Raw genomic sequence first — 144,179 nt, 5'->3', positions numbered from 1 at the left:
CTCTACATTACTATCCCCTCTCTCTCTATCACTATCCTCTCTCTCTATTACTATCCACTCTCTCTATTACTATCCTCTCTCTCTATTACTATCCCTCTCTCTCTATTACTATCCTCTCTCTCTATTACTATCCCTCTCTCTCTATTACTATCCCTCTCTCTCTATTACTATCCCTCTCTCTCTATTACTATCCCATCTCTCTCTATTACTATCCCCTCTCTCTCTATTACTATCCTCTCTCTCTATTACTATCCCTCTCTCTCTATTACTATCCCTCTCTCTCCATTACTATCCCTCTCTCTCTATTACTATCCCACCTCTCTCTATTACTATCCTCTCTCTCTATTACTATCCTCTCTCTCTATTACTATCCTCTCTCTCCATTACTATCCCTCTCTCTATTACTATCCCTCTCTCTCTATTACTATCCCTCTCTCTCTATTACTATCCTCTCTCTCTATTACTATCCCTCTCTCCTATTACTATCCTCTCTCTCTATTACTATCCTCTCTCTCTATTACTATCCTCTCTCTCTATTACTATCCCTCTCTCTCTATTACTATCCCTCTCTCTCTATTACTATCCCTCTCTCTATTACTATCCTCTCTCTCTATTACTATCCCTCTCTCTCTATTACTATCCCTCTCTCTCTATTACTATCCTCTCTCTCTATTACTATCCCTCTCTCTCTATTACTATCCCCCTCTCTCTATTACTATCCTCTCTCTCTATTACTATCCCTCTCTCTTTATTACTATCCCACCTCTCTCTATTACTATCCTCTCTCTCTATTACTATCCCTCTCTCTCTATTACTATCCCTCTCTCTCTATTACTATCCCTCTCTCTCTACTACTATCCCCTCTCAACATTACTATCTTTTTCCCTCTATAACTATTGCTCTCTCTATATTACTATCCCTCTCTCCATTACTATCCTCTCTCTCTATTACTATCCCCAGACTCTCTATTACTATCCTCTCTCTACATTACTATCCCCTCTCTCTCTATCACTATCCTCTCTCTCTATTACTATCCACTCTCTCTATTACTATCCCTCTCTCTCTATTACTATCCCTCTCTCTCTATTACTCTCCTCTCTCTCTATGAATATCCCTCTCTCTCTATTACTATCCCTCTCTCTCTATTAATATCCCCTCTCTCTATTACTATCCCTCTCTCTCTATTACTATCCCTCTCTCGATTACTATCCCTCTCCCTCTATAACTATCCCTCTCTCCTTATTACTATCCCTCTCTCTCTATTACTATCTCTCTCTATTACTATCCCTCTCTCTCTATTACTATCCCTCTCTGTTTTACTATCCCTCTCTCTCTATTACTATCCCTATCTCTCTATGAGTATCCCTCTCCCTCTGTTACAATCCTCTCTCGCTATGAGTATCCCTCTCTCTATGAATATCCTCTCTCTACATTACTATCCCTCTCTCTCTATTACTATCCCTCTCTCTATTACTGTCCCTCTCTCTCCATTACTATCCCTATCTCTTTATTACTATCCCACCTCTCTCTCTCTATTACTATCCCTATCTCTTTATTACTATCCCACCTCTCTCTCTATTACTATCCCCAGTCTCTCTCTATTACTATCCCTCTCTCTCTATGAATATCCCTCTCTCTCTATTACTATCCCTCTCTCTCTATTACTATCCCTCTCTCTCTATTACTATCCCTCTCTCTCTATTACTATCCCTCTCTCTCTATTACTATCCCTATCTCTTTATTACTATCCCACCTCTCTCTCTCTATTACTATCCCTATCTCTTTATTACTATCCCAACTCTCTCTCTATTACTATCCCCAGTCTCTCTCTATTACTATCCTTCTCTCTCTATTACTATCCCTATCTCTTTATTACTATCCCACCTCTCTCTCTATTACTATCCCTCTCTTTCTCTATTACTATCTCTCTCTCTATTACCCTTCCCTGTGGCTCAGTTGGTAGAAGATGGTGTTTGCTACGCCAGCATGGTGTGTGCAACGCCAGGGTTGTGGGTTCGATTCCCACGGGGAATGCATGAAATGAAATGTTTGAAATGTATGCATTCACTACTGTAAGTCGCTCTGGATAAGAGCGTCTGCTAAATGACTAAAATGTAAATGTATTACTATCCCCAGTCTCTCTGTCTTACTGTCTCTCTCTCTTACTATCCCTCTCTCTCTATTACTATCACTCTCTCTCCATTACTATCCTTCTCTCTCCATTACTATCCCTCTCTCTATTACTATCCTCTCTCTCCATTACTATCCCTCTCTCTCTATTACTATCCCACCTCTCTCTATTACTATCCCGCTCTCTCCATTACTATCCCTCTCTCTATTACTATCCTCTCTCTCCATTACTATCCCTCTCTCTATTACTATCCTCTCTCTCTATTACTATCCCTCTCTCTATTACTATCCCTCTCTCTCTATTACTATCCCACCTCTCTCTATTACTATCCCCTCTCTCTCTATTACTATCCTCTCTCTCCATTACTATCCTCTCTCTCCCTTACTATCCCTCTCTCTCTATTACTATCCCACCTCTCTCTATTACTATCCTCTCTCTCCATTACTATCCCTCTCTCTATTACTATCCTCTCTCTCCATTACTATCCCTCTCTCTATTACTATCCCTCTCTCTATTACTATCCCACCTCTCTCTATTACTATCCTCTCTCTCCATTACTATCCCTCTCTCTATTACTATCCCTCTCTCTATTACTATCCTCTCTCTCTATTACTATCCCTCTCTCTCTATTACTATCCCTCTCTCGCTATTACTATCCCCTCTCTCTAATACTATGCCTCTCTCTCTATTACTATCCCACCTCTCTCTATTACTATCCTCTCTCTCTATTACTATCCCTCTCTCTATTACTATCCCTCTCTCTCTATTACTATCCCTCTCTCTCTATTACTATCCTCTCTCTCTATTACTATCCCACCTCTCTCTATTACTATCCCCCTCTCTCTCTATTACTTTCCACTCTCTCTATGAATATCCCTCTCTCTCTATTACTATCCCCTCTCTCTCTATTACTATCCCCTCTCTCTCATTACTATCCCCCTCTCTCCATTACTATCCTCTCTCTCTATTACTATCCTCTCTCTCTATTACTATCCCTCTCTCTATTACTATCCTCTCTCTCTATTACTATCCCTCTCTCTCTATTACTATCCCTCTCTCTCTATTACTATCCTCTATCTCTATTACTATCCTCTCTCTCTATTACTATCCTCTCTCTCTATTACTATCCTCTCTCTCTATTACTATCCCCCTCTCTATTACTATCCCTCTCTCTCTATTACTATCCCTCTCTCTCTATTACTATCCCTCTCTCTCTATTACTATCCCCTCTCTCTCCATTACTATCCTCTCTCTCTATTACTATCCCTCTCTCTATTATTATCCCCCTCTCTCTCTACTACTTTCCACTCTCTCTATGAATATCCCTCTCTTCCTATTACTATCCCCCTCTCTATTACTATCCCCCTCTCTCTCTATGAATATCCACTCTCTCTATGAATATCCCTCTCTCTCTATTACTATCCCTCTCTCTCTATGAATATCCACTCTCTCTATGAATATTCCTCTCTCTCTATTACTATCCCCTTTTTCTCTGTTGCTCAAAATGGTAGTTAGTCAGACCATTATTTGCAGTAACGGTATGTTAAGCAAATAACAACAACGTAATGAAATAATAGTGAAATAATAATTAAAATACATATCCACTTAGCCACAATACATCAATCAATAGATACTGAACAGACATTAAGCATTGAGAGAACATTGAGTCCTCTTGTATTTGTCTGTTTTGGAGAAATGCATTTATACTGCCAATTTAGAAGAAATAAAGGTAATAGGAAACCAAGTCAGACACAGCTGTTCAGACAGCAACAGACAGTCTATTTTTTTTTAAATCTTTTATCTCCCTGTCTTCTATAATGTGCACAGGTGCAGCTTAATTCAAATGGAAAACGTTGCCATGGTTTTACATGAATATGTTTCCATGTTACCGGTACAACTGTTGTCATGGAGATGATAGTACTTATTTGAGCCTGAAACCAAGTCTGGTTCAAAAGGAGCTTGCATGTTTTCATTGTCCTTGTTTCATTTGGATTTGTTTCTAGCCACACAGAGGGTATTTGAATTGATACAACACAGTGCCTGTCACGACTTCCACCGAAGTTGGTGCCTCTCCTTGTTCGGGCGGCGTTCGGCAGTCGACGTCACCGTGTCACGGTTGTCGTCGGGAAAGGAGGACCAAAATGCAGCAGGATTGTGGATGCTCATCTTGAAGTTTATTTTAACTCAAAAGTGAACACCAAAATAATAAACACAACGAACTCACGATCAACAAAACAGTCTTGTCAGGCTCACACACGCTAAACAAGAAACAATCTCCCACAACTACAAACACACCCTAATATATAGGACTCTCAATCAAAGGCAAATAGACAACACCTGCCTTCAATTGAGAGTCCCTACCCCAATTAACTAAACATAGAAACAGATTCACTAGACTAAACATAGAAATACATAAACATAACACAGTGCCCAAAACCCCCAGAATACATAAATCAAATGCCCTACTAAATCAACCACCACCCCGAACCACATAAAACAAATACCCTCTGCCACGTCCTGACCAAACTACAATAACAATTAACCCTTATACTGGTCAGGACGTGACACACCGGCTTTCTAGCCGCCATCGATCTACGTGTCATTGTCCATTTGTTTTGTCTTTATTGTACACACCTGGTTTCCATTACGTTATAATTTATTCCCTATTTAACCCTCTGGTTCCCACATGGTTTTGTGCGTGTTTGTTTGTTGTTAAGTGTTCGCTATTTCTGTGAGCTGGAGTATTTTCCCTGCGTGGAATTATTTTTGTTGGTTTATTTGAGTAAAGTCCGTTTTTTTACTCAGTTCTGTGTCCTGCGCCTGACTCCGACCTACCAGCTGCACATTGACACTTGATAGTGCCTTGTGTTCTACAGTAAAATAAAATGCCTGGGTAACAGGTGATACAATAATTAAGTGTATTTTAGTCAGAGGTTGGCTTGCAATGAACATCAGCATTCCACTGGTATACAGAAGTTGTATTTTACAAAAGAGGAATGACGTGCTGAAATGGTTAGGACCATTGGTAAGGTTGGTTAGGTAAGGTTAGTTAGTGTTGTAGTTAGGTTAGTTGGTTAGGTTGGTTCGGCTTGTTTAGGTTAATATTTACCGTTCAGCCAAATATGCACCAAAGGAGGACTGTGTCCATGTAGAAGTTGTCACAATCTGTCTTTATCCCAAATGGCACCCTATTCCCTACTTAGTGCACTCCTTTTGACCAGGGCCCATAGGGCATCCTATTCCCTACTTAGTGCACTACTTTTGACCAGGGCCCATAGGGAAGAGGGACCCATAGGGCTCTGTTCAAAAGGCCCCTGAGCAAAAGTAGTGCACTATGTAGAGAATAGGATGCCACTTGGGACAGAACCTCTGTCTGCAGAAACATCTTTCACCAGAGGATTAACCATTCATTGACAGTGGAGGGATATGATTGACAGATGGGGATTTTTTTTCTCACCACCTTGTCAGAAGGCCTCTGTAAGTCTGGCCCTGTCTTCCCAGAATTCTCTTCTCGCATTCCAGTGTCCACAGATTTTTCAGTACACAAAAACGAAAGGGAATTTTCTGGATATTTTCCCAACATGCATCCATTCGATGAAAGAGAGAAAGAAAACCATTGGTCTCATACTCTCCATTTGCTTCACTGTGGTTTGAATGGTTTCATTTTATCATACACTGCCTGTTATGCATAAGGAGTGCACTAAGTAGGGAATAGGGTGCCATTTGGGATAAAGACAGATTGGCCTGGGCCTATTTACCATACAGTTCATCCAGGATGCCACTCAGTTTCACCTACAGTACGTGTGGCCACTTCTATACAGATAAAAAGGAATGTTCTGTGTTATTTGAGTGAGTGGGAGGACCGTGGTTATTCCTTTAGGCCTTAAAGCAAGCAGTTGGTTTACATTTGAGTAAATAAGTTGCTACTGGGATTTCACAGCAAAATAATGTAGTTCAAATAACGAATACAATGTTGGAACATGTGAGATTATGTAGGAGTATGAATAACATGTTGTGAGATTATGAAAGAGGTATGCATAACATGTTGTGAGATTATGTATGAGTAGGCATAACATGTTGTGAGATTATGTAAGAGGTATGCATAACATGTTGTGAGATTATGTAAGAGGTACGCATAACATGTTCTGAGATTATGTATGAGTATGCATAACATGTTGTGAGATTATGTATGAGTATGCATAACATGTTTTGAGATTATGTATGAGGTATGCATAACATGTTGTGAGATTATGTAATAGGTATGAATAACATGTTGTGAGATTATGTATGAGTATGCACAACATGTTGTGAGATTATGTAGGAGTATGCACAACATGTTGTGAGATTATGTATGAGTATGTATAACATGTTGTGAGATTATGTATGAGTATGCATAACATGGTTAGAGATTATGTATGAGGTATGCATAACATGTTGTGAGATTATGTGTGAGAACGCATAACATGTTGTGAGATTATTTATGAGTATGCATAACATGTTTTTATGTTGGTAGATTATGTAAGAGGTATGCATAACATGTTGTGAGATTTTGTAAGGGTATGCATAACATGTTGTGAGATTATGTATGAACACGCATAACATGTTTTGAGATTATGTATGAGTATGCATAACATGATGTGAGATTATGTATGACTATGCGTAACATGTTGGGAGATTATGTATGAGGTATTCATAACATGTTGGGAGATATGTATGAGTGTGCATAACATGTTGTAAGATTATGTATGACTCTGCATAACATGTTTTGAGACTATGTATGATTATGCAGAACATGTTGTGAGATTATGTATGGGTATGCATAACATGTTGTGAGATTTTGTATGAGTATGCCTAAAATGTTGTGAGATGATGTATGAGTATGCATAACATGTTGTGAAATTATGTATGAGTATGCATAACATGTTGTGAGATTATGTAAAAGGTATGCATAACATGTTGTGAGATTTTGTATGAGTAGGCATAACATGTTGTGAGATTATGTATGAGTATGCATAACATGTTGTGAGATTATGTATGAGTATGCATAACATGTGGTGAGATGATGTATGAGTATGCATAACATGTTGTGAAATTATGTATGAGTATGCATAACATGTTGTGAGATTATGTAAAAGGTATGCATAACATGTTGTGAGATTTTGTATGAGTATGCATAACATGTGGTGAGATGATGTTTGAGTATGCATAACATGTTGTGAGATTATGTATGAGTATGCATAACATGTTGTGAGATTATGTATGAGTATGCATAACATGTTGTGAGATTATGTAAAAGGTATGCATAACATGTTGTGAGATTTTGTATGAGTAGGCATAACATGTTTTGAGATGATGTATGAGTATGCATAACATGTTGTAAGATTATGTATGAGTATGCACAACATGTTGTGAGATTATGTATGAGCGATGCATAACATGTTGTGTGATTATGTAAGAGGTATGAATAACATGTTGTGAGATTTTGTATGTGTATGCGTAACATGTTGTGAGTTTAAGTATGAATACGCATAACATGTTGTAAGATTATGTGTGAGTATGCATAACATGTGAGATGATGTATGAGGTATGCATAACATGTTAAGAGATGATGTATGACTATGCATAACATGTTGTGAAATGATGTATGAGTATGCATAACATGTTCTGAGATGATATATGAGTATGCATAACATGTTGTGAGATGTTGTATGAGTATGCATAACATGTTCTGAGATGATGTATGAGTATTTATAACATGCTGTGAGATTATGTAAGAGGTATGCATAACATGTTTTGAGATGTTGTATGGGTATGAATAACATGTTGTGAGATTATGTATGAGTATGCATAACATGTTGTGAGATTATGTATGAGTATGCATAACATGTTGTGAGATTATGTAAAAGGTATGCATAACATGTTGTGAGATTTTGTATGACTGTGCATAACATGTTGAGAGATCATGTATGAGTATGCATAACTCGTTGTGAGATGTTGTATTTGTATGCATAACATGTTGTGAAATGATGTATGAGTATGCATAACATGTTGTGAGATTATGTATGAGCTATGCATAACACGTTGTGTGATTATGTAAGAGGTATGAATAACATGTTGTGAGATTTTGTATGTGTATTCGTAACATGTTTTGAGTTTATGTATGAATACGCCTAACATGTTGTGAGATTATGTATGAGTATGCGTAACATGTTGTGAGATGATGTATGACGTATGCATAACATGTTAAGAAATGATGTTTGAGTATACATAACATGTTTTGAGATGCTGTATGAGTATGCATAACATGTTGTGAGACTATGTATGAATACGCATAACATGTTGTGAGATTATGTATGAGTATGCATAACATGTTGTGAAATGATGTATGAGTATGCATAACATGTTCTGAGATTATGTATGAGTATGCATAACATGTTGTGAAATGATGTATGCATGTGCATAACATGTTCTGAGATTATGTATGAGTATGCATAACATGTTGTGAGATTATGTAAGAGGTATGCATAACATGTTTTGAGATGTTGTATGGGTATGAATAACATGTTGTGAGATTATGTATGAGTATGCATAACATGTTGTGAGATTATGTATAAGTATGCATAACATGTTGTGAGATTATGTATAAGTATGCATAACATGTTGTGAGATGATGTATGAGTATGCATAACATGTTGTGAAATGCTGTATGAGTATGCATAACAGGTTCTGAGATGATGTATGAGTATGCATAACATGTTGTGAGATTATGTATGAGTATGCATAACATGTTGTGAGATTATGTAAGAGATTCACAACATGTTGTGAGATTATGTATGAGTATGCATAACATGTTGTGAGATGATGTATGAGTATGCATAACATGTTGTGAGATTATTTATGAGTATATATAACATGTTATGTTGGTAGATTATGTATGAGGTATGCATAACATGTTGTCAGATTTTGTATGGGTATGCATAACATGTTGTGAGATTATGTATGAATACGCATAACATGTTGTGAGATAATGTATGAGTATGCATAACATGTTGTGAAATGATCTATGAGTATGCATAACATGTTGTGAGATTATGTATGAGCTATGCATAACACGTTGTGTGATTATGTAAGAGGTATGAATAACATGTTGTGAGATTTTGTATGTGTATTCGTAACATGTTTTGAGTTTATGTATGAATACGCCTGAATACGCCTAACATGTTGTGAGATTATGTATGAGTATGCGTAACATGTTGTGAGATGATGTATGAGGTATGCATAACATGTTAAGAAATGATGTTTGAGTATACATAACATGTTTTGAGACTATGTATGAATACGCATAACATGTTGTGAGATTATGTATGAGTATGCATAACATGTTGTGAAATGATGTATGCGTGTGCATAACATGTTCTGAGATTATGTATGAGTATGCATAACATCTTGTGAGATTATGTAAGTGGTATGCATAACATGTTTTGAGATGTTGTATGGGTATGAATATCATGTTGTGAGATTATGCATGAGTATGCATAACATGTTGTGAGATTATGTATAAGTATGCATAACATGTTGTGAGATTATGTATGAGTATGCATAACATGTTGTGAGATTATGTATGAGTATGCATAACATGTTGTGAAATGCTGTATGAGTATGCATAACATGTTGTGAAATGATGTATGAGTATGCATAACATGTTGTGAGATTATGTATGAGTATGCATAACATGTTGTGAGATTATGTATGAGTATACATAACATGTTGTGAGATTATGTATGAGTATGCATAACATGTTGTGAGATGATGTATGAGTATGCATAACATGTTGTGAAATGATGTATGAGTATGCATAACATGTTGTGAGATTATGTGTGAGAATGCATAACATGTGAGATTATTTATGAGTATACATAACATGTTATGTTGGTAGATTATGTATGAGGTATGCATAACATGTTGTCAGATTTTGTATGGGTATGCATAACATGTTGTGAGATTATGTATGAATACGCATAACATGTTGTGAGATTATGTATGAGTATGCATAACATGTTGTGAGATTATGTAAGAGGTATGCATAACATGTTGTGAGATTATGTAAGAGGTATGCATAACATGTTTTGAGATGTTGTATGGGTATGAATAACATGTTGTGAGATTATGTATGAGTATGCATAACATGTTGTGAGATTATGTATGAGTATGCATAACATGTTGTGAGATTATGTAAAAGGTATGCATAACATGTTGTGAGATTTTGTATGACTGTGCATAACATGTTGTGAGATCATGTATGAGTATGCATAACTCGTTGTGAGATGTTGTATTTGTATGCATAACATGTTGTGAAATGATGTATGAGTATGCATAACATGTTGTGAGATTATGTATGAGCTATGCATAACACGTTGTGTGATTATGTAAGAGGTATGAATAACATGTTGGGAGATTTTGTATGTGTATTCGTAACATGTTTTGAGTTTATGTATGAGGTATGCATAACATGTTTTGAGATGCTGTATGAGTATGCATAACATGTTGTGAGATTATGTATGAGTATGCATAACATGTTGTGAGATTATGTATAAGTATGCATAACATGTTGTGAGATGATGTATGAGTATGCATAACATGTGAGATTATGTATGAGTATGCATAACATGTTGTGAGATTATGTATGAGTATGCATAACATGTTGTGAGATGATGTATGAGTATGCATAACATGTTGTGAGATTATGTAAGAGATTCACAACATGTTGTGAGATTATGTATGAGTATGCATAACATGTTGTGAGATGATGTATGAGTATGCATAACATGTTGTGAGATTATTTATGAGTATACATAACATGTTGTGAAATGCTGTATGAGTATGCATAACAGGTTCTGAGATGATGTATGAGTATGCATAACATGTTGTGAGATTATGTATGAGTATGCATAACATGTTGTGAAATGATGTATGAGTATGCATAACATGTGAGATTATGTATGTGTATTCGTAACATGTTTTGAGTTTATGTATGAATACGCCTAACATGTTGTGAGATTATGTATGAGTATGCGTAACATGTTGTGAGATGATGTATGAGGTATGCATAACATGTTAAGAAATGATGTTTGAGTATACATAACATGTTTTGAGATGCTGTATGAGTATGCATAACATGTTGTGAGACTTTTTATGAATACGCATAACATGTTGTGAGATTATGTATGAGTATGCATAACATGTTGTGAAATGATGTATGCGTGTGCATAACATGTTCTGAGATTATGTATGAGTATGCATAACATCTTGTGAGATTATGTAAGTGGTATGCATAACATGTTTTGAGATGTTGTATGGGTATGAATATCATGTTGTGAGATTATGTATGAGTATGCATAACATGTTGTGAGATTATGTATAAGTATGCATAACATGTTGTGAGATTATGTATGAGTATGCATAACATGTTGTGAGATTATGTATGAGTATGCATAACATGTTGTGAAATGCTGTATGAGTATGCATAACAGGTTCTGAGATGATGTATGAGTATGCATAACATGTTGTGAGATTATGTATGAGTATGCATAACATGTTGTGAAATGATGTATGAGTATGCATAACATGTTGTGAGATTATGTATGAGTATGCATAACATGTTGTGAGATTTTGTATGTGTATGCGTAACATGTTGTGAGTTTAAGTATGAATACGCATAACATGTTGTAAGATTATGTGTGAGTATGCATAACATGTGAGATGATGTATGAGGTATGCATAACATGTTAAGAGATGATGTATGAGTATGCATAACATGTTGTGAAATGATGTATGAGTATGCATAACATGTTCTGAGATGATATATGAGTATGCATAACATGTTGTGAGATGTTGTATGAGTATGCATAACATGTTCTGAGATGATGTATGAGTATTTATAACATGTTGTGAGATTATGTAAGAGGTATGCATAACATGTTTTGAGATGTTGTATGGGTATGAATAACATGTTGTGAGATTATGTATGAGTATGCATAACATGTTGTGAGATTATGTATGAGTATGCATAACATGTTGTGAGATTATGTAAAAGGTATGCATAACATGTTGTGAGATTTTGTATGACTGTGCATAACATGTTGAGAGATCATGTATGAGTATGCATAACTCGTTGTGAGATGTTGTATTTGTATGCATAACATGTTGTGAAATGATGTATGAGTATGCATAACATGTTGTGAGATTATGTATGAGCTATGCATAACACGTTGTGTGATTATGTAAGAGGTATGAATAACATGTTGTGAGATTTTGTATGTGTATTCGTAACATGTTTTGAGTTTATGTATGAATACGCCTAACATGTTGTGAGATTATGTATGAGTATGCGTAACATGTTGTGAGATGATGTATTTGTATGCATAACATGTTGTGAAATGATGTATGAGTATGCATAACATGTTGTGAGATTATGTATGAGCTATGCATAACACGTTGTGTGATTATGTAAGAGGTATGAATAACATGTTGGGAGATTTTGTATGTGTATTCGTAACATGTTTTGAGTTTATGTATGAGGTATGCATAACATGTTAAGAAATGATGTTTGAGTATACATAACATGTTTTGAGATGCTGTATGAGTATGCATAACATGTTGTGAGACTATGTATGAATACGCATAACATGTTGTGAGATTATGTATGAGTATGCATAACATGTTGTGAAATGATGTATGAGTATGCATAACATGTTCTGAGATTATGTATGAGTATGCATAACATGTTGTGAAATGATGTATGCATGTGCATAACATGTTCTGAGATTATGTATGAGTATGCATAACATGTTGTGAGATTATGTAAGAGGTATGCATAACATGTTTTGAGATGTTGTATGGGTATGAATAACATGTTGTGAGATTATGTATGAGTATGCATAACATGTTGTGAGATTATGTATAAGTATGCATAACATGTTGTGAGATGATGTATGAGTATGCATAACATGTGAGATTATGTATGAGTATACATAACATGTTGTGAGATTATGTATGAGTATACATAACATGTTGTGAGATTATGTATGAGTATGCATAACATGTTGTGAGATTATGTAAGAGATTCACAACATGTTGTGAGATTATGTATGAGTATGCATAACATGTTGTGAGATGATGTATGAGTATGCATAACATGTTGTGAGATTATTTATGAGTATACATAACATGTTGTGAAATGCTGTATGAGTATGCATAACAGGTTCTGAGATGATGTATGAGTATGCATAACATGTTGTGAGATTATGTATGAGTATGCATAACATGTTGTGAAATGATGTATGAGTATGCATAACATGTGAGATTATGTATGTGTATTCGTAACATGTTTTGAGTTTATGTATGAATACGCCTAACATGTTGTGAGATTATGTATGAGTATGCGTAACATGTTGTGAGATGATGTATGAGGTATGCATAACATGTTAAGAAATGATGTTTGAGTATACATAACATGTTTTGAGATGCTGTATGAGTATGCATAACATGTTGTGAGACTATGTATGAATACGCATAACATGTTGTGAGATTATGTATGAGTATGCATAACATGTTGTGAAATGATGTATGCGTGTGCATAACATGTTCTGAGATTATGTATGAGTATGCATAACATCTTGTGAGATTATGTAAGTGGTATGCATAACATGTTTTGAGATGTTGTATGGGTATGAATATCATGTTGTGAGATTATGTATGAGTATGCATAACATGTTGTGAGATTATGTATAAGTATGCATAACATGTTGTGAGATTATGTATGAGTATGCATAACATGTTGTGAGATTATGTATGAGTATGCATAACATGTTGTGAAATGCTGTATGAGTATGCATAACAGGTTCTGAGATGATGTATGAGTATGCATAACCTGTTGTGAGATTATGTATGAGTATGCATAACATGTTGTGAAATGATGTATGAGTATGCATAACATGTTGTGAGATTATGTATGAGTATGCATAACATGTTGTGAGATTTTGTATGTGTATGCGTAACATGTTGTGAGTTTAAGTATGAATACGCATAACATGTTGTAAGATTATGTGTGTGTATGCATGACATGTGAGATGATGTATGAGGTATGCATAACATGTTAAGAGATGATGTATGAGTATGCATAACATGTTGTGAAATGATGTATGAGTATGCATAACATGTTCTGAGATGATATATGAGTATGCATAACATGTTGTGAGATGTTGTATGAGTATGCATAACATGTTCTGAGATGATGTATGAGTATTTATAACATGTTGTGAGATTATGTAAGAGGTATGCATAACATGTTTTGAGATGTTGTATGGGTATGAATAACATGTTGTGAGATTATGTATGAGTATGCATAACATGTTGTGAGATTATGTATGAGTATGCATAACATGTTGTGAGATTATGTAAAAGGTATGCATAACATGTTGTGAGATTTTGTATGACTGTGCATAACATGTTGAGAGATCATGTATGAGTATGCATAACTCGTTGTGAGATGTTGTATTTGTATGCATAACATGTTGTGAAATGATGTATGAGTATGCATAACATGTTGTGAGATTATGTATGAGCTATGCATAACACGTTGTGTGATTATGTAAGAGGTATGAATAACATGTTGTGAGATTTTGTATGTGTATTCGTAACATGTTTTGAGTTTATGTATGAATACGCCTAACATGTTGTGAGATTATGTATGAGTATGCGTAACATGTTGTGAGATGATGTATGACGTATGCATAACATGTTAAGAAATGATGTTTGAGTATACATAACATGTTTTGAGATGCTGTATGAGTATGCATAACATGTTGTGAGACTATGTATGAATACGCATAACATGTTGTGAGATTATGTATGAGTATGCATAACATGTTGTGAAATGATGTATGAGTATGCATAACATGTTCTGAGATTATGTATGAGTATGCATAACATGTTGTGAAATGATGTATGCATGTGCATAACATGTTCTGAGATTATGTATGAGTATGCATAACATGTTGTGAGATTATGTAAGAGGTATGCATAACATGTTTTGAGATGTTGTATGGGTATGAATAACATGTTGTGAGATTATGTATGAGTATGCATAACATGTTGTGAGATTATGTAAGAGATTCACAACATGTTGTGAGATTATGTATGAGTATGCATAACATGTTGTGAGATGATGTATGAGTATGCATAACATGTTGTGAAATGATGTATGAGTATGCATAACATGTTGTGAGATTATGTATGAGTATGCATAACATGTTGTGAAATGATGTATGAGTATGCATAACATGTGAGATTATGTATGAGTATACATAACATGTTGTGAGATTATGTATGAGTATACATAACATGTTGTGAGATTATGTATGAGTATGCATAACATGTTGTGAGATTATGTAAGAGATTCACAACATGTTGTGAGATTATGTATGAGTATGCATAACATGTTGTGAGATGATGTATGAGTATGCATAACATGTTGTGAGATTATTTATGAGTATACATAACATGTTATGTTGGTAGATTATGTATGAGGTATGCATAACATGTTGTCAGATTTTGTATGGGTATGCATAACATGTTGTGAGATTATGTATGAATACGCATAACATGTTGTGAGATAATGTATGAGTATGCATAACATGTTGTGAAATGACCTATGAGTATGCATAACATGTTGTGAGATTATGTATGAGCTATGCATAACACGTTGTGTGATTATGTAAGAGGTATGAATAACATGTTGTGAGATTTTGTATGTGTATTCGTAACATGTTTTGAGTTTATGTATGAATACGCCTAACATGTTGTGAGATTATGTATGAGTATGCGTAACATGTTGTGAGATGATGTATGAGGTATGCATAACATGTTAAGAAATGATGTTTGAGTATACATAACATGTTTTGAGACTATGTATGAATACGCATAACATGTTGTGAGATTATGTATGAGTATGCATAACATGTTGTGAAATGATGTATGAGTATGCATAACATGTGAGATTATGTATGAGTATACATAACATGTTGTGAGATTATGTATGAGTATACATAACATGTTGTGAGATTATGTATGAGTATGCATAACATGTTGTGAGATTATGTAAGAGATTCACAACATGTTGTGAGATTATGTATGAGTATGCATAACATGTTGTGAGATGATGTATGAGTATGCATAACATGTTGTGAGATTATTTATGAGTATACATAACATGTTATGTTGGTAGATTATGTATGAGGTATGCATAACATGTTGTCAGATTTTGTATGGGTATGCATAACATGTTGTGAGATTATGTATGAATACGCATAACATGTTGTGAGATAATGTATGAGTATGCATAACATGTTGTGAAATGATCTATGAGTATGCATAACATGTTGTGAGATTATGTATGAGCTATGCATAACACGTTGTGTGATTATGTAAGAGGTATGAATAACATGTTGTGAGATTTTGTATGTGTATTCGTAACATGTTTTGAGTTTATGTATGAATACGCCTAACATGTTGTGAGATTATGTATGAGTATGCGTAACATGTTGTGAGATGATGTATGAGGTATGCATAACATGTTAAGAAATGATGTTTGAGTATACATAACATGTTTTGAGACTATGTATGAATACGCATAACATGTTGTGAGATTATGTATGAGTATGCATAACATGTTGTGAAATGATGTATGCGTGTGCATAACATGTTCTGAGATTATGTATGAGTATGCATAACATCTTGTGAGATTATGTAAGTGGTATGCATAACATGTTTTGAGATGTTGTATGGGTATGAATATCATGTTGTGAGATTATGCATGAGTATGCATAACATGTTGTGAGATTATGTATAAGTATGCATAACATGTTGTGAGATTATGTATGAGTATGCATAACATGTTGTGAGATTATGTATGAGTATGCATAACATGTTGTGAAATGCTGTATGAGTATGCATAACATGTTGTGAAATGATGTATGAGTATGCATAACATGTTGTGAGATTATGTATGAGTATGCATAACATGTTGTGAGATTATGTATGAGTATACATAACATGTTGTGAGATTATGTATGAGTATGCATAACATGTTGTGAGATGATGTATGAGTATGCATAACATGTTGTGAAATGATGTATGAGTATGCATAACATGTTGTGAGATTATGTGTGAGAATGCATAACATGTGAGATTATTTATGAGTATACATAACATGTTATGTTGGTAGATTATGTATGAGGTATGCATAACATGTTGTCAGATTTTGTATGGGTATGCATAACATGTTGTGAGATTATGTAAGAGGTATGCATAACATGTTGTGAGATTATGTAAGAGGTATGCATAACATGTTTTGAGATTATGTATGAGTATGCATAACATGTTGTGAGATTATGTAAAAGGTATGCATAACATGTTGGGAGATTTTGTATGACTGTGCACAACATGTTGTGAGATCATGTATGAGTATGCATAACTCGTTGTGAGATGTTGTATTTGTATGCATAACATGTTGTGAAATGATGTATGAGTATGCATAACATGTTGTGAGATTATGTATGAGCTATGCATAACACGTTGTGTGATTATGTAAGAGGTATGAATAACATGTTGGGAGATTTTGTATGTGTATTCGTAACATGTTTTGAGTTTATGTATGAGGTATGCATAACATGTTAAGAAATGATGTTTGAGTATACATAACATGTTTTGAGATGCTGTATGAGTATGCATAACATGTTGTGAGACTATGTATGAATACGCATAACATGTTGTGAGATTATGTATGAGTATGCATAACATGTTGTGAAATGATCTATGAGTATGCATAACATGTTCTGAGATTATGTATGAGTATGCATAACATGTTGTGAAATGATGTATGCATGTGCATAACATGTTCTGAGATTATGTATGAGTATGCATAACATGTTGTGAGATTATGTAAGAGGTATGCATAACATGTTTTGAGATGTTGTATGGGTATGAATATCATGTTGTGAGATTATGTATGAGTATGCATAACATGTTGTGAGATTATGTATAAGTATGCATAACATGTTGTGAGATTATGTATGAGTATGCATAACATGTTGTGAGATTATGTATGAGTATGCATAACATGTTGTGAAATGCTGTATGAGTATGCATAACAGGTTCTGAGATGATGTATGAGTATGCATAACATGTTGTGAGATTATGTATGAGTATGCATAACATGTTGTGAAATGATGTATGAGTATGCATAACATGTTGTGAGATTATGTATGAGTATGCATAACATGTTGTGAGATTATGTATGAGTATACATAACATGTTGTGAGATTATGTATGAGTATGCATAACATGTTGTGAGATGATGTATGAGTATGCATAACATGTTGTGAAATGATGTATGAGTATGCATAACATGTTGTGAGATTATGTGTGAGAATGCATAACATGTGAGATTATTTATGAGTATACATAACATGTTATGTTGGTAGATTATGTATGAGGTATGCATAACATGTTGTCAGATTTTGTATGGGTATGCATAACATGTTGTGAGATTATGTATGAATACGCATAACATGTTGTGAGATTATGTATGAGTATGCATAACATGTTGTGAGATGATGTGTGAGTATGCATAACATGTTGTGAAATGATGTATGAGTATGCATAACATGTGAGATTATGTATGAGCTATGCATAACACGTTGTGTGATTATGTAAGAGGTATGAATAACATGTTGTGAGATTTTGTATGTGTATTCGTAACATTTTTTGAGTTTATGTATGAGTATGCCAAACATGTTGTGAGATGATGTATGAGTATGCATAACATGTTGTGAAATGATGTATGAGTATGCATAACATGTTGTGAGATTATGTGTGAGAATGCATAACATGTTGTGAGATTATGTATGAGTATGCATAACATGTTGTGAGATTTTGTATGTGTATGCGTAACATGTTGTGAGTTTAAGTATGAATACGCATAACATGTTGTAAGATTATGTGTGAGTATGCATAACATGTGAGATGATGTATGAGGTATGCATAACATGTTAAGAGATGATGTATGAGTATGCATAACATGTTGTGAAATGATGTATGAGTATGCATAACATGTTCTGAGATGATATATGAGTATGCATAACATGTTGTGAGATGTTGTATGAGTATGCATAACATGTTCTGAGATGATGTATGAGTATTTATAACATGTTGTGAGATTATGTAAGAGGTATGCATAACATGTTTTGAGATGTTGTATGGGTATGAATAACATGTTGTGAGATTATGTATGAGTATGCATAACATGTTGTGAGATTATGTATGAGTATGCATAACATGTTGTGAGATTATGTAAAAGGTATGCATAACATGTTGTGAGATTTTGTATGACTGTGCATAACATGTTGAGAGATCATGTATGAGTATGCATAACTCGTTGTGAGATGTTGTATTTGTATGCATAACATGTTGTGAAATGATGTATGAGTATGCATAACATGTTGTGAGATTATGTATGAGCTATGCATAACACGTTGTGTGATTATGTAAGAGGTATGAATAACATGTTGTGAGATTTTGTATGTGTATTCGTAACATGTTTTGAGTTTATGTATGAATACGCCTAACATGTTGTGAGATTATGTATGAGTATGCGTAACATGTTGTGAGATGATGTATTTGTATGCATAACATGTTGTGAAATGATGTATGAGTATGCATAACATGTTGTGAGATTATGTATGAGCTATGCATAACACGTTGTGTGATTATGTAAGAGGTATGAATAACATGTTGGGAGATTTTGTATGTGTATTCGTAACATGTTTTGAGTTTATGTATGAGGTATGCATAACATGTTAAGAAATGATGTTTGAGTATACATAACATGTTTTGAGATGCTGTATGAGTATGCATAACATGTTGTGAGACTATGTATGAATACGCATAACATGTTGTGAGATTATGTATGAGTATGCATAACATGTTGTGAAATGATGTATGAGTATGCATAACATGTTCTGAGATTATGTATGAGTATGCATAACATGTTGTGAAATGATGTATGCATGTGCATAACATGTTCTGAGATTATGTATGAGTATGCATAACATGTTGTGAGATTATGTAAGAGGTATGCATAACATGTTTTGAGATGTTGTATGGGTATGAATAACATGTTGTGAGATTATGTATGAGTATGCATAACATGTTGTGAGATTATGTATAAGTATGCATAACATGTTGTGAGATGATGTATGAGTATGCATAACATGTGAGATTATGTATGAGTATACATAACATGTTGTGAGATTATGTATGAGTATACATAACATGTTGTGAGATTATGTATGAGTATGCATAACATGTTGTGAGATTATGTAAGAGATTCACAACATGTTGTGAGATTATGTATGAGTATGCATAACATGTTGTGAGATGATGTATGAGTATGCATAACATGTTGTGAGATTATTTATGAGTATACATAACATGTTGTGAAATGCTGTATGAGTATGCATAACAGGTTCTGAGATGATGTATGAGTATGCATAACATGTTGTGAGATTATGTATGAGTATGCATAACATGTTGTGAAATGATGTATGAGTATGCATAACATGTGAGATTATGTATGTGTATTCGTAACATGTTTTGAGTTTATGTATGAATACGCCTAACATGTTGTGAGATTATGTATGAGTATGCGTAACATGTTGTGAGATGATGTATGAGGTATGCATAACATGTTAAGAAATGATGTTTGAGTATACATAACATGTTTTGAGATGCTGTATGAGTATGCATAACATGTTGTGAGACTATGTATGAATACGCATAACATGTTGTGAGATTATGTATGAGTATGCATAACATGTTGTGAAATGATGTATGCGTGTGCATAACATGTTCTGAGATTATGTATGAGTATGCATAACATCTTGTGAGATTATGTAAGTGGTATGCATAACATGTTTTGAGATGTTGTATGGGTATGAATATCATGTTGTGAGATTATGTATGAGTATGCATAACATGTTGTGAGATTATGTATAAGTATGCATAACATGTTGTGAGATTATGTATGAGTATGCATAACATGTTGTGAGATTATGTATGAGTATGCATAACATGTTGTGAAATGCTGTATGAGTATGCATAACAGGTTCTGAGATGATGTATGAGTATGCATAACCTGTTGTGAGATTATGTATGAGTATGCATAACATGTTGTGAAATGATGTATGAGTATGCATAACATGTTGTGAGATTATGTATGAGTATGCATAACATGTTGTGAGATTTTGTATGTGTATGCGTAACATGTTGTGAGTTTAAGTATGAATACGCATAACATGTTGTAAGATTATGTGTGTGTATGCATGACATGTGAGATGATGTATGAGGTATGCATAACATGTTAAGAGATGATGTATGAGTATGCATAACATGTTGTGAAATGATGTATGAGTATGCATAACATGTTCTGAGATGATATATGAGTATGCATAACATGTTGTGAGATGTTGTATGAGTATGCATAACATGTTCTGAGATGATGTATGAGTATTTATAACATGTTGTGAGATTATGTAAGAGGTATGCATAACATGTTTTGAGATGTTGTATGGGTATGAATAACATGTTGTGAGATTATGTATGAGTATGCATAACATGTTGTGAGATTATGTATGAGTATGCATAACATGTTGTGAGATTATGTAAAAGGTATGCATAACATGTTGTGAGATTTTGTATGACTGTGCATAACATGTTGAGAGATCATGTATGAGTATGCATAACTCGTTGTGAGATGTTGTATTTGTATGCATAACATGTTGTGAAATGATGTATGAGTATGCATAACATGTTGTGAGATTATGTATGAGCTATGCATAACACGTTGTGTGATTATGTAAGAGGTATGAATAACATGTTGTGAGATTTTGTATGTGTATTCGTAACATGTTTTGAGTTTATGTATGAATACGCCTAACATGTTGTGAGATTATGTATGAGTATGCGTAACATGTTGTGAGATGATGTATGACGTATGCATAACATGTTAAGAAATGATGTTTGAGTATACATAACATGTTTTGAGATGCTGTATGAGTATGCATAACATGTTGTGAGACTATGTATGAATACGCATAACATGTTGTGAGATTATGTATGAGTATGCATAACATGTTGTGAAATGATGTATGAGTATGCATAACATGTTCTGAGATTATGTATGAGTATGCATAACATGTTGTGAAATGATGTATGCATGTGCATAACATGTTCTGAGATTATGTATGAGTATGCATAACATGTTGTGAGATTATGTAAGAGGTATGCATAACATGTTTTGAGATGTTGTATGGGTATGAATAACATGTTGTGAGATTATGTATGAGTATGCATAACATGTTGTGAGATTATGTATAAGTATGCATAACATGTTGTGAGATGATGTATGAGTATGCATAACATGTTGTGAAATGCTGTATGAGTATGCATAACAGGTTCTGAGATGATGTATGAGTATGCATAACATGTTGTGAGATTATGTATGAGTATGCATAACATGTTGTGAAATGATGTATGAGTATGCATAACATGTGAGATTATGTATGAGTATACATAACATGTTGTGAGATTATGTATGAGTATACATAACATGTTGTGAGATTATGTATGAGTATGCATAACATGTTGTGAGATTATGTAAGAGATTCACAACATGTTGTGAGATTATGTATGAGTATGCATAACATGTTGTGAGATGATGTATGAGTATGCATAACATGTTGTGAGATTATTTATGAGTATACATAACATGTTATGTTGGTAGATTATGTATGAGGTATGCATAACATGTTGTCAGATTTTGTATGGGTATGCATAACATGTTGTGAGATTATGTATGAATACGCATAACATGTTGTGAGATAATGTATGAGTATGCATAACATGTTGTGAAATGACCTATGAGTATGCATAACATGTTGTGAGATTATGTATGAGCTATGCATAACACGTTGTGTGATTATGTAAGAGGTATGAATAACATGTTGTGAGATTTTGTATGTGTATTCGTAACATGTTTTGAGTTTATGTATGAATACGCCTAACATGTTGTGAGATTATGTATGAGTATGCGTAACATGTTGTGAGATGATGTATGAGGTATGCATAACATGTTAAGAAATGATGTTTGAGTATACATAACATGTTTTGAGACTATGTATGAATACGCATAACATGTTGTGAGATTATGTATGAGTATGCATAACATGTTGTGAAATGATGTATGAGTATGCATAACATGTGAGATTATGTATGAGTATACATAACATGTTGTGAGATTATGTATGAGTATACATAACATGTTGTGAGATTATGTATGAGTATGCATAACATGTTGTGAGATTATGTAAGAGATTCACAACATGTTGTGAGATTATGTATGAGTATGCATAACATGTTGTGAGATGATGTATGAGTATGCATAACATGTTGTGAGATTATTTATGAGTATACATAACATGTTATGTTGGTAGATTATGTATGAGGTATGCATAACATGTTGTCAGATTTTGTATGGGTATGCATAACATGTTGTGAGATTATGTATGAATACGCATAACATGTTGTGAGATAATGTATGAGTATGCATAACATGTTGTGAAATGATCTATGAGTATGCATAACATGTTGTGAGATTATGTATGAGCTATGCATAACACGTTGTGTGATTATGTAAGAGGTATGAATAACATGTTGTGAGATTTTGTATGTGTATTCGTAACATGTTTTGAGTTTATGTATGAATACGCCTAACATGTTGTGAGATTATGTATGAGTATGCGTAACATGTTGTGAGATGATGTATGAGGTATGCATAACATGTTAAGAAATGATGTTTGAGTATACATAACATGTTTTGAGACTATGTATGAATACGCATAACATGTTGTGAGATTATGTATGAGTATGCATAACATGTTGTGAAATGATGTATGCGTGTGCATAACATGTTCTGAGATTATGTATGAGTATGCATAACATCTTGTGAGATTATGTAAGTGGTATGCATAACATGTTTTGAGATGTTGTATGGGTATGAATATCATGTTGTGAGATTATGCATGAGTATGCATAACATGTTGTGAGATTATGTATAAGTATGCATAACATGTTGTGAGATTATGTATGAGTATGCATAACATGTTGTGAGATTATGTATGAGTATGCATAACATGTTGTGAAATGCTGTATGAGTATGCATAACATGTTGTGAAATGATGTATGAGTATGCATAACATGTTGTGAGATTATGTATGAGTATGCATAACATGTTGTGAGATTATGTATGAGTATACATAACATGTTGTGAGATTATGTATGAGTATGCATAACATGTTGTGAGATGATGTATGAGTATGCATAACATGTTGTGAAGTGATGTATGAGTATGCATAACATGTTGTGAGATTATGTGTGAGAATGCATAACATGTGAGATTATTTATGAGTATACATAACATGTTATGTTGGTAGATTATGTATGAGGTATGCATAACATGTTGTCAGATTTTGTATGGGTATGCATAACATGTTGTGAGATTATGTAAGAGGTATGCATAACATGTTGTGAGATTATGTAAGAGGTATGCATAACATGTTTTGAGATTATGTATGAGTATGCATAACATGTTGTGAGATTATGTAAAAGGTATGCATAACATGTTGGGAGATTTTGTATGACTGTGCACAACATGTTGTGAGATCATGTATGAGTATGCATAACTCGTTGTGAGATGTTGTATTTGTATGCATAACATGTTGTGAAATGATGTATGAGTATGCATAACATGTTGTGAGATTATGTATGAGCTATGCATAACACGTTGTGTGATTATGTAAGAGGTATGAATAACATGTTGGGAGATTTTGTATGTGTATTCGTAACATGTTTTGAGTTTATGTATGAGGTATGCATAACATGTTAAGAAATGATGTTTGAGTATACATAACATGTTTTGAGATGCTGTATGAGTATGCATAACATGTTGTGAGACTATGTATGAATACGCATAACATGTTGTGAGATTATGTATGAGTATGCATAACATGTTGTGAAATGATCTATGAGTATGCATAACATGTTCTGAGATTATGTATGAGTATGCATAACATGTTGTGAAATGATGTATGCATGTGCATAACATGTTCTGAGATTATGTATGAGTATGCATAACATGTTGTGAGATTATGTAAGAGGTATGCATAACATGTTTTGAGATGTTGTATGGGTATGAATATCATGTTGTGAGATTATGTATGAGTATGCATAACATGTTGTGAGATTATGTATAAGTATGCATAACATGTTGTGAGATTATGTATGAGTATGCATAACATGTTGTGAGATTATGTATGAGTATGCATAACATGTTGTGAAATGCTGTATGAGTATGCATAACAGGTTCTGAGATGATGTATGAGTATGCATAACATGTTGTGAGATTATGTATGAGTATGCATAACATGTTGTGAAATGATGTATGAGTATGCATAACATGTTGTGAGATTATGTATGAGTATGCATAACATGTTGTGAGATTATGTATGAGTATACATAACATGTTGTGAGATTATGTATGAGTATGCATAACATGTTGTGAGATGATGTATGAGTATGCATAACATGTTGTGAAATGATGTATGAGTATGCATAACATGTTGTGAGATTATGTGTGAGAATGCATAACATGTGAGATTATTTATGAGTATACATAACATGTTATGTTGGTAGATTATGTATGAGGTATGCATAACATGTTGTCAGATTTTGTATGGGTATGCATAACATGTTGTGAGATTATGTATGAATACGCATAACATGTTGTGAGATTATGTATGAGTGTGCATAACATGTTGTGAGATGATGTGTGAGTATGCATAACATGTTGTGAAATGATGTATGAGTATGCATAACATGTGAGATTATGTATGAGCTATGCATAACACGTTGTGTGATTATGTAAGAGGTATGAATAACATGTTGTGAGATTTTGTATGTGTATTCGTAACATTTTTTGAGTTTATGTATGAGTATGCCAAACATGTTGTGAGATGATGTATGAGTATGCATAACATGTTGTGAAATGATGTATGAGTATGCATAACATGTTGTGAGATTATGTGTGAGAATGCATAACATGTGAGATTATTTATGAGTATACATAACATGTTATGTTGGTAGATTATGTATGAGGTATGCATAACATGTTGTCAGATTTTGTATGGGTATGCATAACATGTTGTGAGATTATGTATGAGTATGCGTAACATGTTGTGAGATGATGTATGAGGTATGCATAACATGTTAAGAAATTATGTTTGAGTATACATAACATGTTTTGAAATGCTGTATGAGTATGCATAACATGTTGTGAGATTATGTAAGAGGTATGCATAACATGTTTTGAGATGTTGTATGGGTATGAATAACATGTTGTGAGATTATGTATGAGTTTGCATAACATGTTCTGAGATTATGTATGAGTATGCATAACATGTTGTGAGATTATGTATGAGTATGCATAACACGTTGTGAGATTATGTAAGAGATGCACAACATGTTGTGAGATTATGTATGAGTATGCATAACATGTTGTGAGATGATGTATGAGTATGCATAACATGTTGTGAAATGATGTATGAGTATGCATAACATGTTGTGAGATTATGTGTGAGAATGCATAACATGTTGTGAGATTATTTATGAGTATACATAACATGTTATGTTGGTAGATTATGTATGAGGTATGCATAACATGTTGTCAGATTTTGTATGGGTATGCATAACATGTTGTGAGATTATGTATGAATACGCATAACATGTTGTGAGATTATGTATGAGTATGCATAACATGTTGTGAAATGCTGTATGAGTATGCATAACATGTTGTGAGATGATGTATGAGTATGCATAACATGTTGTGAAAGGCTGTATGAGTATGCATAACAGGTTCTGAGATGATGTATGAGTATGCATAACATGTTGTGAGATTATGTATGAGTACACATTTCATGTTGTGAGATTGTGTATGAGGTATTAATAACATGTTGTGAGATTATGTATGATGTATGCACAACATGTTGTGAGATTATGTTTGAGTACGCATTTCATGTCGTGAGATTGTGTATGAGGTATTAATAACATGTTGTCAGATTTTGTATTCACTCACTGGATAAGAGCGCCTACTAAATGACTAATATGTAGAAGTAGTTATTGTCCCATCCTCTCATACTGCATTTTACAAGTGAAAGGTAACAGTAACCAACATGTCATTAGACCTACTGTCTATATCAGATGAACCAAGATGGCTGGACAGTAAACAACCACTAAAGTAACGGACCAGGACCCTAAAAGCATCTGAGGCTAAAGGATCTGCAGCCATCATCTGGCCCCACTGTCCTTACTATCCTCACTGCAGACATCTCAGAAAAATTTTCTGGTGGTGGGGGAATTCAGCACTGAGGGATGCGTCAGGGGCTGTCAAATAAAAAGTGAGTGCTTTCCTTGGGTAATTTAATCCTGTACTTTTATGAAAGCATCAGTGCCACAGTGTCAGTAGTTAGAGCCAGAGTAAAAGGACCGTAATTGTCATTCTTTCACTTTGCAGTAATTTTTGTAATAATATACTGTATGTGTTGTAATTACAGATTAAATACTAGCCTGAGTGGAAATGTCTAACTTCCTGTGTTTAATGTCAACTGGAGGTACATCATATCCAGTCCATTTTTGGCAATTTTGGTTCTAGTCAAACCTTATGTCGAAGCATAAGTCAAACCTTGAGGCTTGACTTGCATGACCACCCCAAAAAATGTTTCTCAAATAGTCTTTCTAGAATCTAGATGATTGAAGAAGTGGAAATGTGTATTTCTCGATAAATGAAACCCAACTGAAATGATTCTGTGGCATTAATTGAGTCATTCATTTAAATGATGTGTAGGAGGTCTTTGGCCTGCAACCATCAAAAGGCAGTTAGAGTGCCTGGGAATTCAGTAATGTAAGTGTCATCTTTGGATCCTGGGTTGCTTATTGTGGTTGTCAAGATAATGAGCTTGTCGGCAACACTAGCCATTGAGTTACTCAGTCATACCTCGTACTGTAGCTTCTCTACAGGTATTACTTAGTCTTTTAGTTACCGTTATTTAGCTTTACCCAGTTGGTACATGCTCTGAAACAAGTTTCTCAAGGAATTGGCTTCATTCTAATTCACATCAGTTACAATTACAAATTTGCTCAGATACGGCCTTGTCGAGATGTGTTTTTGATTACTAGTGTTGGCGACATTAGCAACAGTAATAATAAAAATGTATCTCAGATTCCCAACCATTTGACAAATACATTTGACATACAGTATATGGTACATAATAACTTACATTTTGCTAATCATCAGCCCCATATAGTAACTAGTCATTATAGTAACCTGTCATTTTTTCTTCCTGCTTGCAATATATGTCGACACTAACTCCATCTGTGCAGTTACAAACCCATTTCTTTACTGGAAACAGCCGTTCCTGGTTCCATGTTGTTGTCACTATACATTTATGCCACTTGGGCCTTTCTATTCACATAAGCCAGATCATTCCTCTTGCTCTCGGCTAAACCAATCCAAGGTGAGCCTCCTGCTTCACCCAGATGGTCCGGGGAAGACATCTGTGTGTCTGACTGATGAATTCATGCCACTGGATTGGCTGAATAGCTGCTGTATGCGTAGTACATGTGCTGCACAGTAGGCCTATGAAGGAGAGCATACGGTTGTTGATTTGACCCTCAACGCTAGATGTAAAGTTGGCCATGCTGGAATTCAATCACATAAAGCATAATACCTTATAGTACATCATTATAGTAATCTAAAGTGACATAACTACTACGGCTAAAATGACATATTTCTAAGCAGATGTATCTGGGCCATGTTGAAGTTGAACCACATAAAGTGCAATACCCCATACAGTATGCAGTGTATATACTGTACATTGCTGCCTAAAATCAACCCAGTAATGTATAGCTCCACGAACAAACTCCTCAGCCTTCCCTCCCTTTACAACATACCAGCAGGTCGACTCTCTCTTTGTCATATTTTCCATCGTCTCACTCATCATGAAACATTACGGCAATGAGATCCGGAGATGGGAGAAACAGAGCAGACAGAGCTTTCCACAACCCCTAAATAAACTCAATGTGACAAGAGGGTTACTTTCTCTCTCTACTGTGACAGTTCATTCTGGACTAGGAAAAATGTCAAAAATGTTTAGCCGCGCTTGACTAGAGTTAATTACAGCCCCGGAGGCAACTCTGACTGGAGCTCCTAATGGCATTGATTTGCAGATAACATTTTATTTACAGAAATGTTTTTAGCTACAGATCTAATTTGCTTAATATCAAATATTTAGGTTGACAATGTTTACAAGGTAGAAATAGAAGGGCCTTTTTTTCTCTCCAATTAATTCTTTGTGGCGGAGGGCTATTGTTTTGTTTTATCTTGGAATGAGATCATTTGATTTTCCTCTCCAATTTTGCTTCGACGTGCCCTGTGTGATGAGAAACTGTGAAAGTATGCCAATTATCTGTAGCCAGATTATGAATTAGAATTCAACAACACATTTTTTTTTTTTTTTCAACAGAATAGGATTACACTCACATGGTCATCTTTTAACAAGAATATCTCTTGAGAAACAATAGCAGATGTCATGATGTGGTTTCAAGTTTCTGGTAACTTTCACAAAATCCCTAGGTTTTTCAGAAATCCTGGTTGGATAATTCCTGGCATCAGTAGGGAATAGGCAGGACATTTGGAATCCTCCAAACAGGATTTCTGGAAAACCTGGGAATTTAGGGAAAGTTACTGCAATTTTGCAACCCATGTAGATATCTTCACCAGCTTCTCTCATCTATTCTTAAATTGATAATACATTTATGAGAGTAGTTATCTTGCACAACATTTACATTTTAAGTAACACTTCAACAATATGGGGCGGTTTCCCGGACACAGATTAAACCTAGACCTAGTCCTGGACAAAACACCATGCTCAATGAGGAATATGCATCGGAAATAGTTATAAATCCAGGATTAGGATTAATCTGTGTCCGGGAAACCACCCCTATATGTCTGGACATAAGAAGAACATTATTGTTGTTATTACTAAGTCAGTGCTGGATAGCTTAAGAACATAATTTGTATTGTCTAAAGATGTTGTAGTGTGGCAGCATGGGGGATAAGAGACTGTCAGGTTTGGCTTCCAACAGCTTGATCAATACATCACTGTTTAAATTGCCTTCACTACCAATTGTGTACCCCTGGGAGAAGTTAAAGGGAGAAGATGTTGTTTCTCTCTCTCTCACTCACTCTCGCTCTAACAAAAAAGGGATATACTTTATGTTCTCATGCAATACAATGACCTTCTATGGGCTGGTATCTAAATGCATTCTTTTACAATGTCAATGTTATTAGAATATTATTTAGTTGTGTTTTTCATGGCACTGCCTATGTCCTAAATCATTAATGAGCTCAAATTCTAAGTTTGTCCTTAACATGTTCAACTGGTGTTTCGACTTGAGTGTAAGAAATGAGGATGCTAAAAAAAAAAGAATTCAGCGCTAAGCTAACCAAACCGTCCAAGCCTGGAAAATGCGGTAAAGTTTGACATTCAGCTTTTTGTTTCTGCACTTTGACATTTAGCCCCCCTGACCACCTGAGTAACTTCATTTTTTTCTCTCTCTCACTCTGTCTCTCTTTATCGTTCTTTATTTTCTTCTACAAGTACCTCCCTGTTTTAGACTTCCTCCGACCTTTGGTGTCAACGTTCGCTCACATGGCATTGTGGTTGCATCACTTCCTCATTGCAACCCACTTTGGCTTCGCTGCATTGACACATGAAAGCCTGTGAAATGTTAACTAAGGCACAACAGCAGAGGGGCCACTGGCGACGTCCCTTCTCTCAGAACCCCATAGATGGCCCATGCCTTAGAATGTCACTAGGGTGTAGGCCCTATGAAATGCTCCGCTGTAAAATTCGCTAGCTACTGTAGCTGGCTGTTGCAGTCAGACATCGGACAATGATATTATTCACTGACAGTCCAGTTGGTGGCTATACATAGAGATTACCATTGGAGCCATAGAAAATCAAACTGAGGAGCAATGTCTTCCTTTCTTCCTCTCTCTCGCTCTCTCTCTCTCTCTCTCTCCCACCCTCTGCTCTCTGAAGGCTTCCAGTTGTGTGGATTGTACTAAGCCACCCATCCTCTTCACTGAACTGAGACTTCAATGTACATCTACCTGTGGTGGTGTGTGAATTATAAATGCGGCTGTCATTCTCACATAAACTGTCACAATGGAACAGAGTCATTGCTGTTATGTGCGATGCGCCTCAGCATCAACCCTTCACTGATTTTATATGGGGGGGGGGGGGGGGGGATCGAGAAGCAAAGCCTGGAATCCCAGAAGGCCATAAGTAGCTTTACTTCACATCAGACTAATTACCATTTGCATGATTAATTGGACCAATTAGAATTAGTGGAGGAAGAAAGCGATTCTTGGCAAGGTGCAAACATGAATTAGTCATGAAAAATGTTTATTAATGTTTTGGATTTAATACCCCCCCCCAAAAAAAAAAAAATGAGATGAAGAAGAAAATAGTGTGAATATGTGACGTGTTCAATAATCCTGGGCCGACATGGAAATAATGAGTGTCACTGGTTACACTGTGATTCATCTCCCCCACAATAACCTTCCCTGAGGAACACACACACACACGTGTACACACACACTCACATACATTCACAAGTGTACACACACACACACACACACACACACACACACACACACACACACACATGCACAAATGTACACACACAAGTACATACACGCACAAGTACACACACAAGTACACACACTCACACACGGACACACACACACAGCCCCACCTCCAGCACCAAAGTCACCCTTTGAGAAATGCCTGCTTTATCCATCACCAAAGGCATCAGTTGCAACATAAACATTCCCCTCTTGATTGATGAATCCACTCTACACAGATTATATGATTTATACACACGAATCCTGTAAAATATTGATGGCTGTGTGAGCATACAGTACACGGCTGCAACATCAGAGAATAAACAACAGTAGCAGTGCAGTTGATGGCAGTCTGGCAAACAGGACTTGTAGTGGTAGTATCTGTGTGTAATAACATTACTGTTCCTACCACTGCTGTATGTTTCATCATGGTGGTAATAGTATGCTAGGTAATGGTGGCTGAAACAGAATTTCACATAACAAGGGAGGGGAAATGCATCTGTCTCAAATCCAAAATGGCACCCTATTCTCTACATAGTGCACTACTTCCCAAGGGGCCCTAGTCAAAAGTAGTGCACTCTATAGACCTAGGTAATAGGGTGCCATTTGGGTAGCAGATATGTAGATGTTCTTTCACATTGTTCACACTCGTAATGCAGTGACACAACAAAGGAAGCTGGGTGGATACCATAACACTATAGCCAGTCTGAGATTAAACTCTAACTGAATTACGTCAATGAGTTCCTATGAATTTATTATTTGACCTATGGATGATCCGATGCTTGTCTAGAGTAAGTACAGTAGCGCTTCATCAGTTTGATGTTTGTATGTTTTGAAGCTCACTGGTTGAAATATACTGTGTTTTGTTGCTGGAGCTTCAGATTGCTGTGAACCTCTCTCTCCTTTTCCATCTCTCACTCTTCCTCTCTTTCCATCTCTCTCTTTCCCTCTCTTTCTGTTTGTCTGTCTCTCTCTCCTTTCCTCACTCTCTTCTTTTCCATCTCTCTCACTCTCTGTCTCTTTCTCTGTCTCTCCTCTCGACCCTCATTCCCCCTCCCCTCAGGGCAAAATGGACTCTGTACAGAAGACCTCTGCGAATAAAAGCTTTTGCTTCACCCCAAGGGAAACATAAAATACAAAAAAAATATTTCCACATCATAAACACAATCTGCTCAGGAAGCTAGTTTTATAATGAGCATGTTTGCTTGGCTATGATCACAATAGGTGGATTAGAGGATTTCCGGGTGTTGTCATTGTGACTTTGTCATTGAAATATTGAAGAAAATGGGCCATGGAATACAAGTCCCATGCAGCTTTTCAATGAAACTAGCTTCACAACCAAACATTTGCACTATACATCTATAGCTAGTTTAATTAGATATATACAGTATATATATATATATATTTTCATATATATATATATATATGATTATAGAACATTCTACTGTGTATTGGACTGTGTGTGGTTTAAATTGAACTTGAAATAAGTCCTTTGTTGTTTTATTTTGTTCACATTTAGATTCACCCCAATGTTAACCCTCAATGAATATTTGTGAATCAGGCATACATTGTTGAGTAAAGTTAATATATCCCGAGGTAAAGGTATATTATTTTTTCAACAGAGGAGTTTTAACACAAAAGCACTCATTTAATTTGCTAAACTGAGTGGTAGCTATGTTGGACAAATAGTCTTATTGGGGACCAATTTAATCCAGCCAATATCAGAGTAATTGAATTCACACTCAGTTCAGAGCTTGTCTCTGGGAGTTATTTTATCATAAACTCCCTGACAGTGATCTGAATGATCAAATATTACCGGAAAAGCACGGGCAACACAGCTCATCTGGGTTACAATCTGCACCTTTTTGCTTTATCTGACTTGTATGAAAATCTCTTGAGCAGAAAGGATATAGAGGAGACAATGATGTCCAGCACTAATTTAATAGCTTATTACCATAAGCCTGGTGCAATGCATGCATAATAAATGGTTGTATCTTACACGGCTAAGGCATATGGTTGGAGTCGGATTTTCTTCAAACTGTACCCCATTTGCATGATAGGATGTGAGAGTTGGTTGGATTTGGGGATTATATAAAACACAGCCTGCATTTCCAGTTCATTGTACTAAAGAGAGGTATCACGGTCGCACAGATGGAGAGGAATTTGGAAACACTGCTACAGAGAATCATAAAATGTGCACAGGAAAAAACACTTCAAAGACGGCATCTTCATTTTTTTTGAAGGATAACTTGTCTATTAGTTTCTGTGGTCCCCATTTCCTGTTTTTAAAAGGGTGGTGCCGCTCGAGGCTAAATGTTAGCTATAGAGGAGAGCCCAACGTTTCTAGATAGTTCTAAAAGTTGTTTTGGGACACTCATAATCTTCCAATGATGTTAGATACTGTAGATAGCTCTAGAAGTTACATTTACATTTTAGTTATTTAGCAGACACTCATCCAGAACAATTTACATTAAGTCCCTTGGACAATGGCACAACAACAGGTTCTCAGGTAGCCAGCTTGAGGATTTGAACTAGCAACCTTTCGGTTACTGGCCCAACGCTCTTAACCAATAGGCTACCTGCCGCCCTTACTCTGGGTCATCCATAATCTATATTGTTAGATACTGTAGATCGCTCTAGAAGTTACTCTGAGTCATTCACAATCTGTTGTTTGATTCTAGTTCAAGAAGTCTTTCCAGCCCACTCATAATCGGTTGTTATAAAATATATTTCTAGAAGTTATTTCAGTGGATTAGGGTCATTTATAATCTCTATTGTTGGATATAGGTTGGAAGGTCATATCAGGACAGTGAGGACAATCATGATCTCATATATTGTTAGATATACATGTAGTTCAGAAGGTCATATCAGGACAGTGAGGACACTCATAATAATATAATATAATTTAATATTGTTTGATAAAATGTCTAGAAGTCATTGCAGGGCAACATTTCTGACATCACCCAGGCAGTCAACAAACACCCAACTGCAGTGGATTTGTGTATTATTCAGGGTAATTCAACATGGTAAAGCAACTGACATAGAGAGACACCAACACACTCTTTATAACTAACACTAGCTACATAAGCACACTATCAGGGATGTGCATTCCACTGGTTGACTTGACATAGGGCGGCGCACAATTGTCCCAGCGTCGTACGGGTTAGGGTTTGGCCGGGGTAGGCTGTCATTGTAAATAAGAATTTGTTCTTAACTGACTTGCCTAGTTAAATAAAGGTTAAATAAATAATTCTATAATGTATACAATGTAGTATGCTTGTTCATGTTGTTTTTGTATCTCCTCATTGTATATTTTCTGTGTGGAAGTTATGTAGCCTTTGAATACGTATTTTACGCAGCATAAGAATTGCCCTTCGGGACAATAAAGATCTATTTACATTCGTAAGTGTCTATGTATTCCTTATGAACAGTTATGGAGTTCAGAGGTCACACCCTTCCAGTACAACTCCAACCAGTGACCTGCTGACTAGGGGCCGTTATTTTCCCATCCTCGTCTAATTAGCTGGTGCATGTCTCTCTCAGCCTCATACCTGAGGGTCATTCGATATGTAGACCACATTACCATTCTATCAACCTCCTTTTCTTTAGGTGATTTGTGAAACTTTGCATAGGAAGACCTTGAAATAAGTTTTCATTAAATCATCCCATACTGTATTTATAGTCTTTTGGGGGGGGAGGACGACATGGTAGTGTGTGGCTCAGTCAGTAGAGCATGGAGCTTGAACCCACAAGGTTGTGGGTTCATTTCCACTGGGGCCACCCATATGAAAATGTATGCATGCGTGCATACCTCTAAGTCACATTTGATAAAAGCATCGGAATAATGGCATATTTTATATTAAATAGTCCACCAATGAAATGGTCTGAAAGCAGAATGACAATAGGCACGCACTTTGAGGTTGCTTGTCAACATTTTACATTTGCAGAAAGCAGGAGACCAGCTGTTGACATGCCACAATCAACAACCCCCAAACTGAACCCCCAAAAGGCTCACACAACGTTTACAACATTGTGTCATTAGAATACGTCAAAATGGTGACATATAATGTAAACAAAGACGTTTGACTCAATCTTGAACTGTACAACTGTGATTCTGGTTTCTATTAAAAGAGTCATTGCCGTCGTCCCGAGTCCTCTTATGAAATCATTATGAAACATGTCAGTTGGGATAACGTACTACTTTCCTGTTGTCACGGACAATCAAGAAGGTCGTAATGTCTGAATTTGCAGCCAGCCACAAATATCATCGGATAGGTAACGATCATTGATAGTGAAGGCAGTGCCCTGTGGAAATACTGTGTTAATCTGCTCTGAGTACTCTGTATGACACAAACCCATCCCATTCTACTGGTAAAGGTCAAAACAAACTGTTGAGAAACAAACTTGGTTAAAATTTCCTGCGACAGGCAACTATCCAGTAATGACAAATTATGAACTTTGTATATTGTTAATCATAGTTTTGCCACCCTCATGCATTAGTAACAAAATGTTAAAAGTCTAGTTTTCCCATACAAAAATTAAAGCTAGTCCTGGACTAAGAAAATGCTCAATGGTTTAATCTCAATTAGTGTCCAGAAAACCAGCTCATGGTATCTCTAGCTTGAAGATAAACTTTTAGCCTTTCAATAAATTGGTCATCAAGTAACTGGTGAGTTTGTGTCCACATTGTATTTCCTCATGTTGTAAAAACTAGCCCGTTTACACAAAGTTAACACACCAGCCCTAATGTCTATATTTTTACATGAGTTTCGTAACTACGCCACAGGAAAAGGGCAATTTTTCCCCAAACAGCCTGCCCAAACTCTGTCCTCCATCCTTGTCATTTTGGTTTAAAAGTTATTTAATTGTCTTCTTCAAGAGCCGAATGGATTCTAAAATGAGATAGTCATGAGTCATTTTGTGAAATCATCTCATAAAGGTTATCAGTTAATTGCCATATAAGGCCATTAAATGGGATTGAGGATGAAACCATGGACCAATGTTTTGTCATGTTGTTTCACATGCTTTTAGGCCTTAATTTGACTAGGTATGTCAACATGGTTCGACCAAAGCCATGCCATTTTCTTCTTACTTCAGCCAGTGACTTAAAAATACTGTATTGTGAAATGTTATAATTTGTTTTACTGAAGAAGGTTTCTATTTTGCCAACAATTCACTAAACATTATTCAATCAACATTTGTATGCAGAACCTGCGGTGGTGATAAAACAATTCCTGAGCTGTAAGAATTAATGTTGGAATAGTTTATCCAATCAATAGAACAGTGTATAAACATTATACCCCATTAGTATCATGTTGAAACTCCATGCTTTTGATGGAACAGGGACCCCCTTCCCTTTAGCATACCTAAAAGCTCTATAATTCCACTGCTGTTTTCAGTTAGCCTAACCATGGTTGTTTAACATCTTATAAATGTGACACATCTCAAGCTGTCAAACGTGACGATCTGGCGGATCATGTTTCTCATCAGTTTTTCCTATAGCTCGGAAATGTCATTGTCACCAAAATTGTATTCTTGCTGTAGTTGCAGAGAGAGTCCCAACTTTGGCACTAAGGTATATTGACATGTATTATTCATCCATGCCACCTCCATTGTATGCATACTGTTGACTGTGCTAGTGTAAAATGAGAATGCACAGTGAGAAGATGGAATGTCTCATACTTCTACATTTATTGTTTTGTTCCTGAATTTCATATTTGGGTTAAAAAAAAAATGATTTTAGCTTTTTCGCTACTGTCACGACTTCCGCCGAAGTCGGTTCCTCTCCTTGTTCGGCGGCGTTCGGTGGTCGACATCACCGGTCTTCTAGCCATCGCCGATCCACCTTTCATTTTCCATTTGTTTTGTCTTGTTTTCCTGCACACCTGGTTTACATCTCCTCATAATTACTATGTGTATTTATCCCTCTGTTCCCTCCATGTCTGTGTGGGGTATTGTTTATTTGTCAGGTGGGCACGCTTCAGGCTGGTGTGCGCCGGGTTTTGATTTGTACCCGTGCTTTGTGGCAGCCGGTACTTTGTACTTGGTTATTGTACTATTGTGCTGCCTCACTTGTTCTTTGGGCATTTGTTTTTGTGACGCGGTTGCGTTCTTTTCTAAATAATGCCTCAGTAAAGTGCTTTGTCCACTCATCTCTGCTCTCCTGCGCCTGACTTCCATGCACCAGCTACACCCACCGTTTGACAGCTACCAAGATTTCAATGTGCGTTTAATGCTGTAGTGTAGATGTTCTAATATCGTGAAGGGGACTAAAAAGGAGAAAGAGTGCACACTAGTTCTGTATAACTTTACATACTTTATGTACTATGCCATCATCAAATACATTAAACTAAGTCATAATATAATTGCTATACATGAACCTAGATTAACTCAGTGCATATGAAACAAAAAATGTTTTGCCAGCTTCATTTGAACACAGTCTACACAAAAACAAAACAACACTTTTTATGTTAATTCATTCAAAGCATAGTCCACCATAGTGGACTTGTTATAATACCTCAAAAACCTAGCGGTCAAACACGGAAATGGTTCCAATCGTCTTTCCAGCATTCATTTTGCACATACTGAATTTTACAAACACTTCAAATTAAGTATGTGTTTGGTGCAGTCTTACCTTGGTGTGATGTTTTGATAACTGTGTAATTCTCTCTTGGACAAGGTGAGTTTTATCAGTATATTCACCTCAATTTACCCCAAAAATATTTAAATGCTAATTAGTAACAGAAAAGACCTCAGCAAGACAACAAATTTGTGCTTCATCTTTAGCCGACACTGTCATCCAGGGCCGCAACTTTGGTTTTAGAAGTGTGGGGCACATAACCTGGTGGAGGGCTTAGGGGTTATCATGTTTTGGGGGTATTATATTTGTATGTCTAATTTTCTCACTCATCATTATTCACAATTCATCTGGATTATCCGTAATCATGGTAGCATCCACAATGTAGAAGTGTTTGGAAACATATTATATTCTTATTTACAATAAAAAAGTGACTCCAAAATAACACAATACATTATTTACTATTAATTTCTATTGGGCACAAAATAATCTAAAACACAACCAAAACAAACAGCAAATTTGTAGAGTCACAACCTTGATGTAGTCACTGCGTGCTATGAATGTGGGACCAAATACTTTTTTTTACTACTTTAATACACATACAAGTGAATTGGTTCCAATACTTTTGCTCCATAAAATGGGGGGACTATGTACAAAAGTGCTGTAAATTCTATATGGTTGAAAACAGCCTCAAATTAAAGCTAAGTGTCACGATTTCCGCTGAAGTCGATGCCTCTCCTTGTTCGGGCGGCGTTCGGCGGTCGGCGTCACTGGTCTTCTAGCCATCATCGATCTACTTTTCATTTTCCATTTGTTTTGTCTTGTCTTCCCACACACCTGGTTTCAATTCCATCATTACATGTTGTGTATTTAACCCTCTGTTCCACCCATGTCCTTGTCCGGAATTGTTTATTGTAAGTGCTTGTGCACGTATGGTGGTGTGTGACGGGTTTTGTTACCCATTGTATGTTTGTTCTGTTTTACGGTGGTTTTTATTATTAAACTGCTCCGTTGGAACACAGTTTTTGCTCTCCTGCGCCTGACTTCTCTGCCGCCAGTACGCACCCTTGACAGAATTCCGGACCAACTATATGGAGTCAGTAGGAGCAGGTACCCCGGGTATAGGGGTGGAGGAGCGCGTCCGGGAGCACGCAGCAATGCTCCACCATCTTGGCACCGCCATGGACCGCGTTGTCCAGACAATGGACCGCTGGGAGAGACAGGGAGTTCTACCAGCGACTCCACCAGCACAACCAGGGTCTCCATTACGCGCCCCTCCTTCTCCTGGTCCCAGTGGGATTCGTCTCTCCCTTCCCCAGGAATACGATGGGACGGCTGCGAACTGCCAGGGGTTCCTGTTGCAGCTAGACCTATACCTGGCAACCGTATACCTGGCAACCATGGAGAGAGGGAGATGCGGCGTTGGACCAGTTTGAGGAGTTCATCCGCCGCTTCCAGGCAGTCTTCGACCACCCGCCCGAGGGTAGAGCGGCGGGTGAGCGCCTCTTCCATCTGAGGCAGGGGACGAGGAGCGCCCAGGAGTTCGCCCTGGAGTTTCCCTGGCTGCCGGCGCGGGATGGAACGACAGGGCCCTGAACGACCATTATCGCTGCAGTCTGCGCCAGGACGTCCGTCGGGAGTTGGCCTGCAGAGACACCACCCTCACATTCGACCAGCTGGTGGACCTGTCCATCCGGCTGGATAACCTGCTGGCTACCCGCAGATGTTCAGATCGGGGTCTGTTGGTTCCATCCCCCCGCACCCCCTCTCCAATACCCATGTAGCTGGGAGGGGCGGTGCGCAGGGAGACCGGAGGGGTTTCCAGCTCGTGCACCATCTGTGGCCGCAGAGGTCACACTGCCGGTCGGTGCCGGGTTGGTTCCTCTGGGTATCGAGACAGCAGGCAGGGCACTCTGGCGTCACCCCAGGTGAGCCGGCACCATTCTCACCCAGAGCCCTCTGTTGCACATATGTTTTTGTATGTCACTTTCCTGAGTTTCCCCCGCATTCCCCCGTTTCCCCCAGCATAAGGCGCTTGTCGATTCAGGCGCGGCTGGGAATTTTCTAGATAGATCGTTCACTCATAGTTTAGGGATCCCCATTGTTCACGTGGCTGTGCCCTTCCCCGTTCACGCCTTAGATAGTCGACCATTAGGTCAGGGTTGATAAGAGAGGCCACCTCTCCCCTGGGCATGGTGACGCAGGGGGGTCACAAGGAGAGAATTCGTCTCTTCCTTATTGACTCTCCTGCATTTCCCGTGGTGATAGGCCTACCCTGGTTAGCTTGTCATGACCCCACTGTTTCTTGGCAACAGAGGGCTCTCACGGGGTGGTCGCGAGAGTGCTCGGGCCGGTGTTTAGGGGTTTCCGTTGGTGCTACTACGGTGGAAAGTCCAGACCAGGTCTCCAGGCCTTCTCCAAAAAGAATGCGACTCAATTACCACCCCATCGACGGGGCGATTGTGCAATAAATCTCCTGGTAGACACTGCACTTCCCAGGAGTCACGTGTATCCCCTCTCACAGGCGGAGACGGAGGCTATGGAAACATATGTCTCCGAATCCCTGCGTCAGGGGTACATTCGGCCCTCCACTTCACCCGCCTCCTCAAGTAAATTTTTTGTGAAGAAGAAGGAGGGAGGTTTGTGCCCGTGTATTGACTATCGAGGTCTGAACCAGATCACTGTGAGGTATAGTTACCCGCTATCGCTCATAGCCACAGCGATTGAGTCAATGCACGGGGCGTGCTTCTTCACCAAACCAGATCTCAGGAGCGCTTACAACCTGGTGCGTATCCGGGAGGGAGACGAGTGGAAGACAGCTTTCGGTACCACCTCAGGGCACTGAGTACCTCATCATGCCGTATGGGTTGATGAATGCGCCATCAGTCTTCCAAGCCTTTGTAGATGAGATTTTCAGGGACTTGCACGGGCAGGGTGTAGTGGTGTATATTGATGACATTATGGTATACTCCGCTACAAGCGATGAGCATGTGTCCTAGGTGCGCAGAGTGCTTGGTCGCCTGTTGGAGCATGACCTGTACATCAAGGCTGAGAAATGCCTGTTCTTCCAGCTGTCCGTCTCCTTCCTAGGGTACCGCATTTCCACCTCAGGGGTGGAGATGGAGAGTGACCGCATGTCAGCCATGCGTAATTGGCCGACTCCCACCACGGTAAAGGAGGTGTAGTGGTTATTAGGGTTTGCCAATTACTACCGGAGGTTTATCCGGGGTTTTGTTCAGATAGCAGCTCCCATTACCTCACTGCTGAAGGGGGGCCCGGTACGTTTGCAGTGGTCGGCTGTGGCGGACAGGGCTTTTGGTCACCGGAGGGCTCTGTTTACCTTGGCTCCCGTGCTGGCCCATCCGGATCCCTCTTTGGCATTCATAGTGGAGGTGGACGCGTCCGAGGCTGGGATAGGAGCTGTGCTCTCTCAGCGCTCGGGTACACCACCGAAGCTCCGCCCCTGTGCCTTCTTCGCGAAGAAGCTCAGCCCGGCGGAGTGAAACTATGACGTGGTGAACCAGGAGCTGTTGGCTGTCGTCAAGGCCTTGAAGGCGTGGAGACATTTGCTTGAGGGTGCTAAACACCCTTTTCTCATCTGGACTAACCACCGCAATCTGGAGTACATCCGGGCAGTGAGGAGACTGAACCCTCGCCAGGCCAGGTGGGCCATGTTTTTCACCCGTTTTGTGTTCACCCTTTCCTACAGACCAGGCTCCCAGAATGTGAAGGCAGACACACTGTCCCGGCTGTATGACACAGAGGAGCGGCCCATGGATCCCACTCCCATACTCCCCGCAACCTGCATGGTGGAGCCAGTAGTGTGGGAGCTGGACGCGGACATTTAGCAGGCATTACGTGCAGAGCCCACTCCCGTCCAGTGTCCAGCTGGGCGTCTGTGCATCCCGTCTGCTGTTCGGGACCGGTTGATCTATTTGGCCCACACGTCACCCTCCTCTGGTCATCCAGGCATCGGTCAGACGGTGCGCTGTCTGACTGGGAGGTACTGGTGGCCCACTTTGGCTAAGGACGTGAGGGTTTATGTTTCCTCCTGCTCGGTGTGCGCCCAGTGTAAGGCTCCTAGGCACCTGCCCAGAGGTAAGCTACACACCTTACCCGTTCCACAACGGCCATGGTCACACCTGTCGATTGATTTCCTGACCGATCTTCCCCCATCACAGGGAAACACTACGATCCTGGTTGTTGTGGATCATTTCTCTAAGTCCTGCCGTCTCCTTCCTCTGCCCGGTCTCCCTACGGCCCTACAGACTGTGGAAGCCTTGTTTACGCACGTCATCCGGCACTATGGGGTGCCTGAGGATATAGTGTCTGATCGGGGTCCCCAGTTCACTTCAAGGGTCTGGAGGGCGTTCATGGAACGTCTGGGGGTCTCGACCAGCCTTTCCTCGGGTTTTCGCCCCAAGAGTAACGGGCAGGTGGAGAGAGTTAACCAGGATGTGGGTAGGTTTCTGAGGTCCTATTGCCAGGACCGGCCGGGGGAGTGAGCAGCGTTCATGCCCTGGGCAGAGATGGCCCAGAACTCGCTCCGCCACTCCTCCACTAACCTCTCCCCCTTCCAGTGTGTATTGGGTATCAGCCGGTTCTGGCTCCTTGGCATCAGAGTCAGACCGAGGTTCCTGCGGTGGATGACTCGTTCCGGCACGTGGAGGAAACATGGGACGCCGCCCATGTTCACCTTCAGCACGCCGTGCTGCGCCAGAAAGTTGGCGCAGACCGTCACTGCAGTACCGGGTCTGGCTCTTGACCCGAAACCTGCCCCTCTGCCTGCCCTGCCAGAAGCTGGGTCCACGGTTTGTGTGGCCATTTAAATTCTTGAGGAGACTGAACGAGGTGAGTTACAGGTTACAGCTTCCCCCCGATTACCGTATTAACCCCTCGTTCAATGTGTCTCTCCTCAGGCCGGTGGTGGCTGGCCTGCTCCAGGAGTCTGAGGTGCGGGAGGTTCCTCTGGACATCGAGGGGGCCCTGGCGTACTCTATTGGTTCCATACTGGATTCGAGGCATCGGGCGAGGGGCCTTCAGTACCTCGTGGACTGGGAGGGGTATGGTCCGGAGGAGAGATGCTGGGTTCTGGTAGAGGACGTGTTGGACCCTTCACTGCTGTGGGAGTTCCACTGTCTCCATCCGGATTGCCCTGCGCCTCGCCCTGCGTGTCGTCCCCAAGACGCTGCTGGAGCCGCGCGTCAAGGGGGGGGGGTACTGTCACGACTTCCGCTGAAGTCGATGCCTCTCCTTGTTCAGGCGACGTTCGGCGGTCGGCTTCACCGGTCTTCTAGCCATCATCGATCTACTTTTCATTTTCCTTTTGTTTTCCCACACACCTGGTTTCAATTCCATCATTACATGTTGTGTATTTAACCTCTATGGGCTAGGCGGGACGAATTCGTCCCACCTACGTAACAGCCACTTGAAGCCTGTGGCGCGATTTTCAAAACCTTAAAAATCCTATTACTTCAATTTCTCAAACATATGACTATTTTACAGCTATTTAAAGACAAGACTCTCGTTAATCTAACCACACTGTCCGATTTCAAAAAGGCTTTACAACGAAAGCAAAACATTAGATTATGTCAGCAGAGTACCAAGCCAGAAATAATCAGACACCCATTTTTCAAGCTAGCATATAATGTCACCAAAACCCAGAAGACAGCTAAATGCTGCACTCACCTTTGATGATCTTCATCAGATGACAACCCTAGGACATTATGTTATACAATACATGCATGTTTTGTTCAATCAAGTTCATATTTATATCAAAAACCAGCTTTTTACATTAGCATGTGACGTTCAGAACTAGCATACCCCCCGCAAACTTCCGGGGAATTCGCTAACATTTTACTAAATTACTCACGATAAACGTTCACAAAAAGCATAACAATTATTTTAAGAATTATAGATACAGACCTCCTCTATGCACTCGATATGTCCGATTTTAAAATAGCTTTTTGGTGAAAGCACATTTTGCAATATTCTAAGTACATAGCCCAGGCATCACGGGCTAGCTATTTAGACACCCGGCAAGTTTAGCACTCACCATAATCATATTTACTATTATAAAAGTTTGATTACCTTTTGTTGTCTTCATCAGAATGCACTCCCAGGACTGCTACTTCAATAACAAATGTTGGTTTGGTCCAAAATAATCCATCGTTATATCCGAATAGCGGCGTTTTGTTCGTGCGTTCCAGACACTATCCGAAATGGTAAAGAAGGGTCGTGCGCATGGCGCAATTCGTGACAAAAAAATTCTAAATATTCCATTACCGTACTTCGAAGCATGTCAACCGCTGTTTAAAATCAATTTTTACGCCATTTTTCTCGTAGAAAAGCGATAATATTCCGACAGGGAATCTCCTTTTCGGCAAACAGAGGAAAAAATCACAAAGGCGGGGGCGGTCGGGTCACGCGCCTAAGCCCAGAGTCCCTTGATCGGCCACTTGAGAAAGGCGATAATGTGTTTCAGCCTGGGGCTGGGATGACGACATTCTGTTTTTTCCCGGGCTCTGAGCGCCTATGGACGACGTAGGAAGTGTCACGTTAGAGCAGAGATCCTTAGTAAAAGATAGAGATGGAAAAGAAGTTCAAGAAATGGTCAGACAGGCCACTTCCTGTAAAGGAATCTCTCAGGTTTTGACCTGCCATTTGAGTTTTGTTATACTCACAGACACCATTCAAACAGTTTTAGAAACTTTAGGGTGTTTTCTATCCATAAGTAATAAGTATATGCATATTCTAGTTACTGGGTAGGAGTGGTAACCAGATTAAATCGGGTATGTTTTTTATCCAGCCGTGTCAATACTGCCCCCTAGCCCTAACAGGTTAACCCTCTGTTCCCCCCATGTCCTTGTCCGGAATTGTTTATTGTAAGTGCTTGTGCACGTATGCTGGTGTGTGACGGGTTTTGTTACCCATTGTTTTTTTGTTCTATTTTACGGTGGGTTTTTATTATTACTGCTCCATTGGAACACCGTTTTTGCACTCCTGCGCCTGACTTCTCTGCCGCCAGTACGCACCTTTGACACTAAGAGTATGCACTTTAACTTCATTTTCATTGTTTGATTTCAAATACAAACTTGAAGTATAGAGCCTAAAGAAGATAAAAATGCTTCACTGTCCCAATAATTACAGGGCACTGTAATTCATATCATAGGCCTAATAGTACTGATGAGTTCTTTTTACTTGCACACAATATAGCTGGATTGCTCAATCCTGCCCCTAGCGGTCCACCGCCCTGCAGCGCCCCAACCCAACACAGCCCATTTAGCTTTAGGGTCTTAGTGAAACATTAATTATTGGTTTCAGGTGTGTTAGGCCAAGGCCAGAGGGACAACCAACAGTACGGCAGACCCCCAGGGCCAGGACTGAGCAGCCCAGCAGCTAGGGATGGCATAAATAGGTATCTCCCTGACGTGGTCATGTTTTCAATACTGACTCCTTTTGTCGTACAATATTCCATATAAGTCATCCAGACCTTATAAAAGTTGCAGAGTATACCTTTAGTCTTGTAATAAATGAAGATACATAACTTGACATTTCTGCCATCCATTGTGACATTGTGGGAAGACAAACAACCTTACAATTAATGGCAATCCATTTCTTTGCTACTATACATGCTAGGTTACACTGTTTCTTCTGACAACAGTCTCCCATATCAACTTTTCCAAGCAAACAAAAAAACAGGGAGAAGGGACAATCTGTAGACATGCTGAGATTAAGAAAAAAAATAATTCAGCCAGCCTTCACAAATGTCCCTTTTTGTGTTTTACACCTCCAGCAGAAGAATTACATTTCTGAATACATGATATTCAGTTTCACTGGCATATAGTATGTTCTATGGATGGTTTTAAAACTGCAGTCATTTATTTGTATATTTTTGTTACTTAGCAGATGCGCCTATCCAGAGCAACTTACAGAATAAATTAGGGTTAAGTGCTCAAGAGCACAGACAGAGTTTTCACATAGTCGACTCGGGATTTGAACCAGTTCGGTTATTGGCTCTTAACCACTAGGCTACCTGTCTGAGATATGAACATGACTGGGCATTCAAACAAATCTGTATCCATTCATCATCATCAATAGCATTTCCCAGGTCTTCCTCACATTTTTGTTTTACTCTAATCAACTTTAGAGGTTTGTCAGACTGCCTTAAAAAGTTTCAATCTTTAAAGCTTCTGGCTTGTCCAGTGTTTGCTGCACAGAGAATAAAGTGTTGCATCTGCAAAAGTTCACCTCAGCACTGTCACAGACTGGTCTTCCCTGGTTGCTTGACCCTGCCGAGACCCTGTCACCATCCATTCCATCAACTCAAGATGGAATGTTGTATCCATTTACTGGTTGTTATAATATACTGCAAAATTCACCTGAACTCCGTAGACTGGTCTTCCCTGGCTGTCTGACCCTGCTGGGACACCTGTCACCTGCTAAGACATGATGAGCATAGTGCTGTGTACTGACTGTGCACCATGACAGTGAAGCCTGTAGAGCTGTTTATACCAACCGTGTCAGTGTCAAAAGTAGGGAATTAGCTAGGGAAACTAACAGATCAACAACGTTACATTACTATACTGACTTTAATAAAAACTGACATTGTGCTGTCAAAAACAGCAGAGTATCAGTCTTCAATCGTTTGGCCACTGGTTTCATTGTTTCATTCAGGTCTAGTGTGATCGAGGCAAAACTAATAGCTAGCTAGTTAACGCACTAACTTTAGCTAATGTTAGCCAACTTTTGGCTAGCTCTAATGGTAGATATCAACTGGCAAAAACTAGCCAAGTTCATTTACTTCTGTTGAAACACAACAAAACAAGCTAAAAAACATTTTCATACACACAACAATTGTAAGATACTGCTGCCTTTCAGCTAAAGCTGAAATGGCTGTGGTGAATACTAGCTAGCTAGTTCATTCCGTTCAGACAGAACTTCAGTTGAGAGGGGATGGAACATGTAATGCATTAGCTTAATTTAAATGTCAGTTGCATTTCTAACTCAGCACTAGGAATATTCTATTTTTCAAACAGCAGTTTGTCAAATAAAGAGTAGCCAGTTTCTGCTATACTTGCTTTTACAACTCAGAGAAAAAGCACACCACACACAGACAACAGCTGCCTCTGTTCACACGCTCTGTGGTGTCTGCTCGGTCCTAAATCATGCCATCTGATACCGCCAAATAACCTACCCGACCGCTCTGAGGTATCCGCACGGTTCTAAAGAACTTTCAGAACGTGCGGTCATATCCCCCTATCCCCAATGAAAGATGTGCCCCTGCTGACAGCTACCGTTCACCAGTGCAATCATAGACCTTCTGTGCCCAATCCATGATGAATCGATGTGCTGTATTGAAATTAATAAAGTATGGACTCTTCTTACATCACTTTTCTCTGTTTTAGCTAGCCACTGACTACACTTTGGCTAGCCAGTTAGCAGAGCAGTAGATCAAAACAATTATTTTGTTTTACTTAGCCTAGATAATTGTTTGTGCAGTATGTCAACTTTGTTGTCTATTTCAGACCTTATGGAATTTTGATGAGCATAAGAGCATTAAAAGGGGAAAAGACCCAATTTTTCCAAAATTTGTTACGTTACAGCTTTATTCTAAAAAGGAATAAATAAAGAAAATCCTCATCAATCTAAACACAATACCCCATAATGACAAAATGAAAACAGGTTTTTGGACATTTTTGCAAATTTATTACAAATAACAGAAATACCTTATATACATAAGTATTCAGACCCTTTGCTATGAGACCCGAAATTGAGCTCAGGTGCATCCTGTTTCCACTGACCATCCTTGAAATGTTTTTACAACTTGATTGGGGTCCACCTGTGGAAAATTAAATTGATTGGACATGATTTGGAAAGGCACACACCTGTCTATATAAGGTCCCACAGTTGACAGTGTATGTCAGAGCAAAAACCAAGCCATGAGGTCAAAGGAATTGTCCGTAGAGCTCCGGATTGTGTCGAGGCACAGATCTGAGGAAGGGGCACCAAAACATTTCTGCAGCATTGACGGTTGCCAAGAATACAGTGGCCTCCATCATTCTTAAATAGAAGAAGTTTGGAACCACCAAGACTCTTCCTAGAGCTGGCCACCCAGCCAAACTGAGCAATCGGGGGAGAAGGGCCTTGGTCAGGGAGGTGACCAAGAACCCAATGGTCACTCTGACAGAGCTCCAGAGTTCCTCTGTGAGATGGTAGAACCTTCCAGAATGACAACCATCTCTGCAGCACTCCACCATTCAGATCTTTATGGTAGAGCGGCCAGGCGGAAGCCACTCCTCAGTAAAAGGCATATTACAGGCCGCTTGGAGTTTGCCAAAAGGCACCTAAAGGACTCTCAGACCATTAGAAACAAGATTCTCTGGTCTGATGAAACCAAGCTTGAACTCTTTGGCCTCAATGCCAAGCGTCACATCTGGAGGAAACCTGGCACCATCCCTAAGGTGAAGCACGGTGGTGGCAGCATCATGCTTTGGGGATGTTTTTCAGCTGCAGGGACTGGGAGACTTTTCAGGATCGAGGGAAAGATGAACGGAGAAAAGTACAGAGAGATCCTTGATGAAAACCTCCTCCAGAGTGCTCAGGACCTCAGACTGAGACAAAGGATCACCTTCCAACATGACAATGACCCAAAGCACACAGCCAAGACAATGCAGGAGTGGCATCGGGACAAGTCTCTGAATGTCCTTTAGTGGCAGAACGAACATCTCTGGAGAGACCTGAAAATAGCTGTGCAGCAACGCCCCCTATCCAACCTGACGGAGCTTGAGAGGATCTGCAGAGAAGTATGGGAGAAACTCCCCAAATACAGGTGTGACAATCTTGTAGCGTCATACTCAAGAAGACTCAAGGCTGTAATTTCTGCCAAAGCTGCTTAAACAAAGTACTGAGTAAAGGATATTTTTCAGTTTTTTATTTTTAATACATTTTATAAAATGTATAAAAACCTGTCTTTGTCATTATGGGGTATTGTGTGTAGATTGATGAGGAAATAAACGATTTAATCAAATTTAGAATAAGGCTGTAATGTAACAAAATGTGGAAAAAGTTAAGGGGTCTGAATATTTTCCAAATGCACTGTAAGTCTAGCCATGTGGAGAAGTGCAGCTACAGTGAGGGGAAACCTACAGGTTTGGTCAGGGCCAGCATGAGGGAGAAAGTTTATCCTGTGTCAGTGAGTGTAGCTATTAAGTTAAGTTTTTATCATCTTAGCATTACAATGTTTTCTATACAACTGTCAACATTCTACAAGTAAAGAGACACTTATAAAATGACATAATAATTAACCAGATTACCCCAGATACCAGACTTAAATGAGTGACTGTTGTCATTGATGATAATGAATTTAAAAAAAATCTATTGACATTCAGAATTATTGACTTTGTTCAGACATCCAGCCTTGGGTTGAATGGAGGCACACTTGGTTACCGGGATTTACCAAGATTTACCACCCAAAACCAAATGAAATCAGATTTTATTGGTCACATACACATATTTAGCAAATGTTATTGCGGGTATAGTGAAATGCTTGTGTTCCTATCTCCAACAGTGCAGTAGTATCGAACAATTCACAACAATATGCACAAATCTAAAAGTAAAGAATGGAATTAAGAAATATATAAATATTAGGACGAGCAACGTCAGAGTGGCATTGAGTAAAATACTAGAGTAGAAAACAGAATATACTGTACATATGAGATGAGTAAAGCAATATGTAAACATTATTAATGTGACCAGAGATTCCATGTCTATGTACATAGAGCAGCAGTCTCTAAGGTGCAGGGTTGAGTAACCGGGTGGTAGCCGGCTAGTGATGGCTATTTAACAGTCTGATGGCCTTGAGATAGAAGCTGTTTTTCAGTCTCTCTGTTCCAGCTTTGATGCGGGCGAAGCGAGTGAAGAAAGTGTTTAGCTTGTCCGGGAGTAAGACTTTGGTGTACGCGACGTGGCTGGTTTTCCCTTTATAATCTGTGATTGTCTGTAGACCTTGCCACATACGTCTCGTGTCTGAGCCATTGAATTGCGACTCCACTTTGTCTCTACACTGATGTTTTGCCTGTTTGATTGCCTTACAGAGGGAATAACTACACTGTTTGTATTCAACCATATTCCCAGTCACCTTGCCATGGTGAAATGAGGTTGTTCGCGCTTTCAGTTTTGTGCGAAAGCTGCCATCAACCACGGTTTGTGGTTTGGGTAGGTTTAAATAGTCACAGTGGGAACAACATCCCCTATACACTTCCTGATGAACTCAGTCACCGTGTCCGTGTACACATCAATGTTATTCTCAGAGGCTACCTGGAACATATTCCAGTCCGCGTGATCAAAACAATCTTGAAGCATGGATTCCGATAGGTCAGACCAGCGCTGCCTATAGGAAGGGAGGAGAAATATGGAGTCGTGATCTGATTTGCCAAAGGGAGGGCGGGGAAGGGTCTTGTAGGCATCTTGGAAGGGGAAGTAACAGTGGTCGAAGTGTTTTTGCAGCGCGAGTACTACAGTCAATGTGTTGATAGAACACCCGCCACCCGGCACAGCCAGAAGAGGACTCGCCACCCCTCATAGCCTGGTTCCTCTCTAGGTTTCTTCCAAGGTTCCGGCCTTTCTAGGGAGTTTGTCCTAGCCACCGTGCTTCTACACCTGCATTGCTTGCTGTTTGGGGTTTTAGACTTGGTTTCTGTACAGCACTTTGTGACATCAGCTGATGTAAGAAGGGCTTTATAAATAAATATGATTTATTGACTTCGGTACTGTTTTCCTCAAATTAGTTTTGTTAAAATCCCCAGCTACAATAAATGCGGCCTCAGGATATGTGGTTTCCAGTTTGCACAAAGTCCAGTGTAGTTCCTTGAGGGCCGTCGTGGTTCGGCTTGAGGGGGAATATACACGACTGTGACTATAAACAAAGATAATTCTCTTGGGAGGTAATACAGTCTGCATTGGTATTCTAGGTCGGTGAACAAAAGGACTTGCGTTTCTGTTCAGTAGTTAATCATGAAACATACACCACCACCTTTCTTCTTCCCGAAGAGTTCTTTATTCCTGTCTGTACTGAGAACCCAGCTGGCTGTATGGACGGGGACAGAATATCCGGAGAGATTCATGATTCCGTAAAACAGAGAATGTTATAGTCCCTGATGTCTCTCTGTAAGGAGATCCTCGCCCTGAGCTTGTCTACTTTATTGTCCAGAGGCTGAACATTAGCGAGTAATATACTCGGAAGTGGTGGATGGTGTGCACGCCTCCTGAGTCGGACTAGAAGTCCACTCCGAATACCTCTTCTCCACCGGCATCTTGGAGCAGCCTCTGAAATAAGTTAAATTGCCCTGGGGGGTACGAACAAAGGATACAATTCAGGAAAGTCGTATTCCTTGTTGTAATGCTGGTGAGTTACCGCTGCTCTGATATCCAAAAGTTATTTCCTGTAGTATGTAATAACACAAAAAACATTCTGGGCTCATAATGTAAGAAATAATACACTGAAAAACAAAATACTGCAACGTTTCTTAGGAGCTAAAGCAGAGCTGCCAAAAAGGCCCTCCCTTTTTCCATGAAAAATAACAGCGAGAAACCGATAAGTTATAATAAATTATTTATATGAAGTGCATAAAGTGAAATGTAAATTATATGCAATGTCTAAATCTGGCTTGTCTATGGCCTTCTCTCTGCTCTCTGCCTGCCCAATCATCAATACTCAGGGTGTGTACATACAGCCCATCTCAGTATGGAGCGCAGTTCACAATGCATGAAGACCTATCATCACATAATGGTAAGTGTTTTCTTGTGACATGTAGTGCTCATAAAATGTATTTCATGTATAGCTCATCAGGCTCAGATAGCATCAGGCTTGAATTTTCAATCAAATCTCTAATCAAATCCAGGCACATGCATATTTAAATGCTTTATAATGCTTTCGCATGACACTTACGGTTTTGGCGAGAAATACCGGGTTACCGGGGAGAAAATTTATTTATTCTCGGGATGGAACATTTGTAAAGTAAAAAAATATTCAGGTATGAAAATATTCAACACTAATCCAGCCTGTATTGTAGTTGCATGACCATTGACAAATCTTCAAAGGCACAATGTTTCTCTATAGGTGACCAGGGCTTCTCTCTACCACATGTAAATGCCCCGTGGAGCTCATCAGTGGAGCCATGCAGCTGCACAATATCGTCTGTAAGGGTGTGGAATGCGAGTAGAGGAAGCCAGCCGTGCCCAACCAGGTGCAGTCAGTGGAGGACCTGTACCCGGCCGAAGACTACAACCCTCTGTCCCTAGAGTCCACAGAGGAGGATGTTCCGTGGGTAAGGAACCGTCTCTGGGGCAGGTTCAGTGGAATGGCATGTCTCCTTGAACCTGAGCCAGAACAACTGCTACCCTTCCTGTCATCCCTGTCTGTACTGGACATTGTTAAAAACAAGGGGACCTGGGGCATGCAGGCATCGTGGCTGGCATAGCGCTGTCGGTGGAGCAGCAGGAGGCTATACGGCAGGCAAGTTGGACAGCGCACCAACCCCAACTGGCACACATTGAGGAGAGGGAGGTTGACGGCCAGCAATTTTGGAGCAGTGGTTAAGGCCAAGTGCGTTACTCTGTCGCTGCTAAATAGGGTCCTCAGGTCACAGTCGTTGAATGGGGTGTTGTCTGTAAAGTGGGGGACAGATAACGAAGAGGAGGTCATCAAGACATTCAAAATGGTTACAGGGATGGATGTGCAGGAGTCAGGGCTTTGGGTCACAGGGTCTGGGATCCTGGGTGCCTCACCGGATGGTCTGGTGGGCACCACAGCATTGGTGGAGGTCAAGTGTCCCTTTGGTGCAAGGGATCTTATCATTGAAAAGGCATTGAAGGGTTTCTATATCCAGGGGGAGGCAGGATCCTACCGCCTCCATGAAGACCATCGTTACTGGCACCAGGTCCAAGGGCAGCTCAACATCACTGGAAGGGACACTTCATTGATGCTTCTTCATTGTGTGGACCACCAAAGCCTCCATCACCATCCCCGTCCAGCGTGATAACCTCTGGCAGACTCATATTGCTTGAGTTGAGGAGTTTTTCAAGGACCACATGCTCCCAAAGTTGCCACTGCAACAGTGAACATTTGTAAATATCTTATAGTTTATGCACATAAATCAGTTATCAGTTTTATTCCAATCAGTTTATTAGAGGGGCACTGGATCAGCGTTCTTGTCAAGCCTCCTTTCAGTCCCAATGGTCAGAAATATTGCACACAGTTAATTCACACACACACACTATTCTCCCAGAATAGGTTATATTACATACAATTTATGCTCAAAGCAGCCAACTAAAGTAATGTAGTTAACTTTATCATGGGCACAGTGGGAATTTATATCTGTGATGTTCAAATCATTTCTTACTAAACGTCTTACCTGCTGAAGGCCCCAGTCATCCCTGCCTGTACGTGGCATTGTTGAAAACAAGTGAACAATGAATAAAGATCATACACAAACAATAACCTCCTAGAATAGATTATATTACATTCAAGTTTTGCTCAAAGCAGCCACTGTAATTCATCTCTGCACAGTGTGTTAGTTTGTCAGCTAACTAGCCAGCCAGTTTAACTAGAATTATTAACTGACAATATTTACATTTAACTGACAATATTTCATATTAAGTGCCAACATCAAAGCAAAGCAACATCAAAGCAAAAGGCTACCTGCTATTCCAGCATCTGGCATCATCCCTCGTGCCTGGAACTTCAATGTTTCCATTGAACTCCAAATAAGTAAGTAGAGTTGGTTAGGACACAGACTACGAAAATCATCTGTAATGCTTAACCCTTGTGTGGTTTTCGGGTCTGTGGGACACATTTTCAATGTTTACTCAAATAAAAATGATATAATGAATTATTTTTTTTCAACTTGAGAATCATTTTCTGTTAAGAACATGTAAAAAAAAACATTTTCATTAAGTGCACACTGTGCAACCCCCTACACATTTTTATTACATATGTGGTGTTCGGGTCCACTGGACCCAAGGGTAATAAAATTGTGGAAAAGTGTGTGTGTAGGTGAAAACAAGTAAAAATAAAACAAAAAAGGTTTGCTGTTTGCCTTCACTTTGTCTTCCTCCTCCCTAGTCCTGCTGTTTCAACATAGCACCAAGAACCTGTCTGTCTCCCTGCCTCCCGCTTTTATCGCACTCTTTACCCTTGGTAGTGTGTGAAACTACACAATGTCTTGAGGGAACCTGCACAATGTTACTTTGGAAGATTAAGCATTTTCCAAATATGAGGATCATATCTCTGTCAATTCGGATGAGATTGAACCTCAGCCAGCCCTGGGACCAGCCCGTCAACAGCCAGCCCCAGAACCAGCCCATCAGCAACCAGCTCATCAGCAGCCTGCAGGAGGGGAAATATGAATGTAAAAAAATTGTGAAATTTAATGGTCTTCTTGACCAAGGATTGAGCCACCCAGAATGGCTGCCAATGTGATAAGGATGCAACCAGGGCCGACGCAGATGGCGGTTACTCATGTGCAGGACATAAAGTCTTCTTTTGAACTGTTCATCCCAGACACCATCCAGAAAATCATTCTGGACTGCATTAATTTGGAGGGAAGGAGTGTTTTTGGAGAGATGGACCAAACTCATTTACATGCATACTTTGGGGTTCTTATTCTTGCTGGTGTTTTCAGATCCGATGGGGAATCCACAGAATCCCTGTGGGATGCAGAAACTGGCAGAGAACTTTTCTGTGCAACAGTGTCTATTTCCAGGATTGTCCGGTTCGATAACCGAGACACCAGACCAGCTTGGCGGCAGAGAGACAAGCTAGCTGCAATCAGGTCAGTGTGGGAGAAGTGGGTGGTCTGCCTTCCCCTTTTTACAACCCTGGGCCCAATGTTCTTGTTGTTGAGCAGATTATGCCATTTAGGGGCTGCTGCCCCTTCAGGCAGTACATACCGTCTAAACCCGCAACATACGGAATCAAGATATGGGTTCTCTGTGATGCTGCTTCATCATATGCGTGGAACTTGCAAGTATATACGAGGAAGCCAGATGGAGGAGCCCCTGAGAAGAACCAAGGGACATGTCCTGGACGTGACTCAGGGACTCCGTGACTACAGCATCACATGTAATAACTTTTTTACTTCACACAAGCTGGGACAGGAGATCCTCAAGAGGAAGCTGACGATGGTAGGAACAGTACAAAAAAACAAGCCAGAGCTCCTACCTCAGCTGTTGAATACATGGAGCAGGCCTATCAAGTTTGTGTTGGCGGCCGATACGTCCCTAGTGTCCTACGTGCTAAAGAAAGGCAAAACTGTGGTAGGGATGGGAGAATCTGTGTCCGGGAACATCAAAAACCAGAAATCATAATGGATTCCAATAACACAAAAGGAGGTGTAGACAATTTAGACAAGCTGTTGACTGGTTACAGCTGCAAAAGAAGAACCCTGCGCTGGCCACTTGTGATATTCTTCAACATCTTGGAGATCTCTGCGTACAACGTGTTTGTCATCTGGATGGCGTTGAACCCAGATTGGAACAGAGGGAAGCTCCAGAGGGAAGCTCCAGAGGATACAGCTCTTTCTCGAGGAGCTGGGAAAGGCATTGGTAAGACCTCAAATCCAGAGGAGGCAACATATTCCAAGGACCCCAGCTTCTGCAGCCATCGTGAGGAGGAATCAGGAGGAGATTGCTAGTGCACCATCCACCCGACCCACAGAACTCCAATACCGGAAGTAAGTGTGAGTTATGTTGTTGCATGTGTGTGTGTCTGACTCTCCTACCTTGGCCTGCTGTAACTATATATGTGAGTGAGATGTTAGTAAAATTCCTGAACTAAGTGATTTCATCATTCTAGAATGCAGCCATTAGCAACAAGAAAAAGCGCTGGAATGTGTGTGGACCCAAGAAGGACAGGACGACAGTATACATGCATCAAGTGCAAGAAATACATTTGCAACACACACAGTAAAACTCTGTCCCTCATGTGGTGTGTAGACCGGCCTTCATTTGTGTTCAATGGGGCTCATTTATCATTTCCCTTTAATACTGTACGTAAAATTTGACATTCCAATTTGTTCAGTTCAAAGCAATAAACATCAATAGTGATGAAAACCTTGTTTAATTTATATCTATTCAAGATAAACATGATTTACTCCACCCATGTCTTGATTATAATTGATTTTTCTTATTTTTTTAAATCACATTTTATTAAATAAAACGAATAGCGCTTTTATTGATAAATGTGATCTAGCAGAGGTAAATGGCAAATATTAACCATGTATGCTGTCTATTGCTTGTAATTGATATAACTCAACATCTAAGTATGAAGTATTTTTACGTAAATTGTTATGGCTGTATTGTTTAAAAACCCAATAATGTTGTGGGTCCATCAGACCCGGGAACATTGGGTGAATAACAAAAACATGAACACCACACAAAGGTTAACTAGAGAGAGAGAGAGTACATCTAAGGATGGGAGAGCCATCACTTCCAGCAGATCTCCTGGCTGAGGGTGGTGTTGATCATGCACTGCTTTTTGTGGGGTGAGCCCGATGTTCCGCATGTCAAGCCGCATGTCTAAAACTAGGGGAAAAGGGGACATAAAGGCAAAATTTCCACTGCTGTGTCCGGCTAGTTTGGCACATTTTCTATTAGCCATTTCACTGCTGTGTCTGGCTAGTTTGGCACATTTTCTATTAACCATTTCACTGCTGTGGCAGGCTAGTTTGGCACATTGTCTTCTAGCTCAGTCTGAAAAGCACTAGCCTCGGGCTAGCTTAATTTCCATCACTGCTGACATGTATAATTGACTTCAAAGGTCACTTGATTGGTCAGGTATAACAGATGCACGTGTGGAACAAAACCGCTTCTGTGTTTTATATGAGGAAAACACTGAGCCCACAAGTCCTTTGTGAGCTGGCTAGCAAGCTAGCTAACTTTAGCTAATGTAGCTACCTAGCCAACCAAGGTGCCTAACTATTTACCTAGCTAGCTATTTAACATTAGCTCACCGTTGATGTAGTCAGACATGTTAGCTAACCAACTATCCTTTCCAAGGTGCCTGCCTAACGTTAGCTAGAAAGTATGACTACATGAATGGTGAGTTAACATTAACTCGCTAGTCAATATCCCTTCCCTGGTGGGATAACGCTAGCTAGCATATCACCATGTGAGCTAATGTTAACTAGCTGGCTAGCTCACTAAAGACTAGCTCACTATGCTAGCCTATGGTGGGGGAGATTACAGGCAAATACAGTGAGGGAAAAAAGTATTTGATCCCCTGCTGATTTTGTATGTTTGCCCACTGACAAAGAAATGATCAGTCTATAATTTTAATGGTAGGTTTATTTGAACAGTGAGAGACAGAATAACAACAACAAAAAATCCAGAAAAACACATGTAAAAATGTTATAAATTGATTTGCATTTTAATGAGGGAAATTAGTATTTGCCCCCTCTCAATCAGAAAGATTTCTGGCTCCCAGGTGTCTTTTATACAGGTAACGAGCTGAGATTAGGAGCACACTCTTAAATGGAGTGCTCCTAATCTCAGTTTGTTACCTGTATAAAAGACACCTGTCCACAGAAGCAATCAATCAATCAGATTCCAAACTCTCCACCATGGCCAAGACCAAAGAGCGCTCCAAGGATGCCAGGGACAAGATTGTAGACCTACACAAGGCTGGAATGGGCTACAAGACCATCGCCAAGCAGCTTGGTGAGAAGGTGACGACAGTTGGTGCGATTATTCGCAAATGGAAGAAACACAAAAGAACTGTCAATCTCCTTCGGCCTGGGGCTCCATGCAAGATCTCACCTCGTGGAGTTGCAATGATCATGAGAACGGTGAGGAATCAGCCCAGAACTACACGGGAGGATCTTGTCAATGATCTCAAGGCAGCTGGGACCATAGTCACCAAGAAAACAATTGGTAACACACTACGCCGTGAAGGACTGAAATCCTGTAGCGCCCGCAAGGTCCCCCTGCTCAAGAAAGCACATATACATGCCTGTCTGAAGTTTGCCAATGAACATCTGAATGACTCAGAGGACAACTGGGTGAAAGTGTTGTGGTCAGATGAGACCAAAATGGAGCTCTTTGGCATCAACTCAACTCGCCTTGTTTGGAGGAAGAGGAATGCTGCCTAGAACCCCAAGAACACCATCTCCACCGTCAAACATGGAGGTGGAAACATTATGCTTTGGGGGTGTTTTTCTGCTAAGGGGACAGGACAACTTCACCGCATCAAAGGGACGATGGACGGGGCCATGTACCGTCAAATCTTGGGTGAGAACCTCCTTCCCTCAGCCAGGGCATTGAAAATGGGTCGTGGATGGGTATTCCAGCATGACAATGACCCAAAACACACGGCCAAGGCAACAAAGGAGTGGCTCAAGAAGAAGCACATTAAGGTCCTGGAGTGGCCTAGCCAGTCTCCAGACCTTAATCCCATAGAAAATCTGTGGAGGGAGCTGAAGGTTCGAGTTGCCAAACGTCAGCCTCGAAACCTTAATGACTTGGAGAAGATCTGCAAAGAGGAGTGGGACAAAATCCCTCCTGAGATGTGTGCAAACCTGGTGGCCAACTACAAGAAACGTCTGACCTCTGTGATTGCCAACAAGGGTTTTGCCACCAAGTACTAAGTCATGTTTTGCAGAGGGGTCAAATACTTATTTCCCTCATTAAAATGCAAATCATTTTATATCATTTTTGACATGCCTTTTTCTGGATTTTTTTGTTGTTATTCTTTCTCTTACTGTTCAAATAAACCTACCATTAAAATTATAGACTGATCATTTCTTTGACAGTGGGCAAACGTACAAAATCAGCAGGGGATCAAATACTATTTTCCCTCACTGTGTATTTATAAAAGTTACCTTGTCTGAGAGAGATTTACATGGTTATCAAGCCAGAGTAAGCTTACATGAATCACATACCTTATATGAAGTAATTCTAAAATCCCCTATGGAAAAATGAATGGTGGAAAAATAATTGGGACCATTTCCCTGTGTGACCGCTAGGTTTTATGGCTATTATGACTCTCTGTCATGGAGGAAGTCATTTCTCTATACCACCATAGGTTTCAGATGTAGTCTAAGAGCTCTTACTGAGGAAAAAAAGAGTGAGGATATTCTGAAAATGAGGTGTGTTGAGAGAAATGGTTTGGGGAGGGAGTGTCCCCTCTTAGAGACAAGCAATATAAACTCACACAGAACTATGGTGTGGGAGACAAGAACCAGTTTCATAAAGTTTCCATCAGCAATGAAAGACCACTAAATGCATGGCTTCATGGCTGAGAGTGCATATTCAATGAACATTGTAATGCACCCAAGGATATAAAGGTACATTGATATTACATTACTTAGGCATGTCAGTCAATGCTTTCCACAGAATGTTGGTTGATCCAGTATTTTTCATTCTGTATAGTATAGAAGTATCCTAAGTATAGAATAATAGAGATGATTTTAATTGTTGTTGAATTGTACCAGTTGAATTGTACCAACATTGGCTTATTGAGGTTAGGCAACAGCACAACTAGGTCAAGTTCCTCAATATACATCACTTTGGATAACTTGCTAAATCACCAAATGAGGAAAATAGACAAATAGGAGCCTTGAACATAAAAAAAACGATATACCAAGGAATTACCTCTTTACAGTGCAGCAAGACAGATCTGCCTTTTTACAGTACAATGAAATATGGAAAAACAGCGCTGACCCTTAAGAGCAACCCTTTAAGTAATAATGACAGTGAGAAAAGTAGTGCATAATTGAAAACGCTGATCAATTATGGATGATTAGAAAAGCTTTTAAATGCGTAATGGGAGGGGGGGGGGGGTGGGACTAGCTATATAAATAGAACATGAAGAACACAGTAATTGGAAAAACACAGAAAAGTACATTTGACATAAAAAAAACAGATTGAACTGGCGAACGAACCAATAGGATAGGATACATATTGTGTCATGACTTGTCACCAAAACATCTACGTAGAAGTCATGCATTGGTTTAGGAGAGACATGGCTCTTTTGTGCTTATCAAGGCCACTAATGTCTTTAAAATAGCTCATATTTTTTATAATTTCTTTTAATCTCTTTTGATTTTGATGATTTTCTCTTTGCCAACCTTTGATCTGCACGTCCACTCCGATAACTGTAATGTTGAATGCAATCTAAACAGGTCTCTCTCATCATGATTCTAAATGCAACTGAGCCATTCTGAAATTAAGCAGGGTTGGTCCCTGGATGGGAAACCAGATGCTGCTGGAAGTGGTGTTGGAGGGCCAGTAGGAGGCACCCATTTGCACTGGTCCCCCCAAAAATATCCCACTGCCCCAGGGCAGTGATTGGGGACATTGCCCTGTGTATGGTGCTGTCTTTTGGATGGGACGTTAAACGGGTGTCCTGACTCTCTGTGGTTACTAAAGATCCCATGGCACTTATTGTAAGAGTATGGGTGTCCTGGCTAAATTCCTAATCTGGCCCTCATACCATCATGGTCACCTAATCATCCCCAGCTTTGAGCTCCCGAGTGGTGCAGCGGTCTATTGGGGGCCCAATAAGGCGGTGCACAATTGTCCAGGTTTGGCCAGCGTAGGCTGTCATTGTAAATAAGAATTTGTTCTTAACTGACTTACCTAGTAATATATATATATTTTTAAATACAATTGTCTCCTTCATCCCCCCTCCTCTCCCCTGAAACTATTCCCCAGGTTGTTGCTGTAAATTAAATGAGAATGTGTTCTCAGTCAACTTAGCTGGTAAAATAAGGGATAAATAAAAAATAAACTGAAACAACTGAATGAAACCAACTATAACACAAACCATTTTGAAACTGATTTGTGTGTTGGAGTTCGTCCCAACAATGCATTTGAATGAGGATGCAGCTATATTGTGTCACAGTCATAATTGATCAATGTATTATTAATCTTCCTAAGGGACACCATTTCCAGCTCACTGATGTGGAAAAGAATCTTCTATTCTATGTTTACTGTGACCCCAACACAATGTAATACAGAGCGCAGTACTGTTTCAATGCAACATTTGGGTATTTCTTTAAAACAATGGACATTGCCTGCCGTGTTAAAGGTTTAAATTGTGCCTCCCGGACAGTCAGCATCATGCATCTTTTCACCTCTGAAGTGATTCCACTTGATTTATATGACAAGCCTTTAACCCTTCACGTGCCTGCCCATCACCAGAATTCACCCAAGGGCATACAGGACCAAATCTGATTCTCTGTCTTTGACGGGTTCAACTACAATGTGCTCCAACAAATCAAATGTTGTTATGTCCCTGTTTGGGGACAAGGACCAACAACACAAGGTCAACAGGGTTGTATGGGATATTGAATTTTGTTGTATGGTCTATGTAGACAAGATCTAGATCTTTGGTGACCTGCTTATTGCATGAGCTACACCATCGATAACAACATTAGGTAACTGAGATTCCATCTTTGGAAATTACGCAAGACGTTGATAGGCTATTTACCACATCAAAAGTCCACTTCAAGACAACTTGACTAAGCACTGGTTTATGTGTCCAACAAAACAACTGCACTGTGTGGTCTTATGTTATGATGTGGACAAGCCATAATGAACAGTTGTCTCCACCTGCAGTGAGCACTCATCTCCTTTTGACTATTGGTGATGTGTGTTGTTTGATGTGTATTGTGCGCTATATTTTAATTGTATTTTTATTTATTTTATCCCAGCCCGCATCCCCGCAGGAGGCCTTTTGCCTTTTGGTAGGCCATCATTGTAAATAAGAATGTGTTCTTAACTGACTTGCTTAGTTAAATAAAGGTTCAATAAAATAAAATAAAAATTGGTTTGTGTGTGCATGGCGCCGTCCCCTGGTTACAGATGGTCTTACAGGGTGATTTCTAATATGTGTATTATTACATTTTATTTGGTTAAAACAGTGAAGGATAATAAAGAACCGAGAATGTCCATGAGAATGTTTATACAAGGAGGATGACATCACCCAGCAAATAGAACTCTGACATACTGTATCTAATTAAAGATCATTTTGATCTACTGATATTCCCATACCCCACAAAGGCCAAATCAAATTACAATACCTGACTTTTTATAACATAGATCAGAATATAATGAAAACATGTATCATCAGTAGAATGAAATTCATGGGAATTACACCCCGATAGTAACCTTGTACCACCGTCTAGAAGTCTTGTGGGCTTACATTTTGCAGCGGTAATCGGTCTGGTAATACGAGGCTACCTGTTTATGGGTTGAAACCAACATAGTTTATGGTCTTGATCTTATTTTAACTGTATCTCTATGTTATTGCATCACATTGTGTGTATATTACTTGTTGTGTGTACGTACTGACATGTATGTGTAACTGATAGATGTACACACACACACACTTTTAAATGTATGTAAATTGTCAAGTCTTTTGTCTGTAATGCATTTTTTGTTATGTGTCGATTCCCAGTAAGACCAGCTGTCACCATTGTCGTCTGCTAATGGGGATCGTAATAAATGAAAATGTTTACATTAAAACAGTGAACCTGACACGCTGTGGAATGTGCAGCCAGATCCTGCTAATGATTTGAGTATAACATTTATAAAAACATGTCATCACTAGGCCTGCAGAAGGTTCAGGTGGCATCCTATTTTGACAATAACGCTGCAGGAAATAGCTTGAGTGGGACTCAAACCCATGATCTTGCATCTGTTAGTCCAAACAGCTAAAGATATTATGAAAGGAGGTCGGAACTGCTTAGCTGCTGGTGTTGTACATACACTATGTATACAAAAGGTATGTGGACACCTCTTCAAATCAGTGGATTTGGCTATTTCAGCCACACCTGTTTCTGACAGGTGTATAAAATCTAGCATACAGCCATGCAATCTCCATAGACAAACATTTACAGTAGAATGGCCTTACTGAAGAGCTCTGTGACTTTCAACGTGGCACCGAAATAGGATGCCACCTTTCCAACAAGTCAGTTCGTCAAATGTCTGCCCTGCTGGAGCTGCCCCGTTCAACTGTAAGTGCTGTTATTGTGAAATGAAAACATCTAGGAGCAGAGTGCTGATGCATGTAGCGCGTAAAAATCTTCTGTCCTCGGATGCAACACTCACTACCGAGTTCCAAACTACCTCTGGAAGCAACGTCAGCACAAGAACTGTTCGTCAGGAGCTTCATGAAATGGGTTTCCATGGCCGAGCAGCCGCACACAAGCCTAAGACCGCAACGCGCAATGCCAAGCGTCGGCTGGTGTGGTGTAAAGCTCGCCGCCATTGGACTGGAGCAGTGGAAACGTGTTCTCTGGAGTGATGAATCACACTTCACCATCTGGTAGTCCGACGGACAGATCTTGGTTTGGTGGATGCCAGGAGAACGCTACCTGCCTAAATGCATAGTGTCAACTGTAAAGTTTGGTGAAGGAGGAATAATGGTCTGGGGCTGTTTTTCATGGTTGGGGCTAGGCCACTTAGTTCTAGTGAAGGAAAATCTTAATTCTAAAGCGTACAATTACATTCTAGATGACTCTGTACTTCCAACTTTGTGGCAACAGTTTGGGGAAGGCACTTTCCAAATTGTATTTGTCACATGAGCCAAGTGTAGCCAGGTGTAGTAGACCTTACAGTGAATTGCTTACTTACAAGCCCTTAACCAACAACGCAGTTTTAAGAAAAATAAGTGTTAAGTAAAAAATAGATAAGTAAAAAACCTAAAATAAAATTGACTAATAATTAAAGAGCAGCAGTAAAATAACAATAGCGAGGCTATTCACAGGTGTACCGGTACAGAGTCAATCTGCGGGGGGCACCGGTTAGTCAAGGTAATTGAGGTAATACGTAAATGTAGGTCGAGTTAAAGTGACTATGCATAGATAATAAACTAAGAGTAGCAGCAGCGTAAAGGGGGGGGGGGGGGGGGTAATGCAAATAGTCTGGGTAGCAATTTGATTAGCTGTTCAGGAGTCTTATGGCGTCGGGGGTAGAAGCTGTTAAGAAGTCTTTCGGATCTAAACTTGGCGCTCCGGTACCGCTTGCCGTGCGGTAGCAGAGAGAACAGTCTATGACTTGGGTAGCTGGAGTCTTTGACAATTTTTAGGGTCTTCCTCTGACACCGGCAGGTATAGAGGTCCTGGATTGCAGGAAGCTTGGCCCCAGTGATGTACTGGGCCGTACGTAGCACTCTCTGTAGTGCCTTGCGGTCGGAGGCCAAACAGTTGCCATACCAGGCAGTGATGCAACCAGTCAGGATGCTCTCGATGGTGCAACTGTAAAACTTCTTGATAATCTGAGGACCCATGCCAAATCTTTTCAGTCTCCCGAGGGGGAATAGGCTTTGTCGTGCCCTCTTCATGACTGTCTTGGTGTGTTTAGACCATGATAGTTTGTTGGTGATGTGGACACCAAGGAACTTGAAGCTCTCAACCTGCTCCACTACAGCCCCTTCAATGAGAATGGGGACGTGCTCAGTCCTCCTTTTTTTGTAGTCCACAATCATCTCCTTTGTCTTGATCACATTGAGGGAGAGGTTGTTGTCCTGGCCCCTCACGGCCAGGTCTCTGACCTTCTCCCTGTAGGCTGTCTCATCGTTGTCAGTGATCAGGCCTACCACTGTTGTGTCATCAGCAAACTTAATGATGGTGTTGGAGTCATGCCTGGTCATGCAGTCATGAGTGAACAGGGAGTACAGGAGGGGACTGAGCACGCACCCCTGAGGGGCCCCCATGTTGCGGATCAGCGTGGCGGATGTGTTGTTACCTACCCTTACCACCTGGGGGCGTCCTGCAGGAAGTCCAAGATCCAGTTGCAGAAGGAGGTGTTTAGTCCCAGGATTCTTAGCTTAGTGATGAGCTTTGAGGGCCCCATTGTGTTGAACGATGAGCTGTAGTCAGTGAATTGCCTTCTCACATAGGTGTTCCTTTTGTCCAGGTGGGAAAGGGTAGTGTGGAGTGCAATAGAGATTGCATCATCTGTGGATCTGTAGGTGGGTATGCAAATTGGGGTGGGTCTCGGGTTTCTGGGATAATGTTGCTGATGTGAGCCATGACCAGCCTTTCAAAGCACTTCATGGCTACAGACTTGAGTGCTACGGGTCGGTAGTAATTTAGGCAGGTTACCTTAGTGTTCTTGGGCACAGGGACTATGGTGGTCTGCATGAAACATGATGGTATTACAGACTCAGTCAGGGGCAGGTTGAAAATGTCAGTGAAGACACTTGCCAGTTGGTCAGAGCATGCTCGGAGTACATGTCCTGGTAATCTATCTGGCCCTGCGGCCTTGTGAATTTTGACCTGTTTAAATGTTTAACTCACATCGGTTATGGAGAGCATGATCACACAGTCGTCCGGAACAGCTCATGCTCTCATGCATGTTTCAGTGTTACTTCTCTCAAAGTGAGCATAGAAGTAATTTAGCTTGTCTGGTAGGCTTGTGTCACTGGGCAGCTCGCGGCTGTGGTTCCCTTCGTAGTCTGTAATAGTTTGCAAGCCCTGCCACATCCGACGAGCGTCAGAGCCAGTGTAGTACGATTCAATCTTAGTCCTGTATTGATGCTTTGCCTGTTTGATGGTTCTTTGGAGGGCATAGCGGGATTTCTTATAAGTTTCTGGGTTAGAGTCCCGCTCATTGAAAGCAGTAGCTGTACCCTTTAGCTCAGTGTGGCTGTTGCCTGTAATCCATTGCTTCTGGTTGGGGTATGTACGTACAATCACTGTGGGGACGATGTCATCGATGCACTTATTGATGAAGCCAGTGACTGAATCCCGGAACGTATTCCACCTGTGCTAGCAAAACAGTCCTGTAGCATCTGCTTCATCTGACCACTTTTTTATTGACCAAGTCTTCCTGCTTTCGTTTTTGCTTGTAAGCAGGAATCAGGATTATAGAATTATGATCAGATTTGCCAAATGGAGGGCGGGGGAGAACTTTGTATGCGTCTCTGTGTGTGGAGTAAAAGTGGTCTAGAGTTTTTTTTCCCTCTGATTGCACATTTAACATGCTGGTAGAAATGAGGTAAAATGGATTTAAGTTCCCCTGCACTAAAGTCCCCGGCCACTAGGTGAGCCGCCTCTGTATGAACGTTTTCCTGTTTGCTTATGGCCGTATACAGCTCATTGAGTGCGGCCTTAGTGCCAGCATCGGTTTGTTGTGGTAAATAGACAGCTACGAAGAATATAGATGAAAACTCTCTTGGTAAATAGTGTGGTCTACAGCTTATGATGAGATACTCTAACTCAGGAGAGCAAAACCTTGAGATTCCCTTAGATTTCGTGCACCAGCTGTTGTTTACAAATATACATAGACCGCCACCCCTTGTCTTACAAGAGGCGGCTGTTCTATCCTGCCGAAAAAGCGTAAAATCCACCAGCTGTATGTTATTCATGTCGTCGTTCAGACACAACTGGGTGACACTCTATAGGATCGGTGTCCCCCCGCGGGACGGTTGAGCTAACGTGCACTAATGTGATTAGCATGAGGTTGTAAGTAACAAGAACATTTCCAATGACATAGACATATCTGATATTGTCAGAAAGCTTAAATTCTTGTTAATCGAACTGCACTGTCCAATTTACAGTAGGTATTACAGTGAAATAATACCATGCTATTGTTTGAGGAGGGTGCACAGTTATGAACTTGAAAATGCATTAATGAACCAATTAGGCACATTTGGGCAGACTTGAAACAACATTTTGAACAGAAATGGAATGGTTCATTGGATCAGTCTAAAACGTTGCAGATATACTGCTGCCATCTAGTGGCGACATTCTAAATTGCACGTAAGCTGGAATAATGCATTATGACCTTTCTCCTACATTTCAAAGATGATGAAACAAAAAATTGAGAAAAAAAACGGCATGTTTTTTCTTGTATTATCTTTTACTAGATATAATGTGTTATATTCTCCTACATTAGTTTCACATTTCCACAAACTTCAAAGTGTTTCCTTTCAAATGGTATCAAGAATATGCATATCCTTGCTTCGGGTCCTGAGCTACAGGTAGTTAGATTTGGGTAAGTCATTTTAATCGAAAATTGAAAAAAAGGGCCCGATCCTTTAAGAGGTTCCCGTTGGTAGGATTGACGTGCTCATAGTTCATCTATTTTATTATCCAATAACTGTACATTGACTAATAGGACCTATGGTAAAGGCAGATTACCCATTCAACGTCAGATCCTCACAAGGCACCCAGACCTACGCCCCCGATATCTCCGTCTCTTTCTCCTGCGAATGATGGGGATGAGGGCCTTGTCGGGTGTCTGGAGTAAATCCTTTGCGTCTGACTTGTTAAAGCAAAAATCTTCTTCCAGTACGGGGTTAGGGTTAGGGTTATAAGAGAGGGTACAGAAATGGTTTATCGAGATCAGTGTGGAAGAACTTGACTGGCCTGCATAGAGCCCTGACCTCAACCCCATCGAACACCTTAATTGGAACCCCGACTGCGAGCCAGGTCTAATCACCCAACATCAGTGCAATGCTCGTGGCTGAATGGAAGCAAGTCCCAGCAGAAATGTTCCAACATCTAGTGAAAAGACTTCCCAGAAGAGTGGAGGCTGTTATTGCAGCAAAGGGGGGACTAACTCCATATTAATGCCCATTTCGGAATGAGATGTTCTACTAGCAGGTCTCCACATACTTTTGGGCATGTAGCGTAGTTAACCATTGGGTTCTCGTTTGAACCATTGCCCACAGCGCAGCCAATGTGAAGGCTACAACTGTCCCGACGCTCTGTCTAACTGCAATATGGTCTTGGAATCCTATGAAAAAATACTTCCATATCACCACAAATTAATTTGACAAATACAAAAGATTCCACTTACTGTCCGCTGTTTTAACACATATTCCCACTGAGGTGTTTTGCACTGAACATTGACCTGAACTATGACACTTCCTGAGCTAATGGAAACTCGGGAGGGAACACAAAAAAACTTCGCTGTGTTCTACGAAAAACCTCAGCGGACATCAATGGTAAAACAACTAATTTTGAGAGAATCTTTTTTTATTTGTGAAGTAATTTTTTTCTGAATAATTTTTTGGAGTTTTCAAGGATTCCAAGCTTTTCACACTTCTCTTATCTTTTCTAGCTCCCTTTCCTGTTATTTCCTAGCAAATGTTCCTCATATCCTTTGTGTGCTTCCTTTCCTAATTCCCTAGTTTCCTTTTCTTCTTCGATAGCATATTTCCTTATTTCACTTCTTGGATCCTTTTCATCATGGACTGGTCAAATCCAATAGAGGGCACATTTGAGCTGAATAATATTATGAACGGGTACATTTAAAGGGCTACACAGCTCATAATTAAACTGTTTTGAGAAACGTTATTAAACTGACGATTATAGGCTTCTTTATTTTTTTGTGTGTAAAATATTGTGCACATTCTGAGAAGTATTTTATTATTCCAACAACCTTCCTTTCACCCCAGCTTTTTTTTTAAGTCATGAGATGTGTGACCGACACAGTTCAGTGGTCAGGCTAGCCGTCGACCGGATGACGTCGGTGCAAATGTAGCTATGCTTGTCACTGGATGTTGATTTACTTCAAATATGGTTCTGCTATGTCCTCGTTTGTACTGTAAAGTTTGCTGAGAATACGGACGGTTGATATGACAGTCTTTCCCTCTGACACAGGTAAATAGCAACACATAGCCAGCTGTCGTGGTCTTGTTTTCATTAACTAGCGTAGCCAACTATCTAGCCAATGCGGCCTACAATAACAGTGAGACAGGGGAATCGAGTTCACACCGCTTCACACAACGTTAGCTTAGCTAGTTGGCTGAAACTTGCTTACTAGCCAGCTGTCCTGTGTCTACGGGTTGTGACAGCGTACTAAGTTGCCTATACTAGCCAAGTTAGCCATGCATTCTGGGCAGTTTCGACTATGCTAGCTACATGCCATAAGTAATGCTTATTTTGTAAACCAACTAACGCGTTAATGTTCCATTGCATGGAGACCTAGGTAACTCCCGCCTGTTGAAGACGTTTGTTTCACTTTCCAGCTAGCTGACTGGACTTTCCTGCCTGAACCAGAGCTAGTTTGACCTGACCATTTTTCTGCGTTGATGTGTGTGCTAGCCAGCGTCCAACGTTAGGGCTAACCAGAACGTTTCAAGTAGTAAAGTTAGCTAGCTATCGTTAGTAGTTGAACAAAACAGCCAGTGTGTGGCTCATTCAATATGGTACTGATTTCTCGAAGTTTATCATGCAGTTGTCAGGCTTTTTTCCTTTATTTTTTTTACATAGAGATAATTAGATTTTGCCTAACTAGCTAGCCAACAACCTTGAGTCATAACACATTCTGTTGGCTAGTTAATGTTTTACTTACAACTAGTTCGTTTTTAGGCTGACCTAGCTAATAACAAGCTATCTCTAGATGTAAATGTGCACTAAGGTATTGCTGTGCATGTCTTCTATACTTTTCAATAATACTTTTTACTGCGTGACGACCTATTACGGCTGTTCACCTGAACAGTACGTGTCTCCAGTCCACTCCTTGGCGCTTGCAAAGTTGTATTAGTAGGCAGGGCAAACCCGTTTTAGTGATTTCTTGTGTATCATCAAAATAAATCCATCGCAGCACGTTTGTTGACTGATTCAGCCGTTTTTACCTGATTTAGTACAATACCTTAGGAAACTAGATGGTAACTTTACAAGTAAAGTTGCGGGGCTTGTTTTTAGCTCTTTACAAGTGTTTTGGTGGTCATGGAAGACGTTTATTTAAAGCAAAGCAGTTAAATTTAGTAAAATATTTGGGCCCAATACTTTAATAGACTACTATATCAACCTTATTACTTTGGATTGTGTGGCAGTTAGAACACAAAAATGTCTAAGCTATGGTTATTCGCTGCTCTGGCACCCCAATGGTGGAACAAGCTCCCTCACGACGCCAGGACAGCGGAGTCAATCACCACCTTCCGGAGACACCTGAAACCCCACCTCTTCAAGGAATACCTGGGATAGGATAAAGTAATCCTTCTAACCCCCCCTTAAAAGATTTAGATGCACTATTGTAAAGTGGTTGTTCCACTGGATATTATAAGGTGAATGCACCAATTTGTAAGTCGCTCTGGATAAGAGCGTCTGCTAAATGACTTAAATGTAAAATGTAAATGTTATTGCGTGTGAACTGAAAGAAAGAAGGAAGGCATAGGACAAAGCCATCTGTCACAAGATGGGAATAAAAAGTAGGATTATGTGGACAACCCTTTTCATTCTGTGGGTTTCAGATAAATAAATGCACGATTTACTTTTGTAAAACGTTCTGGGTAAATTAAGTTGATTTTAGTTGAACAATGACGTAGTGATACGAATGTTTTAGGTTATTATCTGTGGAGATGCATATGATGGTGCATCTAGTGATGCCAGTTTTTGTGGTAGGTGAAGAACTATAGAGGATAGCTTCGTATGTAGACCTACTGATAGCTATCTAATAAATAGACTCTTTAGGCTAACAGGGATCACTAAAAAGTCCATTTTCTGAAGAAAATGTGGTGTACTTGCTAGCTTGTTTTAAAGGTTGTATGGTTTTTAAATAACTTATAGTAGTGGTAGTGTCTGCAGTAGTAATGGTGGTGACTCTCTGTAGTTGAAAAAGTAGGCATATGAAAATGTTGGTTGATAGAATAGGATAGCCTGTGAAAGTTGGTTTGGTGTTTCTTGCTTGAAAGGTTCAAGAGTTACCCTCCAACAATAATTGTATTATATGCAAATGTAGCATTTTTAAGTTGTTGTAATTTATAGTGCAGACCAGAGCTAGATCAGAGCTGGTGCGAACCAGAGCTAGCTAGCTACAACCAGGACCAGAGCTAGTGCAGAGCAGTAGTTGTGGTCAGTAGTTGTGTTGCTGGTTCTTTGGGCCCTACGGTATGGACATGGTCAATGGTTGTGGTCAGTAGTTTTGTGGGTCAGTTGTTTTGGTAAGATGTTTCGTTAGTTGTGGTTAGTAGTTTTGATAAGTAGGTGTTGTGGTCAGTAGTTGTGGTCAATAGTTGTGATTGTGGTCATTAGTTACATTTAACATTTACATTTAAGTCATTTAGCAGACGCTCTTATCCAGAGCGACTAACAAATTGTGTGGTCAGTAGTTTTGATAAGTAGCTGTGTGGTTCATTAACTGTGATAAGGAGTTGTGTGGTTGTGGTCAGTAGTTTTGTGGTTGTGGCCAGTACTGGTAGGTTGTGTTTTGGTAAGTAGTTGTGGTCAGTGTCTAAAATACAGTTGTTGCTATGAAGATGTTGTCTCCCTCCGAGTCACTTGTTGCTAGGCAACCGCCCTGCAGTTGCCTTGGCAGGCATGTTCCCTCATGACTAAAGCCAGTGTGAGAAACATGCTAACAAACATTTGTGCTATAAATAAATACTGTAGTCTTACCTACAAAATTCTAGATTCATGATAGTGTTAGACAAAGCAAGGAAAGTGAACTTCAAAATGTGGTGTAGTTTTATTGTAATTTGTGGTTGTTGTTGGTCTGTAATGAATCTGCTAGCTTCTGACACTGCATCTAATGAAAGCAGTTGATGGGTTACTAAAACGGCTCTAACTCTTGATTGGTAGAAGCTATTCATGTTTGGCTTTCTGATTTGGAAGGCATAGAAGTAGAGGAAGCTTCCATACATTAAGTTTCTCTGACTTTTTGGGATAGTGGTCAAAATGTCAGTTTGTGTGTGGGGGGGTGGTAGTAATGCAGTTAATAAAACAGCTGTATCGTTAGAGCCACAGATGTTCCGTAGGAAAATAGAATGCTCTGTACCTTATTGTGACATTTTTTTGGTAACAACCTATTCTGTTCCGATTTGTTTAAAAAGTTACAGATAATGTTGATGCGGTTACTAAAACAACTAACGTTTTATTGGTACCAGAATTCTGTTCCGATTTCAGATTTGAATAGAAGGGAAGTAGACCAAGATGTCATACCCTCTAACCTTTTGTCCAAGTTGTTGACAAAGTGGTCAAAGCAGCTGACTTGTGTCAAAAATTGCATTTACAGTGAATAGAATGTTGGAAGTGATGTCACAATAGGGAGATTTAGAATGTTGAAAAAAGTCCCATGAATGTGGATGAAGATGGACAACGTTTATTAGTTTAAAAAGTATATAAAAAAAAAATGGTATATAAGCAACTCAATCCAGACCAGTCTACATGTTTAAATGGCATTTCTAGCTTAAATGGTGTAAGAGGAGTCGTGTTCTTAATAATACGAATAATGCATTTGTCAAAGATTTGAAGTGGGGACTCTGCTTCGCAAGGCCCATTAAATAATGTGGAAAATTCCAATTTATATTCTTAAAACTTAAGTTGAAAATGATGCTGTCGCTGCTTCCTGTTGACAAGGCATTTTGAGTCAAGTGGTTCGCCAACATGGTAAGGTTAATGCAACAATTTTTTTGTTAATAACTTCCTTCAATATTACGCTGAAATCAATAGAACAGGGGGCAGATGTTTGGGGTGTAGTGCTGTTTAACACTTTTCAAAGGCCACACGGAAACTTAGAATAACCTATACATGGTTGGTTAGATGAGAACTTGTAGAATGCTTATATTATCACGACTCAGGATATGCAGACTCAGGAGGCGGATAGTACAGTTCTCAGATATTTATTGTAAACACGGGTCAGGCAAAGAGCAGGTTGAGGACAGGCAGGGGTTCGTTATCACGTCAGAGGCAGGTACAGGACAGCAGGCAGGCTCGGGGTCAGGGCTGGCAGAGGTTCGTAATCAGGTCAGAATCAGGCAGGTACAGGACAGCAGGCAGGCTCGGGGTCAGGGCTGGCAGAGGTTCGTAATCAGGTCAGAATCAGGCAGGTACAGGACGGCAGGCAGGCTCGGGGTCAGGGCTGGCAGAGGTTCGTAATCAGGTCAGAATCAGGCAGGTACAGGACGGCAGGCAGGCTCGGGGTCAGGGCTGGCAGAATAATCAGAACCGGGAAAACAACTCCTAAACAGAACTTGAGAAAAAGGAAGACCGGAAAGCACGCTGGTAAGACCTGACAAGACGCACTGGCAACAGACAGAGAACACAGGTATAAATACTAGAGGTCGACCGATTATGATTTTTCACCGCCGATACCGATTATTGGGGGACCAAAAAAAAGCCGATGCCGATTTGTATTTTTTTTTACATTTTATTTATTTTATTTTTGATAGATTTATTTGTAATAATGACAATTACAACAATACTGAATGAGCACTTATTTTAACTTAATATAATACATAAATAAAATCAATTTAGCATCAAATAATGAAACATGTTCAATTTGGTTTAAATAATGCAAAAACAAAGTGTTGGAGAAGAAAGTAAAAGTGCATTTATGTGCCATGTAAGAAAGCTAACGTTTAAGTTCCTTGCTCAGAACATGAGAACATATGAAAGCTGGTGGCTCCTTTTAACATGAGTCTTCAATATTCCCAGGTAAGAAGTTTTAGGTTGTAGTTATTATAGGAATTATAGGACTATTTCTCTCTATAAGATTTGTATTTCATATACCTTTGACTATTGGATGTTCTTATAGGCACTTTAGTATTGCCAGTGTAACAGTATAGCTTCCATCCTTCTCCTCGCTCCTAACTGGGCACGAACCAGGAACACATCGACAACAGCCACCCTTGAAGCAGCGTTACCCATGTAGAGCAAGGGGAACAACTACTCCAAGTCTCAGAGCGAGTGGCGTTTGAAACGCTATTAGCGCGCACCCGGCTAACTAGCTAGCCATTTCACATCGGTTACACCAGCCTCATCTTGGGAGTTGACAGGCTTGAAGTCATAAACAGCGCAATGCATTGCGAAGGGCTGCTAGCAAACGCACAAAAGTGCTGTTTGAATGAACGCTTACGAGCCTGCTGCTGCCTACCACTGCTCAGTCAGACTGCTATATCAAATCATAGACTTAATTATAACATAACACAGAAATACGAGCCTTAGGTCATTGATATGGTCGAATCCGGAAACTATCATCTCGAAAACCAAACGTTTTTCCTGTCAGTGCAATACGGAACCGTTCTGTATTTTATCTAACTGGTGGCATCCCTAAGTCTAAATATTCCTGTTACATTGAACAACCTTCAATGTTATGTCATAATTATGTAAAAATATATTCTTCTGTGTATTGATTTTAAGAAAGGCATTGATGTTTATGGTTAGGTACAGTCGTGCAACGATTGCATTTTTTTTCGCAAATGCGCTTTTGTTAAATCATTCCCGTTTGGCGGTTTTATTTGTGACACTCATGGGCTGCAAGTGATGCTTCTCCTCATTGGTTTCTAGGCGCATATACCCACATGGGTGATTGAAAGAAACTGAGGTCTACACTCCAGGCCAGTTGGTTGTGGTAATGCACCTTAAAGTTGGTTGCCAACCACCATATATAAAGTCCAAAGATGAATAAGAAGAAGCCTGAAGGAGGAGAGATTACTAGAAACGATCTCGGTTGACCGTTTTATCTGTGGATTAATTGTCGGAGTTGAGGACCTTGTGCATGTCAGGTAAAATAACAACCCAATGTTTATATCCCAGGACAAATTAGCTAGCAACAGCAAGCAAGCTAGCTAAATTGCCATCAATGTTTAATGCTTTTCGACCTGTCCCCAAATTAATATAATTGGTTCAGAGTTTGTTTTGATATTTCAACCTGTGTGTCCTGATCGCGTCTGGTGTGGGGCAACAAAATCAACGCACGTGTGCGGTCTGGTCAGCATGTTATGTCATGATGACTAAACCTTTATACTAACGTCAGCAATCTGAGGTAAAAAGCATGTGTAATTCCACTCAATTTTTATGGGGTGAAAATGCAAGCTTGTGTAAGGTAGTAACACAAACTGTCCACATTAAGGAAATTAGCACAATATACAATAACTGAATATGGCAAAATAGTTTGACATGTCAATTTAAGATGATGGTGTATTACATCTTTCTTTCTCAGTTTAACCATTTAGAGTGTTTAAAAATGCTCTCAAACACAGTTTAACCGAGTGCTCTAGACTAGAGCGTATTTGCTGCACAGCCTGAATGTTTGATGTCCCTTGTATTAGTGGTCTGTGCAGGATACACATGGTACCTTCCAATAAAATGCTTACTCGCAGGTTCCTTCTCAACAATGCCATAATAATAGATAAGAATACGAACATAAAGTAAATGGCATAGTAGAATAGAATAAACATTTTCTCATAAGCTTTTAACTAAATGTATAGTCACATTTTCATGTGTTTTGGGGATTGGAGGGAAAGTGTTTCATTATTATTGCTAAGTAATGCATATCGTACGAGTCTGATAGCAGCAGTTGTGGTGTGTGTGGATGAGTGTACTGTATATCTGTGTGAGTCCATGTGTGCTAAGGTGTGGAGAGTCAGTGCAGGTGGTCAGTTCAAGTGTGATTTTGGCACTCAGTGAAGCCCAATCTGTCAACTTTCCATTCAGATCATTCTGGAAATAACAGTCCAAGGCTCTCTCCAGTTCAATGTTAACTTGTTATGTATCTAGCGCCTATGCACATCGATAGTCTACTTCAAATGTGCCTTATCATGCTTAGTTCGCCTTTGACATATGTTGACTTTTCAAGCTACATGAAAGGTCATTCGGAAAGTATTCAGACCCCTTGACATTTTCTACATTTTGTTACAGCCTTATTCTAAAATGGATTAGATCGTTTCCCCCCCCCCCCCCCTCAATCTACACACAATACCCCATAATGATGAAGTGAAAACAGGTTTTTATAATTTTTGGGAAACTTATATACATTTTGTATAAGTATTCAGACCCTTTACTCAGTACTTTGTTGAAGCACCCTTGGCAGAGACTATCGCCTCAAGTCTTCTTGGTTATGATGCTACAAGCTTGGCACACCAGTATTTGGGGAGTTTCTCACATTCTTCTCTGCAGATCCTCTCAAGCTCTGTCAGGTTGGATGGGGAGCGTCACTGCACAGATATTTTCAGGTCTCTCCAGAGATGTTCGATTGGGTTCACGTCCGGGCTCTGGCTGGGCCACTCAAGGACATTCAAAGACTTCTCCTGAAGCCACTCCTGCGTTGTCTTGGCTGTGTGCTTAGGGTTGTTGTCCTGTTGGAGGGTGAACCTTCGCCCCAGTCTGAGGTCCTGAGCACTCTGGAGCAGGTTTTCATCAAGGATCTCTCTGTACTTTGCTCTGTTCCTCGATCCTGACTAGTCTCCCAGTCCCAGTCCCTGCCACTGAAGACCATACACACAGCATGATGCTGCCACCACCATGCTTCACCGTAGGGATGGTGCCAGGTTTCCTCCAGACGTGATGCTTGGCATTCAGGCCAAAGAGTTCAATTCTGGTTTCATCAGACCAGAGAATCTTGTTTCTCATGGTCTGAGAGTCTTAAGGTGCCTTTTGGCAAACTCCAAGTGGGCTGTCATGTGCCTTTTACTTTCTGAATACACTGTATACCCACCCATGGCTGCGCCCTTGCCCAATCATGTGAAATCCATAGATTAGGGCTTAATGAATCTATTTCAATTGACTGATTACCTTATGAACTGTAACTCAGTAAAATCTTTGGAATAGTTGCGTTTTATATTTTGTTCAGTATATGTAATGGTTATGGATGTTTTATTCAAGTTACAACCACCTGCAACGAAGACTGATTCAGGGTCCACTTTATATGTTAACCTCTAGGCACACTATTCAACAGCCAGTGACAAATCAGAGCGCCACATTTAAAACCACAAAATGTCATAATTCAAAGTTCTCAAACAGGACTATTTTACACCATTTGAAAGATAAGACTCTCGTTAATCTAACCACATTGTCCGATTTCAAAAAGGCTTTACAGCGAAAGCAAACCATTAGATTATGTCAGGAGAGTACCCTGCCAAAAATAATCACACAGCCATTTTCAAAGCAAGCATATATGTCACAAAAACCAAAACCACAGCTAAATGCAGCACTAACCTTTGATCTTCATCAGATGACACTCCTAGGACATTGTTATACAATACATGCATGTTTTGTTCAATCAAGTTCATATTTATATCAAAAACCAGCTTTTTACATTAGTATGTGATGTTCAGAACTAGCATACCCACCGCAAACTTCCGGTGAATTTACTAAATTACTCATGAATAACGTTCACAAAATACATAACAATTATTTTAAGAATTATAGATACAGAACTCCGTTATGCAATCGCGGTTTCATATTTTAAACTAACTTTTCGGTTAAAGCACATTTTGCAATATTCTGAGTACATAGCCCGGCCATTACGGCTAGCTATTTTGACACCCACCAAGTTTGGCCCTCACCAAACTCAGTTTTACTATAAGAAAAATTGGATTACCTTTGCTGTTCTTCGTCAGAATGCACTCCCAGGACTTCTACTTTAACAACAAATGTTGTTTTGGTTCCAAATAATTTGTTATATTCAAATAGCTCCGTTTTGTTCGTGCGTTGAGGTCACTATCCGAAGGGTGACGCATGAGCGCATTTCGTGACAAAAAATGTCTAAATATTCCATTACCGTACTTCGAAGCATGTCAAACGCTGTTTAAAATCAATTTTTATGCTATTTTTCTCGTAAAATAGCGATAATATTCCAACCGGGCGACGTTGTATTCATTCAAACACTGAAAGAAAAAAAATGGAGAATTCTCATGAACGTGCATCTCCAGTGTCACTGTTCCCAGCCTGACCACTCACAAACAGAGCTGCTGTACTTTGCCCAGAGACTGCAGACACCCCATTACACTTTCTGGCGCCTTCTGAGAGCCAATGGAAGCCTTGGAAAATGTCACGTTACAGCAGAGATGCTGTATTTTCGATAGAGATGCCACAGAAGGAGAACAAATTGTCAGACAGGGCACTTCCTGTATGGAATCTTCTCAGGTTTTGGCCTGCCATATGAGTTCTGTTATACTCACAGACACCATTCAAACCGTTTTAGAAACTTTAGTGTTTTCTATCCAAATCTACTAATTATATGCATATTCTCGTTTCTGGGCAAGAGTAGTAACCAGTTTAAATCGGGTACGTTTTTTTATCCGGCCGTGCAAATACTGCCCCCTAGCCCCAACAGGTTAAGGGTGTTTTTTCTAATTACAAACAGCTACAACCAAGTCTGCTTCAGGCGGGAGCCATCAGTCCGCTCTGTAGTTTCCCTATATTCTGACTCCACCCATCAGTCCGCTCAGTAGTTTCCCTATATTCTGACTACACCATCAGTCCACTCTGTAGTTTCCCTAATATTCTGACTCCACCCATCAGTCCGCTCTGTAGTTATTCTGACTCAACCCCTCTCTGTATACACAGGTAGCAATCGGACCCAGTAGAAGCGAACGCCACCACCATGTACTCGGAGTGGAGGTCTCTGCACCTGGTAGTGCAGAGCGACCAGGGCCACCTGAGTGTCCTTCACTCGTACCCTCCGGCAGTTGGGCGCGATGTGGCCAATGCAGTGGTTAAACCTCTGGGGGTGACCCTGGGCACTCCATCCACTGACAGCCTGCTCAAGACCGACAAAGAGGTAGGCAACCTGTGCTGAAAACAACCCAGGTGTTTTGGCAGAGCTGAATCGGATAGGTGTAACTAAGCCATAAGGGTGAAGAGTTAGTTTCAAGTTTTAACGTCTCATGCGTGCACTAGTACAGTGAAATGCCTTTGTTGCAAACTCAAAACCCAGCAATGCAATAATTAATAACAATGTGTTACTAGAAAAAAACACGAGAAATGAGAGGTATGAAGGACACAATAAGTAAGTAAGCGTACTATATACAGGGACAGTTCCAATACTATATTTACAATGTGCAGGGATACTGGAGTGATGGACGTAGATATGTGTAGGGGTAAGGGGACTAGGCATCAGGATATAAGATAAACAGAGTAGCAGCAGCTTGTATGTGAGTGGGTGGGTGTGTGTAGAGTCAGTATAAATGGACGTGCATGTTGTGTGAGTGAGCAAATCATGGAGTGTGAGTGTGTAGGACCTGTGAGTGTGCGTAGAGACAAAAATAAAAAGGTCAATGAGGATACAAGATTGATTCAGATAGCTAACAAAATAGCTACACAGACTATTTATCAGTCTTATTGCTTGGGGATCGAAGCTGTTCAAGAGCCTGTTGGTACCAGACTTGATGCACCGGTACCGCTTGCCATGCGGAAGCAGAGAGAATAGTCTGACTTGAGTGGTTGAGTCTAATGATTTTCTGGGCCTTCCTACCACACCACCTGATATAGATGCCCTGGATGGCAGGGAGTTCGGCCCCAGTAATGTACTGGGCTGTCCCCACCAAACTCTCTAGCGCCATGTGATCAAAGACGGTGCTATCGCCGTATCGGGCAGTGATGCAGCCAGTCAATATGCTCTCAATGGTCCAGCTGTAGAACCTTTTAAAGATTTGAGGGCCCATGACAAACTTTTTCAACCTCCTGAGGGTGGAAGAGGCACTGTCATGCCTTCTTCACTACTGTGCGCGTGTTTGGACCATTTTAATTACTTCAGTGATTTGGACACCGAGGAATGTGGATGGGGGGTGTGCTTGCCCCCCTGTGTTTCCTGTAGTCCATGATCAGCTCCTTGGTCTTACTGACGTTGAGAGAGGTTGTTGTTCTGGCACCACACTGCTAGGTCATTGACCTCCTCCCTGTAGGCTGAGATTTGACTTTACTTGGCCCAAGTGTTGCGTTGTTTTCCATTCAAGGGGAAAGAAAGTCAAGTTAGAATACCAACAACTTTCTAAGGTAGTATATTTTTTGCTCTAAATATGGGGAGGGTATTGTCAAGGTCCACTTCATTCAATATTCTATTAAAAAGTAAAAGTTTCTTCCCTCTTTAGCTCCAAGTTCCTCTGAAATTGTTTTTGAGGAAATAGGCAGAACATAAGCTAAATGACCCTAACACGCCCTTGATGGGCTAGGCTTTTTCAGTCCCTTATTTTTACAAAACCAAGGAGGCTGAACGGTCACCTGCACATTAGGACTCAACTACCTCCTGGCGAATGGAAACTTTTTTTTTTTTTAATCTTTTTTTTATTAATATATATATATATATATAACTGCACGCTTGATTGAAACACACACCTCCCCCTCTACATTCCATTGTGTTTTCAAATCTATTCTCTCTCTGATTTGTTGCTGGGTGAAAAATAGTCTTTGGCTTTGTCCCCATTTTTGTCTGTGCTGCTCACTTCCTCCTCATGTTAGCCTTGTAGCTCGGACAGCCCCAGGTCTCTGGGCTCGCCTGATAACATTGAGAGGATTTCCTGTGTGTCCCCCTGGGGCATTCAACCTCTGCATCTTTATTGACTGTTTTTTCACCCCAGTGGACTACGGCTCCTTGAGCCAGTCCCTGTCCCAGCAGCCATTTAGATAAGGCTTGATTGTAATAGGGCCAGGCGAAGGAAAAATGTAAGCCGTCTGCCAAAGAATGTACACATGCCCTTACTAAGTGCCTCCTTGTCATTCCTGCTTGTTTTAGTTTGCCTGATAATTCTCTTAACATAGCACTGGGCTCTGTGAGTGCAACTCACACAGTAATGGCTTATAGGGCTTGTGTTTTGTACAACTATCCCATATTTCAGATGGTAGTATTTTAGGATAATACTGTATTTGGTAAATACATGGATAGTTCACACTGTGTGGTGGAACCAGCCAAATAGCTGTGTTCACCTTCCTTTTTTGACATGTGAAGTGATATAGAATGGTGAGCGCAGCAAGGCTGGTTCCACCAGGCTCTAGTTCACCTACCTTTCAAAGTTAGATGACCCATCCCTTTACCCCTGTGTTTTGAAATGAGTTAATTTCACGACAATCATCATAATTAGGCCTAAACACTTTTCTTTTTATCTCAATGCACAAATAGGCCATCTTATTTTGATTCACTTTCGAGTGTTAAATCAAATCAAATCAATTTATATAGCCCTTCGTACCTCAGCTGATATCTCAAAGTGCTGTACAGAAACCCAGCCTAAAACCCCAAACAGCAAGCAATGCATGTGAAAGAAGCACGGTGGCTAGGAAAAACTCCCTAGGATAACTCCCTAGAAAGGCCAAAAACCTAGGAAGAAACCTAGAGAGGAACCAGGCTATGAGGGGTGGCTAGTCCTCTTCTGGCTGTGCCGGGTGGATATTATAACAGAACATGGTCAAGATGTTAAAATGTTCATAAATGACCAGCATGGTCAAATAATAATAATCATAGTAGTTGTCGGGTGCAACAAGCACGTCCGGTGAACAGGTCAGGGTTCCATAGCCGCAGGCAGAACAGTTGAAACTGGAGCAGCAGCATGGCCAGGTGGACTGGGGACAGCAAGGAGTCATCATGCCAGGTAGTCCTGAGGCATGGTCCTAGGGCTCAGGTCCTCCGAGAGAAAGAAAGAAAGAGAGAATTAGAGAGAGCATATTTAAATTCACACAGGACACCGGATAAGACAAGAGAAATACTCCAGATGTAACAGACTGACCCTAGCCCCCCGACACAAACTACTGCAGCATAAATACTGGAGGCTGAGACAGGAGGGATCAGAAGACACTGTGGCCCCATCCGATGATACCCCCGGACAGGGCCAAACAGGCAGGATATAACCCCACCCACTTTGCCAAAGCACAGCCCCCACACCACTAGAGGGATGTCTCCAACCATCAACTTACCGTCCTAAGACGAGGCCGAGTATAGCCCACAAAGATCTCCGCCACGGCACAACCCAAGCGGGGGGGGGGGCGCCAACCCAGACAGATAGACCACGTCAGTGACTGAACCCACTCAAGTGACGCACCCCTCCCATGGACGGCATGGAAGAACACCAGTAAGCCAGTGACTCAGCCCCTGTAATAGGGTTAGAGGCAGAGAATCCCAGTGGAGAGTGGGGAACCGGCAAGGCAGAGACAGCAAGGGCGGTTCGTTGCTCCAGCCTTTCCGTTCACCTTCACACTCCTGGGCCAGACTATACTTAATCATAGGACCTACTGAAGAGATAAGTCTGCGTCTCTCACATGGGTAGGCAGACCATTACATAAAAATGGAGCTCTATAGGAGAAAGCCCTACCTCCAGCCGTTTGCTTAGAAATTCTAGGGACAATTAGGAGGCCTGCGTCTTGTGACCGTAGCGTACGTGTAGGTATGTACGGCAGGACCAAATTGGAAAGATAGGTAGGAGCAAGCCCATGTAATGCTTTGTAGGTTAGCAGTAAAACCTTGAAATCAGCCCTTGCCTTAACAGGAAGCCAGTGTAGGGAGGCTAGCACTGGAGTAATATGATCAAATTTTTTGGTTCTAGTCAGGATTCTAGCAGCCATATTTAGCACTAACTGAAGTTTGTTTAGTGCTTTATCCGGGTAGCCGGAAAGTAGAGCATTGCAGTAGTCCAGCCTAGAAGTAAGAAAAGCATGGATAAATTTTTCTGCGTCATTTTTTAACAGAAAGTTTCTGATTTTTGCAATGTTACGTAGATGGAAAAAAGCTGTCCTTGAAACAGTCTTGATATGTTCTTCAAAAGAGAGATCAGGGTCCAGAGTAACGCCGAGGTCCTTCACAGTTTTATTTGAGACGACTGTACAACCATCCAGATTAATTGTCAGATTCAACAGAAGATCTCTTTGTTTCTTGGGACCTAGAACAAGCATCTCTGTTTTGTCCGAGTTTAAAAGTAGAAAGTTTGCAGCCATCCACTTCTTTATGTCTGAAACACAGGCTTCTAGCGAGGGCAGTTTTGGGGCTTCACCATGTTTCATTGAAATGTACAGCTGTGTGTCGTCCGCATAGCAGTGAAATTTAACATTATGTTTTCGAATGACATCCCCAAGAGGTAAAATATATAGTGAAAACACTAGTGGTCCTAAAAACGGAACCTTGAGGAACACCGAAATTTACAATTGATTTGTCAGAGGACAAACCATTCACAGAGACAAACTGATATCTTTCCGACAGATAAGATCTAAACCAGGCCAGAACTTGTCCATGTAGACCAATTTGGGTTTCCAATCTCTCCAAAAGAATGTGGTGGTCGATGGTATCAAAAGCAGCACTAAGATCTAGGAGCACGAGGACAGATGCAGAGCCTCGGTCTGACGTCATTAAAAGGTAATTTACCACCTTCACAAGTGCAGTCTCAGTGCTATGATGGGGTCTAAAACCAGACTGAAGCGTTTCGTATACATTGTTTGTCTTTAGGAAGGCAGTGACAGCTTTTTCAATTTTTTTGAGAGGAATGGAAGATTCGATATAGGCCGATAGTTTTTTTTATAATTTCTGGGTCAAGATTCGGCTTTTTCAAGAGAGGCTTTATTACTGCCACTTTTAGTGAGCTTGGTACACATCCGGTGGATAGAGAGCCGTTTATTATGCTCAACATAGGAGGGCCGAGCACAGGAAGCAGCTCTTTCAGTAGTTTAGTTGGAATAGGGTCCAGTATGCAGCTTGAGGGTTTAGAGGCCATGATAATTTTCATCATTGTGTCAAGAGATATAGTACTAAAACACTTTAGTATCTCCCCTGATCCTAGGTCCTGGCAGAGTTGTGCAGACAATGGAGCTTTGGAGGAATACCCAGATTTAAAGAGGAGTCTGTAATTTGCTTTCTAATGATCATGATCTTTTCCTCAAAGAAGTTCATAAATTTATTACTGCTGAAGTGAAAGCCATCCTCCATTTGCGAAGGCTGCTTTTTAGTTAGCTTTGCGACAGTATCAAAAAGAAATTTCGGATTGTTCTTATTTTCCTCAATTAAGTTGGAAAAATAGGATGATCGAGCAGCAGTGAGGGCTCTTCGATACTGCACGGTACTGTCTTTCCAAGCTAGTCGGAAGACTTCCAGTTTGGTGTGGCGCCATTTCCGTTCCAATTTTCTGGAAGCTTGCTTCAGAGCTCGTGTATTTTCTGTATACCAGGGAGCTAGTTTCTTTTGACAGATGTTTTTAGGGGTGCAACTGCATCTAGGGTATTGCGCAAGGTTAAATTGAGTTCCTCGGTTAGGTGGTTAACTGATTTTTGTCCTCTGACGTCCTTGGGTAGGCAGAGGGAGTCTGGAAGGGCATCAAGGAATCTTTGGGTTGTCTGAGAATTTATAGCACGACTTTTAATGCTCCTTGGTTGGGGTCTGAGCAGATTATTTGTTGCAAACGCAATAAAATGGTGGTCCGATAGTCCAGGATTATGAGGAAAAACATTAATCCACCTTGTCCCCATGTATTCAGCAATCACTGACATAACATCTGACTGTCCAGCTTGTCCCCATGTATTCAGCAATCACTGACATGACATCTGACTGTCCAGCGTGTCCCCATGTATCCACCTCTTTCTAACAACATAGTTCTCTGTGTGATGTGATTGACAGGTGAAGTGGACGATGGAGGTGCTGTGCTATGGCCTGACTCTGCCTCTGGACGGGGACACGGTCAAGCTGTGCGTGGACGTCTACACCGACTGGATCATGGCGCTGATCACTCCTCGCGACTCCATCCCCCAGCCCATCGTCAAGGAGCCCAACCTCTACGTGCAGACCATCCTCAAACACCTCTACAACCTCTTCATGCCCAGGTACAAGCTCTGTGTCTACACTTTCTGGCTAACTGTTGTCTACGCTCTAGCTACCCGCTAGCTGTGTGTCTCCGCTCTAGCTACCCGCTAGCTGTGCGTCTCCGCTCTAGCTAGCCGCTAGCGGTGCGTCTCCGCTCTAGCTAGCCGCTAGCGGTGCGTCTCCGCTCTAGCTAGCCGCTAGCGGTGCGTCTCCGCTCTAGCTAGCCGCTAGCGGTGCGTCTCCGCTCTAGCTAGCCGCTAGCGGTGCGTCTCCGCTCTAGCTAGCCGCTAACTATGGGGTATCTTATGTAATGTTCTACATTACAACTTCTTGACCTTAAGGCTCCAACCTCTAAAAGTTGCAGTACATTGCTTATGCAACATGGTAATTCTAAATAGGGACAGATTCCCTCCATTAGCTCATCAAACCAAACTGCAAGGCTTGGAGAGAACGGGAGTATGGAAGAGGGAATGGTCAATGGAGTGTTTATTACAGACTTCTCTTTATAAAAGTGGTCTTTAACTCACTCTATTCCCACCTCCCTCTCTCAGGCCGGAGCACTACAGCCCCATGCACTTCCGCTTGTGCCAACAGGTGCTGACGGCAGTGTTGAAGCTGGCCAGGGAGTCGGGCAGCGGCATGGCTCGGGAGACCTGGGAGGTGTTGCTGCTCTTCCTGCTGCGCATCAATGACACTCTGCTAGCCCCGCCCACCGTCGGAGGTCAGTCCATCGGCACAGATGCAATAAGGCTGTCTTTACACAGGCAGCCCAATTCTGATCTTTTGCCCAATTATTATCAACATCTGATCTGATTGGTCAGAAGACCAATTAGTGGAAAAATATTAGAATTGGGCTGCCTTTGTGAAAGCAAGCAGCCTTTGATACTTTTCGTAGTGTCGTGGGGAACTTCTCACGTCAATTAAGTCAAATGTCTACTTGGTCTCCCATTTGATATCAATGCATAACTAATAGGTAGATGTTAGTATTTGTCCCATAATGATTTTGTCTTTGACTAAGTTAATTGACTTTGTTGCTAACATGACTATTTAGTTCCAAATGAAGATGCGTTGTTCTTTCTCATATGCTATTTTATGCACCCAGAACACCTAGAAATGTTGGATGATGAGCATTCACCCATTCTTCCTATTCAAAGTTACTCACCCCTGGCCCCCATCCCCCAACTCTCTCAGGTGGGATTGCGGAGAAGCTGGCTGAGAAGCTGATCAGCGTTCTGTTTGAGGTGTGGTTCATGGCCTGCACACGCTGCTTCCCCACGCCTCCCTACTGGAAGACGGCCAGGGAGATGCTGGCCAACTGGAGGCACCACCCACCCGTGGTGGATCAGTGGAGCAAGGTTATCGCTGCTCTCACTTCCAGGTAGCCACACCACAACGAGAACAGTGGTCGCCAACCCTGCGTTTGCAGGCTTTTGTTTAAGCGCAGCGCTCAAACATATGGGTCCCGTTCAGTAGGGCATAACGTTTTGAAACAAATGTGAGTGCTCAAGTTCAGGTAGGACATACTAGTTGGATTACAGGCAGGAGTCATTTTCTCTCAGCAGTCATTTCTAGAGTTTAAATGTGTGTTAATATTCAAATAAGAAATAGAAGGTGTAAAGGTGTAACGTAAATGTTCTGTTTTGACACAGACTGTTACGGTTCACCTACGGTCCGTCCTTCCCTCCATTCAAAGTCCTAGAGGAGGATGCCAACCTCATCCCTACTGAGATGGACAACGACTGTGTGGCTCAGACCTGGTTCCGCTTTCTGCACATGCTGAGGTGAGTTCCACACAATGAGTTCTCTGGGTCTGTATCACAGAATGGGAGTTATTACTGTTACACCTGGACTGGATTTGGTATAAATATTCCCCGATGACCTCATTTTAGTATAATAAAATAATACTGGGATGACTTTTGGCTCATCAGCCGAGACAGATCACACTGTTTGTTCTCTTTCGGTGAAGAACGTCAAACGTCACGTGCCGAATACAACAGATGTAGACCTTACAGTGAAATGCTTACTTACAAGCCCTTAACCAACAATGCACTTTTAACAAAATACCTAAAAAATAAAAAAAGAAGTAAAAGATAATAACAAATTATTACGTGACCATACTGGATGGACTTCACACTTAGAAAAAAAAATATATATATCGAAAGGTATAAGAAAATTATTTTAGACCGCACCCCCAGATGATCTAAGTGATCTGGGAAAATATTGTGGTGAATAATCTATTAGGCTACATCAATTTAACTGTTACTCTCTCGTGGCTGGGTTGTGGAGAGAAATAACATGCTCAGGACCCATTTTTGCAACCCAACGTTAAAAGTCCCCCCTCCTGCTCCTTCTCTTGCAGTAACCCGGTGGACCTCAGCAGCCCTTTGACGGTCAGCTCCACGCCAAAGTTCCAGGAGCAGCTGCTGGGGGTGACCGGCGTGCCCCAGGAGGTGATCCAGCATCACCCCTGCCTCAAGCAGCTGCCCCAGATATTTTTCAGGGCCATGAGGGGGGTCAGTTGCCTGGTGGATGCCTTCCTGGGTAAGACTACCTCATCTCACCTTAGCGTTGCTTTTTCTCCATACTGTTACATTTGACTTTGGCAATTAATGTACTGTAGATCTGGGCCCATATTCACAAAGCGTCTCAGAGTAGGAGTGCTGATCTAGGATCAGGTTTTCCCTTGTATATCATAATAAGATGACATCGACGGGGGGGGGGACCTGTTTCCAGATCAGCATTCCTTACTCCGAGACGATTTCTGAATATGGGTCCTTAAAAATTGTATAGGTATGATAGTTGTTCCATCTTGTTCACTGACAGGCTAGCTGGAGATTCTGCTATATTTCTTACAGCGATCCAATCCATTCAGATCTACACAAGTTATCGTGTTATTGCTGGAGCACTTCTGACCAAGAGATCATGTACATATTTCCTCCCCTCTAGGTGTCGGGGTCGCAAAGAGAGAGATTCGAGAGAAACTGCCCTCTTATGGTATTTAATCAACTGCGTCTTTGTTATTCAAATGAAGGGTGGAAGGGCTCTGATTTTGTTGACGTTGATCATGGAAAGATGTCATTTGACTTAGTAACACCTTGATTTTATGACCAGCAACGACTAAAGGCTTTTGTAAATGGGTTGACCCACCACCTTGTCCTATCTTGTTTACTGGCTTTTAAACAAGAACCAGCCATTTTCAATTGAAAAGAGCTTTTATTTTAATTTTCTCCTTTCATTTCTCTACTGCCATTGTGCTACACCAGGGCTCTCCAACCCTGTTCCTGGAGAGCTACCGTGCTGTAGGTTTTCACTCCAACCCTGTTCCTGGAGAGCTACTGTCCTGTAGGTTTTCATTCCAACCCTAATCAGGAGGGTATCTCTCCAGGAACATGATTGGAGTGCTCTGGTCTATACCTCCCAACAGTCTTAGACTTCAACCATGTTTGTATTTCTGAAATCAAGCCGACCTCTGCATTTTGGCCCTATACATTATCGAAGCACTGTGCCACGCAGGGTATACACTTCCCTAAATCTCTTGACATCCCCATGTTTAAAGAAACTGGAGTACATACATTGTTTCTAGCTTGCAACACTACTTCGAATATATATTTTGGTTAATAGTAGTAGATGCTCATTTTGAAAATCACAGACCATTTATTAGCTATGTGGACATTTATGTGTTACAGTACACAAACACAGAATGTCTTTAATAAATACGATAATTTGGACCAACAACTAAACCTCCATTTTGTGTTTCAGCTTTTTTGTAATTTTTCTGTTCTTTAAAAAAAAATATTGTTGTAGTTTCTTCTTCTTCCCCAGAAACAGCGCTAGTGTCTCTCTCCCCCTCAGGAGTGACAGTTTCTCCTAGGAGCAATATACGTGACAGACTTCCCTCTCTAGGTACACTACTAAACCGGACCTAACCCAATCAAATCCAATCATTAACATTGCACAGGGGTCTATGTACATAACAAACAGGATTTCCTATAATGGTGTTTGGGCATAAGACAAAGTGCCACACTTCCAGTCATGAAAAACAACATACTCATAGACATCTATGAAGGAAAAAAAACATTCACTGTGTCAGGATGAGAAACTGCCAAAGCTGTTTTTGATTCTTCATTTCGATCGATGGCCGTGTCCGCTTGCCAAAAAGAACAGGTGAATGTTGTCATGGTTGGTTTGTCGGCGTTCTGATATTCCAGGCTGTACTTTGACCACTTTCTTTCCCTCAGGTGCCGCCGTGTCTAGGAACAATTTCCGAGAAAGGCTTCACTCCATTCCCTCCTATGGTACTCTGTAGTTGTCTGCTCCCAAACAATCATAAAGGGAGCTGAATACGTTTTGATGGATTTGCTGGGGTTGGCAAAAATTTGATTTGTGTGGTGAAAGTAGCTGGTGCATGCACTTAAAGGGCAACGCCACCACTTTTAAACCTCATTTTCATTATCTCCAGCACAATACCAGTGTCAACATATGTGAAAATTGCGCTTCTGTAGAAACTAATATAAAGTTAAGAAAAGTAGAAAAAAAAAAGATGAAATTCGCGGTGAGAGCAAGAAAACACCCTCCCTTGGGCTAGAAAATTGTTGCTGGTTTTGAAAATCACAATTCTTTTACATCACACTGTGATGTCACAGAGCACATTTTTTTTTGTTTTTTTTTTGGACCTTATCTTTTTAATCACTTAGAAACGTGCTGTTATCACATGTGAACACTGGTTTGTGCTGGAGATGATGAATAAGAGGTTGAAAAGTGGTGGAAATGCCCTTTAAAGCTGCTGTATCAAACAATTGAATCCATAATCACTTTCAGGACAACAGTGACAAACTGTCTCAATCCTGAAAACCTCACTTCCCTACCCCTGTATTTTGGGCCTTTCTATATAGGCTAGTAGTAGAAAAGCTTGCACATTTTACAGCATAGGCCTATTAGTAATAACCCTTGCTTTGACTATTATTGTAGTCTTTTAGTAACACTTGAATTGAAGCAGCCTTTCATGATTCTGTCAACAGAATTGCATAATGGATGATATAGCAAGGTAGGACTGTTTATGACAATCAAACCTGCTCGTATCATTCCTTATCAACCACAAAATAGATTTGATCAACTTTGAAACTTAAATTGGAGGTAATTTGTTGGGGAAAGGGTTGTCCTCTTCCATGGCCTGTTTGGAGAGACATTGTGTAGTGTGTGTGTGGCAGCATCACCATGGCAGTGTATGTCAAGTTGCTTCAAGACTTGTGTTTTAAAAAACATATCCTTGTTAGCTTAGCTAGCAAACCCACTAAACGGACCATACAGTCCAATTGGCATCTACAGCAGTTTAGTGCACCATGTTGCATCATCAACACTGAATTCTGTGAAAGGTGCCAATCAATCAAATGTATTTATAAAGCCTTTTTTACATCAGCAGATGTCACAAAGTGCGATACAGAAACGCAGTTTACCTATAAATTGTTTTGGGCTTCACTGAAAATTGCAGTAATAGGTTTAGAGGGTCTGATCCATGTGGTAATGTGAAGCACTCACCCAATCAATCAATGCCTGAGTTTACTGTGTCAGTGTGGACAGTAAGTATATGCATGTATGTATCTGTTTTGATAGACTGAGCCAAGATTCTGAATAAGTAGTGTTTCAATCAAAATTGTCCGTCTAGCCGCCCCAAGGCTATGAAGTGAAAATGTGACATTGGGAAACTTGCTCGATCTATTGTGGTGTGGATCTTTCTTTTAAAATATGTGTATACTTATTTCTATGTGTTTTTTTACATTGTTCCTTATCTGTGGTGAGTATCCCCCAGCAAAGAAGACATATCCACATCACATGGCTTGTGCGTTTTGATCTGGTATCTTTCTCTCTTGTGGAGGAAGAGTGAACCTCAAAGATGATGAGCTGCCAATGTTGACGTTACTAACATCCTCCCTGATCCGAGTGGCGCTTGTAACCAAAATATGAGAGGAGGGGAAATGAGACTCCATTGGTCCTCGCTGTTTTCACCTGAAACACCAGAATGTCCTCTGATGCGGATCTCTTTCTCCCTCAGGTATCTCCCGCCCCCGGTCGGACAGTGCCCCACCCACCCCTGTCAACAGACTGAGCGTACCGCCGCCACCCACCACCACCAACACCACGCCCCCTCACAGCCGCCGCAACAAACCCACGGGGGTCATCAAGACGGCCAGTAAAACCTCCACAGTAAGTTCCTACACCAGAGTTGTTTTTTCCTCAAATGGCCCATTTGTATAAGAGTAAAATGGGAGAAATACAGCATCCCTTTGCCAAATAAGCCTCAGACGATCATAGGAATAAATATGAATGTCCCTGAATATTCATATTCTTACTATGCCCATTTGACAGTTAATTCATTCCTGGTTATCCCCCACCCTCCTACCCATCCAGGCAAGCATGACGCACCAACCCAAAGTGTCCTACCAGCCGTCCTCCACCTCTCCCTTGTCCAGCCCCAACCTGACCAGCTCTGAGCCCCGGCCGCTGCCCGCCCCCACCAGGCCCAAGGTCAACAGTGTCCTCAATCTGTTTGGCCAGTGGCTGTTTGACGCCGCGCTGGTGCACTGCAAGCTCCACACGGGCCTGAGCCGAGACAACAGCTTGACTGGTAAGGTCAGGGTCGGAGGTTAAGGGTCAAAAACTGGTTTGCGTCTCAATAGTCTAAAGTTGCTTCCGCTCTCCTTTATCGTCTCCTCTTATTTAGCTGTGAAAAAACAGGCTAGGGATGTTGAGAAACATTATCATAGAAATATAATACATAGAACAATTCCTACTACACTGGCTCTGATGCTCGTCGAATGTGGCAGGGCTTGCAAACTATTACGGACTACAAAGGGAAACCCTGCCGCGAGCTGCCCAGTGACGCCAGCCTACCAGATGAGTTAAATGCCTTTTATGCTCGCTTCGAGGCAAGCAACACTGAAGCATGCATGAGAGCACCAGCTGTTCCAGACGACTGATCACGCTCTCCGTAGCCGATGTGAGCAAGACCTTTTAAACAGGTCAATATTCACAAGGCTGCGGGGCCAGACGGATTACCAGGGCGTGTACTCGGTGCATGCGTGGACCAACTGGCAAGTGTCTTCACTGACATTTTCAACGTCTCCTTGACCGAATCTGTAATACCCACGTTTCAAGCAGACCACCATAGTCCCTGTGACCAAGAATACGAAGGTAACCTGCCTACATGACTACCGCCCCGTAGCACTCACGTCGGTAGCCAAGAAGTGCTTTGAAAGGCTGGTCATGCATCACATCAACACCATCATCCCAGAAATCCTAGACCCACTCCAATTTGCATACCGTCCCAACAGATCCACAGATGACGCAATCTCAATCGCACTCCACACTGCCGTTTCCCACCTGGCCAAAAGGAACACTTATGTGAGAATGCTGGTTGTTGACTACAGCTCTGCGTTCAACACCATAGTGCCCTCAAAGCTCATCACTAAGCTAAGGACCCTGGGACTAAAGACTTCCTTCTGCAACTGGACTTCCTGACGGGCCGCCCTCGGGTGCGTGCTTAGTTCCCTTCTGTACTCCCTGTTCACCCACGACTGCGTGGCCAAACACGACTCCAACACCATCAAGTTTGCTGACGACACAATGGTGGTAGGCCTGATCACCGACAATGATGAGACAGCCTATAGGGTGCCAGGACCACAACCTCTCCCTCAATGTGCTCAAGACAAAGGAGATGATTGTGGACTACAGGAAAAAGTAGTCCGAACAGGCCCCCATTAACATAGACGGGGCTGTAGTGGAGCGTGTCGAGAGTTTCAAGTTCTTTGGTGTCCACATCACCAACAAACTATCATGGTCCAAACACACCAAGACAGTCGTGAAGAGGGCACGACAACACCTTTTCCCCCTCAGGAGACTGAAAGATTTCGCTTGCGTCCTCAGATCATCAAAAAGTACAGCTGCACCATCGAGAGCATCCTGACCGGTTGCATCACTGCCTGATATAGAAACTGCTCGGCATCCGACCGTAAGGCGCTACAGAGGGTAGTGCGTACGGCCCAGTACATCACTGGGGCCAAGCTTCCTGTTATCCAGTACCTATATACTAGGCGTGTAAGAGGAAGACCCCAAAAATTGTCAAAGACTCCAACCACCCTAGTCATAGACTGTTCTCTCTGCTACCGCACGGCAAGCGGTACCGGAGCGCCAAGTCTAGGTCCAAGAGGCTCCTTAACAGCTTCTACCCCGACGCTATAAGACTCCTGAACAATTAATCAAATGACCACCCGGCCTGTCAAGGCAAATGGTGATTACTTTAAATATAAAATATATTTTGATTTGTTTAACACTTGTTTTGCTTACTTCATGATTCCATATGTGTTATTTCATGGTTTTGATGTCTTCACTATTATTCTACAATGTAAAAATAATGAAAAACCCTTGAATGAGTAGGTGTGTCCAAACTTTTGACTGGTACATACCTACCTACCTACCTACATACTTGTATCAGCTCTTTGTAGGCTGCTACACTGACCTGACAAAAATACTTTGCTATGTCTTTTACACATCTCTTTTTGGCTCAAAGCTACTTCAAACAATGGAACTTCATGTGACCCAAATCAAGTGTTGTCAGCAGAGCAAAATGCCAAGACTGAAGCGTTGTAAAGGTTCCCTTTGGAAGACACATTTGCGACCAAGCTTCAACTTCCTGACTAATGTCTTGAGATGTTGCTTCAATATATCCACATTGTTTTCCTGCCTCATGATACCATCTATTTTGTGAAGTTCACCAGTCCCTCCTGCAGCAAAGCACCCCCACAACATGATGCTGCCACCCCCGTGCTTCACGGTTGGGATGTAGTTCTTTGGCTTGCAAGCCTCCCCCGTTTTCCTCCAAACACAACGATGGTCATTATGGCCAAACAGTTCTATTTTTGAATCATCAGACCAGAGGACATTTCTCCTAAAGGTACGATCTTTGTCCCCATGTGCAGTTGCAAATCGTAGTCTGGCTTTTTTATGACGGTTTTGGAGCAGTGGCTTCTTCCTTGCTGAGCGGCCTTTCAGGTTATGTCGATATAGGACTCGTGTTACTGTGGATATAGATACTTTTGTACCGGTTTCCTCCAGCATCTACACAATGTCCTTTGCTGTTGTTCTAAGATTGATTTGCACTTTTTGCACCAAAGTACGTTCATCTCTAGGAGACAGAATGCGTCTCCTTCCTGAGCAGTATGACGACTGCGTGGTCCCATGGTGTTTATACTTGCGTACTATTGTTTGTACAGATGAATGTGGTACCCCCAGGTGTTTGGAAATTGCTCCCAAGGATGAACCAGACTTGTGGAGGTCTACAATTGTTTTTGAGGTCTTGGCTGATTTCTTTTGATTTTCCCACGATGTCAAGCAAAGAGGCACTGAGTTTCAAGGTAGGCCATGAAATACATCCACAGGTACACCTACAATTGACTGAAATTATGTCAATTAGCCTATCAGAAGCTTCTAAAGCCATGACATAATTTTTGGGAATTTTCCAAGCTGTTTAAAGGCACAGTCAACTTCGTTTATGTAAACTTCTGACCCACTGGAATTGTGATACAGTGAATTATAAGTGACAATCTGTCTGTAAACAATTGTTGGAAAAATGACTTGTGTCATGCACAAAGTAGATGTCCTAACCGACTTGCCAAAACTATAGTTTGTTAACAAGAAATTTTGTGGAGTGGTTGAAAAATGAGTTTTCATGACTCCAACCTAAGTGTATGTAAACTTCCGACTGTAGTGCACTACTTTTGATCAGGGCCCATAGCACCTTTTTATAGGGAATAGGGTGTAGAGCTTTCAGTTTAAAGGCAGTCGGGTTAAAGTAAGTAAACTTGATAGTAAATATCCTCTGTTGTACCGTTCCATTAGCACAACGTTTGAAAACATTTCTCAGCTCATCGAGATCTTAGAGGCATTTTTCAGGGGTTTTCTCAGCTCACTGATGTCTTTGATCTTTCAGGGGTTTTCTGGATCAAAAAGGGGTTTAGGTTGTGGGCGTGGCAATGGGCGCAGTTGGGCCGTCAGCGCAGCTGAATTTTGGAGGTTTTTGTCGTTTTTTAAGTTTACACAGAATTTTTTTTCCATCCCGAAAATGTATTTCTAGATGTTTATTATTTTTTTACACAGTTTGGACTGAGGCGTCCTGTAAAATCGGCCTGCCCAAGGTTTTCAATGGCAGAAAAATCTCTCTTTGGAAAATGACCCCTGCCTTTTGACGTTTTATTTTAAAGCAGCTACTTTTTATAACCACTTATTGTCAGTGGCTTCTGCCTTTGACCTTTGACCCAACACATCTTCTCTGTCCTCTCTCGCTCTTCTCTTTCTAATTCCACCTAATTTCTCTATCCCTTCACTTTCTCTCACTTTTCTACCCCCACCCTCTATCCTTTACCATTCCCCATTGTGTTTCTCTCTCTCTCTCTGTCTTTCTCTCTCTCCTCTACTCCCAGCCCTGGCCACTCAGGCAGGCATGGAGCCGAGGAGGCAGGGCTCCCTGATGTCCACAGACACCATGGTGTCCAACCCCATGTTCGATGCCAACGAGTTCCCCGACAACTATGAGTCGGGCCGGGCCGAGGCCTGTGGGACCCTCTGCAGGATCTTCTGCAGCAAAAAGACCGGCGAGGAGATCCTGCCCGTTTACCTGTCCAGGTACCCACATGTTTTATGTAGTTATTCCCAATCCTGGTCCTAAAAGGGTGCACATTTTACTTTCTGCCCTAGCTTTAACACTCATGATTAAATTCATCAACTTGATTTGGGGCAAAAACAAGAATATGGGTCCCCAGGACCAGAGTTATGTGGCTGTTCATCATACTCTAGGTCTGTCTAAAAAGCTCTACTCCGACTAAACCCTTCTCTGTCTCCGCCCCCCCAGGTTCTACATGGTTCTGATCCAGGGCCTCCAGATCTCTGACTACATCTGCCGACCGGTCCTGGCCAGCATCATCCTCAACTCTTCTGCCCTCTTCTGCTCCGACCTGAAGGGCATCAACGTGGTTGTCCCCTACTTCATTTCTGCTCTGGAGAACATCCTCCCTGACCGGTGACGAATGCTACATCTATATTAAAGCTGCCGATATTACAAAAACAAACCAAGAAATTACCTCAAACAGATGACAATGTTTTTTCCCCCTTGGAAATCATTGCACACATGATAGAACAGAAAAGTATCTATTATAAACAATAACAAATGTGCTGGGGATGAACAGTGGTGGTGTTTCTCCAAATGCGCATTCTAGCTTTTACGTTTGCATGCTGAAAGAATAGCTGCTATTGTTATTCCCCCTACATCTCGTTGTTCTAAACTCTACTGTGCTGAAATTGCTTTTACAGCTTTACACAGCTGAAGTCTTATGATGTTTGATAGACAATTAGTCAAATGGTCTGTGTTAAGGACATCTGCATGCATAAGGAATGCATGCAGTTGACAGAAATATGTGTGTTTACCGTAAATTCCGAACTATAAGCCACAACTTTTTTCCCACGCTTTGAACATTGCGGCTTAAACAATGACGCGCCTAATATATGGATTTTTCCCACTTTCAAAATTTAAAAAAAAAAAAAAAACACATTCTGTGACGTGCTCAGTTTTTTGGCGGCATGAAGCTTTCATTAGACCAATGAAATTGCCGAACGGGTTAAGGTCAAACCACTTTTTTGTTTACTGTTTAGATTAAATCGAGCGCTCTCAAACTTCCCATCATTCTGATTACGGTAGTCATTTTGTCACCCTCATGCATTTCTCCGTGTCTTTGCCATGATATGATGCAGCTTTCAAGTTGAAGGCGATTGATCTGGCTGTTGGAAAAGGAAATAGAGCTGCTGCACGGGAGCTTGGTCTTAATGAGTCGATGATAAGACGTTGGAAACAGCAGCGTGAGGAATTGACTCAGTGCAAAAAGACAACTAAAGCTTACTGCTAATTTTTTATTTTTTGTTACAAGCCGTGTTTCGTTAAAGCCTATTTATTTTTGTTACAAGCCGTGTTTTGTTAAAGCCTGTGTAAAGTTAATTTGTTTCAATGTACCGGTAGGCACCTGCGGCTTATAGACATGTGCGGCTTATTTATGTTCAAAATAAAAAAATTAAAAAATTCAGTGGGTGCGGCTTATATTCAGGTGCGCTTAATAGTCCGGAAATTACGGTAGTTCTTTGGGTGAAGTTTGTCTGTTAGTGTCACAGAAGGGAAATGCCCAGAAATGAACATTTAACAAAACTCACTGTATATGCTTGAAACAAACTCAAATGTCAATGTAAGAAATAGTTTGAGGAGTCTTATCAGTGGACAATTGATTGTTGGTTAAATAGGATATCTGACTGTTGTCTCCTTTTTAATGTTTATCATTTGAGTTAAGTGTAACTCCAATAGCAAATATTCAAAAGGAGTTAACTAAAGTGACCAACATTGAACAGAGCCTAACTCTGAATGTTTCATTTGAATTAAAGTAACTTGTTCTTTCCCCTCTCCAGAGAGCTGTCAAAGTTTAAGACCTATGTGAACCCCACAGACTTGAGGAGAGCCTCCATTAACATCCTGATGTCCATGCTGCCTCTGCCACACCACTTTGGCAACGTCAAGTCAGAGGTAAACCTGTTACACTCACTTGTCATGAAAGGAACATCAGTCTAAAACCAACATTTGTCAGATGTTTTCAAATGTCTTCAAGAGGCTCCAAGTCCCACACCATTAGTTGTGTAGACACAGCTAATATGCTTAATTCCCTAAATGAATAGAAAAAATTTGCACCAAATAAAATGAGGACATGGTATGGATGGATCTTATAGTTTACATATAGTTACAATTGATGGATGGTGATTTGGACTTATTTAAACGTTTTGTGTTGTACTGAATTTCTATTGAACTGTCTGTTTTAGTGAACAGTTGCAATGCCCTGTAGTTCTTGACGGTTGTCTAAGTGCAAAGTCAACCACATGTATAATTTGTATGTTCCAGGTGCTCTTGGAGGGCAAGTTCAGCAACGACGACAACTCTCTGCACGACAAGGCTGTCTCCTTCGTCTCCCTCAAGCTGCGATTGGTCAACATCCTAATAGGAGCGCTCCAGACGGAGACGGACCCCACCAACACACAGATGATCCTGGGTTAGTTCATCTTCACTTTCTCTACCCATTTTTTTCATTTGACCTTTGGTTGTTTTACAATGAAAAGTGTGTTATAAAATGTAATGTATTATTATTTAATTCCCTGTAGCTCAGTTGGTAGAGCATGGTGTTTGCAACGCCAGCATGGTGTGTGCAACGCCAGGGTTGTGGGTTCGATTCCCACGGGGGGCCAGTACAAAAAAAAAGAAGAGAAAAAATAAATGCATGAAATGAAATGTATGCATTCACTACTGTAAGTCGCTCTGGATAAGAGCGTCCGCTAAATGACTAAAATGTAAAATGTAAATTTAATAATAAGGGCAGCGGTCTAAGGCACTGCATCTCAGTGCTTGAGGCGTCACTACAGACCCTGGTTCGATTCCAAGCTGTATCACAACCGGCCGTGATTGGGAGTCCCATAGGGCAGCGCACAATTGGACCAGCGTCGTTTGGGTTTGGCCGGGCTAGGCCGTCATTGTAAATAAGAATTTGTTCTTAACTGACTTGTCTAGTTAAATAAAGGTTCATAAAAAAATAAAGGTTGACTACTGATTTAGTCGCGGTTTTAATCCTCATTAGGAAATGCGACTGAGAACCAGATTTGTGTCTTGGAGGCGTGCTTTGATATGGGTGTCTCGTATGCGTGTTCGAACATTGTACTTTCAACCTGCCAAAACAGTTATCTCTTTTACGTAGTGAAGAATCACCCTGGAATGAATGTAATAATGAAGAGCCTTTTCTCTGTACAGGTGCAATGCTCAACATTGTCCAAGACTCTGCTCTCCTGGAGTCCACTGGTGCCCAAGCGGAGGTGGTGAGACCAATGCTTTTGTTCTCCACGCTGTAGAAACGCTCACTCAACCAGAAAGAAAATAAACTGAACAAAACATGTAGCTAAGAGAAGTCTGTAAAACAAATATGTAACCTTTTATTTAACCAGGAAAGACGTTAGAAACCTGGCAAGAGGTCACCATAAATTTTGTATTTGAAGGATATTTTACTCAAATGTATTTTGTTCATTAGTCCACAAAGATGTTTTATGTAGACTAATGAACAAAATACCAAAATCTGTTTTTGTTTTTGAGTAAAATATCCGTTTAATGATCTGAGCAGACTGTGACAATGCCACCCCAACAGGGCATTGTGGACGGCAGCAATGCACTGGCCAAGAGCCACAGCAGGAACAACAGTGGCATCAGCAACACCAGCGGGGGCAGCTCTGAAGCCACCACCCCTGACAGAGAGAGGCCCACCCAGGCCCTCCTCAGAGACTACGGTGAGCCCCTTGGAGAACACATTCATGAGCCCTGTTCCAAAATCCAGACTTGTGTTCAAATAATATTTGCTTTCTTGGAGCATTTCATTGAGCATGCTCTGAGTACCAAGTGGGCGGGGTATGCACTTTTGAGACTATTCAGTTGGCGCCATTGTGCCAGGGAAGCTCAATCAAGGGCAGCTGAAGTATTTTAAAATAAAATAAATACTGTTTGAACCCATGTCTGCCAAAATCAATCAACCAACCAACTAGTTAGTGACTCCTAGCCCTTCCTAGTTAGTGACCCCTAGCCCTTCCTAGTTAGTGACCCCTAGCCCTTCCTAGTTAGTGACCCCTAGCCCTTCCTAGTTAGTGACCCCTAGCCCTTCCTAGTTAGTGACCCCTAGCCCTTCCTAGTTAGTGACCCCTAGCCCTTCCTAGTTACTGACCCCTAGCCCTTCCTAGTTACTGACCCCTAGCCCTTCCTAGTTAGTGACCTCTAGACCTTCCCAGTTAGTGACCTCTAGCCCTTCCTAGTTAGTGACCTCTAGCCCTTCCTAGTTAGTGACCTCTAGCCCTTCCTAGTTACTGACCCCTAGCCCTTCCTAGTTACTGACCTCTAGCCCTTCCTAGTTAGTGACCTCTAGCCCTTCCTAGTTAGTGACCTCTAGACCTTCCTAGTTAGTGACCTCTAGCCCTTCCTAGTTAGTGACCTCTAGCCCTTCCTAGTTACTGACCCCTAGCCCTTCCTAGTTAGTGACCTCTAGACCTTCCCAGTTAGTGACCTCTAGCCCTTCCTAGTTACTGACCCCTAGACCTTCCCAGTTAGTGACCTCTAGCCCTTCCCAGTTAGTGACCTCTAGCCCTTCCTAGTTAGTGACCTCTAGACCTTCCCAGTTAGTGACCTCTAGACCTTCCCAGTTAGTGACCTCTAGCCCTTCCCAGTTAGTGACCTCTAGCCCTTCCTAGTTAGTGATCTCTAGCCTTTCCTAGTTAGTGATCTCTAGCCTTTCCTAGTTAGTGACCTCTAGCCCTTCCTAGTTAGTGACCTCTAGACCTTCCTAGTTAGTGACCCCTAGCCCTTCCTAGTTAGTGACCTCTAGCCCTTCCTAGTTACTGACCCCTAGCCCTTCCTAGTTAGTGACCTCTAGACCTTCCCAGTTAGTGACCTCTAGACCTTCCCAGTTAGTGACCTCTAGCCCTTCCCAGTTAGTGACCTCTAGCCCTTCCTAGTTAGTGACCTCTAGCCCTTCCTAGTTAGTGACCCCTAGCCCTTCCTAGTTAGTGACCTCTAGCCCTTCCTAGTTACTGACCCCTAGACCTTCCTAGTTAGTGACCTCTAGACCTTCCTAGTTAGTGACCTCTAGACCTTCCTAGTTAGTGACCTCTAGACCTTCCTAGTTAGTGACCTCTAGACCTTCCTAGTTAGTGACCTCTAGACCTTCCTAGTTAGTGACCTCTAGCCCTTCCTAGTTAGTGACCTCTAGCCCTTCCTAGTTAGTGACCTCTAGCCCTTCCTAGTTAGTGACCTCTAGCCCTTCCTAGTTAGTGACCTCTAGCCCTTCCCAGTTAGTGACCTCTAGCCCTTCCCAGTTAGTGACCTCTAGCCCTTCCCAGTTAGTGACCTCTAGCCCTTCCCAGTTAGTGACCTCTAGACCTTCCTAGTTAGTGACCTCTAGCCCTTCCTAGTTAGTGACCTCTAGCCCTTCCTAGTTAGTGACCCCTAGCCCTTCCTACTTAGTGACCTCTAGCCCTTCCCAGTTAGTGACCTCTAGCCCTTCCTAGTTAGTGACCTCTAGCCCTTCCTAGTTAGTGACCTCTAGACCTTCCCAGTTAGTGACCTCTAGCCCTTCCTAGTTAGTGACCTCTAGCCCTTCCTAGTTAGTGATCTCTAGCCCTTCCTAGTTAGTGACCTCTAGGCCTTCCTAGTTAGTGACCTCTAGCCCTTTCCAGTTAGTGATCTCTAGCCCTTCCCAGTTAGTGACCTCTAGGCCTATTTAGTAAACCCGAGCCCAGCGGTCATCAACTGCAGACGGCAAATTGACCGCATGAAGCCCAAACAGATAATATTTGACTAAAACATAATAATTTCAAACCTATACGATGGGAACGGATTTCCAAAATGTATATCACTTGGAGCTGATTTCCTGGTGTTTTTACAGTCTTATGTCCAACAATGGATTTTATATATATATATATTCAGAAAGTATTGAAATTGTGTTGCGTTACAGCCTTATTCTAAAATGGATTAAATAAATGTTTTTCCCTCATTAATCTACACACAATACCTCATAATGACAAAGCGAAAACAGTTTTTTTTTTACATTTTTGCAAATGTATTAAAAATAAAAAACAGAAGTATTTACTAGTCCTTGATATTGAGGGAGTTTGGTTAAGTGCACCAGGGCTATGGCCCTTGACGTGCACGGGCAAAAGTGGGGTAGAGGAGCGCCCTTCTCAAATCCAACAGTGATCTGCGTCGCATGGTCATTTTGTCAAACAAATTATACAGCACCAGTCAAAAGTTTGGACACACCTACTCATTCAAGGGTTTTTCTTTATTTTTACTATTTTATACATTGTAGAATAATAGTGAAGACATCAACTATGAAATAACACATGAAATCATGTAGTAACCAAAAAAGTGTTAAACAAATCAAAATATATTTTATTTTAGATTCTTCAAAGTAGCCACCCTTTACCTTGATAACAGCTTTGCACAGTCTTGGCATTCTCTCAACCAGCTTCACCTGGAATGCTTTTCCAACAATCTTGAAGGAGTTCCCACATATGCTAAGCACATGTTGGCTGCTTTTCCTTCACTCTACGGTCCAACTCATCCCAAACCATCTCAATTGTGTTGAGGTCGGGTGATTGTGGAGGCCAGGTCATCTGATGCAGCACTCCATCACTCTGCTTCTTGGTCAAATAGCTCTTATACAGCCTGGAGGTGTGTTTTGGGTCATTGTCCTGTTAAAAAACAAATGATAGTCCCACTAAGCACAAACCAGATGGGATGGTATATCGCTACAGAATGCTGTGGTAGCCATGATGGGTAATTGTGCCTTGAATTCTAAATAAATCACTGACAGTGTTACCAGCGAAGCACCATCACACCACCTCCATGCTTCACGGTGGGAACTACACATGTGGAGATCATCCGTTCACCTACTCTGCGTCTCACAAAGACATAGAGGTTAGAACCAAAAATCTCTAATTTGGACTCATCAGACCAAGGACAGATTTCCACCAATCTAATGTCCATTGGTCGTGTTTCTTTGCCTAAGCAAGTCTCTTCATCTTATTGGTGTCCTTTAGTAGTGGTTTCTTTGCAGCAATTTGACCATGAAGGCCTGATTCACGCAGTCTTCTCTGAACAGTTAATATTGAGATATCTGTTACTTGAACTCTGAAGCATTTATTTGGGCTGCAATTTCTGAGGCTGGTACCTCTAATGAAATGTATCATCTGCAGTAGAGGTAACTCTGGTTCTTCCTTTCCTGTGGCGGTCCGCATGAAAGCCAGTTTCATCATAGCGCTTGATGGTTTTTGCGACTGTACTTGTAAAAGTTCTTGAAATGTTTCGCATTGACTGACATTCATGCCTTCAAGTAATGATGGACTGTTGTTTCTCTTTGCTTATTTGAGCTGTTATTGCCGTAATATGGACTTCGTCTTTTACCAAATAGGGCTATATTCTGTATACCACCCCTACCTTGCCACAATGCAACTGATTGGCTCAAACGCATTAAGAAGGAAAGAAATTCCCCAAATTCACTTTGAACAAGGCACACCGGTTAATTGAAATGCATTCCAGGTGACTACCTCATGAAGCTGGTTGAGAGAATACCAAGCGTGTGCAGAGCTGTCATCAAGGCAAAGGGTGGCTACTTTGAAGAATCTGAAATATATATTTACGTTTTTCTTTTTTTTTTGGTTAGTACGTGATTCCATATGTGTTATTTCATAGTTTGGATGTTTTCACTGTTATTCTACAATGTAGAATAATAATAATAATAATAATAATAGAGAAAAAGTAGAAGGTGTGTCAACTTTTGACTTTTACTGTATGTTTGATTTTTCAAACTAGTTTTCATTGGGAAGGCAGAGTAAGTATTTTTATCAAAAGAACTCACTTTTGCGTGTGAAAACACAGACTCCTTCTCATTACTCCCATTACTCCACGTGCTTAACCTACGTCACCTTTGTTTTGAGCCGACTTCACCATCAGCCAAAACGGACCACCTGGCTCATGCCCTGTAGGTAGCCTGGTTCCAAAACGAATGCAATCAACGCTAACCAGGTTCATCCAGGGCAGGCCCGGGGCATTAATAGAATCCACACACTGACTGTTACCAGGGAATCCTATGCAAAGGTGGAGGTCAACAGGGTTATGGGGGGGACTTTATGGTAAAACAGTGGTGGTGGTAAAACACTTCCACACAATTCAATCCACAGTAGAGGGGTTTAGGCCAATTCCATTTCCACACAGTTCCGCTAATTAATTGAAAACCAATTAATGGTTTAAAGATACTGACAAAAAGTAATCAACATAAAAACAAAATCAATTTGGTAGACAGCTTTTCATTATTTTGACCTCTGCATTATAAGAGGAAGTGTAACTCTAACATAGCCTATTAGCTAGAAGAGCTGCTGGTTAAACAAAGTTTAGCCATGTGTTGGCAAACATGTATGTCCAAGTCAAACCTTACCAGCAGAACTATTTAAATGTAACCTTTATTTAACTAGGCAAGTCGGTTAAGAACAAATTCTTATTTACAATGACGGCCTACAGACATCGCTGGGACAATTGTGTGCCACCCTATGGGACTCCCGATCATGGCCGGTTGTGATACAGCCTGGATTCTAGTGACGCCTCTAGCACTGAGATGCAGTGCGTAAGACCGCTGCCCCACTCGGGAGCCCCATTTTCCGCGCTGGTGGTAGCCTATTTGCGGGTGCTTTTTCAAAGCCTATGTCAGATACTCCAGTGTGTGTGTAATTAGCTCCAATTAGTGTAATTTGCTCAATATTATGAATTGAGAAACAAGGAGGTATTAGTAGGTATGTAATTCAAAATCTGATTTCTGCTAGCGATATTCATAAAAATATGATTATATTTTTGTGGACCCCCATGCAGTACCTTCGCGGACCCAAGGTTGAATACCCCTGAGCTAGACTTTTACAGTAATGTTTCTATCATAGTTTTGAATGTTGACTGTCTTTTCATTTATTTTTGTATTCCTGTCAGTCATGCTTTAGTAGTATAGTGGACATGTATGACATTGGGTAAAGGTGATTCCCAAAAAGGCATTATTTTCATATTTGCAGTGATGCTGTGTCATTTCAGTGATACTTATATTATCAGAATGCAGACGGTCGTGTGTCTGTCACCTGCTAGCTCTTCTCGCTATACCGCATGTGCAACTTGTGCATAAATATCTTAACTGCATGCATTAGTGTATACAGCTTATGCATGTTTTATTTAAGCTGTAATATGAGCCTAGACCTGGAGTGAATCTCTGTTTCCTTGATTCCTCATGTCCTCCTTCCATGTCACCTTCTCAAAGAGCATTGGAGCAGAAATCTGAGATTCCTCCCCTCAGATCTTCTCCAATGTGTTTTGTGGAGGAGGAGGCAAGGAGAGAATACAATTGAGATCATCCACAAGTTAGACCCACTGACTGGCTGCAAATGTCTTTCATAATAACTACATACTGGGCAAATGCATGGCTATGCTGAACATCAACTAAATGCAGACTCCCACTTGTGTGCAGCAACTGTACTGCAATTTCTTGGTTTTCTCAGACAAGTTCATTTTAAACAGAAACATGTTTTTTACTTGAAGTGTTGCCTTTTCCTTCATCTTAATTTGAACCTCTAAGTTTCTGAAAGACAATTGAAACACAAACAAACAAACAGCTCTATTGTTGGTTTATTTTTTTAAACATCAGGTAAACATGCATGTTTGGTTAATTTGTCCTAGTTTTGGCTACCATTCTATGGGAAACAAATGTCTGGGGCCATTTCATGAATTGAAAAATGTCTATTGTCTTCTAATGAGGATTTTTCAATTAATTGAAGATGGAATTTGACCTAATACATCCATAATATCCAACCTCATAAGGACTGCTCATATAGTACTGTCGTCATGCCGATTGCTTTGTGTGTGTAGCTGATGCTTATTGGACGTGCTCTGCCTGGTCCAGTAGTTACTAACCCCAGCTCTCCTTCTCTGCTCGTGGTTGTGTGACGTGGCGTGGTATGGCGTTTTCTTCTGGGGGGTCATATCCCTAGCTCTCCATACAGATGCAGCGGCTGGCTTGCTGATCCGCAGCATCCACCTTGTCACCCAGAGGCTCAACTCCCAGTGGAGGCCTGACATGAGCATCTCCCTGGCCGCTCTGGAGCTGCTGGCCGGCCTGGCCAAGGTAAAGCCCCAGGGTCCTGTTCATTAGGCACGCAACGTTTTAAACCCATCGTTTTAGCTCCATATGCCCACTTGGGGTCCTATCAACGATACCTACATTGTCCATTTAAAGCAAATTTAAAACCCTACATTGTAAGGTGACGGTGGACAACAAAGCCAGCATGGCTTTCCTTTCCCATGTAAGTAATTGTAATGGAAACAACAAACATGAGGTGGCCAGACAACTATGGAAAGGCTATGATAATGAACACTGCAATGGAGATGAGTAAGAGCCAGGAGATTCTACAACAGACCTTTCAGTTGTAGTTCATTAAACTCTGCTCGGTCTCCCTCCTCAGGTGAGGACGAGTGTGGAGTCTGCAGACCGTAAACGTGCGGTCAGCTCGGTATGTGGTTACATCGTGTACCAGTGCAGCCGACCTGCCCCCCTCCACTCCAGAGACCTCCACTCTATGATCGTGGCAGCCTTCCAGTGTCTGTGTGTGTGGCTGACAGAACACCCTGACATGCTCAATGAAAAGGTAGAGGGACCACAACACATTCTATCTGGACTACTACTGGGCATGGTCTCCCAGATTAAGCCTAGTAGGCTGCTGAACTAGAAAGCAATTTTAATGACAAATGATTCAAAGGCATTTGAGCCACAATTACTCTGGTTGCTATTTCCTTCTTTATTGATTTTGAGTGTGTTTTGGTCCAGGACGAGGCTTAATCTGTGTTCCTACTGTTCTGTCCATCTAAGAATGACCAAGGTACATAAAGATGGAAGGAATCAGCTCCATCTACTTTTTAGTTGTTTGAAATTGCTTGTGTCTGTGAACTACAGTTGGGATCATCTATAACGTGCTAATGCAGATACAAAAGAGTAACAGAGAGCAAGCTGCAATACAGCAAACTTAGAAAACAAGGCATTGTGCATGGAGGCTGCCATATTTATGCACGGCCACCGTTTGGACTAAACACAGTTTATCGCTATAGAAGCAAATATCAACCTTTTCTTGAGTTTTGAAAAGTATAGGTCAAATCTTCCTTTTGAATCATTCATTGTTCAAATGGTCACAAATCCTCCGTTTGACATCATTGCCTGATTTAATCTTAATTTTTTGTTCTCTATGACTTGTATGAACACTCTTAACTCACCAGTTGACTTTTGTGCCATGCAATGACATAGTGTTTTGTTGCAGGACTGTTTGATAGAGGTCCTGGAGATCGTGGAACTGGGCATATCAGGCAGCAAGTCCAAGACGGGTGACCAGGAAGTGCGTTACAAAGGGGACAAGGAGCACAACCCGGCCTCCATGAGGGTGAAGGATGCTGCTGAGGCCACCCTGTCATGGTGAGGGCCACCTGAGAGGAGTAATGGTTCTGTAGGGAAACATTATTATTAAGATGCATTACCTTTTAGTTCTCTCTTTAATGGGTAATCTGTGATTGGTACATCCGTTTTTGGACTTAATGCTATATGTTACAAGTTTTGAGGCGTTTGACGCCAGTTCCTACTTCATGCAGTAACCACGCCTATTTGTACCTTGTTGGGCATCATGCATTAGTGGAAAAAGTACCCACTTGTCATACTTGAGTAAAAGTAAAGATACCTTAATAGAAAATGATTCAAGTGAAAGTCTACCAGTAAAATACTTCTTGAGTAAAAGTATTTGGTTTTAAACATACTTAAGTGTAAATGTAATTGCCCAAATATACTTAAGGATCAAAAGTAAAATTATATATAATTTCACATTCCTTTTATTAGGCAAACCAGATGGCACGATTTGCTTTTTTACATTTTATTTACAGATAGCCAGGGGCAAACTCCAACACTCAGACATCAGTTACCAATTAAGCATGTGTTTAGTGAGTCCACCAGATCAGAGGCAGTAGGGATGACCAGGGATGCTCTCTTGGTAAGTGTGTGAATTAGGAAATTTTACTCTCCTGCTAAGCATTCAAAATGTAATGAGTACTTTTGGGTGTCAGGAAAAATGTATGGAGTAACAAGTACATTTTCTCTAGAAATGTTTTGAAGGAAAAATGGTTGTCAAAAGTATAAATAGTAAAGTACAGATACCCCCAAAAACTACATAAGTAGTACTTAAGTACTTTACACCACTGGCTGTATGCAGTATCTATGCCTATTTACATCTTGTTGGGCTGTATTCAGTATCCACACCTATTGGAGCCTGTTGGGTTATATACAGTATCCACACCTATTGGAGCCTGTTGGGTTATATACAGTATCCACACCTATTGGAGCCTGTTGGGTTATATACAGTATCCACACCTATTGGAGCCTGTTGGGTTATATACAGTATCCACACCTATTGGAGCCTGTTGGGTTATATACAGTATCCACACCTATTGGAGCCTGTTGGGTTATATACAGTATCCACACCTATTAGAGCCTGTTGGGTTATATACAGTATCCACACCTATTAGAGCCTGTTGGGTTATATACAGTATCCACACCTATTGGAGCCTGTTGGGTTATATACAGTATCCACACCTATTGGAGCCTGTTGGGTTATATACAGTATCCACACCTATTGGAGCCTGTTGGGTTATATACAGTATCCACACCTATTGGAGCCTGGATATCACACCTATTAGAGCCTGTATATCTTGGTAATGCAGTGAAACATTGATCCACTCACTATAAAATATGAAAGATGCACCTTTAGTGAAAAGGTGCAAAATGGCAAGTGAAGGATCGAGGTCCTTTCTCCTGAGAATCATTTATTTGGAAGATGTTCTTTCTTTTCCTATTCTGCTATGCATAGTGCAGTCTGCTTTGCATCTCTGAGTTCCATACATATTTACTAGTCCTTGATATTGACTGTGATCAGGGATTCATATGCAAAGGTGGAGGTTAACACGTTGGAGGGACTTTATGGTAATACCATAGTACACCAGCAGGTGGTGGTAAAACACAATTCAATCCACAGTAGAGGGGTTTAGGGCAATTCCATTTTAACACAGTTCAGAGAATTCATTGAAATTCAGTTCATGGTTTGAAGGTATTGACAAATGTTTTTAATTATGATTTGAGTTGAATGCATTCATTGACTGCCCTGGTATATTCCCCATCACTCCAAAATGGTATTGTGTGTGTGTGTGTGTGGTAGAGCGCTCAGGACCTCAGACTGGGGTGTACGTACATGCATACATACGTATGCATGTACTCCCGCCCGCCCCAGTCTGAGGTCCTGAGCGCTCTACCACACACACACACTACATGACCAAAAGTATGTGGAGACCTGCTTGTCAAATATCTCATTCCAAAATCATGGGTATTAATATGGTGTTGGTCCCCCCTTTGCCGCTATAACAGCCTCCACTCTTCTAAGGCTTTCCACTAGATGTTGGAACGTTGCTGCTGGGACTTGCTTCCATTGAAGCTCAAGCATTAGTGAGGTTGGGCGATTAGGCCTGGCTCGCAGTCGGCGTTCCAAGTCTTCCCAAAGGTGTTTGATGGGATTGAGGTCAGGGCTCTGTGCATGCCGGTCAAGCTTTTCCATACAATCGCAACAAACCATTTCTGTTTGGACCTTACTTTGTGCACGGGGGCATTGTCATGTTTAAACAAGAAAGGGCCTTCCCCAAAGTGTTGCCACAAAGTTGGAGGTACGTTGCTTCCAGAGGCAGTTTGGAACTCTGTAGTAAGTGTTGCAACCACGGACAGACGATTTCTACACGCTTCAGCACTTGGCGGTCCCGTTCTGCGAGCATGTGTGGCCTACCACTTCGCGGCTAAGCCGTTATTGCTCCTAGACATTTCCACTTCACAATAACAGCACTTACAATTGACTGGGGCAGCTGTAGCAGGGCAGACATTTGACAAACTGACTTGTTGGAAAGGTGGCATCCATTGTTTCCCCCCCCAATCTACACACCCTACCCCATAATGACGACAAAGCAACAACAGGTTTTTAGAAGTGTTTGCTAATTTATAAAAACAAAACTGAAATTATATTTACATAAGTATTCAGACCCTTTACTCAGTACTTTATTGGGACACCTTTGGTAGCGATGACAGCCTCGTCTTCATGGGTATGAAGCTATAAGCTTGTCACACCTGTATTTGGGGAGTTTCTCACATTCTTCTCTGCAGATCCTCTCAAGCTCTGTCAGGTTGGATGAGAAGCTTCGCTGCACAGCTATTTTCAGTTCTCTCCAGAGATGTTTGATCGAGTTTATGTCCGGGCTCTGGCTGGGCCACTCAAGGACATTCAGCGACTTGTCCCGAAGCCACTCCTGCGTTGTCTTGGCTGTGTGCTAAGGGTTGTTATCCTGTTGGAAGGTGAACCTTCACCCCAGTCAGAGGTCCTGCGCGCTCTGGAGCAAGCTTTTTTTTATTTTTGTATAAAAAAAAAATCTATGATCTTTCTGTACTTTGCTCCGTTCATCTTTCCCTCGATCCTGACTAGTCTCCCAGTCCCTGCCGCTGAAAAACATCCCCACAGCATGATGCTGCCACCACCATGCTTCACCGTAGGGATAGTGCCAGGTTTCTTCCAGATGTGATGCTTTGCATTCAGGCCAAAAAGTTCAATCTTGGTTTCATCAGACCAGAGAATCTTGTTTCTCATGGTCTGAGAGTCCTTTAGGTGCCTTTTGGCAAACTCCATGCGGACAGTCATGTGCTTTTTACTGAGGAGTGGCTTCCGTCTGGCCACTCTACCATAATTGCCTGATTGGTGGAGTGCTGCAGAAATGGTTGTCCTTCTGGAAGGTTCTCCCATCTCCACAGAGGAACTCTGGAGCTCTGTCTGAGTGACCATCGGGTTCTTGGTCACCTCCCTGACCAATGACCTTCTCCCCCGATTGCTCAATTTCAAGTCTCATAGCAAAATTGTCTGAATAAGGTATTTCTGTTTTGTCATTATGGGGTGTTGTGTGTAGATTGATGAAAAAAATAATGCTAATACATTTTAGAATAAGGCTGTAATGTAACAAAATGTGGAAAAGTCAAGAGGTCTGAATACTTTCCAAATGCACTGTACCTTCACATTATACACCAGATTGATTGATTATACACCTTACCCCTAAGGCTGAAAGATACATAACCATATTGACCATTGTTTAAATATGCTACATTGGGAAAATTAAAATCATAAAATGATTCTAGTCACAATACATTTACATAGGCCTACCCACTGCCTCTGGGTCTACCTAGTAGTAGTGACATCGATTTACTACTATCACAATATATTAATCACAAATAGAATTTACATGTTAAAATCTAGTTCATAGATTAAAAGGCTTTACAAGGTGTTGTTCATACATGCATTGTCTCTTCAGTTCCTCCACCTGGCTGTCACTCTGGCCTCCAGAGCTAAACAGTTTTCATCAATTCAACACACCGCTGTTTTCCTAATCTTAAATCACAATACTAAAGTCATTGAACGTAGCTGCCTCACTATACCTGTGTTCTCTCTATCCAGTTCCTCCACCTTGTTCTTGTGGAACTGCAGTTCATGTAGATTTCTTTTTCTTCGTTTTTTTTTGTTGAATAATTTTATTTGTTAACCCTTTCTCCCCATATTCGTGGTATCCAATTGGTAGTTACAGTCTTGTCCCATAGCTGCAACTCCCATACAGATTCTGGAGAGGCCAAGGTCGAGAGCTGTGCGTCCTCTGAAACTCAACCCAACCAAGCCGCACTGCTTCTTGACACAATGCCCACTTAACCCGGAAGCCAGCCGCACCAATGTATCAGAGGAAACACCGTACACCTGGCGACTGTGTCAGTGTGCATTGTGCCCGGCCCGCCACAGGAGTCGCTAGTGCGCGATGGGACAAGGACCTCACTGCCGGCCAAACCCTCCCCTAACCCGGACGATGCTGGGCCAATTGTGCGCCGCCACATGGGTCTTCCGGTCGGCTGCGATAGAGCCTGGACTCGAACCAGGATCTCTAGTGGCACAGCCTTAGACCACTGCTCCACTCGGGAGGCCTGCAGTTCATTCTTTGTGACCCTCAGCTCCACTCTCTGGTCCTCCACATGGCTCTCACTGGCTATCAGTCTCGTCCCCGTGTTCCTCAGATCCACCACCATGTCTCTCCGCTCCTTCAGCTCAGTCCAGATGTCCGGCTCGTTGGTCAACGGTTCAACATCACTCTCCCTGCTCTCTCCCCCTTGACTGTGACCCTGTTGAGTAATGTCATTCTCTCTGACCCCTCCACTCTCTCCATTCCCCAGACAGTACAACAACACCAGCAGAGCTACAGCATCCCTCATTCTGACAATGCCTCAGAACTAATGTAGTCTACTGGGCTCAGTCCCCTTCTTTATATACACACTGGTCTTGGTGAACCAATACATGGAACAGGCCAGTGGAACATTTTGAGAACATCGCCAAGGACTATGTGTGATGTAACAGAACAAAGGTTAAAGATATGAGGTGTTATAAAGGACATGGGAAATTGAAACCTTTTACTCTGTTTAAAGTCTCTCTTTTTCTCTTTAAAGGATTCGGTCACCCTACCACTTGTTTTGGTAATCAGCTGAAGGATGGGACTGAAGAAAATAAGATGTTTAGAAGCTATACCGCGTTCGTTTACAAATACATTGTTGGCAAATGATGGAGTAAAACAACCTTATTTTTGGGGTTCTGCTGAGCGAAAAGAGTTGAACTAAGCTCACCAGGCATTTATTTGTCGTATTGTCCCACAATCAATGACAATCAATCATTTAAAAGTCCAAAAATGTGTGTACCAATCAGACCGTAGCTTTTAATTGTTTGCAACCATTTTACCTGAAGTTAATCATTTCAAAATATAATGTTGACTAATCCACTTTATTCAGGGTTTACATGTTTATTCATATACTTTTCAGTGTTTGAAATGTATTATAGTGGGGATTTCTGCCTCGTATATCCTTTCTATCTTTCCAATGCACTGTACCTCTGGAACACAGGAGGTTGGTGGCAACTTCATTGGGGAGAACGGGCTCATGGTAATGACTGGAGTGGAATTCGTGGAATAGTATCAAATACATCAAACTCATGGTTTCCAGGTGTTTGATGCCATTCCATTGGCTCTGTTCTGGCCATTTATTACGAGCCGTCCTCCCCCCAGTAGCTCTGAAGTCACTCCTCATGCCCACTCTTTACTCTCCCTGTCAGGCACTGCACCTCTGGAGTCACTCCTCATGCCCACTCTTTACTCTCCCTGTCAGGCACTGCACCTCTGGAGTGACTCCTCATGCCCACTCTTTACTCTCCCTGTCAGGCACTGCACCTCTGGAGTCACTCCTCATGCCCACTCTTTACTCTCCCTGTCAGGCACTGCACCTCTGGAGTCACTCCTCATGCCCACTCTTTACTCTCCCTGTCAGGCACTGCACCTCTGGAGTCACTCCTCATGCCCACTCTTTACTCTCCCTGTCAGGCACTGCACCCCTGGAGTCACTCCTCATGCCCACTCTTTACTCTCCCTGTCAGGCACTGCACCTCTGGAGTCACTCCTCATGCCCACTCTTTACTCTCCCTGTCAGGCACTGCACCTCTGGAGTGACTCCTCATGCCCACTCTTTACTCTCCCTGTCAGGCACTGCACCTCTGGAGTCACTCCTCATGCCCACTCTTTACTCTCCCTGTCAGGCACTGCACCTCTGGAGTCACTCCTCATGCCCACTCTTTACTCTCCCTGTCAGGCACTGCACCCCTGGAGTCACTCCTCATGCCCACTCTTTACTCTCCCTGTCAGGCACTGCACCTCTGGAGTCACTCCTCATGCCCACTCTTTGGGTCGTCACTAGTAGCCATAGAGTCTTAAGCCCCGCCTATTTCGACAGTTTCTCTTAATGTGATTTTAAACCTAACCTTAACCACACTGCTAACCTTACACCTAACCCTTAAATTAAGACCAAAAAGCATATTTTTGTTTTCTACATTTTAATGATTTAGCCAATTTTTACTTTGTGGCTGTGGTAACTAGTGGAAACCCTCTCTTTGCGCTCCCTGACAGTATAATGCAAGTCCTGGGGGCGTTCCCGTCGCCTAGCGGCCCCGCCTCCCCCTGCAGCCTGCTGAACGAGGACACCCTGATCAAGTACTCCAGGCTGACCTCCACCAGTCACAAGAACTTCCGCTACTTTGTCCTGGACAACTCTGTCATCCTGGCCATGCTGGAGCAGCCGCTGGGCAATGAACAGAGTCAGTTATCCTCAACATGCTGTCAGTTATCCTCAACATGCTGTCAGTTATCCTCAACATGCTGTCAGTTATCCTCAACATGCTGTCAGTTATCCTCAACATGCTGTCAGTTATCCTCTACATGCTGTCAGTTATCCTCAACATGCTGTCAGTTATCCTCTACATGCTATCTGTTATCCTCCCACATGTTATCAGACTGATAGCTAATAAGAATAGTCTTGGGTCGTTTTCATTAGAGCATGCAATGGAAAAATGTTTCAAAACTTTTAGCAACAATAAACAAAGTCCACTCCCCCCAGTTTGTCTGTCTTCTGTATGGTGCCGAATGAGAAAGACCCTTTTTGACCTGGTTACCCTGTCTGTGTCAGCAGATCCCTGTCCGTCCGTGACCATGTTGATCAGGGGGATGTCCGGGAGACATGCCTGGACCATGCAGCTCTTCCATCAGCCCAGGGAGGCCCGCGCCAGCCACAAGGTAACACACAATAGATAACCCTTTAGATTCATTAGACAGCTCTTCCATCAGCCCAGGGAGGCCCGCGCCAGCCACAAGGTAACACACAATAGATAACCCTTTAGATTCATTAGACAGCTCTTCCATCAGCCCAGGGAGGCCCGCGCCAGCCACAAGGTAACACACAATAGATAACCCTTTAGATTCATTAGACAGCTCTTCCATCAGCCCAGGGAGGCCCGCGCCAGCCACAAGGTAACACACAATAGATAACCCTTTAGATTCATTAGACAGCTCATCCATCAGCCCAGGGAGGCCCGCGCCAGCCACAAGGTAACACACAATAGATAACCCTTTACATTCATTAGACAGCTCTTCCATCAGCCCAGGGAGGCCCGCGCCAGCCACAAGGTAACACACAATAGATAACCCTTTAGATTCATTAGACAGCTCTTCCATCAGCCCAGGGAGGCCCGCGCCAGCCACAAGGTAACACACAATAGATAACCCTTTAGATTCATTAGGCAGCTCTTCCATCAGCCCAGGGAGGCCCGCGCCAGCCACAAGGTAACACACAATAGATAACCCTTTAGATTCATTAGACAGCTCTTCCATCAGCCCAGGGAGGCCCGCGCCAGCCACAAGGTAACACACAATAGATAACCCTTTAGATTCATTAGGCAGCTCTTCCATCAGCCCAGGGAGGCCCGCGCCAGCCACAAGGTAACACACAATAGATAACCCTTTAGATTCATTAGACAGCTCTTCCATCAGCCCAGGGAGGCCCGCGCCAGCCACAAGGTAACACACAATAGATAACCCTTTAGATTCAGTAGACAGCTCTTCCATCAGCCCAGGGAGGCCCGCGCCAGCCACAAGGTAACACACAATAGATAACCCTTTAGATTCATCATGGTGATATGGTCACTACATTTCTATTAGTTTCCAGGTTTACATTGGCATCTAATTTAACTAGCAACTCCATTGTTATAAAGCAGCTTTTTTCACATGGCTTTAATGAGACACTAGTAATGTCAAGTAGTGCAATATTCTCATTCAAAATGAAGAATGATTCCTGATGTTGGTCCCAGACCTGTTTGGTGAAAACATGTCTGCGTCAGGGCATGGATATTCATTGTAGAGCTTTTAACCATGCTAAATGATCAGATGGCAGCTCATGTTTCTTGTTGAGTCTTCCCAGCTCCTTTCTCAGGGGTATGTGTCTCATAAGAAGTCTCTCATCTCTCCTTTCTTTTCCCCTCTCTTCTCTCTGTAGCAGGTGTTTGTCCCAGAGAGCCGGCCCACTCCCAAAAATGATGTGGGGATCCGGTTCAACGTCAAACACAGACCCTTCCCTGAAGAAGTGGACAAAATTCCATTTGTGAAAGCAGACCTGAGCATTCCGGACCTGCACGATATTGTAGATGAGGAGGTAGGTTAGCATCGGTTGTCCGTCCATGTTAGAATAATTGTCTCCATTGCCCTAATGAGGATTGTATTGCAGAGTAGAGGTAGTGTTCTCATCAGCCAGGGTCTATATTCACAAAGCGCCTCAAAACGGGTGCGTATCCAGGATCCTGTTATTAATGAATAAATAAAAAATGTATCCAAGGTCAGCTTAATGAATATGGCCCAGATGGGGCACTTTGTACAACAAGCACAACTAGCATATAAATGATAAACAAAATGTAGGCTAACTTTAAATGTAAAATGTAGGCTGACTTTAGACTGTTATTCTCTGTGAACTCCACTTCGATGAATCGGTGTCTATCTGAAAATGATTTGTGGAATGCAATGTTTCTCAACTGACAGGCCGAACTCTTCGTGACACGTACAACACTGAAGTACAGTGATCTGGGCGGGAGTTGTCCTCACACAAACGGGACATGTTTCACTAATACCTATAATTCATGCTGGGAAAGAAAGGTTTTGATGTTAGTTGTTTGGGGGCTAGGGATTGGGTGTGCACTGTATTGGTTTTGTGGGAGTATGAGGGTTTTGTGAAGATTTGTTCATGTCAGGGGTGGTTTTGATGAGGGGATTGGGTGTGTGTTTATGGGTGGGGTTTGATGTGATTGGGTGTCTGTATGTATGCAATGGGACTCGCTAGCACAACTCAAATACCTTATTTGTCCTGGGAGTATGGTATGGCCTTCAACCATGACTAATACTATTTTCTACTGCTACATTAAGTTCTTGTTCAGAATGAACTACGCCACAGGATCCCACTCCAGGCAGATCATATGTCCTTTGACACAGATCTTGGATCAGTGCTTACCCTCTCCTAATCACCATTTTGAGAGGGAACACATAAACAAAACTGACCTTCTCCAATGTCAATGGGCAACATCATCCTGCCCCCGCACCTCTCTCTCTCTTTCCTTCTCAGCTGGAGATGCAGCACAACAAGCTGTGTGGTGTGATGGCCAAGCAGACTGAGTATGAAACAACACTGGAGCACAGCAGCGAGGAGCGCTGGTGCAACAAGAGCTTCCCAGGCCCACTGACGGACTGCAAGCCCCCACCGCCCTCTCAAGAGTTCCAGACTGCCCGCCTTTTCCTGTCGCACTTTGGCTTCCTGTCGCTGGAGGCTCTCAAGGTACTGTGGGAAGAGAAGGAAGGGAGGGGGGGTGAGAGGTAGGGAGGAGGGGAACAGGGAGAGGGGGAAGAGTGGAGGAGAACAAGGCGGGGGAGGAAGGAGAGCGGGGGAGGGAGGGGTGGAGAGGAACAAGGTAAGGGAGGTGGGGGGAAGAGGGGTGGAGGGGAAAGGAGTGGTGGGGAGAGGAAAGGAGGGCGAGGAGTGGTGGGGAGAGGAGAGGGAGGAGTGGAGGGGAACAAGTCAAGGAAGGGGAGAGGAAAGAATGGGTCGGTTTTGAAGGGATTGAAACAGAATTGGACGTGACATGCATGTAGTGGAACCCTTTGCTTTCACCTATCCAATCCTGTTAAATCAGTGACTACTTCAAGGATCCTTGAAAGTGTTAGCAGGAAAGCATGCAATCAACCCTGCAAGATGTAATTAAGTTGAAACCATGTATAGATCATTTGATGACATGGGTTATCATATGGTAGCAAAATATAGTCAAACTAATACAGCAGTTAATCTGGCCCTTACGTCTGCTGATTAAACCAGCCAGTCACATGTAACTTTGTTTCCTGCCCTCCAGGAGCCCGGCAACAGTCGCCTACCTCCCCACCTGATTGCACTGGACTCTGGGTTGCCGGGCTTCTTTGATGACATGAGCTACCTGGACCTGCTGCCCTGCCGGCCCTGTGACACAGTCTTCCTCTTCTACATGAAGGCTGGCCAGAAGAGCAGCCAGGAGGTGACTGGTCAACAGGGTTAAAGGGGAGGGCAATCAACAGGGTTAAAGGGGAGGGCAATCAACAGGGTTAAAGGGGAGGGCAATCAACAGGGTTAAAGGGGAGGGCAATCAACAGGGTTAAAGGGGAGGGCAATCAACAGGGTTAAAGGGGAGGGCAATCAACAGGGTTAAAGGGGAGGGCAATCAACAGGGTTAAAGGGGAGGGCAATCAACAGGGTTAAGGGGAGTTACTATCTGAATTTATCACTGATATTACAGAGTCTGAAGCAAAATGGTCACTAATATTATCCAGTTCATATCAGGTATTTTATTATCTATTGGTTTTGCCAAGTGTGTAGAAATATGAATATGTCAAGATGGGGGTCTGTGCTGAGTTGGTCGTTTTTGTAAAGTGAAGAAAAAAAAATCTGTCTCGAGGAGAATACGCTTTTCTTTAACAGTTAAAAATAGTTTTGGACCCTGTAAAATAATTTATGACTTGACCATTCATTTCCATTTCTGTCTGTCTCTATCACTCTGTCCCATACCAGATCCTGAGGAACGTGGAGTCTAGCTCCAACGTGCAGCACCACTTCCTGGAGTTCCTGCTGTCGCTGGGCTGGCCCGTGGAGGTGGGGCAGCACCCGGGCTGGACAGGCAGTGTCTACACCAGCTGGTCCATCAACAAGAACAACAACAATAATGTTGACAGCAACCCACCAGGTGGGAGGGAGACCCCACCCAACCAGCCCTACCCCCAAGGGCTTCTATACTTTTTTTCACATTATTGTGCCAAATCATTTTATTTATTTATTTATATATATATATATATATATATATATATATATTTTGTTTTTTTATTATTTTTTATAATTTTTTTTACATTTTTATTATTAATATTATAATTTTTTTGCAGTAGTAAGGAAGTTGTTCTCTGTCCCCACAGATGACATGGTCACCCTGGGAGACACGGGTGGGGGCGTGTTCAACGGAGAGAAGCGGGTGCTGTACTATGCAGATGCCTTGACCGAAATTGCCTTCGTCGTTCCCTCGCTCACAGAGTCGTCCGGTGGGCCTCATCCCTCTCCCATCTTCACTTCTCATTACTTTTCTCTCACTCATCATCCCAGTTTCCAATCCTCCTGTCTTATTTTCTCTACAGTACATTCTTCATCTCTCTTTTTAAGCCTTCACTTCTTCTATTCTCTCATCTCTTTCTCTTTGTTTGCCATGGATCCCAAAGCCGCTGTTCTCCGTAAGGAAATCCCCACTGTGTGTCTTTATGGATTTCCCCTAATTTGTTCTAGAAATCTTCTTTCTTTTCTAGAGCGTTGTAATTGTATTAGGTAGCCATTAAGCAGCGTGGTATTGTATTAGGTAGCCATTAAGCAGCGTGGTATTCATTAGGTAGCCATTAAGCAGCGTGGTATTCATTAGGTAGCCATTAAGCAGCGTGGTATTCATTAGGTAGCCATTAAGCAGCGTGGTATTCATTAGGTAGCCATTAAGCAGCGTGGTATTCATTAGGTAGCCATTAAGCAGCGTGGTATTCATTAGGTAGCCATTAAGCAGCGTGGTATTCATTAGGTAGCCATTAAGCAGCGTGGTATTGTATTAGGTAGCCATTAAGCAGCGTGGTATTGTATTAGGTAGCCATTAAGCAGCGTGGTATTCATTAGGTAGCCATTAAGCAGCGTGGTATTGTATTAGGTAGCCATTAAGCAGCGTGGTATTCATTAGGTAGCCATTAAGCAGCGTGGTATTCATTAGGTAGCCATTAAGCAGCGTGGTATTCATTAGGTAGCCATTAAGCAGCGTGGTATTGTATTAGGTAGCCATTAAGCAGCGTGGTATTCATTAGGTAGCCATTAAGCAGCGTGGTATTCATTAGGTAGCCACTAAGCAGCGTGGTATTCATTAGGTAGCCACTAAGCAGCGTGGTATTCATTAGGTAGCCACTAAGCAGCGTGGTATTCATTAGGTAGCCACTAAGCAGCGTGGTATTCATTAGGTAGCCATTAAGCAGCGTGGTATTCATTAGGTAGCCATTAAGCAGCGTGGTATTCATTAGGTAGCCATTAAGCAGCGTGGTATTCATTAGGTAGCCATTAAGCAGCGTGGTATTCATTAGGTAGCCATTAAGCAGCGTGGTATTCATTAGGTAGCCATTAAGCAGCGTGGTATTCATTAGGTAGCCATTAAGCAGCGTGGTATTCATTAGGTAGCCATTAAGCAGGGTGGTATTCATTAGGTAGCCATTAAGCAGGGTGGTATTCATTAGGTAGCCATTAAGCAGGGTGGTATTCATTAGGTAGCCATTAAGCAGCGTGGTATTCATTAGGTAGCCATTAAGCAGCGTGGTATTCATTAGGTAGCCATTAAGCAGCGTGGTATTCATTAGGTAGCCATTAAGCAGGGTGGTATTTATTAGGCACTTAACAGCGAGAACATACTAATACACGGAGGGACTACCTGAACCTGTCTAATAAGAAACGCTATGGAACTTGCATTACATAGGGCAGGGTGGGCATCATCTTGTCTCGAGGCGGGCCACATTGTGATTTCAAAATTCAGCAGAGTGCTGCACAGATTTCTTTTCGGGCCGATTTGTTCGTCAAAAGCAATTTGCAGGCCAGAAAAAGTGCAGTTATTTGAAAAGGTATAGGTTATTTTATCATTTCTACTAGTTCTAGATGTTAAGGAGTGGCCTGGAGTGGGTGCAGTTTGGGATACAGACTTGTCTTTGTGTTGTTTCTGTAGCGGAGTCGTCAGAGAACAGTTTCCCTACGGGAGAGCCAGACTCTCAGATGGACCTGCTGCCCAGCCTGCTGAAACAGTCCAACCTCACACTGGACCTCTTCCCCAACCACTCCGACAACGTGGCCCCTGGGCAGAGGGTAAGACATACAGCAGACTATTATAGCACTTTAACATCGTTAGAGTTCTCTCCAGCACCATACCGGTGTCTACATGTGAACAGTATACTAGTATTATTTTCCTCAGACAGACCGACCGACCTGATCAGTGGCCAAATCCCACCTAAACCCAAACCCTACCCCGGGGATTTTCAATTCATGTCTGGAGGGCTAAAGCACTTCTGGTTTTCATTCTTGCCTTCACTGACTAGAGATTTACATGGCTGTGGTTAGCGAATGGTGATCGTTATGCAAATGTTTAAATACAAAGCTGCTTTAAGGAGGAATTTGGCCTGTAGTTTTCTTTGTTCTAGCTTGTTCATGTGATTTCCACTATTGTCTGTCCCTTAGAGTCCCACGGTGAAGTCTAAGAAGATGCCTCCTGGCAGGGCCATCCCTCCGATGGGCCCCGAGACCAAAGTACTGGTGGTCTGGGTGGAGCGATACGACGATATCGGTAGGCTACCTTCCTGCTGCTTCACGCTGAAACTGGCCTCTTTTGGCTGCCATTTTGGTTCTTTATGAAATCCAGCAGAACTAAACTCTTATCTAGTCATGAAATATTTGTACTATTGGTAGAAACAGTGTATCAGATCTGTAGAAACTCAAATGTATTCCTTACAGACATTTTACTATCAGATACAACTCTTATCGAGTTAAATGTTTATTTTTCTGGAGGAATGTCTTCATATTGTCTTCATATTGCACCTTGATAAATTGTGTGCAACTAAAAGTTTGAACTGCGATGTATGTGGAATTCCTGTGTTGTAGATAACTTTCCTCTGGCTGACCTGCTGGTAGAGACCAGCACTGGAGTGGAGACCACGGCCAACAGTAGCACATCCACAAGGTTTCTGCACTGCAGGCTCCCTATCCATCACTACTCAACACTGACAGCCTGTCTCAAATCGCTCCCTATCCATCACTACTCAACACTGACAGCCTGTCTCAAATCGCTCCCTATCCATCACTACTCAACACTGACAGCCTGTCTCAAATCGCTCCCTATCCATCACTACTCAACACTGACAGCCTGTCTCAAATCGCTCCCTATCCATCACTACTCAACACTGACAGCCTGTCTCAAATCACTCCCTATCCATCACTACTCAACACTGACAGCCTGTCTCAAATCACTCCCTATCTATCACTACTCAACACTGACAGCCTGTCTCAAATCACTCCCTATCTATCACTACTCAACACTGACAGCCTGTCTCAAATCACTCCCTATCCATCACTACTCAACACTGACAGCCTGTCTCAAATCACTCCCTATCTATCACTACTCAACACTGACAGCCTGTCTCAAATCACTCCCTATCTATCACTACTCAACACTGACAGCCTGTCTCAAATCACTCCCTATCCATCACTACTCAACACTGACAGCCTGTCTCAAATCACTCCCTATCCATCACTACTCAACACTGACAGCCTGTCTCAAATCACTCCCTATCTATCACTACTCAACACTGACAGCCTGTCTCAAATCACTCCCTATCTATCACTACTCAACACTGACAGCCTGTCTCAAATCACTCCCTATCTATCACTACTCAACACTGACAGCCTGTCTCAAATCACTCCCTATCTATCACTACTCAACACTGACAGCCTGTCTCAAATCACTCCCTATCCATCACTACTCAACACTGACAGCCTGTCTCAAATCACTCCCTATCCATCACTACTCAACACTGACAGCCTGTCTCAAATCACTCCCTATCTATCACTACTCAACACTGACAGCCTGTCTCAAATCACTCCCTATCTATCACTACTCAACACTGACAGCCTGTCTCAAATCACTCCCTATCTATCACTACTCAACACTGACAGCCTGTCTCAAATCACTCCCTATCTATCACTACTCAACACTGACAGCCTGTCTCAAATTACTCCCTACGTATCAATACTAATACATAATAAAACATGAAACTTTAAATGGAGATTCTCCTCTAAGCGTGCATTTTAGTCAAGGTGTCTGGGAAACTGGACCTAAGGGTTCAATATAAATGGGTGATTAAACCCTCAAAAGAGCAAGCGAAGGCGACAATGACAAGGAAAAACTCCTAGAAAAGAGTTCAATAGACCTCCTAAAGGAGCCCTTTCCTCTTCTGACTTGCCAGGTAGAAGCTCAGAGTATGACTTGCCAGGTAGAAGCTCAGAGTATGACTTGCCAGGTAGAAGCTCAGAGTATGACTTGCCAGGTAGAAGCTCAGAGTATGACTTGCCAGGTAGAAGCTCAGAGTATGACTTGCCAGGTAGAAGCTCAGAGTATGACTTGCCAGGTAGAAGCTCAGAGTATGACTTGCCAGGTAGAAGCTCAGAGTATGACTTGCCAGGTAGAAGCTCAGAGTATGACTTGCCAGGTAGAAGCTCAGAGTATGACTTGCCAGGTAGAAGCTCAGAGTATGACTTGCCAGGTAGAAGCTCAGAGTATGACTTGCCAGGTAGAAGCTCAGAGTATGACACCACCAAGACCAGACAGTTGTCCTTTACTCCAGTCATATATAAATGTCTCATGTGAGCCCGCAAGATCAGTGTGGCTCAAGGGTAAAGTACACTCTGAGTTTATTTGGACAGTGAAGCTAAAACTTTACATTTGGCTCTATACTCCAGCATTTTGGATTCGAGATCAAATGTTTTCTATAATGCGACAGTACAGAATCTGACCTTCAATTCAAGGGTATTTTCATACATATCTGTTTTACGTTTTTAGAAACGAAGCACTTTATGTATTTAGTCCCCCCCCCCCCCCATGTGTCATAAGTATTTGGACAAATCCACTTATAGTGTATTAAAGTAATCAAACGTTTAGTATTTGGTCCCATATTCATAGCATGCAATGACTACATCAAGCTTGTGACCCTACATACTTGTTGGCTGCATTTTATTGCTCACATACACATATTTATCAGATGTTATTGCGGGTGAAGTGCTTGTGTTCCTAGCTCCAACAGTGCAGTAATATCAAACAATTCACAACAGTACACACAAATCTAAAAGTAAAAGATTGGAATTAAGAAATACGTAAATATTAGGACGAGCAACATCGGAGTGGAATTGACTAAAATACAGTAGAATAGAATACAGTATATACTTGAGATGAGTAAAGCAGTATGTAAACATTATTAAAGTGACTAGTGTTCCATTATTAAAGTGGCCAGTTATTCTATGTATATAGGGCAGAAGCCTCTCAGGTGCAGGGTTAAGTAACCGTGTGGTAGCCGGCTTGTGATGGCTATTTAACAGTCTCTGATGGCCTTGAGATAGAAGCTGTTTTTCAGGCTCTCGGTCCCAGCTTTAATGCCTGTACTGACCTCACCTTCTGGATGATAGTGGGGTGAACCGGCCGTGGCTCGGGTGGTTGTTGTCCTTGATGATCTTTTTGGCCTTCCTGTGACATCAGGTGCTGTATTTGTCCTGGAGGGCAGGCAGTGTGCCCCCGGTGATGCGTTGGGCAGACTGCACCACCCTCTAGAGAGCCCTGCGGTTGTAGGCGGTGCAGTTGCCGTACCAGGCGGTGATACAGCCTGACAGGATGCTCTCAATTGTGCATCTGTCAAATTTGTGAGGGTCTTAGGGTCCAAACTGAGTTTCTTCAGCCTCCTGAGGTTGAATAGGCGCTGTTGCGCCTTCTTCACCACAGTGTCTGTGTGGTTGGACCATTTCAGGTTGTCAGTGATGTATACGCAGAGGAACTTGAAGCTTTCCACCTTCTCCACTGTGGTTTTGTCGATGTGGATTGGGGCGTGCTGTGCTCCCTCTGCTGTTTCCTGGAGTCCACGATCACCTCCTTCGTTTTGTTGAGGGTGAGGTTATTTTCCTCACCACCTCCCTCTAGGCTGTCTTGTAGTTGTTGGTAATCAAGCCTACTACTTTTGTGTCTTCTGCAAACGTGATGATTGAGTTGGAGGTGTGCTTGACCACACAGTCATGGGTGAACAGGGAGTACAGGAGGTGGCTGAGCACACACCCTTGTGGTGCCCCTGTGTTGAGGATCAGCGAAGTGGAGGTGTTGTTTCCTACCTTCATCACCCGGGGTGTCGGCCCGTCAGGAAGTCCAGGACCCAGTTGTTGCACGGGGCGTGGTTCAGACCCAGGGCTCCAAGCTTAATGATGAGCTTAGAGGGTACTATGGTGTTGAAGGCTGAGCTATAGTCTATTAACAGCATTCTTACATAGGTATTTCTCTTGTCCAGATGGGATAGGGCAGTGTGCAGTGCGATGGCGATTGCATCGTCTGTGGATCTATTAGGGCGGTAAGCAAATTGAGAAGGTTCTAGGGTGTCAGGTAAGGTGGAGGTGACATGATCCTTTACTAGTCTCTCAAAGCACTTCATGATGGCAGAAGTGAATGCTACGAGGTGATAGACATTTAGTTCGGTTACCATTTGCCTTCTTGGGTACAGGAACAATGGTGGACATCTTGAAGGAAGTGGGGACAGCAGACTGAGATAGGGAGAGATTGAAAATGTCCATAAACACTCCAGCCAGCTGGTCTGCGGCTAGGGATGCTGTCTCTGCGGTCTGGGAGCAAGATGTTGGTGTCCGCGACGTGGCTGGTTTCCCTTTGTAATCCGTGATTGTCTGTAGACCCTGCCACACACGTCTCGTGTCTGAGCCGTTGAATTGTGACTCCACTTTGTCTCTATTCTGACGTTTTGCCTGTTTGATTGCCTTACAGAGGAAATAACTACATTGTTTGTATTCGACCATATAACCAGTCTCCTTGCCATGGTTAAATACGGTGGTTTGCGCTTTCAGTTTTGTGCGAATGCTGCCATCTATTCACCGTTAGTGGTTTGGGTAGGTTTTAATAGTCACAGTGGGAACAACATCCCCTATACACTTCCTGATGAACTCAGTCACCGTATCTGTGTATACGTCAATGTTATTCCCAGAGGCTACCTGGAACATATCCCAGTCCGCGTGATCAAAACAATCTTGAAGCATGGATTCCGATTGGTCAGACCAGCGTTGAATAGACCTTAGCACCGGTACTTCCTGTTTGTTTCTGCCTATAGGAAGAGAGGAGCAAAATGGAGTCGTGATCTGATTTGCGTGAGGTCCTTATGGACATTTCAAAAGGGGGAGTAGCAGTGGTCAAGTGTTTTACCAGAGCGAGTGCTGCAGTCAATGTGTTGATAGAACTTCGGTTGCGTTTTCCTGAAATTTGCTTTGTTAAAATCCCCAGCTACAATAAATGCGGCCTCAGGATATGTGGTTTAAATGAAGTCCAGTGAAGTTCCTTGAGGGCCGTCGTGGTATCGGCTTGAAGGGAATATACATGGCTGTGACTATAACCAAAGAAATCTCTCTTGGGAGGTAATACGGTCGGTATTTGATTATGAGGTATTCTAGGTCAGGTGAACAAAATGACTTTTGTTTCTGTATGTTATCACAATCAACTGGTTAATCATGAAACATACACCCCTGCCTTTCTTCTTTCCGGAGAGTTCTGTATTCCTGTCTGCGCGATATACTGAGAACCTAGCTGGCTGTATGGACAGTATATCCTGAGAGAGCCATGATTCCGTGAAACAGAGGATGTTACAGTCCCTGATGTCTCTCTGGAAGGAGATACTCGCCCTGAGCTCGTCTACTTTATTGTCCGGAGAGTGAACATTAGCGAGTAATATACTCAGAAGTGGCGGATGGTGTGCACGCCTCCTGAGTCGGATATACCTCCGCTGGCGGCGTCTTGTTGCAGCTTCTGGGATAAGTTAAATTGCCCTGGGGGGGTACGAACAAAGGATCCAATTCGGGAAAGTTGTACTCCTGGTCGTATGGCTGTTGAGTTACCACCGCTCTGATATCCAAAAGTTATTTCCGGCTGTATGATTATCCGTGATGTTCATTTAGCTGAGGAGACAAAGCAGTGTAGGTCAGGGGCAGGGACTAGGTCTTGCCAGGGCAGCATATAGAACAGAATACAGGAGCAAGGCAATGCACGGTTGAGCTAGAGACAGTACAGGATCAAAGCCAGGCCAGTTGGATGGTATCTCAACAGAGACGTTAGTCACAAAGCCAGGCCAGCTGGATGATGGATGGGCCAGACATTACAGGAACAAAGCCAGGCCAGCAGGATGGTGCCTGTCCAGAGACGGTACAGGAACAAAGCCAGGCCAGCTGGATGGTGGCTGATCTCCATAAAGCAGAATGGTAAGAGGTGCTCGTAGCTCCTCTGCAGCGGAGACAGCGTCTCATATCTGCTCTGTTCTACTTCCACCTTTCTGCTGTCCCTCTTCTTATCCATCTATCCATCTACCCATCTACTCATCTACTCTCAGGCCCGCATCATCAGGTCAGGATGTGCAGGTGATCTTCATCCACCCTCTGAGGACTGGCCTGTTCCGGATCCGCCTGCACGGGGCCCTGGGCAAGTTCAGCATGGTTGTCCCCCTGGTGGACGGCATGGTGGTCAGCAGAAGGTCACTAGGTGAGAGAGAAGGTGTGGGAGTGATGGGGTGCTTGTCCGTGTGTTAGCCATCACGATGACTCGTGACGAGTGGCACTGTGTGTCTGTCTTCTTCACACCTGCCAAGTGTGTGTGTGTGTGTGTGTGTGTGTGTGTGTCACTCGACCTAGCTCCAAAGTGCTGAGCCATTGGTCCTCTCTTTCTCCTCTAAGGGTTCCTGGTGAGACAGACGGTGATCAACGCGTGCCGGCGGAAGCGGCTGGAGAGTGACTCGTACAACCCGCCGCACGTGCGTCGGAAACAGAAGATCGCTGAGGTAGTGAACCGTTACCGCAACAAGCAGCTGGAGCCCGAGTTCTACACCGCCCTCTTCCAGGAGGTCGAGGAGCGCAGCCTCAACCTGTGAACCCACCCCCGGTGAACTTTGACCTTTCACCCTACTCCCCCACACAGAGAGGGACTGACACAAGGACTGCAAAGATTCTATATAACAAATCTTTTTTTTAATTTATATTTATGTATATTATCAGCAAGTTGCGATTCAACTTGAGGTCGACAATTTCTTTTTATTTCTATGCTGACTCGCCACGGCACCCAAACATCCTAGTTTTCCCATCCTGCGCCACAACACTGCTCATTTGCCACTTACTGTATTTCTATCTAGACTTCACAGGAGGTTGGTGTCATCTTAATTGGGGAGGACGGGCTCGTAGTAATGACTGGAGCGGAATAGCTGGAATGGTATCAAAAATATCAAACGCATGGTTTCCAGGTGTTTGATGCCATTCCATTTGCGCCGTTTCAGCCATTATTGTGAGCCGTCCTCCCCTCAGCAGCCTCCACTGCTAGACTCACGACAACTTGTAGGACACTTTGATGGGTTGTGGTTGTGGCACTCACCTCACCTGGCTGCGAGGCTTCAGAATGTCAGCAGAGGGAACATACTCAGTGACTTTAGACTTGTGACGTGGCAAAGAGATTGCCGTCGGCACTCAAAATGGCTTCCACTCTATGGCTGTTACTAGTTCCCACAGCCGTATCACTGTGGTTTTTGAAGTCCAATTCTTCTGTTTGCTTTTCTATGAAACGCATTGGTCTTTGCATTTTACCATATCTAATGTCATGTTTTTTGTTGTTATTATGTTGGTCTGGAGCGAAATAGACCGGTCAAAACATCAGAAAAATTTACTTTTATCTAAAAAAGGACATTACCTTTTTTATTTACAAAACTCAAATCTCACTTCAGTCAGTGGTCATTTTTGACTTACCTAGTGATTTTGGTTTTCTCTTCCCACATGCACACTTGTGCCAGTTAGCGAAAGAGTGTGGAAATGTACTTTTACTTAAATAAAATCTCAGGTAGATTGAGCCTTTTTATACTCATTGGCATCTGCGTTGTGTTCATAAGCTACAAAACAGGCTAACTAAACGAACTGAATGAAAAGGGAGGGACTACCAGAACTTCCAATCAGTCCAATGAGAAACGTTTGTTTTGTTTTCCGTTGTACAGTGTTTTGCTACGATGTGCCCTAATGAATGCGACCGTGGTCCTTGTACTCAATGCACTCCCAACCAACTGACCTCGTTTTAGGCATTATTCACTTTTAAACCTGTGGCATTTCACATTCACTGGATCTGATGGTAGACTTCAGGAAAAAACAAACATTTGCTATGGATAAAAAAACAATCTATCACTTGGTTTGTTTCTTTCCATATCAAATAAAAAAGAGAAATGTATACATTTTGATTGGTGATATTAAGGGTGAGTTACACTTTGATAGTCACAGTTGGAAAAATGATGGTCTTTGGTGATTTAAAAAATGATTTGTCATGAGTACTGTGTTTAACATCCCATTCCAGATGTGACATCACAGACTAGAGAACCTGATACAAACCGCCATGTTGTGTCCATAATATTGTCGTTTTATGTCCAGCCTAAAACCAAATTCAGAGCATTAAATCACTAGTGTGATGTTATTTTTTTCCCACCAATTAGTGTCTTTATTTGTGCTTGATTTTATTCCAGACAACATAACAGGGCTGAAACAGTAGTTTTATTTAGTCATTTAAAAAATGTTCTATTAAGGGTTGGATGGCTACAGCTGGCATCCTGTTCATACCCCCTGTGTATGTTGTTGGATCTGTCTAAAACACAGATTTTATACGTTTATTATTTACAATATGGAAAATAATCCACAACTATATTTCTTTTGCATGATATTTGCCGTGGTGATCCACCCGAGCCATTTATATTTTCAGGAAATAAGATTTCCTCCACTTTCGTTTCATAGATCGCTAATTTTGTGTTTCATTTTGGAATGATTTCCATTTTCTTGACTGTTAAGGAAAATATGAATTGTACTAAAAACTATTGAAACCTTACTGTATCTGGGGAAGCTGAAGGCTCACTTGAGTTATTTAGATTTCTCCAAAATAATATTACTGTCATTTCAGGTTACTTGCTTATTGGCAATTGACAAGTCCTGTGTTTGAGGATCAATAATGCAGTAAAATGTTAGTCTGGTCCCAGATCTATTTGTGCTGTAAAGCCAACTCCTAGGGTTGTTAGCAACTTCAAGAGTTTGTGCTTTCCAACACAACCTGATCTGTGACCAGGCCAGTAAAATGTCACTTCAGGCATGACTTTTGCTGTCAATTTACTAGTGTTAACTGTTTTGAATATGGAATGTCCAACCTATTGCTGATTTTCAAATGGCCTCAATGAATTTAAATTCTCAAATGAATCGATACTCTAGCCTGCCATTGTGCTCTGCAAATATTCTACAATCTCGATGGTGCCACATGAATTGAACTCGATTTTTATCTCGTTCCTCAGAAACCACTCATTTATTCTGTAAATGTTGAAGGTATCAACTTGTTGGAAGATGTGTACATACTGAAGGTGTGACGTATATTTCGTTCATCTGTCCCTCCGTTAGGAAAGGCACAAAATCTGCTTGTTTGTATTGGTCTTATTATATGCGTGTCGAAAACAAACTCATTGGATATTGAATGTAACACAATGTAATGAATAAAGATTTTGATTCACTTATTGTCATGTTTATGCTGTGTGGTTCTCTTACACAATTAGGTGCAGTTAAATTGTCCGTTTCTGACACTTATGTATGTAAGAAATTTTAATAATCTGAACTTTCGATGAGCTGAAACACGGACAATGATGAATGCATATGATTTCATATGTCTCTGTGTGGCCTCATTCTGAGAATGGACCGATCATCCTTAAACAAATGTTTTACCTTTCCAAGACTAATTATTGTGTTTGACCTGAAACAACACACCATGACTGGGAGTCGACACCCATAAAACTAGAATTACAGTAGATTTATAGTAAAACATTAATGGTGCTTTCCAGGGGCGAAAATCTGATATCAACTTTGGGGGGGACAATTACATGACATTTTCTCAAGAGTAGTTCCTGAGGGGGACACCAAAAGTAGTGCTGTAACACATAGCCTACATTGTAATATGGTAAATGTATATTGAGGAACCAAAGAAATAAGGTGTTTGCTGTACTCCTAACTACCGGTACCCAAAACTACACAACTACTCACAACAGCAATACCATTGCCTTTAACAAATCTTAGTTCAGTCACCAGTTTAAGTTGAGAGTGGGGGTATCCATGGCATTTTCCAATTATGTTCCTATTTTACAAGTCAAAAAATTTGAGAACCTTTCATAATGTTGCCAAACAAAGACTCAACAAACTTACCTGAGACTCCGTCTCTGCCAGTCTGTCCCTGCATATCTGTCCCCAACTCTGCTGTCTGTGTGCCATCTTTTGCCTGCTCTGCCTAATGACATCATTGTGAAACATTTCCATTAGAATTTCATTTCTTTCTTATGAACATTTTATCAACTAGTCTTTGAGAAATTAGGCTACTAGGGTTCTTACTTTGCGTTTTGGTGTACTGAAAAATACTCTGATGTCCGTCTTTTATTTTCTGCCATTTTTCTACCTGGCTGGCTGGCTACACACACACACAGGGTGTAGGTTATTTACAGTAGGAGATGGGCTTCTATCATATCTTTTATCATTCTATTTGGGCTTCGATCTAAAAGGTAGCTGGCAAATGTGAAATGGATTAAAATGACAAGAGTTGACAGCTGTATGAGTTCACCATTTACACACTATGCTGCAACCTTTTGTAATTTTAATAGTTTGTTTCATATTGGCTGGCTTCCAACAATGGCTGAATTTGCAAAGCAAGCGAGCACCAATTCCGTTTTAGTGGTGTTTGCTATAATCTTTGCTACCCGGGTTAAATAAAATAAATAAATAAAAGTTCCCTTGCGACAATTTAGCTTTTGCAACGAGACCATTAAATATATTTAAGACAATGGTAGAAGAGAGTGTTGTTCTGTTCAGTTTGGACTTCAGTTTATTGCTAACCTTATCACAGGGACTTTGAAGCACTAATTTACATCATCTGCATGCTGATCTCGGAATAAATTGACGATAGCAAAGATTCCATCTTTGACGAGGCCACATAAATGGAATAGGTACTAGCTAGCTTAATAGTTAATATTTGCGCGCTAGCTCTGCATATTCAGCAAGTGTGTGTGCGCGATTGACTGGATTAACCTCACGTCAGTTACGTTCATTGAGTGCCTTTCAGACAGTAGACACGAATCCTCTGTTACCTTGCCAGTGGATCAAACCATTGTGAGGAAAAGGGTGGGGGGGTCGCAATCTTTTGAAACTTAAAAACGCGCTATTAAGTGTCTATAATCAGCACAATTGCTTTCATTGCGTATTATTAATATTATTTAAATTACATAGTTATGTTTCAGTGATATATTGGGGGGGACAAATCATATTTTTCCCAGGATGGGGGGGTCGTGTCCCCCCCCGTCCCCCCCGGGATTTCCGCCCCTGGTGCTTTCTCATATCAGCAGGCCAATAAGAGTCCATGGGCCAGATGGAATACATGCATCCATCTGTTTCCATTGGACACATCCCAAGACTACCGCCCTATCGGAGTAGCACACTGTTCCTGGGTCAGTTTAGCTTTTTCCCTACTAATGGTTAAGTGATGCTAGAGTCTGGTCCTAGATCTGTACGTAGTGGAAACATTACCTTGGAGCCCCATCTATCTGTGTGACTGTAGCACTGTGACATCTGCCAATGTTAAAAAAATTTTATTAAAAGGGCTTTGTAAATATTTTTGATTTACGCATGTATTCTAGGGTGACAAAAAGGTGTTTTCCATATAAAAAAAGAATCAATGAGGACTTGATAGTTAACACCATAACTGCAATGTATCTAAACAACGGACCACTGCGTTGTCCTCCAAACAATGCACCCAAAGCATATGTTCCTCTTCTCCATGTTTTAAAGTGGTCCCTGTGGCCTTCACACAGCCCTATGCAGCTCAAGTGTTAATTCACACTCACAGCAGCTCATAGCACCTAAAATAGGTGTGACTAAGCTGGTAACCTTCACATAACTACATTCCTTGTTTATCTACTGTCTCTGAAGAGGCTCTCAATAAATGCCATATTCAGTACAGTACTAACGTTTGCAGTTCTTCAGAGACCCCCTCCCCCGTCACCTACTTTTCAGGATCAATTTTAGTATTGAACAAAACCACCTGAAGACTTGACTATTCAAGTCTTTACCTCCAAATCCAGATTGAAATCCAAATACACGATCAATGTGGGTTAAGCACTATCAACTATGGTCACTGTGTGTGTGGGGCAGGTGTGCAGCATGCGTACACATGTTTGTGTGTGTCTTATTAGGCTACCTTTGTGAAACTGCTGGATTAGGAATGGCAAGGTCTCACAGAAAAATAAACTCAGCAACAAAAAAAATGTAATCTCACTGTCAACTGCGTTTATTTTCAGCAAACTTAACATGTGTAAATATTTGTATGAACATAAGATTCAACAACTGAGAGACAACTTGAACAAGTTCCACATACGTGTGACTAACAGAAATGGAATAATGTGTCCCTGAACAAAGGGGGGTCGGTATCTGGTGTGGCCACCAGCTGCATTAAGTACTGCAGTGCATCTCATCCTCATGGACTGCACCAGATTTGCCAGTTCTTGCTGTGAGATGTTACCCCACTCTTCCACCAAGGCACCTGCAAGTTCTCGGACATTTTTGGGGGGAATGACCCTAGCCCTCACCCTCCGATCCAACATGTCCCAGATGTGCTCAATGGGATTGAGATCCGGGCTCTTCGCTGGCCATGGCAGATCACTGACATTCCTGTCTTGCAGGAAATCACGCACAGAACGAGTAGTATGGCTGGTGGCATTGTCATGCTGGAGGATCATGTCAGGATGAGCCTGCAGGAAGGGTACCACATAAGGGAGGAGGATGTCTTCCCTGTAACGCACAGCGTTGAGATTGCCTGCAATGACAACAAGCTCAGTCCGATGATGCTGTGACACACCGCCCCAGACCATGACGGACCCTCTACCTCCAAATCGATCCCACTCCAGAGTACAGGCCTCGGTGTAACGCTCATTCCTTCGACGATAAACGCAAATCCGAACATCACCCCTGGTGAGACAAAACCGCAACTCGTCAGTGAAGAGCACTTTTTGCCAGTCCTGTCTGGTCCAGCAACAGTGGGTTTGTGCCCATAGGCGACGTTGTTGCCGGTGATGTCTGGTGAGGACCTGCCTTACAACAGGCCTACAAGCCCTCAGTCCAGCCTCTCTCAGCCTATTGTGGACAGTCTGAGCACTGATGGAAGGATTGTGCGTTCCTGGTGTAACTCGGGCAGTTGTTGTTGCCATCCTGTACCTGTCCTGCAGGTGTGATGTTCGCATGTACCAATCCTGTGCAGGTGTTGTTACACGTGGTCTGCCACTGCGAGGACGATCAGCTGTCCGTCCTGTAGCACTGTCTTAGGCGTCTCACAGTACGGACATTGCAATTTATTGCCTTGGCCACATCTGCAGTCCTCATGCCTCCTTGCAGCATGCCTAAGGTACGTTCACCTAGATGAGTAGGGACCCTGGGAATCTTTCTTTTGGTGTTTTCCAGAGTCAGTAGAAAGGCCTCTTTATTGTCCTAGGTTTTCATAACTGTGACCTTAATTGCATGCCGTCTGTAGGCTGTTTGTGTCTTAACGACCGTTCCACAGGTGCATGTTCATTAATTGTTTGTGGTTCATTGAACAAGCATGGGAAACAGTGTTTAAAACCTTTACAATGAAGATCTGTGGTTATTTGGATTTTTACCAATTATCTTTGAAAGACAGGGTCCTGAAAAAGGGACCTTTCTTTTTTTGCTGAGTTTAGATTGGGCAAGATAGTTAGGAACATGGGAGAGCAACAGCAAGAGCTGTCCTCTCACCACCTGGGCAGAGCCCCAGAAGGCCAACAACATTTCATTTGACTCTTTCCAGCCCCTCCCCTCTGGCTGCAGGTACAGACAACCTAAAGCCCCTCCCCTCTGGCTGCAGGTACAGACAACCTAAAGCCCCTCCTCTCTGGCTGCAGGTACAAGCAACCTAAAGCCCCTCCCCTCTGGCTGCAGGTACAGACAACCTAAAGCCCCTCCCCTCTGGCTGCAGGTACAGACAACCTAAAGCCCCTCCCCTCTGGCTGCAGGTACAGACAACCTAAAGCCCCTCCCCTCTGGCTGCAGGTACAGACAACCTAAAGCCCCTCCCCTCTGGCTGCAGGTACAGACAACCTAAAGCCCCTCCCCTCTGGCTGCAGGTACAGACAACCTAAAGCCCCTCCCCTCTGGCTGCAGGTACAGACAACCTAAAGCCCCTCCCCTCTGGCTGCAGGTACAGACAACCTAAAGCCCCTCCCCTCTGGCTGCAGGTACAGACAACCTAAAGCCCCTCCCCTCTGGCTGCAGGTACAGACAACCTAAAGCCCCTCCCCTCTGGCTGCAGGTACAGACAACCTAAAGCCCCTCCCCTCTGGCTGCAGGTACAGACAACCTAAAGCCCCTCGCCAAATGTTGGACTTATTCCACCTTAGTACTTGCATTTTAAACATTTTATAAAAACATTTATTTAACCTTTACACTAGGCATTTTTACATTTTTATTTAAAAAATGCACTTACCGAGCCTACTTGCTTGTAAATATCCTTTGCTATTTGTTGTCTTTTAATATGTGATTTCATTTGTATGTTTTATGACTGCTGCTAAATGAATTGCCTCTTTGAAGGACATTCATGTTTTCTGAATCTGTACACCCATCTTGCCAAAGGGACATGCAGGTCAAACTGCTAAGATATGGTCTGTCTCCTGGGGAGTAGGTTATCGTAATTTACGTTCCTCCTCCACCCTCCTACCCCCCACTGTATGCTCCTGCTGAATGTGCACCCCCCTCACCCCTCCACGACGTCCCCATTCCTCCTGATCCAGTCGGCCTTGGTGGCTCGATGCAGCCCCACAATACCTGGCAACATCAGCAGTGCTGGTGGGGGGAGGGTTAAGCATCTTGGCAAGGTCTGCATAGGCCAGGGTCAGTTCCATGCCACACCATCTTAGCCCTCTGAAGCACTGCTGTAACCCCTTATGCTGCACTTCTCTACCCCCAAATCACACCTTTTCTTCTCAATATCAACGATTTACAGGGTGTTTTGGCATATTTTTTCATTAGGAAGGGGGCGAGAGGTGAGAAAATGCCCTCTTTGCAGTTTCATGGGCACGGTCGACAAGTGGAGGTATGCTAGGGTTCCTGGGACCTCAGGGTTGATCAAAACAGGACAGAGGGAGATGGCGCTGTATGTCGTTCCTGTCATAGGTTATAATGCATTATTACACGTTATAATCTGTATTAACCTTTGTAATATCGTTGAGATGATAATAAAATGGCATAGGTGTTTATGACAAGTTTCACAATGCATTCGACCGCAATATTACCTGCACACTGTACATTAAAGGGGCCTACTGTATGTCTTTTTGTGCCAGTATGGTTCATTAAGGCAGAGCTTGTATGCTTCTAACTCTCTTTTTTCCTTTACATCTCTGTTTAATTCGGTTAGAAAAACAGAAGTTCAATGGATTTCATGCCTGCCCAATAATCTCTCAGACCCTGTGAAGAAGATCCACTGATGTTTTAGTTATCTGAATGAATTACTGTAATAATATTCTCCCTGTTATGTTCATTATAACAATTATTGTACCATTGCTAGAATATTACAATATCTAACAATGTTCTATTAAAAATTGCAGTGTGAGTCTTTGTTTTTGCTGGACATAAGACTTTAATACTCAGCTCCTGTTCAAAACAAAGCCATTGAATGTTTATGTTCAACCATTTCTCATGAATGTATTATAGCTTGACACATGACACACACAGATCACATGCATTCCGTTCCAGTGTGAGAATGCCTTTGTTTTTTTACTGTGTGCACAGCCTGTCTATTTCACTCCTTTCTGAGCAGGTGCACCGAGGCTTTGATCCCGCGGAGCAGACTGGTGTCCTGGCAAAAGGATTCTGGTCAGGCAGGAAGGCCAGAGGCACCAGTCAAAGCCGACCTGCCACTGAAACCAGAGTATACAAACTAAATGGTGGTATTAACCTTGTTTTTTATGAAGAGTTTCTGTTTAATGAAACAATTTGAAACCCAGCTACAGTAAATCATTTACAGTACTGTAACTGGGTTTCAGAGAGAAGTCAAAAACAATATTCCTCTTGAGCTGCAAAAATTGTTTGGATCCATTTCGCCTACTTATCAATAGAATGCTAATTGTGTGAAATTAAGCTTCATGAATTAAAACCCATCTTCCTACTGCACAATATCATAGACAATCATAGAATGAACCCTGAAACCTAGTTATCTTTATAATAATATGAGACTAACTTTTTCACTCGATATAATGTTAATCACAGATAAATGATGTGTTTATATTCGTTTACTTGAACTGTTCTGAATGTTTGGCATAGAGATGTCTAATTCAGAAATGTCCTTATACGTCCACATATACATGATTGAGCAATTTTTCCGAGACCTGTCCGAGCTCCAAGGTCAAATCTAGTTTACTATCATTACCTGAAGACAGTTTCCATGGTTACCATCCCCAACCAGCTTTCGTATCCAATCTAAAAATTGTAAAAAATCTATAAAATCATCTTGACATTCATTCTCTGATGGCTGAGTAGGCTACATACCTGTGATCTGGATAGTGAATCAGCACAACCGTTCTCTTACAAAAAAGACTACAGTATACAGATGTGGGATCTTATTTGAGCCAGTTATCTACAACAGGAAAATAATACTGCAGCAACAGGAAATTCGAATTGTTGAATTATGTGGATTATAATTAATGGACATTTTTGTAGGGGTTTATACATTTTTCGTGAGTGAAAATCAAGTCTGAAATTTTGAAGTGGAAATTACAAACTTCAAAGCCTTTTAAAGCTGCAAATGGCTGGTAGGAGCGTTGGGCCAGTAACAAAAAGGTTTCTGTATTGAATTCCTGAGCTGACAAGGTAAAAATCTGTTGTTCTGCCCCTAAGCAAGGCAGTTAATGCACTGTTCCCCTGGCGTTGATGATGTGGATGTCGATTAAGGCAGCCCCCCACACCTCTCTGATTCAGACACATTTCAGTTGAATGCATTCAGTTGCGCAACTGACTAGGTATCCTCCTTTCCTTTAAGTTTTGAAGTTCCTACATTGCAGCAAAGTTCTCCAGCAACAACAGGGTGATCAAATTAAGATCCTACTGTACATCTGTACGAGCAGACACCTCTTTTCACCAGGCTGTGTGTTTAGGCCTACTTCAGTTGTTTATTTCTTTGTATTTTCTGGGCTCAGTGTGTGATTTACTAACACGTCTGGCTGGTATTGTCAGTCGTATTAGAAAGGCGATCTGCGGAAAGCAGATAGTGAGTCTATAGAATCTATATTGACAAGATGGACACCACAGTGTGGGTGAAGTGTCTCGCTCTTGTCATAAGATGGATACCGCTGCTTCACTTCATCTCGCCACTCTGGCCGCCAGGGACAAGAGAGGAAGAGGCCTTATTGTTCCGCTGGGTTGGTTGTCATGGAAATACTGCCTTACCAGAGGAAAACCAGCAAACTCAGCACCTTCAACTTTAAAGCCAGGGTGGGTTGACTCACTTTCTTTCTTTCTTTCTTTCTTTCTTTCTTTCTTTCTTTCTTTCTTTCTTTCTTTCTTTCTTTCTTTCTTTCTTTCTTTCTTTCTTTCTTTCTTTCTTTCTTTCTTTCTTTCTTTCTTTCTTTGTCTTTTCTTTATTGTGTAGCCTATGATACTGTATCATAATAGAGGACTATTTTGCCTATTGGGGATCTAACCCCCCCACAACCAATAGTATTAGACTGTATAAGAAATGAAATAAATAAATAGCTTCTACTAGCTTACTCTTAGCCTCAATAACCACCAGTCTACAGTGTATTAGTGCTAACGGACTTGGAGTGAGTGTGTGAAGGAGATTAATATTGTTCCTAGAGGTACACGGTTCTCAGCATCTCTAGTGCCTTGTGCTTCATTTCAAAGCAGTCAACCCCCTGAGGAGGCAAGGGTTTGTGTCCCAAATGGCACCCTATGGGTCCTGGTCAAAAGTTATTCTGATTCTAGTGCACTATTTAGGGAATAAGGTGCCATTTAGTACTCAGACAAGCTCTAGCTCCTCTTCCACTTGCCCCTTATTGGATTTATCTACCATTACTCAACCCTTCTCTACCATTACTCATTTCTCAACCATTACTCAACATTTCTCTACCATTACTTAACGCTTCCCTACCATTACTCATTTCTCTACCATTACTCAACATTTCTCTACCATTACTCAACCCTTCTCTACCATTACTCATTTCTCTACCATTACTCAACATTTCTCTACCATTACTTAACGCTTCCCTACCATTACTCAACATTTCCCTACCATTACTCAACATTTCTCTACCATTACTCAACCCTTCTCTACCATTACTAATTTCTCTACCATTACTCAACATTTCTCTACCATTACTTAACGCTTCCCTACCATTACTCAACATTTCTCTACCATTACTCAACATTTCTCTACCATTACTCAACATTTCTCTACCATTACTTAACGTTTCTCTACCATTACATAACGTTTCTCTACCATTACTTAACGTTTCTCTACCATTACTCAACATTTTTCTACCATTACTCAACGTTTCTCTACCATTACTCAATGCTTCTCTACCATTACTCAGTGTTTCTCTACCATTACTTAATGCTTCCCTACCATTACTTAATGTTTCTCTACCATTACTTAACATTTCTCTACCATTACTTAATGCTTCCCTACCATTACTCAACGTTTCTCTACCATTACTCAACGCTTTTCTACCATTACTCAGTGTTTCTCTACCATTATTTAACGTTTCTCTACCATTACTTAACGTTTCTCTACCATTACTCAGTGTTTCTCTACCATTACTTAACGTTTCTCTACCATTACTCAGTGTTTCTCTACCATTACTTAATGTTTCTCTACCATTACTCAGTGTTTCTCTACCATTACTCAACGTTTCTCTACCATTACTCAGTGTTTCTCTACCATTACTCAACATTTCTCTACCATTACTCAACATTTCTCTACCATTACTCAACGTTTCTCTACCATTACTTAACGCTTCCCTACCATTACTCAACGTTTCTCTACCATTACTCAACGTTTCTCTACCATTACTTAACGCTTCCCTACCATTACTCAACGTTTCTCTACCATTAATCAACGTTTCTCTACCATTACTCAACATTTCTCTACCATTACTCAACGTTTCTCTACCATTACTCAACGTTTCTCTACCATTACTTAACGTTTCTCTACCATTACTCAACGTTTCTCTACCATTACTCAACGCTTCTCTACCATTACTCAACGTTTCTCTACCATTACTCAACGTTTCTCTACCATTACTCAACGTTTCTCTACCATTACTCAACGTTTCTCTACCATTACTCAACGCTTCTCTACCATTACTCAACGTTTCTCTACCATTACTCAACGTTTCTCTACCATTACTCAGTGTTTCTCTACCATTACTTAACGTTTCTCTACCATTACTCAGTGTTTCTCTACCATTACTCAACGCTTCACTACCATTACTCAGTGTTTCTCTACCATTACTCAACGTTTCTCTACCATTACTCAGTGTTTCTCTACCATTACTTAACGTTTCTCTACCATAACTCAGTGTTTCTCTACCATTACTCAACGCTTCACTACCATTACTCATTTCTCTACCATTACTCAACATTTCTCTACCATTACTCAACCCTTCTCTACCATTACTCATTTCTCTACCATTACTCAACATTTCTCTACCATTACTTAACGCTTCCCTACCATTACTCAACATTTCCCTACCATTACTCAACATTTCTCTACCATTACTCAACCCTTCTCTACCATTACTAATTTCTCTACCATTACTCAACATTTCTCTACCATTACTTAACGCTTCCCTACCATTACTCAACATTTCTCTACCATTACTCAACATTTCTCTACCATTACTCAACATTTCTCTACCATTACTTAACGTTTCTCTACCATTACTTAACGTTTCTCTACCATTACTTAACGTTTCTCTACCATTACTCAACATTTTTCTACCATTACTCAACGTTTCTCTACCATTACTCAATGCTTCTCTACCATTACTCAGTGTTTCTCTACCATTACTTAACGCTTCCCTACCATTACTTAATGTTTCTCTACCATTACTTAACATTTCTCTACCATTACTTAATGCTTCCCTACCATTACTCAACGTTTCTCTACCATTACTCAATGCTTTTCTACCATTACTCAGTGTTTCTCTACCATTATTTAACGTTTCTCTACCATTACTTAACGTTTCTCTACCATTACTCAGTGTTTCTCTACCATTACTTAACGTTTCTCTACCATTACTCAGTGTTTCTCTACCATTACTTAACGTTTCTCTACCATTACTCAACGTTTCTCTTTCATTACTTAACGCTTCCCTACCATTACTCAACGTTTCTCTACCATTACTCAACGTTTCTCTACCATTACTTAACGCTTCCCTACCATTACTCAACGTTTCTCTACCATTACTTAACATTTCTCTACCATTACTCAACATTTCTCTACCATTACTCAACGTTTCTCTACCATTACTCAACATTTCTCTACCATTACTTAACGTTTCTCTACCATTACTCAACGTTTCTCTACCATTACTCAACATTTCTCTACCATTACTCAACGCTTCTCTACCATTACTCAACGTTTCTCTACCATTACTCAACGTTTCTCTACCATTACTCAGTGTTTCTCTACCATTACTTAACGTTTCTCTACCATTACTCAGTGTTTCTCTACCATTACTCAACGCTTCACTACCATTACTCAGTGTTTCTCTACCATTACTCAACGCTTCACTACCATTACTCAGTGTTTCTCTACCATTACTCAACGTTTCTCTACCATTACTCAGTGTTTCTCTACCATTACTTAACGTTTCTCTACCATAACTCAGTGTTTCTCTACCATTACTCAACGCTTCACTACCATTACTCAGTGTTTCTCTGCCATCTACAGTGCTTACCATTTCTTTTCCCAACAATCGGGTAAACATGACAGCTCGTCACTAGACTCAAGTTTGATGTAATCATTGCGTGCTAGGAATATGTGACCAAATACTAAACTTTTGACTGCATTGATAAACTGTAAGTGAATTTGTCCAAATAAGTATGGCTTCTTCAAATGGGGGGACTAGATGTAGTCGGATCCAAAATGACTGGCATCCTTGATAAAGATGAGCAAAATGACTCTAAAATAAATAATACAATCACTGAGCTATATTGTATGCTAAAAATTTGAAAATTATATTATTTTACACAAATGCTCAGAGAAGGATATATTGTTCAACAAGTAATTTCAAAAAATTGTCTTAAAAAGATAGGGGTCAAAATTATTGGCACCCCTGTTTGCAATGCATTTCAATACTTCACCTGGCAAGGATAATGGCACTGAGTCTTTTTATAAAATATTTTTATGATGTTGGAGAACACATTGGAAGGGATTATAGACCATTCCTCCATACAGAATCTTTCCAGATCCTTGATATCCTTTGTCTGCGCTTATGGACTGCCTCTTCAATTCAAACCACAGGTTTTCAATGGGGTTCAAGTCCAGAGACTGAAATAGCCATTGCAAAATGTTGATTTGTTGTCAATTAACCATTACTTTGTGGTTTTTGATTTGTGCTTGGAGTTATTGTCTTGCTGGAACATCCACTTGCAGCTATGTTTCAGCTTCCTGCCAAAGGCAACTAGGTTTTTGGCCCAAATTTCTGAAAATAATTAAATAAATCAGCATTTTGAATTGTCATCTCAGTCTCCGGACTTGAACCCCATGGAAAACATGTGGTTTCAATTGAACAGGGTAGTCTATAACCACAGACAAATGATATCAAGGATCTGGAAAGATTCTGTATGGAGGAATGGCCTAAGATCCCTCCCAATGTGTTCTCCAACCTCAGAAAACATTTTAGAAAAAGGCTTAGTGCCATTATCCTTGCAAGGTGAGGTATTGAAAGGTATTGAAAACAGAGGTGCCAATAATTTTGACCCCTATCTTCTATAGAAAAAAAAGTATTACTTGTTAAACAAAATCTATTTCTTTGAGCAATTGTATTAGTATAAAATAATGTTTTCTAATGTTTTTGAGCATACAATATAGCTCAGTGTGGTATTTACTTTATGTATATAAACTGTATACAGTCTTTTTTACGCATCTTTATCAAGGGAGCCAATCATTTTGGACTTAAAACCTCTATGGGCTAGGTGGGACGCTTCCCAGTGTAATCCCGTGGCGCGATATTCAAATACCTCAAAAATGCAAAAACTTCAATTTTTCAAACATATGACTATTTTACACCATTTTAAAGACAAGACTCTCGTTAATCTAACCACACTGTCCGATTTCAAAAAGGCTTTACAACGAAAGCAAAACATTAGATTATGTCAGCAGAGTACCCAGCCAGAAATAATCAGACACCCATTTTTCAAGCTAGCATATAATGTCACATAAACCCAAACCACAGCTAAATGCAGCACTAACCTTTGAGGATCTTCATCAGATGACAACCCTAGGACATTATGTTATACAATACATGCATGTTTTGTTCAATCAAGTTCATATTTATATCAAAAACCAGCTTTTTACATTAGCATGTGACTAGCATGTGACTAGCATTCCCACCGAACACTGCCGGTGAATTTACTAAATTACTCACGATAAACGTTCACAAAAAGCATAACAATTATTTTAAGAATTATAGATACAGTACTCCTCTATGCACTCGATATGTCCGATTTTAAAATAGCTTTTCGGTGAAAGCACATTTTGCAATATTCTCAGTAGATAGCCCGGCATCACAGGGCTAGCTATTTAGACACCCAGCAAGTTTAGCACTCACCAAAGTCAGATTTACTATAAGAAAAATGTTATTACCTTTGCTGTTCTTCGTCAGAATGCACTCCCAGGACTTCTACTTCAATAACAAATGTTGGTTTGGTCCCAAATAATCCATTGTTATATCCAAATAGCGGCGTTTTGTTCGTGCGTTCAAGACACTATCCGAAAGGGTAAATAAGGGTGACGAGCATGACGCATTTCGTGACAAAAAAATTCTAAATATTCCATTACCGTACTTCGAAGCATGTCAACCGCTGTTTAAAATCAATTTTTATGCAATTTTTCTCGTAAAAAAGCGATAATATTCCGACCGGGAATCTGCGTTTAGGTAAAAAGAGGAAAGAAAATAAAGCACGGGGTCGACTCGTGCACGCGCCTAAGCCCATTGTCCTCTGATCGGCCACTTGCCAAACGCGATAATGTGTTTCAGCCAGAGGCTGCCTCGATATCATTCAGCTTTTTCCCGGGCTCTGAGAGCCTATGGGAGCCGTAGGAAGTGTCACGTTACAGCAAAGATCCTCAGTCTTCAATAAAAAGAGCCAAGATGAACAACAACTTGTCAGACAGGCCACTTCCTGTTCAGAATCTTCTCAGGTTTTTGCCTGCCATATGAGTTCTGTTATACTCACAGACACCAT

General features: G+C 41.5%; 1 protein-coding gene across 15 annotated transcripts; it reads left to right on the top strand.

Annotated features, from left to right (window-relative positions):
* The first annotated feature begins 32,739 nt into the window (after window positions 1–32,739).
* On the top strand, window positions 32,740–130,187 carry LOC106583647 (ral GTPase-activating protein subunit beta). 15 transcript variants are annotated; one of them, XM_082967674.1, is made up of 33 exons: window positions 68,881–69,239; window positions 78,870–79,083; window positions 84,886–85,088; window positions 85,620–85,789; window positions 86,260–86,446; window positions 86,718–86,849; window positions 87,428–87,609; window positions 88,015–88,062; window positions 88,873–88,971; window positions 89,307–89,363; window positions 91,118–91,269; window positions 91,474–91,690; window positions 95,541–95,742; window positions 95,969–96,136; window positions 97,564–97,678; window positions 98,048–98,195; window positions 98,945–99,009; window positions 99,333–99,471; window positions 105,748–105,881; window positions 106,219–106,401; window positions 107,065–107,216; window positions 113,846–114,033; window positions 114,405–114,508; window positions 115,764–115,919; window positions 116,877–117,086; window positions 117,655–117,813; window positions 118,344–118,515; window positions 118,739–118,861; window positions 120,553–120,689; window positions 121,059–121,164; window positions 121,479–121,557; window positions 127,007–127,155; window positions 127,347–130,187. In XM_082967674.1, exons 2-33 carry the CDS (start codon window positions 78,907–78,909, stop codon window positions 127,538–127,540), a joined length of 4,707 nt encoding a protein of 1,568 aa, XP_082823800.1. In that variant the 5' UTR covers window positions 68,881–69,239; window positions 78,870–78,906; the 3' UTR covers window positions 127,541–130,187. The 15 variants fall into 15 exon arrangements, 3 of the variants coding, with proteins under 3 accessions (XP_082823800.1, XP_082823802.1, XP_082823801.1); XR_014382207.1 differs by lacking the exon at window positions 68,881–69,239 and adding an exon at window positions 32,740–32,839 and having other exon boundaries at window positions 121,479–127,155; XR_014382209.1 differs by having other exon boundaries at window positions 68,867–69,239; window positions 98,945–99,006; window positions 121,479–127,155.
* The last annotated feature ends 13,992 nt before the right edge of the window (window positions 130,188–144,179 follow it).

The sequence above is a fragment of the Salmo salar genome, chromosome 22 (genome assembly GCF_965601325.2).
Source record: "Salmo salar chromosome 22, fSalSal1, whole genome shotgun sequence".
Lineage (NCBI taxonomy): Eukaryota > Metazoa > Chordata > Actinopteri > Salmoniformes > Salmonidae > Salmo > Salmo salar.
This window is presented reverse-complemented; position numbering and strand designations above follow the sequence as displayed.

What these genes read in the sequence shown, in the direction of transcription:
- LOC106583647 (XM_082967674.1), top strand. Translation starts at nt 78,907, where the DNA reads ATGTACTCGGAGTGGAGGTCTCTGCACCTGGTAGTGCAGAGCGACCAG. An exon ending in GCCGCTGGGCAATGAACAGA is followed by an intron (nt 114,034 to 114,404) that starts GTCAGTTATCCT and finishes CTGTGTCAGCAG; the next exon opens with ATCCCTGTCCGTCCGTGACC. An exon ending in AACAGTAGCACATCCACAAG is followed by an intron (nt 121,558 to 127,006) that starts GTTTCTGCACTG and finishes ATCTACTCTCAG; the next exon opens with GCCCGCATCATCAGGTCAGG.